This window comes from Archocentrus centrarchus, chromosome 9, assembly GCF_007364275.1.
Source record: "Archocentrus centrarchus isolate MPI-CPG fArcCen1 chromosome 9, fArcCen1, whole genome shotgun sequence".
Lineage (NCBI taxonomy): Eukaryota > Metazoa > Chordata > Actinopteri > Cichliformes > Cichlidae > Archocentrus > Archocentrus centrarchus.
Window position 1 is genome coordinate 13,004,745 of NC_044354.1, and position 101,330 is coordinate 13,106,074.

General features: G+C 40.1%; 8 protein-coding genes and 1 non-coding gene across 19 annotated transcripts; 4 read left to right on the forward strand and 5 right to left on the reverse strand.

Annotated features, from left to right (window-relative positions):
* Window positions 1–4,170: 4,170 nt before the first annotated feature.
* Window positions 4,171–22,934, reverse strand: LOC115785756 (ubiquitin-associated protein 2-like). 2 transcript variants are annotated; one of them, XM_030737583.1, is made up of 29 exons: window positions 22,810–22,934; window positions 20,402–20,533; window positions 20,111–20,188; window positions 19,876–19,986; window positions 19,557–19,713; window positions 19,314–19,391; window positions 17,362–17,425; window positions 17,050–17,138; window positions 16,831–16,883; window positions 16,383–16,447; window positions 15,978–16,209; window positions 15,633–15,885; window positions 15,358–15,495; window positions 14,795–14,931; window positions 13,722–13,954; window positions 12,979–13,219; window positions 12,816–12,855; window positions 12,444–12,582; window positions 12,193–12,250; window positions 11,769–11,985; window positions 11,461–11,552; window positions 11,090–11,140; window positions 10,884–10,962; window positions 9,304–9,498; window positions 8,445–8,615; window positions 7,649–7,750; window positions 7,223–7,296; window positions 5,554–5,745; window positions 4,172–5,039 (listed from the first exon to the last, which is right to left on the reverse strand). In XM_030737583.1, exons 2-29 carry the CDS (start codon window positions 20,489–20,491, stop codon window positions 4,944–4,946), a joined length of 3,525 nt encoding a protein of 1,174 aa, XP_030593443.1. In that variant the 5' UTR covers window positions 20,492–20,533; window positions 22,810–22,934; the 3' UTR covers window positions 4,172–4,943. The 2 variants fall into 2 exon arrangements, with proteins under 2 accessions (XP_030593444.1, XP_030593443.1); XM_030737584.1 differs by lacking the exon at window positions 7,649–7,750 and having other exon boundaries at window positions 4,171–5,039.
* On the reverse strand, window positions 12,334–12,409 carry LOC115786386 (small nucleolar RNA SNORD121A). The gene has a single exon (XR_004020415.1). It is a non-coding gene; the product is annotated as a small nucleolar RNA SNORD121A (small nucleolar RNA).
* An 846-nt stretch (window positions 22,935–23,780) lies between the features above and the next one.
* On the reverse strand, window positions 23,781–33,879 carry LOC115785799 (kinesin-like protein KIF24). 3 transcript variants are annotated; one of them, XM_030737666.1, is made up of 16 exons: window positions 33,651–33,879; window positions 33,164–33,187; window positions 32,196–32,298; window positions 31,446–32,117; window positions 31,092–31,254; window positions 30,897–30,994; window positions 30,313–30,522; window positions 29,999–30,086; window positions 29,192–29,313; window positions 28,860–28,965; window positions 28,684–28,755; window positions 28,467–28,576; window positions 26,201–28,278; window positions 25,716–26,127; window positions 25,458–25,551; window positions 23,781–25,371 (listed from the first exon to the last, which is right to left on the reverse strand). In XM_030737666.1, the coding sequence occupies exons 3-16, from the start codon at window positions 32,252–32,254 to the stop codon at window positions 25,222–25,224; spliced, it is 4,434 nt and encodes a 1,477-aa protein (XP_030593526.1). In that variant the 5' UTR covers window positions 32,255–32,298; window positions 33,164–33,187; window positions 33,651–33,879; the 3' UTR covers window positions 23,781–25,221. The 3 variants fall into 3 exon arrangements, with proteins under 3 accessions (XP_030593526.1, XP_030593524.1, XP_030593525.1); XM_030737664.1 differs by having other exon boundaries at window positions 31,092–31,260; XM_030737665.1 differs by lacking the exon at window positions 33,164–33,187 and having other exon boundaries at window positions 31,092–31,260.
* A 1,171-nt stretch (window positions 33,880–35,050) lies between these two features.
* On the forward strand, window positions 35,051–38,814 carry LOC115785687 (Rieske domain-containing protein-like). Its single transcript, XM_030737482.1, has 4 exons — window positions 35,051–35,293; window positions 37,563–37,799; window positions 37,893–37,927; window positions 38,116–38,814. The coding sequence occupies exons 2-4, from the start codon at window positions 37,589–37,591 to the stop codon at window positions 38,404–38,406; spliced, it is 537 nt and encodes a 178-aa protein (XP_030593342.1). The 5' UTR covers window positions 35,051–35,293; window positions 37,563–37,588; the 3' UTR covers window positions 38,407–38,814.
* Window positions 38,815–39,593: 779 nt separating this feature from the next.
* gtf2h3 (general transcription factor IIH, polypeptide 3) lies at window positions 39,594–45,453 on the forward strand. Its single transcript, XM_030737480.1, has 13 exons — window positions 39,594–39,928; window positions 40,030–40,109; window positions 40,195–40,301; window positions 41,345–41,487; window positions 41,578–41,640; window positions 42,123–42,152; window positions 42,249–42,277; window positions 42,372–42,446; window positions 43,766–43,819; window positions 44,035–44,103; window positions 44,206–44,341; window positions 44,429–44,465; window positions 45,110–45,453. Exons 1-13 carry the CDS (start codon window positions 39,919–39,921, stop codon window positions 45,177–45,179), a joined length of 903 nt encoding a protein of 300 aa, XP_030593340.1. The 5' UTR covers window positions 39,594–39,918; the 3' UTR covers window positions 45,180–45,453.
* A 97-nt stretch (window positions 45,454–45,550) lies between these two features.
* psmd9 (proteasome 26S subunit, non-ATPase 9) lies at window positions 45,551–48,785 on the reverse strand. The gene is made up of 6 exons (XM_030737481.1): window positions 48,616–48,785; window positions 48,424–48,523; window positions 47,258–47,451; window positions 47,052–47,153; window positions 46,766–46,854; window positions 45,551–45,948 (listed from the first exon to the last, which is right to left on the reverse strand). Exons 1-6 carry the CDS (start codon window positions 48,739–48,741, stop codon window positions 45,921–45,923), a joined length of 639 nt encoding a protein of 212 aa, XP_030593341.1. The 5' UTR covers window positions 48,742–48,785; the 3' UTR covers window positions 45,551–45,920.
* A 1,309-nt stretch (window positions 48,786–50,094) lies between these two features.
* LOC115785826 (rab5 GDP/GTP exchange factor-like) lies at window positions 50,095–55,308 on the reverse strand. 4 transcript variants are annotated; one of them, XM_030737723.1, is made up of 9 exons: window positions 55,072–55,308; window positions 53,570–53,743; window positions 53,254–53,381; window positions 52,396–52,547; window positions 52,240–52,309; window positions 52,028–52,163; window positions 51,838–51,932; window positions 51,270–51,526; window positions 50,095–51,175 (listed from the first exon to the last, which is right to left on the reverse strand). In XM_030737723.1, the coding sequence occupies exons 2-9, from the start codon at window positions 53,725–53,727 to the stop codon at window positions 50,789–50,791; spliced, it is 1,383 nt and encodes a 460-aa protein (XP_030593583.1). In that variant the 5' UTR covers window positions 53,728–53,743; window positions 55,072–55,308; the 3' UTR covers window positions 50,095–50,788. The 4 variants fall into 4 exon arrangements, with proteins under 4 accessions (XP_030593583.1, XP_030593582.1, XP_030593586.1 ...); XM_030737722.1 differs by having other exon boundaries at window positions 53,570–53,746; XM_030737726.1 differs by having other exon boundaries at window positions 55,040–55,308.
* A 550-nt stretch (window positions 55,309–55,858) lies between these two features.
* On the forward strand, window positions 55,859–64,120 carry cfap251 (cilia and flagella associated protein 251). Of its 4 annotated transcripts, none has more exons than XM_030737718.1 (20): window positions 55,859–56,285; window positions 56,391–56,531; window positions 56,735–56,844; window positions 56,932–57,040; window positions 58,303–58,383; window positions 58,472–58,549; window positions 58,636–58,677; window positions 58,789–59,039; window positions 59,134–59,307; window positions 59,781–60,031; window positions 60,136–60,287; window positions 60,413–60,589; window positions 60,686–60,870; window positions 60,955–61,069; window positions 61,252–61,415; window positions 61,516–61,606; window positions 63,085–63,228; window positions 63,304–63,532; window positions 63,645–63,749; window positions 63,846–64,120. In XM_030737718.1, the coding sequence occupies exons 1-20, from the start codon at window positions 56,085–56,087 to the stop codon at window positions 63,977–63,979; spliced, it is 2,934 nt and encodes a 977-aa protein (XP_030593578.1). In that variant the 5' UTR covers window positions 55,859–56,084; the 3' UTR covers window positions 63,980–64,120. The 4 variants fall into 4 exon arrangements, with proteins under 4 accessions (XP_030593578.1, XP_030593580.1, XP_030593579.1 ...); XM_030737720.1 differs by having other exon boundaries at window positions 55,859–56,157; XM_030737719.1 differs by having other exon boundaries at window positions 63,611–63,749; window positions 63,846–63,987.
* Window positions 64,121–65,227: 1,107 nt separating this feature from the next.
* On the forward strand, window positions 65,228–88,561 carry mlxip (MLX interacting protein). Of its 2 annotated transcripts, none has more exons than XM_030737809.1 (17): window positions 65,228–65,788; window positions 69,154–69,260; window positions 71,971–72,053; window positions 72,249–72,338; window positions 72,463–72,504; window positions 74,155–74,395; window positions 74,593–74,682; window positions 74,860–74,954; window positions 75,851–76,274; window positions 79,405–79,511; window positions 80,582–80,687; window positions 80,774–80,910; window positions 81,170–81,277; window positions 81,413–81,540; window positions 82,540–82,663; window positions 85,451–85,580; window positions 86,581–88,561. In XM_030737809.1, the coding sequence occupies exons 1-17, from the start codon at window positions 65,466–65,468 to the stop codon at window positions 86,685–86,687; spliced, it is 2,442 nt and encodes an 813-aa protein (XP_030593669.1). In that variant the 5' UTR covers window positions 65,228–65,465; the 3' UTR covers window positions 86,688–88,561. The 2 variants fall into 2 exon arrangements, with proteins under 2 accessions (XP_030593669.1, XP_030593670.1); XM_030737810.1 differs by having other exon boundaries at window positions 74,224–74,395.
* The last annotated feature ends 12,769 nt before the right edge of the window (window positions 88,562–101,330 follow it).

The following is a 101,330-nucleotide window of genomic DNA, read 5'->3' on the forward strand; positions in this document are numbered from 1 at the left end:
TATCTGGGGTTAGTTCACTTGAGTTGGGTTTGCCTTCAGCTGCATCCTTGGACATGAGTTGAACTGTCACTTTACTGTATGTCAAGGTTATTTCCCAACCTCCAATTAGGCCTTCAACAATTTATACTGGTTTAATGCACATTTCCCCCTCAATTGGTGAAATGCTAGATATCATGTCCCCCATCACAGCCCAGGTCAAAGCTGACTGAACGCTGTCACCGTGGAATGTGCCCGGTATTGAGCCTTTCATTCAAGGTCTTTGTTGATTGATGGGTTTTTGTTTTGCAGCAATTTCCCGGTGACGTCTCTGTTCACACTGGGAACTCTGTTCTGCATGGTGCACAAGTAAAAATCAGCATGATTGCAGTAATTGCAGCCAATTTCTTGCTGAATGGACCCTGCTGTCGCATCCCACGACAAGCGGGACGACAGGAACATCTCATGGCGAGATGAAAAGGAGTTTAAAAAAAGCAAATCCAGTGATGGGACTCCATTCAGCTGGAGGACGGGTTTTTAATTTAAAGTTAAAAACAAAGGAGAGGAGACAAGTTGCAACAGAGAATGATTTGAGTATCAAAATTAAGCACCCAGGTCACGAGGCCACCTTGAGCACCAGGGGCCCTGGTTTCCATTCAGGTCTTAACTGTCGCGATATCCTGCGTGACAGCTTCACGGCTCCTGAAGTTTCTCCAGGGAGAGAACCATGTGAACCCCAACAAAACGTCTTTGTCAACATCTGAGAGCTGGAGCGGTCACGAGTGTCAACAAACACTCCGAGGAACATTCCTGTGTGCATTCCTGTGCCTCTTCAGTGAAATAACAGGGTGAATTGCGTGTTTGAGGCCAAACACAACTTGGAAAAAACTCAACGATACAGTACAATGGAAGGCCCCAACAGGAAACTGCAGCCAACAAGCTTCATTCACTGAGGACACAACTAATTTGTTCATTCAGTACTGAATCCATCACTTCTAGAGGGGAGCATCCTACATGATTTTTCTTTTCCCATCAAGACAGGCGTGGTATCATATGTGAGCTCCTCCTCAAATGTGTCTTGTGTTTCCACGTTTTTTCATTGGTTTTGCGTTGCTTTCCTCCAGATGTTCAACTTTTTGTGCTTTGCCCGAGTTTGTTCTTTTCTTTCCTTCATGTTCACCTTTATGTCACCTCAGTTATTTCTCATTGCCTTCTACTCTCTTCCATATCTGTATGTCTCTGGGCGGGATTCCAGGGAGCTGGGGCTAGCCTTGCAACTTCACTTTGACCTTTGACCTTGTTGCTTTAGGCTCCTGCACTTAGGCCACAATAGCACTTGCCATTCACCAACTTTCTCTCCTCTCTGTCCTGCATCTTATCCTCCCATATAACCATCATTCTCCTCTTCTCTATATCCTTTCCTTTGTCACTCACATTCCAGGGTTATATAGGCTTTTCCGGGTGTTCACACACTCTCTACATTCACTGGAGGCAAATGGGTAAAAAAAAAAAAAAAAAAGGAGGACACAGAGAGCAGTATAGCTAAAACTTGAAGGACTGAATCCACGAGTGCTGTCATGACCAGTTTTCTTGGTGCTTATCAATAAAGCACGAAAAAAATTACTCAAATAATCTGAGAAAACAAAATGTGTTTATCATGCTCAAGTTTAGATATGCTCATGCGAAGGTCAGGTCATACTTGAGTAGTTTTCAGCCATTTTTTTTTTGTCTTAATTGAGAAATTATGCGTATCTTGTATCCCACATAAGATCTGTGTATACTGATCTGCCACAGCATTAAAACCAGCCTCATGCAGCCCCACACCCTCTATGTGCTGCTGAAACAGTCCTGAACCATAGGTGCACGGAGACAGGAGCTCTGGAAGCAGGAGGCTGGCAGAAGATCCTCTGTGAATCCTGCTTGCTCCAGTAAACTCCACAGATTGTGATCTGGGATGTATGGGGGGCCCCTTAAACACCATGGTACTTTTTCATGTTACACAAGCCGTTCCCGAGTAGATTTCTTTTTTTTTTTTTCAGTGTCACAGCGCACTTTGAACTGTTGAGGGACTACCATGTGGAGTATGACAGGATGGTACACTGATAAAGGCTCTGTGTTTCCCAGCAAAAGATTGCATTATAACACAATGGTTGATTTTCCCTCATCAATGGTTTTAAAGTTTATGCATTCCACCAGCACCCAGAACAATGTTATACAGGCTGAATATGGTGGAGGATTTATTTTATAAATGTTATTGTTCCTGTAATGGTGATCAGTCTGGTCTGGTCAAAAGCATGAACTAATGCTTAACGACACAGGCTGTAGTTATATACTGCCACCTGGTGGTGACTGCTCATGTTACATAAAATTGCAGTCAAACGCATCACCAATTCTAACCTCCGCGCCTTCACTTCTACAAATGCAGAATTAGGCTTTCTCACACTATACCATTCAGACGTCAACCTTAAATCAACTTAGCTATTAAAAAATGTACAGAACTATTGCTGGGACTAATTAAATGTCTCATAAAATAATAGCTTAAATTATACACGTTCAGTGTTTTTCCTCAAGGATCCTGACAGACATCATGGCTTAACTTAATCACATGTCTTGTACTCTTAGCTTTTTGTTTACTTATCCCTCTTAATGTGATGGCATTGTTCTCAACATGCACAAGACTCACAAAGTCACTGCACGTCAACGTATGATACTGCACAAATTCAACCATCATCGTCTCCATTTGCAGATTTAAAATAAAACAAGACAGAAAATAAGACAATATTAATATAAGATGATTTTAAACATGTGCATCTGTTTAATCGGCATTCCTCTGAGCTTTGATTAACATTACAGAGTATGTATTTCATGGGAAAAGGAAAAGGAGTCCTAAGATGGATTCACTGTAATCAGAGCCACCTGTGTCTTGCTCAAGCTGGGCCACCATATGGCCAACTGGCTTAGAAGACTACTGCAGGGAACAGAGATATGATGACCAGATTACAGAAAATGTTAAACTTGAAAGAAAAAAAAAAAAGATTGCTTAATTTCACAAAACCTTTCAAAATTTAGAGCAGAACCTCACACAAGCTTGCCACTTAAAAATGTATTTTTTCCTTGGATTCTCATGGGAAACTGGCAAAGCTATGCTAATCATTTAAGGAGTTGTAGCTCACAGGTGTAAATCAGATCAATAGTAGCTCTGGTACTTTCAGCTGTGCCCTTTTTACCCCGAGGGGTCACCACAGCAGATGGATCCGGATGTTTGATTTGGCACAGATTGTACAGCAGATGCCCTGCTTGATGCAATCCTCTCATTTATCTGAGCTTGGGAACACCTGAGGATGGGGTTTGTCTCCTCATAGCAATTAAAACCAGGCTTTAACCACTACACCATGAAGCCAACTTGGACCACTAGTAGTGCCACTGGTGCAGCATAACAATTATAAATTACATGTAGCCATCAACTGGTTAGGTCTTTATTAACAGTTATTCATTGTCATTGAATGACAGGAGGAACAAGAGCAGATTGACAGTAATTGCCAATCTTCAGTAACAATATTTGGGCTTTGAAGACTTTTTTTTGCATAATTAAAATGAAAATATTTAGCCATCTAATTATTCAAGATTCATATGCTGTAATGAGACATCCTTACTTCCTGTGTTTCCTGCGTATCTGATTCAAGGTTGTGGGACTGTGGCTGGAGCCTATCCCAGTTGTTACAGAGTGAAAGGTGGGGTACACCCTGGACAGGCTGCCAGGCTACTGCAGGGTTAACACAGAGAGGCAGACAACCATTCACACCTACAGACAATTTAGAAACCTACCCTGTACATGTCTCTATGAAGCCAGAGAGAACCCATGCAAACTATACAGAAATGCACCAGCTGGTGGGTGGATTCTTGCTGTGAGGCAACAGTGCTAACCACTTCAGCACTGTGGTGCCAATAATTACCAATGTTTCACTGGCAATGTATGGAGTTTTCAGGGCGTTTTTGCTCTATTATGATAAAAATATTTAGTTCTTTGATAACGTGATTAGTCAAGATTCATATACTGTAATAAAGACACCATCCAAAACAATTAAAGCTAAGGACCATGAGTGTTTTTTTTTTTTAAATTACTGTAAGAGTAAATATGTTAAGACAGAGGATAATGCTGATAAAGAACCTATGTAGGGAAGTGTAGAAAAACCCACTTGATTAACTGGCATAAATGTACATAAAGGACAAGAAGTAAAATTCCAACTGCTCAGAACTTTATTTCGAGAAAATGAGGGTTAAAATTAATTTAAAATATAAAATTTAGATGGGCAGGTCTTTCTTTAAAAAGGAACTGACACCAGGAGAGTAGGCAGCTCTCCAGAGGAGAGGGAGAGAAGAGGGAACAGACAGGAAGCTACAAAATGAAGTTTAGAGGGATGAGCCCGGCCATTCAGGAAGTCATATATATAAAAAAAAAAAAAAGAAAAAAAAGAGGAGACAGATGCAGTTAGTTAATATAAACCCCACCCCCATCTGAAGTGTCCTCATATGCAATCAGTGCTATAGCTCTCTCCTTTTCCTTTTTCTGGTTTCTTGCAGGAAGTTTTGGATTGGTTTTCTTCTTCGCATCACCATCTCATTCTGTCTCAATGTAACATCTTTTCTTGCAGTTTTGAAAAAAGTAAACAAAAAGTCCTTCAAAAATAAAATGCAGCAACCACATTTCATGTTCTACTATTACATATACAGTATATATATATATTTATATATAAATACATACATAAATATCTTACATGTACAACCAATTTTGAAAAGGGGGGGGGAAGAGAGAACACAAAAGACTTAAAGAGGACTTGCGGAGGTGGGGGGAGCAGGGCAAGGAGGCCCATGGTTGCTCATTGTGAGGGTAGTGTGTTTGTATTTCTGTTTTAGCTTTACACACGCAGCCTTTCAGGGAGACAGGAAAAAAAAAATGGAAGCATTCCTCAGTTTGCCCAGTATGGGGAGCTGCTATAGCTGGACTTGCTGCCTTGGGTTTTCTGCTGCATGCTGCTGGACTGATTGCGCTGACCAGGACCACCCTGTGAAGAAGAAGACGTCCATTTAGTGGATACATTTAAGACCAAACAACTACCTAGGAAGTTTATTTAATTTCTATTTTATCAGCCTTTTCTATGGAACTTATCATGCAAGGGAGTGCAGATCTAAAATCCCCCAAAATATACGTCAACATAGCACTTTTGGAGGAAACAATAAGGTATCAGGGAGAGATTTTTAGTGATGAATGAGAGTGACAAGTCAAATAAAAATCCTTAAACAACTTCAGCAACATGGGTACAGAATTTAATCAGATTTACACAGTGAGTATTTCTGTTATTCGATTGGCACCAAATTATTTAGTAGGGACAGAATATTCTTTTTATGTAGTGACTTTATCCACTATCCACCCTAAAAATAAATAAAGGGAACAAAGATGGATTTTAATTTGTTGCTGCTAAAACTCAAATACAAAATACATTCTCACTAGCCAAAAATCACACTTTTCTTGAACCTCAACTTTGGGGGTTGTGTGGGTTGGATTGGGGTAGGGGGTACCTGTCCATCTTGTGTGAGGTGATGGTGCAGCAGCTGGGAGTGGGGCTGTTGGTGAGGAGGAAGAATGTGCAGGAAAGGTGCAGGGGCGTAGCCAGGTGCAGCCCCAGGAGTCAGGGGCCCCGTTCCTCCCAGTGCTGAAGGCAGGTTGAAAGGAGGTGGTGTCCCTGTGTGGAAGCCCTGCTTGTCAAATGACTACAAAAAGCGAGCAAAGACACAAAAGATTAAATTCATGTGCAGCAGATCTACAAAAAAAACTTGCATCTAATTCTTAATCTTTTCATTTAACATTCTTTTGAAACCAAACAGTTCAATATTTAAGCTTAATTTATAAATGTAATAGGTTATTCAAACTGATGTGCCATTGTTTCTACATTTTCTAGGTTATATCTCTCAAATCAATTTTTTATCCATATTATATAAAATGTTACATTGCTGATGGTCATTAAATGCGGCCAAAGTTTCTACTAATGAGATCAGAACATGTACAACTAATCTCAGAACCAGAAGTTCAGACTTCAGACTGCTGTAAAGGCTTGGGCATATGGTCAGGCACAGCTAGGGTAGATGTGCTGCCTGTCTGTAAGATCACCATTTCTACGACGTAGATTAGAAGTAGATGCACCAATTGACGGCCAGGGGCCGGAACTGGATGATTTCCAGTGTTCTCAGCCTGCATGGATGATCGGCCGGTCAACCTCATATATGTCAGATTGCAAGCCAGTCAATTTTGAGCCCAACACGTGCATACCAATGCAAAAATAAATAAATAAATAATAGCCGCATGTAAACTCACAGGTATGCTATAGGCAGTGACACATTGTTAGTCTTTAGCTGTGGCCGTTAGTGAGTTCTTCACTGTGTAAGGAAGCCAAAGTAATCCACAGGGGAACATCACAAAACAGTTCAAAACAAACCTAATGAGACACTTCAATATTTCCAGGAGCAGAGCCCTTTATTTTCAGTTGTTTAAGTTAGAGAAGATCCTGTAACCTACTGCAGTTTGAAGGAAATCGCAAAGTTTATTTATTTTATTATAAAAATAAACTTTGATTGAAAAAAAAAGTTGACTTTTTTTGTATTTATATGTTGTCTTGGCAGGTCACACTTAAGAAAAACTAAATTGGAAATCAGAATCAGCCAAGAAAATTGCAATCAGTGCATCTTCAATGAGAAATGCTGAGATTCATTTGTTGAAGTCAGGCAAGTCAATCTGAATAAAGTGGGCTTTAAAACAGAGGCCATAAAGACACAGTGGACGAATTGAACAAATGAATTTGTTCAATAATAGTGTAATAAAACTGAAGACTTCGGAAATGTGGATCACACAAAGCTCTTCCAATGGAGTCCAAGAAGAAAAAAAAAAAATTAGAGCTCTTACTGAGTCTAACAAATCACCTTTACACCTGCATATAAGAAATTTTGGCACCCATCAGTGAGGTTTTAACCTTCCCCTAATAGGAAACTGTTTAGATAAAAATATTTTTACCTCTTATTCTAAGGTAGGGTTAATTTCATTCACACATAAAATATTACTTATTAAATTTGCAGAAGTAACTGGAAAATGCATCGACCTATCTTAAGTAACGTAACACAGACTCATTGCTTTACCTATATGTGAACCAATCATGCTTACATGTGTAGGCATCCCCCAAAGGCCCAAGTCACACACCTGTGTTTTGCTGTAGATTGAACCTCCCATGTCAGGCACTCCACCACTAGTACCTGATCCTGACAATCCTGGTGCTGGGAAGATAAGAGGGGAAAACAAGTCACTTCACTGCTAATAAGCAAATCTTCTAAACTTCAGTTTCCGATGTTAGTAGGAGGCAGACCAGCCAGGAAAAAGCAGCATAGTAAGTGAGGAGGAGCAGAGGCATGTTTCTCACTTCTGCCCCCCCACCCATTTTGGCATGTACCCAGCCATTTGCACATGAAAGTACAATCACATGCGTGCATATACACACCTTTCTCCAGGACTCTCTCGACTGTAGAATCATCTGCAATTGTGAGTACACCCGTTTTTCCTTACTGGAAAACGCCCACTAACTGTGTGTGTGCGTGCTGTTAGAGTGTGCACCATGTGTTGTGCATGTACCTTTCCCTGGACCGCTGCCTGCTGACTTGGCCTGTGACTGGGCAGTGCCTCCATACCCTGCCTTATTGTATTCCCCATGGGCTTGAGACAGGTCATCAAAGGCTGAATGAGGAGGAGGAGGAGGAGTAGAGAAGAAGAAAGGAGGAAGAGCAAGCAGAGGAGGGGGAGAGAGTAGGAAGAGATGAGGAACAGATTTTGTGAAGGAAGAGGATGGGAAGGAAAAAGAGGGGGAGGGGGCAGGAGAGAGAGAGCGAGAGAGAGAGAGAGAGAGAGAGAGAGAGAGAGGCAGTAAAGTAACCTGACTGAAATGGCAGCTGTGTCTATACTGAGCTGTGTCCAACCTTAGCAGGGGGTTTGAGCTATGCATGCAGCACAAGCAAAAAATACAAAACAAAGAAACCACAGGCCCAACTCTACACGCACATGCAGCATATGGTGCACATGTGTAAAGAAACTGGAAATTAAATTCACTTTTCCCCTCCCACTACACTTAGTCCAAGGTCTATTAAAAAGAAATCTCTCATAATAATTGTAAAATACTACTGTACATGAGGTATGAAAAGCTGAAAGTAATATGTACTTTTCAGCATCAAAACACACAAATGTAACTTTCCAGAAAGCCCACCATAACACTAACAACTTTTAAGCTGATGAAGTAACCTTCTTAACTACATGTTGTGTTGTTCAGTAGTTTTAGATAAACTTGAGTTATCAGTCGAGTTTACTAATTTATTATTACTATTATTAATACAATTACAACAAACTAGACAAAAGCTCTGTTTAGTCTAGGTCTTACCTGTGCCATATGCATGCTGTCCATAACTGGGCTGATGCTGTTGGTGGTACTGATTGGAGGGGTTAGCCAGCCCCATTGCTGGCTGCTTGGCTGAAGCAGGAGGCACAAAGACAGTGGGGCCATACTGGAAAGGTGAGGGAACCCCAGGCACACCAGCATAGTATGGCAGACCTGTGAGATGATGCACAGCAATCAGCTTTTGCTGAAACTATTTAATACTGTAAAATACTTAGAATGACTGACATCGTCTGTGTAGATTCTCAGTTATCCAGGTCATAGTAGTCTCTGGAGCTTGAAAAAGGCGACTGGACTTCTTTTTGTTTCTTGAAGACGTTTCACCTCTCATCCGAAAGGCTTCTTCAGTTCTCAACCAAATGGTGGAGAGACCCAGGTATTTAAATCTATGTCCACTGTGAACAACCATCATTGAACAGAGGAGGTGGATTACGTCACCAACTTTCCCCCGCTTACAGTGCTGTCCTGAGCTCCCTTCCCAGACGTCTCAACCCCCATTCACACCTTTGTTCCAGTGACCTCAATAGGCCACAGGAAACAATGGAGCGGAGTCCTAAGTTGGTTTCAACTGAAACCACTGATTAAATATGACCCACGCCCCCTTCACACCTGGGCACATGTGTTCAAGCACATGATCAATAGAGGGTCATAACCACCTCCAGGGGACTACGCCCACAGGGGTTTAAATACCTGGGTCTCTCCACCATTTGGTTGAGAACTGAAGAAGCCTTTCGGATGAGAGGTGAAACGTCTTCAAGAAACAAAAAGAAGTCCAGTCGCCTTTTTCAAGCTCCAGAGAATGACTGACATCATTATGCTGAAACATGAGTTTGCGTTTCCTTACCAGTGTATCCATAACCAGGGGGTAGTGGGGGATTGAGGAAGGCCTGGTTCTGTGTCTGCTGACCCTGGCTCTGACCCTGCCCTTGTGTCCCTCCCTGCTGTGTCTGCTGGGGCTGTGACTGCACCCCAGCTGTAGACAGGGTGGTTGGGGGAGCTGGAGATGAAGAGTCATTCCTGCCAAACTTTGTTGCCTCACCTGGAAAGAATCAGGAAAACAGGAGAAAAGGTCCAAAGTTGAAAAGAATTTTCCAGGATACTAAATGCCCCATCAGTGAAAGCACGATTCTCAACTAATCATCTTTTATGCGGCAAACAAACCAACATTTGAGGATACTGTAGGGCTGGTGCTCTTGGTAAATGTCTGTTCATAACAGCCATGACGAAAAAACAAAATACTGCTTAGGATAAAAAAAAAAAAAAAAAAAAAAAAAAAAGTAAATTTTTTTTAAAAAGATGGCCCCCCCTCCCACATTACATTTATGACAATTCTAGAAATTCTCTGTGCTGAAGCAAACAGTGGTCTGCATTGATTTCACATCTTTAACATTCCAATAAGGGATGTGCACGACTAGTCGACTAATCATTGCTATTGTCACTAGTCAGTACCAGACACACTAGTCTGTTAGGCTAATTGTTAAGATTTTAATTGATGTCCAGTGCTGGTAAATAGTTGTCCTAAATGTTACGGACAAATCTGCCACCATATAGAACTGCAGGCCTGACATCGTTATAGAAAAATGCCACAACTCTGTTAATCTTGGCCTGATAAATTCATTAGGTCTAATATTGTTTTTTCTGAAGTTTTACAATGTAACCTGAAGCGCACCTCCTGAGAAACACCGTCATTTCCTTCTGTGCATTTCCGGCTAATTCCCCAAGATTTTACAAAGAAGCAAAAAAAACTAGAGGGAAAAAATGTGTTTGCACCTTTAAAGGAAACTGACCACAGCAAAGAGTAGGAACAAGGAGGGGAAAAAAGTCCCAGCATTTTATGTTTCTGTCGGCCAGCATGTAAAACACCGGGACACAACTGAAAGGTAATTAACTCACAAGACACCTGCACAAGCATAAATGTTAGTGTTGGGCCAAAAAGTGATTGTCTGCCATAAAGTGATTTCTATGTGGTTTTATGTGTAATGTCTTTGCTTATATTGGTTTAAAAAAAAAAAGAAGGGAAAAAAAAAAAAAAAAAAAAGAGTGCAGACAACAGGATTTATGAATGACTTCTATGTAAAATGAAAAAATTACCTGTTTTGCAAGTATTTTTATGACTCTGTGTTATTGTACCTACATTATAATCAATCCGGTCCTTTTCGGAAACTTAAGATATCTTTATAGAGCTGTAATATTAAATTTGTTATGATTTCTGTCCTCTTGGCCAGATTTCTCTTTAAAAATACATTTTTAATGTCAATAACAGTTTATACCCTGATTGCAGCTTCTACTCTGTGATAGAAATGTTGTCTCTTGCTCAAAACAACTTGATATAATTCATAAGAGATATTTTTGACACATTTCACAGATTATAGGTCAACAGGTCATTTACAATCTCGTTGGCAGAGGTGATAAAATTTGATTTACCAGAATATGGATTATTAGCAAGCCCATCTCTCCCAGGCAGAGCAGTTGTAGCACCAGGGAATGTTACACCATAGTAGTCCTGTGCAGAAAGAGGAAAATTACTGATAATTAAAAAGACAATCACAGGTCTGAGGATAAAGATTTTCAAAGGTGAATTTAGAAGTACGGAAACAGTATGAAAGTAATAACCACAGCAAGAGACTCACCAAAGGAAGACGAGACTGCAGCATTTGCAAGTCCTCATATCCATATATCTGCTGTTCAAATTAAGACAATGGACATTTAGTATAATGTCAAAGTCTCTAATAAACAGCACTGATGGCTAAAGATAGCTAATGTGTGCAGCTCTGGAAAATTTTATTTTATTTTTTTATACATTTGGGCTTTTTTTTTTTTTTTTTTTAAAGACATCAAATCTTGATGTTAAACCTAACAACTATCCATTTTAGTATCTATTTTTAGTGTCCATTTTAAGTCTTCTTTAGCCTTAAAAACTCAAGGGATAAATTAATACAATCAAGTAAATTTTGATCATCAAAGCATATCACACATGGTCCACAGGGGTAAGAATAGTTACCGGATAAGCAGGAAGCAATCCACCAGGGCCCATGATATACTGGTTAGCCAGGAGAGGTGGAACTCCTTGGGCCAAGTTGGGAGGAGCTTTACCTGGAGAAGACAACACAAGAGGCATTTTATGAGTTGATTTAAAGAGGAATGAAAATAGCCATTTATAGTTAAGCATAGTCTTAAATAAGTGTCCAAACCAGCCAGACTGGAAGCATAATTCACAGTAAATGTAAACAACAAAACAGGATATGGTATTTCAAGACATGTTTTATTTTATATAATTTTTTGGTGTTAGGCTAGTCTTGCTGATCATACCAGAGGTGTTTGTGAGCAGGGGTGCTGTGCGGCTGCCTGCAGCTGAGAGTGTGGCGTTTGTGCCATTAGGAATTAATCCTGGTGCTCCAGATGGGTGCAGACCATTCGTGGCAGAACTACTGACAACCGGGGGACCTGAAGAACTGGGATTGATAACCTGGCTGGACGACGAAGAAAAGGCATGGAGGTTTCCGCTGCTACTCTCCTCGTTACTTGTCTGAAGGAACAGAAGCAGGTATGGTCTGGGTTTTTTTTTTTTTTGTTTTGTTTTGTAAGGGATGGATGCCTTCATAGATAAAACCTTATGCTCGCACTCAGAGCTTAGTTAAAAGTCAGTCCTAGATTATGATAAAAACAGTTATAAAAACCAAATAGACTAAGCATCTCGAAATCAAATCAGCAGATCATGTGTAGATCCACTTACCGTCAAGGAGGAACTTGTAGAGAGGATCGATCCAGATGAGTGAGTACTGCTTGTGTGACTACAAAGAAAAAAATAAAGTGAGTCTGTTAGCCTGCTTAAAATCTGACAAAGCCACAAAACCACTTCCAACTGTGAGCAGGAAACAGGGAGATTCAGTGAAATTATGTCCACATTAAATGATTTAGATATGTGCTTGTAAGCATCATTATCTCCGGACAAAAAGGTCAAAGTGCAGCTGAGCCATCCCTTACCTGCTGAGCGATGAGATGGGTGTTGAATGGGAAGGTGTAACAGCAGGTGAAGGGATGTGGTGGCCGGGACTGCTGTCACTTGTCATAATGGGAGACTCTGTTTTCACTGTCCTAGATGATGATGATGATGATGATGTGGCTGGTTTAAAAGAAGTAGAAGATTAATGTGGTTCAGAATTTTGTTTGTTCATCTTTAAAGACTGTACGAAAAGGAAAATAAAATATAACAATCAGTGTGGAGTAAAAAAAAAAAACACATCAACTTTCACTAAGAGGCTTCTTTCCATTTCCTACCCAGCATTAAGCAATCAATGTTCATTATATTAGACTTTATTGGCCATGTGAGTGCATTTTTACAGTCTAAGTACTTACTGTCTTGTGCGCTCTGTGTCTTCATACCACTGTAGCCATTCTATGAGAAAGAGAAATGCTTAAAGACTTAGTTTCATCATTCAGCTTTCAAGTACAAACACTAACTAGTTGTGAAAATTTTATTATTTTGTGATTTGAGACAGAAGAAAAGGTTTATACTCACCGTCAGAGGGCCACCAGGAACTGATGGGACATCTTTACTCTGAGAGAAGCCGAGATGAGGGGGTAGGGTCCTCGGGCCGCTGCTCTCTACGCGGCTGACTGTGGAAGGGGCTGCAGAGGAGGGTGGAGCAGCTGCACTGGGAAGACCAAGGGAGGGCGAGGGCGTAGCACTAGGTAAGCCCAAAGATGGTGAAGGGAAGTTGGGATCTGATACAGCAGTAGATAAGCTGCTCATGTGTTCGCTGTTTAAAGAACAAAAATATATATATTTTTTTGGGGGGGGTGTTTCATACATAAGAAATATACACAAAGAGGAGCTGGGTGTCATTTAATTCAAAAATAAATAAATAAAAACACTTGTAGGTCCTAGCTGTAACTGAGAAAAAAAAAATATATAAATAGAAAGTTGCAAGTTCCAGACAGAGTGATGGGAGGGGACATAATTTAAAATTTTTGCTGCATTTTCAAAACAGGAACTTTCCCTGGAAAACCAAGAACCTTTTGAATAAATCTGAGAAATCTCTGTAGGTCTCTGGGCTACACTGGAAACACACAGAAAGAATTGCAGAGATTTTAGTTCCTGGAAAATGAAGTGGTGAGGAAACACCTGCCTGCCGTGAGTGCTCAGCTTTCAGCAAATCCCAGCTTTGAATGGTTGCCAGAATTATATCCACATCATGGGAAATTTCATACAACAAATGCCTCATGTAAACAAACAAACAAACCTGCCTGACAAACACATACCTCACAGCTCCTGGCTTGGAGAACAGGCTATTCTGAGGCTGCTGTGTGGGAACAGCAGTAGGAACTGGCATGGCTGCTGGGGGCTGAGTTGGCGTGTGTTCCCTGGCCATCTCAGTCTGTGCCATATCTGATGTTCCACTACTAGCCTCAGACCCAAAGTCTAGAGCTCCAAACTGAACATTCAGGCCAGACACATCTGCTGATCCTGGCATCTCCACTGCTGATGATGGAATCTAAAGATGACAGAGGGGCGTTATCAGAACCAATCAATATTTTTTGACTCTGGATAGGTTTGTGTCACTTATTATAAAAGAGGTTGTGAAAAAAAAAATTGCCAGTATTCAATTTGAGTTAAAACAGACCCATAAAGAAGTAACTGAAGGTCAGGACACAACATAATGCCGACACGAGCGTATGCACCAATACACTTATTTGTGATTAGCCAATCACAAATAATGAGAATGAAAGCACCATGCTCTACTTTTACAAATAAAATGATCACTCAAAGAAAGATGGAAGCAAAAGAGTATATTTATTCTCTGGCACAGTGCACAGCCTCTGTCTGTGTAAACAGCTCATTCACAGCTGCTGCTCAGCTCAAGAGACCAGACATAGTAAAATGTGAGCACGACCTCATGCTTGCAACTTAGTGGTGGCTACTGTCCAAAAAGCAACTAAAGAGATACGAAAAGTCACTAAGTGTAGCAACAAAGACGTTAAGCTGACAACAAACCAAACAAAAGAACACCTGAAGAGTTAGACAACAGCAACCATGTATGAGCCTTGTATTCTATTTAAAAAAAAAAAAAAAAAAAGACTGCATACCTCTGTGTGCCCTCTGTGTTTGTTGACAAGATATAGATAAAGCCAGGGGAGCAGAGTTTACAGCCTGTGGAAACTACCTCATTTAAGTCTGTTCATATAACTGGTTAGCTAGCAGACCTGCCTTGTAAAGTCTATAAGAGCAGATAAATTACTGAATTTATTTCTCCTCTTAGAAAGAATACTACTTTATTGTTTTCTCACTTTTACATTTTCTGCCAAATAAAAGCCTTAATATCACAAGAGCTTACTTTTGAAGGAGGTGGTGCTCTACGTCTCTGTGTCTTTAGTTGACGCTGAGGGGGCTCTGCAGTTGGAACCTCCATGCCTGGCAGCTTCATTCCTGGAGAAGCTCCATCTCTTACAGGAGGGACAGAGGGCTCATGACCTGAATGAGAATGAAAGCACCATACCCATTCATAATGTCACTACAAGTCACTTTGATCACAACAACTTTAGGAAGATGATATGACCACATGGCAATAAAGCCATTAACTAACATTAACATCCTGTTATGGGTCTTTTTGTAGAGGCACAACAGATTTAAGGTCTCTTTACTCCATATATGGCAACAGTCAACAAATAAGCCCAACTGACATGTCTACATGTGCTTTTCTACTGCACATGTTATTAAACATCTCAGTGGATGATGGAACACCATCTCTGGATTAATCAGATTAGCATTAAATTATCAATATTTAGTTATGAAAAAAAAAAAATCTTAGAGTTAAAGATTTAATGTTTGCTTAATGTGAATGTGGTGCAGTCTTTCACACCTTTACTGGTACAGAATGGTTCTGTTCTGCAGTCCTACCTGGCGGTGTGGGGGCCTGTGGAGCATGTGCCTGAGTAAGGCCCAGAGGCTCTGTGGTGGGAAGGACTGTGGACTGCTGTTGCCTCTGAGCCAGCTGGCTGAGCACTACTGATGGCTCTGGCTGAAGCTTCATCTCCGCTGAAGACAAAGGAGACAATACAGTACTGAAGCTCACTATACCTCTAGGCTTTACTGTCTTCATTAACAATTGGTTAGAAATTTAAAAATAAAATCTTTCTGTTTTGGATTTTATAACCACTCTGAAATAAACTTACAGTGCTGGACAGTAACAGGCCCATTCTCCACTCTCTGAGCCTTGTCTGCAGAGGGAGAAGGGGCAGGGGCAGGAGTTTGCATTGGAGACTGCCCTGCATCTTTGGAAACGCTGCTGTTGCTGGTGGTGGCCAACATCTGGCTGGTTCTTTGACCAAGGCGAGGCCCATTCAGTTGCTCTGATGTCCGGATGTCAGGGGTAGGTGTCTGCTTGGGTGCATTCAGGGACCCAAAACCAGAACCCAGGACTGAGGACTGGGAGGGTGACAGAAGAAAAAGATATGATGATATACGCAAACCTATAGTGCATTAAAGTCTATAAATCTATAGTGTATAGCTATGAATACCAGTGCAGCATGTGCGTAGGTGGTACTGGCAGAGGCAGCATGGGCATAGCTGTTGGCTGTGGCATGTGCGTAGCTGTGTGTTGCAGTGCGTCCATTGTGATGTGAATTGGTAAAGACCAGGCTTTGGCCCAAATCCTCAGCTGAAGGGCCATCAACTATCGCCCCTAAGTCGGAGTCCACAGAACCCCCTACAGCCACTCCAGCCTTAGGAAGTATGCCAGGCAGGTCCACACTGGGAACAAGCAGGAGACAAGAGAACAGGCAGAGAGAAGAGTGGAGGTAAAAAGGTTTGGTAGGAGGGTGGAAAGGGAGAATAATGGTGGTAAATAAAACTCAATTTTCCAAAATAAAATGAGTTCTGTGTGTTGTGTAAGGTGCCTGTGACTTTGGGCATAATTGGCTTACTTGTTTCCAGGTGTGATGTGATTTACTGGAGCAGAAGAGGCAGTGAATACTTTGGTCTCAGACAACTGTGTGAAAGATGAAGATTAACATCAGTACAATATTCAACAAGCTCTCAGAGCCACATTAAGTCACTCTTTAACCATTATGGTCACCGTATACTCAATTGTGTACATCACTTTCTATAGTTATATATTGTACTGTAATGTTGATTTTCTGACATCTACCTAAAAAAAAAATAAAAATTATTAGGCAGAAGATTAATTTTTTCCCCTCACCAAAATTCCTGTATCATGACCAAAAGGGTTAAACAAGATTTAGTGAACTGATATCATTAGACAGCAACACTATGCAAGCCAGTGCACATTTAAAGTGGTGTTACTAAATAAACTTTATCCAAGTCTATAATACCCTTTCACTTTCATTTAAAAAAAAAAAAGCATTGCCTTACATCCTCATTCCAGTCTTCTGAAGTCCAGTCTTCCAGGTTACCTCCCCATGTCCCTAAATAAAACAGAACAACAACCAAATTAGTGCTCTGATGTGATGATGTGAATAATCTTCCACATTTCTGTGTCAATTCTGAAATAGTCTAAAACTAGACATTTGCCCAAATGAAGACTAGAGGATACTAAATCTTCAGAATACTGCACAAGTCAGAGCAGTTTACCAGTTTCCTCAGCAGCTTCGTTGCCATCTCCTTCCCATGTCTCCTGGCGAGCTCCAGAGTTAGCAGTGTAGTCAGCAGGATTGAAGGTGCTGGGGGAGGGAAAAAAGTAGTAGTGTGAAGAAAAAAAAAAAAAGCAGAGATGTGGAAAACATCTGCTGTTCCCAAAAATAGCAGGTAGAATCATTTTTCAATCTGGAGATTCAGAAACGTATTTTTTCCACACACTTATTTTTTAAGATATGTGCTTGTAATCAACATCATGATCTCCTTACTTCAGGTTTAAAACTTAAAATACATGATGCATGTTCTTACCCCATTCCCTGCGAAGTAAACCTGTTACCAACAGCTGCTCTTCCTCTGCCACGACCCCCTGCACCTGAGGATGCAACAGAAAAAACAGAAAATCATTGTAGATTGGGCCACTCGACTCTCAAGTCCTCATTAAGCATTTTTAAGAGTATCAAACTTTAAACACAGCAAAAGATTGGGGATGCATTTACAGAAAAGTAACACAACCATGTGAGTTAAAGTTTCCTATGAATTTTATTGGATAATGTGGTGTTGGTTTAGTAACATCATGAACACTCGGTCATTAATGACACCAAAAAGGATACCAAACAAATTTGTGTTGTAACAAAAATGTGAGCCAAGCAGGTGATGTGTACTGATGTATGATGATCTCTGGGGACAATGATCGCAAGCTTCCCAACGGGATTTCTTAACTCAGATTCTGATTATTGCATTAAAACTCAGAACACGACACCCACCCAGAACACTGAATTCAAGTGTTCTAATCACTTCCATGGCCACAGATGTATTAAAATCAAGCACCTAGGCATGAAGACCACTTCTACAAACATTTGTGAAAGAACTGGTCACTCTCAGAATTCCAGCATGGTACCGTTATAGGATGCCACCTGTGCAACAAGTCCAGTCCTGAAATTTCCTTGTTACTAAATATTCCACAGTCAATTGTTCGTAGTATTACAGCAAAGTGGAAATGACAGCAACTCAGCCATGAAATGGTAGGTCACATAAAAATCACAGAGCAGGGTCAATGGATGCTGAGGCACATGGTAAACAGAGGTCACTAACTTTCTGCAAAGTCAATCGCTACAGACCTCCAAACTTCATGTGGCCTTCAGATTAACTCAACAACAGTGTGTAGAGAGCTTCATGATGTGGGTTTCCATGGCCGAACAGCTACATCCAAGCCTCACACCAAACGCCATGTAAAGCGTAGGATGCAGTGGTGTGAAGTACGCTGCCACTGGACTCACGAGCAGTAGAAACATGCTCTCTGGAGTGATGAATGTATGTAAAGGTAGATGAGAGAATCCTTTTGGCAGTGTAGTGTATCATTACCATTATATTCATATTAAGTGGAATTTGTCTATAAATTTTCACGTCAGGACATGCACACACCTCTGCACTCTTAAAACAATCTTGGAGGGGTGGGTTTAAACTGCCATCTCAAAACAAGAGAAAACAAGAGAAAACGAGGTAGGGTGTTTCTGTCTATTGGTTTCATTTTAAAGTGTAACTTAATTATTAAACTTTGTATTTCACCAGGCATGTTTGTCGGTGAAAGGCTGCACTGTGTGTGGGGAGGATGAGAGAAAGGTCATATGTGAATATTACACATATGAAAAAGAAAGCTAAGCATTAACTATACTTTGTTCCAGACAAAGACAATTGGAGATCCAATGGCTGAGTAGTCATTCTTGTTATACCTCTTAAGTCACAGCCTGGGGCACATGTGTAGTTGATGCACTGTAATGTAAATTCTCCACAGACAAGTCCATGCACTCACAACAAACAGGCAGACACGTGGACGTCTGCACAGACTCACACTGGCTGTCTGACTGTGAAATTTACATCACTATGACCCTGAGCAGTCCCTGTTATTCTGCCTGATTGTGCTGCTTTCAACCTTGACCAGAGTCTATTAAAACAAAACTCCTACCAAATACCCATTCAAGAAAACATGGGGACTGAGTGCATTCCACTAATCTTAAGTGTTTATATACTATTAATACAGACAGACACAAATATACTGCCAGCCACATTACCAAAGCATGTTAAATAACATCCGAGTCTATTACTGACCTAAAGATCACAGATATTTATCTGTGATCTTTATCTGTGATGGAGAATGTGCAAATGGTAACTACAGTTAGCACTTCATTTGTGTCACCTTCTTACAATCCAGCTCTGCGTGTGGATTAATAAATCTGAGGTGTGTTATTCTCTGTAATGCGCACCTCTACCTCTCCCCCTGCGTCCACGGTCTCCTCCTCTCTCACCAGGAGCCACTTCAAATCCATTTTCCTCTGATCGACCTGGAATTCAACAAGAAAAGATGAGGAAAATAAGATGATTTAAAATTCATAATTAATAATCAACTGTACCCAAATTATGAAAACATCCTCAATGCGATACATATAACACATACGCAAGAAAAGTTTTGATCCTTTAGATATAACAAGCATTTGTCCTTTTCTTACCCTCACGCCCTCGGCTGATGCCTCTGCCCCTTCTGGTGGATCCCCCCCGCCCACGACTGGCTTCCCTCTCTCCCTTCTTCTCCCTGGTCTCCTTTATCTCTGAAGGTCCTCCTTCTTTCCCAAGGCTGCGCTTCTTTCCTACAGTCTCCCAGGAGGTCTGACAGAGTTGAATAGAAAGTGATGCTAGTGGTACAAAATGTATTTCTACATTTAATTTTGCATCATACATCATGATTTGGTCTGTGCTAGAACAGATCTCAATAGCCAAATGACATGTAAAGACAGGCACAACACGTGATTGGGGATGGTGCATACTTACTGTGTCAGAGGTGCTTTCCAACAGGAAATTGATGGCTCTGTTTACATCTTCATTGCAGTCATGGAGGGCTACCATACACTCATCTTGAGTCTTCCCAGTGACCTCAATCAACTGTGAAGGTCACAAAACAGAAAAAAAAAACCCAAAAATCATAGTGAAGTTAAATTCCAGGAAACTATATCTTGGTGATCCAGAAGATTATTTCTCTATGCATGAATACGCACAAACACATTACCTGTTTGACCTTGTCTTCAAAATCAGCATCATTTTTGTCATAAATCACTTGGGCTAAACGAATCTGTTCTGCTGTGGCCTGGAAAACAAACAGAGATTAATTAGAAACAAGAGCACAAGTTAGCTTATATTAATATCTGAACAGAACATTTAATAAATATAAATAATTTAAAAAGAAAGCAAGGCACTGGTTTTGGTTACATATTTTAATGAATAGTGGCTAAAAAGCAAAAAAGATTATTTTAATTAAACTTATTAAACCTGGATTAACTCTGTATTTACAATGACCCACCTGTATCTGTTTCTGTGTTGTTTGTGTGGTGGTCGGCAGCGTTTTGTCCCGAGTACCCCGGGCTTGATTGCTGACCACTGAAGTCATCATATACAGTATATACAAAACAATGTATGTACAAAATAGAAAAATCTGAAAGAGAAAGGAGACAGAAATAAAAGTAAAATGACAGACTGAGATGATATGACATCGTAACCCCTTAGCAAGAAAACAATGCTAAATTAATGTGCAGTAAATATAATGAATATCATTTGAGACTCTAAGAAGCGTTTCAAATTAAAAAATTCGAGGGCATCTCCATTCCACTGTTACACAGATGATATCCAGTTATACATGTCAATCAAACACCAGAATGTAACCAAATTATCTCTCCTTCACAACTGCATTCATATTACAAAGAATTGGATGGCAGCCAATTACCTTTCTGTAAATACCCCAAAACTGAAATTCTCATCTGTGCCACTGACAACTTTGTTCCAAGGATAACTGTAAATGTTGGACCCATTTTATCAACAGTTCTCCCAACTGTCAGAAATCTGGGTGTTACTTTTGATCAGGCATTCAGTTTTGAACAAACTTGTATTTATCATCTGCAGAACACTGCCTATCTTAAGTATACTGTGTCTCAATGTAAATGAGTAAATTAAAGTAAATGGTTATACATGCTTTTATTTCATCACAGCTCAATTATTATAACTCATCATTCCTTTCGCTGAGCAAATCATCCCTGGATTGTTTACAAACAGTCATGAATGCAGCTGTGAGCCTTCTCACCGAGTCCTCTAAAAGGTCCCATGTGCCACTGATTCTGTCCTCCTTACACTGGCTTCCCATGAAGTGTGGGCTTCAATTTAAGAAATGCCTCCCTATATCAGTGAACGACTACAACTATACATAGCTGCTAGGTCCTCTTAGGTCCACTGATCAGTGTTCATTGGCAATATCTAGGTCCAGGTTAAAGACAAAAGGAGACTTTGCTTTTGAGGTTGTGGCTCAGAAGTTGTGGAACTTGCTTCCACTGGACTTAAGATCTGTGGACACTGCTGATATTTTAAAAAGAAGCCTAAGACCCACCTGTGAAGGCTTGTTTTTATTTGGTTTATCTATTTATACCATTTTAACTGCTGCATCTTATTTTTTATTGTAAAGTACTTACTTTCATTCTTGAAAACCACTATATAAATAAACTTTACTTACTTACAGTGTTAATACTGTACCCTTAATATAAACATACCGACTCACTGGTATACCATGTAAGACTATAACCCCATCTGTCGTTCCCTACATCCACCGTTTAAATTTAGCTAGCCCAGAGGGGCCTGTTGGGTGTCAGCTTACAGCCCTGCCTCATTCTCCCACACAAAAACAGTCAGTGCACCACCACATATTAATGCTGGCATGAACCCTTTCAATTATTGTTTTTAAATAAAAATAAATCACAGAAACACACACTTTATAAAAGGTGGAAAACAGAAGCATAAAGCGAGCCTGGCTTGTATCGAACAAAGTGCCTGGCTATAGCTAATAATACAACCAAGTGGAAATTTATCAGCATGGGGTTCTTAAATACGATCCACGGGAAATGTGGCAAAGCATATGCGTGTGTCACGAATGCAGATAATCAACGTTTTTCAACTTATTTTGCATATTAGACAACAGTCATATCCTTATTTGTGTGGACGCTGCGATAAACCCGAAAGAAATATGAACCACACAGGCTAACGTTGACGTTCGGTCAAACTAGCTCACGCTAGCAGCACCCCGGCTAGCCACTACTCTTTGTTCCGTGTGTGACTCACACACGAGTCTCTCCGTTAAATCGACACATTCCCTGAGAAGGGTATCAGTATCCTAACTTGTCTGACAATATGTCTGTTTTCTGTACAGTCCGACTGGGGTAGGAACCAAAAAAACAAATAAATAAACAAACGTGACAAGCGCTACCACGCACCCCTTTGTGTGGACAACAACCGGGCTAACGTCAGTCACTTCGTGGGAGATGATGCTAACGTTAGCAGTAAGCTAACAACTGAAACTAAAACAGGATGCGTGGACCGTTAACTTTTACAACGGCCAGTGTCCCTGATTTTACGTATAGGCACCTGACTTGGGGGGGAACTTTATTAAAATACACGTGGAAAATAAGGAAACGACAGAGACAGTCGACATGCCGACTGCCCGGCGTGCGAACGGCCCGTCCGCATACAATGCAGCTACGCTCAGCACGGATACAACGCAGGCTAAACAGCGAGTAACTTAACCAGCTAATCACCGAACAGGAGTATTCATGTTTCTGTACAGGCCCGTCGACTACGTTAAAACAAACCCAAAATAGACGATACACATCTGAGCTCTTAAAAATGCGTAATAAAAACTATGAGCACAAAAAAGCTGAAGCTTTCGTTTACCTGCTAACACGCTTCGCTCAGCCAGCAGCGGCAGATGCTGTCACGTGACCCACAACGCCGAGGCTCAGCACTGTGAAACCGATACAGCGAATCAAAACCTGCAAAACCGGTCAGATGGCCCAGCGCCACGCCCTTACGTGCTCGTTCCTGTACGTGAGCGCGCTTCAGCCTGACAACAGGTGGCCGTTCCATCAACTCATTGTAACTACTCAGTTTTTACGTGTGTCGAAGAAAATGAACGCTTTGCAAAGCAGACCGCTTTTTTTTTATTTCCCGGAAAAGCTGTAATATACTCGAACTTAAACTGCGGCCTGTAGTTTATATGTATATGTTCCTTCTTCTTTCGGTTGCTCCTTTTAGGAGTCTCCACAGCGGATCTTCTGTCTAAATCTCACCCTGTCACTAGCATCCTCCTCTGTCACACCGACCCTCTGTACGTCCTCTTTCATTACATCCATGAACCTTCTCTGTGATCTTCCTCTTTTCCTCCTGCTTGGCAGCTCCATGTTCTTTTGTCCAATATATCCACTGTTCCTCCTCTTCACATGCTCAAACCACTTCGGCCTTGTCTGTCTCCAAACCGCTCCACCTAAGCTGTCCTTCTGATATACTCATCTCTAATCTTGTCTATTCTGGTCACTCCCAATGAAAATCTGAGCATCTTCAGCTCTGCCACCTCCAGCTCTGCCTCCTATTTATTAGTGCCACCATCTCCAAAGCATATATCACAGCAGGTCTATTCTGACACAACCATCTCCACCCAATGCACCCTGCCTGCACTCTCTTCTTCGCCTCTCTTTTGTGCTGTCATTGCTTTGGATTGTTGACCCTACTCCTTGCAGTTTCACCTTCCAACCTGTCTCCCTCTCATTCACATGCATATAGATAGATAGAATAAACTTTATTGTCATTTTACATACAACAAAATTGATCATCATACAAGAAGTTATATAATGTCATTCCATCATACTATTACAAAATTTCATTCAGAACAACCATCCAGAGAAAAAGAGACAAGACTAACATAGGGAGATGGGTGTCCACAGCCGCAGCCACACTGATCCTGCTGGTACAATTACAATTCTGTCTTGTTTCTACTGTCATTCCCCTTTTCTCCAGTGTATACCTCCACTTCTCCAGGCTCTCTTCCACCTGCTCCCTACACTTGGTACAGATCACAGTGTTGTCTGTGGCAATTCCTGTCTGACCTCATCCGTCAACCTGTCCATCACCACTGCAAACAAGGGGCTCAGAGCAGATTCCTGATGTAATCCCACCCCCACTTTGCACCCATCTGTCACTCCAATCCCTGTCTTGCTATCTTCATAAATCTGATATAAATGTAACGCATTGTCCTATAATTTGTGTGTCTGATTTTAACAGAAAATGTGTTTGGGTAGACTTTTTTTTTGTCCTTGTTTTATTCATTTTCAGTTGGACTCCGTGTAAAAAAAAGTAAGTATTTCCCAAAGTAAAATACTGACATTTAAAGAGGAAAATTTAAAATTCCTTATAGACAGCATCATACCAGATACCAAAAATCTTGAAATCATAAAAATCTAACACTAGAAAATGGTCTGCTAAGCAAGCATCTCTGTCACAGCCTGAGATCAAGTTCAAATAAATGTCTGGTTCAATGAGCTGTCATCCCAGAGACACAGATCTAGCTCTTTGTCCAGATAGCATTAATAGTAGCGTAAATAAAACTAAAATTAAGACTCAAACCAAAGATTTTTTTAATGGAAAAACACAAAATCTTTTATGGACCAAGCAAAGGCAAGAAAAAAAATAATATGAAACTAAAAGTCATAAGTTAAAAATCTAAAAATGATTTCTAAAAACTTTTCATTTTTTCTAGTAGTATAATGCACATTCTGAGCATGTAACCCGAGACACGTTCTAACTGTGGTGTTCTAATGGAAGATAATGGAGGTTTTCTGTAGTCAATATGTGCAAAATCTGATCCAAAGAATCTGTCAGTTTTATAATACATTGTACAGTCTGAACTGAAATCAGCATGTAGAAAGTGCTGAAAGTCTAAGGGGAAAACACACATTACAATGAGCAGAGGAAATTGACATGAACACTTACAGACTTTTTTTCTTCTAGTTATTGCAGCTTTATTTATGGAAGCTTGTTTCACCACAAAAAAAAAATGCCAAGCAAAGTCAAAACTTTTGAGTTATTAAAAAAAGTCTTCAGTGGGAGAAACAAGCTTCCATATATTCCATTAAAAAAATATATATTTGCATGTTAGTGCAGCACGCATCTTGGCATTAAACTTATCAAATGAAAGCTGCCAGGTGCCCGAAGAACTCATCAAACTTAAACACAGCATATATATTACAGTATATAACACAAGCTACAGCAGTGAAAACACATTACAAAAATCTACATATTATTAACTTTAATTCAACTAGTTGAACTGTGATTATCTCCACCTTGTGGGTGGTTAGAGGGAACAGGCTTCAGATATGGCTGCAGCTGAGCTCTAATCCTGTGTACACACCAAGCCTTTTTCTCCATGATCTCCTCCAGCTTGTGGACATATTCCCCAAATGCCTAAAAGACAAAGAGTGCACATAAAAATATAGAAATAGTCAGAATTGCTTTAAGCTAAGAGTTGTGTTTGTGATTTTTTTTCTGACCATATCAGGTTGCTGGCATAGAAGCTTCCCCTCTTTAAGACATAAAGCTTCCATCTCTTTTAGTTGCTCCCAGTGGGCCTTGAAAATACACCACCTAAAGTTAGAATGGGTTAAAAAAAAATATGCGTAAATATTATCCTTAAACTAACCCCTTCTATTTAATTAGTCTAATACCATTAAATACACAAGAATACATGTGCATTTTTTCAGTATTTTGGATAATTACAATAGCAAAAGTAGTGAGAATTCTGGACTTACCTTGCATGATCCAAGTCGTCCAGGTTAAACAGATGGATTGTGGGTCTAATTTGGTGATTACTGGTGCTTTCCTCTCCAAGATTGTTTGGTTGGAGTAAAGTGGTCAATTTGTAGACATGCTTTGAATGTACTGCGTGACACTGGCTTGGCAGTGTGTGACCTGAGTCACTTTCTAACTGTGGTGTTATAATGGAAGGTAAAGGAGTTTTTTTGTGGTCATTATGAACATATTCTGGTGGCACTTGTGCGTCTTTTGTGATTAGATCATGTAAACTGGGTAAAAACACTTGCATAGCAGCACATGTAGATTTTTTAAGTGGAGATGCAGCTGGCTTGTTTAATAGAGTTGCTGGTGTTTGTTTCTGACTGCTCTCTTGGTCCTGTAGGGAGCCCAAAAAACCTTCAGGAATACCTGGATACAGGAAAACAAAATAGGTCTGCACATACCTGTTTAAGCACACACAACCATCAGAATTTATACTTACCTGTGTAACAGTTGGTGACTTGTATGTCTTGTTTTCCCTCTGTGTGATTCGTATCTGTCATAGTGTCAGATAAGGGATGGTGGTGGGTTTTTACTTGTGGCAGCTCCACAAAGCACAGTTGCAATCCCACATTCTCATCCTCTACAACTTTTTCCACCTCATCCCGCTTGTTTTCTTTTCCACTCTCATTCTTAAGAGGACTCACTTTGGTGTTGCTGTTTTCCCCTTGGAGGAAAGAGACTGTGGCAACCTGTCGATCTACTTGAAGCTGGGAGATGCTGAGGGGTTCCATGATGGAACTAAAAGAATCTGCCTGAGTCTCATTTTGAGGTGAAGCAATCATTTTAACATCTGAATGGTTGTGTACCTGAGTGTGAGCTGGATTTTCTGGTAGTTTGTTAAGGGGCTCAGGAGGTGTGATGGAAGTAGTAAGAGGTAATGTAGCTGACTGAACATGTAAAAATGGTCTTTTATTGACAGTAGCATTAAACCATAGCTCTTTCTCTCTGTGGCTGTTTGATGGTGCTGCATCTGGGATGGATCTGGGATGCTTTGATTCAAAAGACACATCACTAAGCATGTCTGAGGTCAGTAGTGTGCTGATATGTTCACAGGGTGGGGAGAGGGGCCGCTCTGCAGGAGCCCGCTGATGGGGTGGCTCAAAAGGAGGGTTGCTAATGAGGTTGTTGCCATTGCTGTTGTTGTGAGCAGACAATAAACACCCTTTCTGAGCTGCTCCTCCCTTCTCAGTGCTCTGCACTCCATCAGCTGGGTCATCTGAGACATCCAGTCCTGTCACACCCACTTCCAGTCTGTCTTGTGAATCACAGCTGCGAGACAATTGTGCCTCAAAATTTTTAGGAATTACACCTGCTGCCCTATTTGCCACCCAAACCCACCTCCCCTCTCCCTCCTCCATCCCGGCTGGCCCCATTTCTTTCCTTCTTTGCCTTTCTTCAGTTGATGCCTCAAGTGACTTCCTCTTTTCACTCTTACTCCTTTCTTGTCCAAATCCTGCCTGCATTCCTTCCAAAGATACCCTAGAGTTTTTCCAAACACCATCACTGTCTCCATGAGCATCCTCTTCATTAATGTTACTGGAGACAGAAGAGGTTTCAGTTTGTAACTGAATCTCACCGCTGGGAGAAAGCACCCGCCCTCTGTTACCATCAGCCCTAACTTCAGATCTGGCTGTGTATCCATCTAAAACCTGTTCCAAACTGTGACTCATATGGGATGAAATGGAGAGGTTGAAGACAGAGCCCCGAGTAGAGGATGGTGATGATGAAGATGGATATGTAGAGGGTGACGAGAGATGTATGGATGAAGAAACAGATGAGGGTATAAACTGCTGCAGCTGCTTGTGATACCATCTCAGATGCCTCTCTCTCTCCTTATCCCTTTCATTAGCATTTGGTAACTCTCTGTGCCTTAGCCTTTCCCCTTTGCTGTTTGCATCTCTGCTCTTTTGACCTTTTTCTATTCCCCCTTTTAAAATATGTTGCTCATTCTCTTCTTCTCTGGAACAGAATTCAGATTTTCTTTCAGTATAAGATAAATCAGCCTCACGGGCTTCTCCCTCCTTTTGCACCTTCCATGAGTGCGCCTGCTTGTCTTTTGGTTGTCCCAACACCAGCACTGCCCCAGGGCTTTGCTCACAAACAGACTGTCTCTCAGTACTTTCATACCCGTCATTTCCTATTCTCCCACCTTCTAATTTATCTGCTCCATTACTCCTATGCCTTTTGTCACCCATTCTCAGCCAACCTCTAACTGGTGCAATATGTTCAAGTCCGATCTTTTCCCTGCTTCTTGCATCTGCTTCGTCTCCACATTTGCTGATTTTGGGTGTGGAACAGAGAAATGCACTCCCCACAGGTGACCTTGTGATAGTAGTGGTGGGACCAAAAGCCTCGCTCTGCCTTGTTAACTTTGGCTTTTTTGGAGGACTTTTCCCTCTAGTGCTAACACTGCTATCAGTAGTGCTGCTGAACAGGTTATGTTTGGGCGAGGTTGCTGTCTTGCTTCTGTTTCTTCTTCTTCCTCTCAGTCCTCTTTGTCTTCTCAACTCTTTTACCCTGAAAACAATTAAAGCCACCATGATTTCAAAGACTGAATTTAAGTAAATTTTCCCTGTCATATAATTTAACCTAGAAGGAATGAAATCCAGCATGGCTTTACACAATAAATATATCAATAAATATTTCAAGGAACTAATCAAATATATTAAATACCCCTCATTGTACCTGCACATGCACACACTTACCGATCCGCATATCTCAGTGTATTAAGTGTGTGCTCAGTTGCTGTGTGACCAGGTGAAATGTTGGCAATCATGCACGTCATTGAGTCACCGACAAAAGAGTCTTTCAAAACCTAGAGTAAGAAGTCAGTATTAAAACATAGGGGATCAGTGGAGAAACCAGAAAATCAACCATGATACTGATGCATACTTGTGTCGCTAGTTACATCAGCTCTACTACCTGAGTCAGTTTGCTCTGCCTGAAAGGTGTGTGCGATTGTGCTTGATCAAGTGACCGGATGCATTCTTTGAGCTGAGGGACATAAAAATTGACAGTGGGAATGAGCATACACTCACAAATATCCTTGACTTTATGATGGACCTCTAAGAGTGTGAGCATGTGTCTGTATAGCTTACAGCCAACAGACTCTGGTTGATTTCAGCTCCCTCCAGGCGGCTTTGCCTGTCAGGTTCTTTGGCATCTGATGCTCTTTCGCTTCCTGCCAGGTCCACAAACCACATTCTACACACACACACAAACACACACACACACACACACACACACACACACACACACACACACACACACACACACACACTAGTTCAGTCATTTTACACTAACGCTGTTTGCCTTATTTGATCTGCTAATCAATAACTCTATTAATGCTTCAGAGAAAAAAAGAAATAGCATCATGAAGTGCGTTAACTATAAGTTAAGAATATAATAAAACACATCAGATGTCACTCACCTGCCAGCTATCTGCTGGTTTGGATCTCTAAGTTGAATATGAAGCAAGGCATGGGATCGAGAAGAGAGTGGATTCACGCCACTCATCCCCTGTGTACGTTCTGCTGTACCCTGAGAAATCACCTGGACAAGAAGGGAGAGAAGGGCATGAGATATGTCTTTCAAGAGAGGTTTGAACAGATTGCAGAAATCACTACAGTACTTTCTTGCTGGGTAATTTTTCAAGTATTTAATGTCCTTAAGAACAAGGGTGGGGATCACAGGAGAAAACTGCCCACAATACAGTAATACTACTGATTAATATTCAATTCAAAGTATTTAGTAAAGTCATTAATGTAAGATTCTCTGTTTTGATTTGCATGATCTTATTGGTCATGATCATGGAGGGAATGGTCCTATTGGTTGACTCCCACCTTATTACATCACGGTTGGGGCCTTCATATTACCATTCTATGCTATTATCAGTAATTTGATAAAATGCTGATACATTCACATATTTTCATGCTTTACTATTGACAATGTAGTCATAATACTCCTGACCTCAAACACTTTGATTAGGTGTTGAGCTAGATTAATTTGTACTAGATATGACTGTTTGTGACCCTGAGATTTAAATTCTAATTTCTTTCTGCAATACAGACAACCAATGACAAGAAAACCTACCACTTTCTTTCTGTACTTCACATATTACAGTAACCTGTGAAGTGTAATGGATTGTGAGCCAGATGCTGGTGGTAATTAGAACACCAGCTTCATAGAACACAATAAAAGAATAACGTAATGTTTTTTTTTTTAAAATGGGGCTAACCTCGAGCAGCGAGCTGACTGAGTTGACTCTGACATCACGCAGCCCTGAAATGTGAACCATTCTCCGTCCATCCTCCCGGGCATATAACCTCCAGAAGAAAGAAAGATAAAGATTAAGAGAAACAAGTACAGAAGGAAGATGATCAATCTTTAACTGAAAAAACACTAAATATAAAGAAATGAGGACACCCTAATTCCAGGGTGTCCTCGTTTCAAAACACAAATAACCCAGATGGGATATAGGTTATATTTATTCCCTTAGTGCAATGTCTATCTCAAAAATTTAACGCAACCCTAAACAACATAAACACAGACCTCTTCCTGTGGTCCAGCAGGTCATACAGCTGGCCACAGTAGATCTCAAAGAAGCTGACATACACCAGCTGGGATGAATGTGTGGTTGCCAGGTGAGCAAAGATGTCCTGAACTGCCAGAGCATACAATCCTGGTCTGGTAGGTGAACCGAGCATGGTGTGAGTCTTCCCTGCACCTGTCTGGCCGTATGCAAAGCAGGTGACTTTGCCTCTGTGCTCCCACACACAAAGAAGTATAGACAATTAGGGCACACGATACACTGTGAATGCAAACAATGTTCTTACTTATTTTAAACAAAGGCGTTTAACTTATGTTTACCTTTTTATATTGAACAATTTTTTACCTTCTGCCCACATACTGAGGAGTACTGTTGTGCATTTTTATTTCATTTAATAATCTGTACTTGATTTTTCTATTATTTATTATAAGTATAACTCGCCCCTGTCATGTTGAGGTTCCTTAATTCTTTTGAGGCAACGAGTTTGTGTATTTTTATTTTAAGTAAAGCCAACTTGTCAATATTTACAGTGTAGAAACAATTTAGAAACATCTCCATAAGTATGGGTACATCAGTGCAACCCTACCCTTTGAGCATGTGCTGCACCAGAGGATATGCTGTTTTTCGGTACACCTCTTCATTGGAGCTCTCCTCCCCAAAAACTTGGTCAAAGTAGAACTTGTGCTGTAGGGACAAAGGAGCAAAGGGTAAGGTGCGAAAAAGCCCTAAAGTAGTAATTCAAGTACTGTAACCTTACACTGTCTCCTCTCTGCACATCTACCTGTAGTATATATTGTGAAAGATCCACAGCTTCCTTGCCTTCATGGACAATCACACACTCTCCACCTGGCGTTGTCACAACATCTGCCTCTCCTCGTCGACTCTCGGCACACGTCAGCGGTCTTTTCCTGACACACACCTTAATCCGCTGCTCTTCTGATTGCCTGGCACTCAAATCAGTCAGAATTTGAATCATCATAGAAAAACTTAACATTATAAAGCCAATATCAATTATTTAAAAAGTTGTCTCATCTCATGGGTTTGTATTGATTTCTTTCTAATTGTCATTTATATATGTATACTGCTGCAATGAGATAATTCAGTTTCAGTAGAGGACAATACAGACCACACTCACTGTTTGCTTTGAGGAGGAGGAGTACTCAGTGGTAGTCCATAGTTATACCCAGCTGTTCTCTTTGCTTCAAAAACAGGCGTTGCCTTGCATCTATCAGTGCTCATTTCTGCATGGAGATTTTTCTTCTTTGTGGCTCCTTTTCTGTCTTTGTGTCCCAAAGGTTTGTGGTTAAATGTCCTTGATGCCACAGTTGCAGGCTTGGAATTTGGTTTATAATGATGCCGCACAGAGGTGGCACATCCTTTTCCCTGGATGAGCTCCTCATATCTTGCATGACTCACATTAACGTGAACAACAGGGTGAGATGACCGCTGATGATGATGATGATGACTGGTTTCATTACTGAAATCAAGTCGTCTGCAAACATGTGATGGTCTGGCAGAAGTGGATGCAATTAGATTACTGGCAGCAGCTCCATTACTATCCTCATCATGAGATGTTCCATAGCTATTGTGACAATCTATTGTGCCACCTTCATCACATCCACTGAGGCTGTAGCCATAATCATCATCATCATCATCATCATCATCATCCAGGTCAAGAGTTTTGATAAATTGGACAAGTTGGAAGAACCGAGTCCTGTCCTCCATTGTGTGGATACCCAAGAGGGGGTAGTCCTCCATGGTGAGCACTGAAAGGTGGGGTGTATGACAAACACCCATTGAGGCAAACCTGAAGGACAGGAGAGGAAGAGGCAAATTGTTTGATAGGAGAATAGTGTGAGTTTGAATGGCTTGTGGTTGCGCTTACCTGGCATAGAGATGCTGTAGCCCGACTGCTCTCAGACATTCATAAAGACAAAGTGTCATTTTCTTCTTACTCTCTTCTTTCCTTTTTTCTTACTTCACCTGGCCTGTGAAAACCAGAGAGATCCCTCAATATTTCTGTCTTACAGCCAATGATCGGTCATTGAGTCGTTACAACCGCACTGCTCTATTGTTGGTAAGCAAAGCATTGGACACTGGTAGCATGCTGAAATCTGACACTAGGCCAGGATGGAGCAAGGAGAGTGTAATGCAGTCGTCACACATTTCTGTACAGTAGCAAATATGATAAATATAGCAAACACATGCAAGCAGCTGCTGGCTTCTACATTGAACTGACCAGCTGCTGCAATAGTTCTGCAGTAAGGCATGAAAGAATTCCTCTTCTTATTCATACATAAGCCACAGTCACTTATGTGAATCCATACTGGGATTTCATGACCTGTCTTAGTAACTGCTAATTTTGTTATATAACTTTCAGAATGGGGTTTAACTTATATTCATAGTTGCAGAGCATAAAGTAAATGTTGAGGAAAACCTCATTCCCATCACCTGAAATATGACTGGTCTGCCACTGGGCTAGAGTGCAGTCACTGTGACAACACCCAATGTTTCTAGACTGGGCATGTGTCATGGATTAGGGCTGGTCAGGGTTTTTTCTCCTGTTTTGCTCTCATTCTCTTTTGCCTCAATCTTTCCTTTTCCCTCAGGTGGAGGCCCCTGGCAGGGCCACCTGGTTTCCTGGGCTTCAGCTGATCCACCTATTTGTCATCTAATAATCACTCACCAGTACTTAAAGACCAGCTCGAGCTACTGCTCCCTTCCAGATTGTTACCTATGGTTGTGGAAATCAGGCTCTCTGTTCTTTGTGTTCCTGAGTACACTGCCTGCACTAACGTCACCTGTTTCTCTGTTTTAAAGGCTGAACAGCTCCTCCCTGTGGAACATACTTACCTGACATTCTGTGCTGGTCTGTTCCTGCAGAAAGAAACTGTAAAATTAACTTTCACTGCTTTTATTAAGCTTTAGTTACCAGACATTTTGTAGTCGTAAATTTGATATTAATAATCTAATAAAAATACTATATAATTATAGTTTAAGCTATACAGAAATGACTTAAAATCGAGCTGCAGCTTTAATAATATACACTCCAGTATAACATCTATTATTCTGCATAATGAGCACTTTTACTTAATTAGGATTTTGAGAATGCCACTTTCACATCACCACGGGACACAGCACACTGCAGAAGAGCCTGAAAATTATGTTCATGTTTTCTTAGGTAGTTAATTTAAAAACTCCTGGTATCTCCCCTGAAAGCATCCCAGTTACATGCTTGTGCTTGGCTGATAGTTTTAGAAGTGATTAGGCTAACTGTGACAGATAAGTTGTTTTTGTTTTGTTTTGTTTTCTAAAAGGCGAAAATCGTCATAAAACTTACCGGAACAACTCCAGACCGTGTAAAGAGCAAAAGACACAAAGCTGCAAACGAAGCAAAGGAACTGAACAGATGCATTAATCTTTCACACAGTTGCTAGCTTCAGCTTCAGCTTCAGCTTCAGCTTCAGCAGTATCGCTATTTCCGTACACGGAGCGGGTCTCCATGACGACGGAAACGGCCGAGAGAGAGGAGCTCGCTGTTTTCCCGCTGCGCCTCCGCTCAGAAAAGAGGAAATGTGCACATATTTCCGAAGGACAGCCGGCCAGTTCAGCAAGACAGAGGGATGCTAATCCTTCAGACGGCTTAATGCCCACCAACAAACCCTCTAAGACAGAAAGCCTTCTTAGGCTAAAGACATTTACCCCACTTCATTACAGCACACCGAGGCAGTATGGCAATACTACCACCTACACAGGTGTATTTTCTAGTTGACTCAGTTTAGCTGTCTACATATATCCTGTTTATCCAGAATAAGTTCTCATTGAGATTAAAAATCTCTTTGAAGAGTCACCCAGTCAGGAGAAGCAAAAATTATAACAATTAATAAACACAATCACACAAATATAACTGTCACACAGGACAGGAGAATGAATCCAGATCCACACCCACTTTATGTACTGTAGGTCAGTGCTGTAAAACATGCAGCCTGAGGGCCAGAACCAGCCTGCCAGACGGTCCGATTCAGCTCACTGGATTGCTGGTCAAAGACAATGACTGTATAAATGATTTATTATATGCTCACTAGTCAAATTACACTGAGGCCATTAAGTAATGCAATGTTCTGCTGTTATAGGAATTTAGTAATGCCAATGTTGTTATAAAAGAGTGATAATGAATGGAAAGTTACAAGCATTGTAGGGCTTTTAACATTTTTAAATCGTAAATACATAAAATTGTTTTATTGTTTACTTAGAATAATTCAGCATGTGAAGATTTTGGGCCTGTGATCTGTGATTAATATATTTAATGACAGCAGACTCACTGAATGTGAAAACTCACACATATTGTTAAAATTACACTTATTTTGCATGAATATTCAGGCTGTTCATTGTTGTAAAAGGATGGCTCATGATTATTATGCTTTACTACTTTATGCTTTAATGTGTGGTGCAACTCAAATGAGTTTGATACTTGTACAGGCTATGGAGCCAACTGCTTAAGTTTAAAACATTAAATATACAGTATAATGAAAAAAGAAAAATTGTTATTTATTTATATATATATATATATAAATAAATAACAATTTTTCTTTTTTCATATATATATATATATATATATATATATATATGTGTGTGTGTGTGTGTGTGTGTGTGTGTGTGCTTACTTTGTACAAACTTTGCACATCGTGTTGTTGTGTTGTATTGCGTTCAGTATAGTTTCAGTGGGGACATATTTCGATGTAACACATAACATTGGCGCTTCCTCGTAGCCCTCTTGAAGCTCCGAAGTTTAAGTTTAGTTTACGTTTTGACACTTGTCCACATTTCTTAGCGGGCCTGTGCGACACAGATAACGTGCTGGCGCATGACCGCAAAGAGATAAGTGTAATTTCTCCCAGGACTGACGTGGAGCCTCTTCAGCAGCGGCGTGAAAGTCTGAGTATGACAGCCGGTCACTGAACTCACAGCCAGACTACAGAAAAGGTAATTTAACGCTTTTCAGAGAAATAGAGCTAAAATAACGCGCATGTAAAGCTTATCGGGTAACAGATTTCTATGTGTTTTAGTCCTCTGTCAGGTTTTACAGATGAAAACACGTTGAGTGTGGAGAGAAAATGCAGGTACAGGAGTGAAAATACAGACTGGTGTTTCCCGTGTAATCTGTACTGAGCCTGTCACAGTGACAGATTAACGCTTCTGAATGGATTCACAATAAATTAAAAATAATAAGAAAAAAATTCTAAAGAACATTTGAAAAGAAAACACTATCTTATTATTATCATTAACTTTGTTTATATAAATATTTAGTGTAAATGTGCAGGATGGTGGGAAGAGGATGTGTATATTTAACTGTACAAAAAGAGCAGTTATGTGGTTGTTATTATCAATGCATTGACATGATATCAGAGCTGTTTTTTCACACTCTTTGTTTTGATTTATTGTCATGCTATGTGCTGTCTGCTCACTAAGCCTAAAACTGTAAGACTGTATATAATATTGATTGTTTAATACAGGGTTGTCAAACATAAAGCCCGGGGGCCAGAATTGGCCAGGAAAGGCTCCAATCCGGCCTGCTGGACGGCTTTGGAAAATGTGAAGGAGGGTATAAATTTGGGGCTTTTAACTATTTTCATAGGTTTTACAGCTTTTTCTATTGATAAAGACCTCCCTCACAGTTAATCATACTACACCAAAGTAATTAAGTAAAAGATAAACAATTAAATGATAGAAAAGTTACTGTTTTTTTCACTATCAACCATAAAAAATTTTGTTTTTTACAGTGGGTCCACAGTAAAATAAACAAAAGGACATTTTCTGTGAATTAACAAAAACCTTCTGTTTTTACTTACAGGACAGTATAGGCAATGAGCTACCAGAACTTTTTCCCTTTTCTGTGATTTTACACATTTATTTCTTGCAATTTAAGCTCAAGAGTCATGCTGATAGATGTCTTTCATTTACTACAGCAACATTTCTTTATAATGTAGAAAAACGGAGACGTACTGTTGAAATTTCACTTATCTCAGGGATTAAATATGTAGCTAAACCTCTTTACAACCACAGAAAAGGGAACTTCACTGTCTGACCCACTTAAGTGGACTGTATGTGACCCACAATGTAAAGTGAGTTTGAGAAAGCACTTAGACGTGGAAAGTGCTTGTATGAATGTGTGTATGAATGGATGAATGAAACATGTTGTCTAAAGTGCTTTGAGTGTATATATATATATATACTGTAAGAACGAGTCCATTTACCATTTAGAGAGGTTGGGTGACCAGATCCCAACAAACTAAACGTGTAAGTGGGTAAACACTGTTGATGTGGGCCAATCAACAATGCTGAAATCTAACTAAAAAAATAGAATAAATTGTGTATATTGTAAGATTGTCATCTGCAAAACAGGCAAAAATATATTTACAGGCTTGCTAAGTAAATACAATAAGGATAAAAGGAAGCTGAAGTTGGTTCTCATGGTCTCATGTGATAATCGTTATATACACCTGTATTCTCTGTGTTTTCAGCTGCTCTTCTCTCTGGTAACAGTTTTCAGGTTTTAGTTTGGATGCAACCATAGACTGCCATACCTTTTTTGAGCCATAGCTGACTATTTTAGCCATTTTAATCCAATTCTAACGCACACATACTGTGTCGCTTCACACCGTTTTTTTTTTCCCCATGTGCAAAACTGAAAAATAACTAGCAAAAAAACCCAAAAACTCTTATTTCTCAGAATATCCTGTCACTTCATTTTCTTTGTGGTAGTTTCCATCATATTCAACAAACTCTGCAAAGCTTGTGACTTTCTGGTGACTTATAACTTTTCTTGATGAGAATGGCTGACCTTCTGACTATAATAGATAGCCTTCCCTTCAGTTGCATTGGGTGAAAGTCAGACTTTAGAAAAGTGCATTTCTTGCAGAGCCAATAAAAATGTGGGCCATTGTCTCAACATGTGGGACAGGGGGGACAAAGAATAAAAATGCTCTGCAGTCCCACATAAAGATGAGATCTGTTCGGCCTGCCAACAGGCTATACAGATGTGCAGGGAAAATCATTGTCAGTTTTAGTAACTGAATACTTAATACTTAATTAAATTCGCCAAAAAAGAAACATATAGACAAAGACGATGTTTTCCAAGTGTTTTGCAACAGGAATATAAGAAGCAGTCAACATAAAATCAGAAATTAATTTTTTTTTTTTTTGTTCTTGATCATGAAGTTACATTAACTGTAATCTCTTTCATTTTATTCAGGAAATCTGCTATAAGAAAACATCAACATGTCCTCTGAGGAGGAGACTTCTCATACTTCTTCTTCCTTGTCTCCTCCCTCTGCCTCCTCCTCTTCACCCTTCTCTACCTCCCACTTCATTGGAAGGAAGGAGGACATTGTCAAAGCTGGTCGTTTGACCAAACTGGTGAATGGATGCAGAGATGTGCTGCTCGTACACCACCAGGGGCAGCTTTATGCAATGGACATGCGCTGCTATCGTAAGTATTGCTTCTGTTGACATAATTCATAAGACAGCGTGGAATATATGTTCTGTTATAGCTCATCATTGTTTTGTTTTTTTTCATGGACAGATTCAGGTGGTGCATTGCAGTATGGAGACATTGAGGTGAGTTGTCTCCTATTTATTCTGATTATTGCACCATATTAAATAAATCAGGCACAGTTTGCCAGATGTTCACTGTAAACAGCTGTGCACAAATCTAACATTCAACTTTTCCTTTGATATCTGATAAATGCAGATATTTCTATTTTAATCGTATTTCTCTACCCACCTTTGTGCTGCATCACCTTTAGGAGTTCAATGGGCGGCTGTGCATCGTGTGCCCATGGCACAAGTACAAGATCACGCTTGCAGAGGGGGAATCACTTTACCAAGCTGTGGATGATCCTACAGCCAAACCACTGAGGACTCACTGGCGCTCCAAGGGTGTCAAACAGAGGATTCATAAGGTCACTGAGGTCAATGGGGATGTGTATGTAACGCTCAATGACTCCAGTGAAACCATTGAGTCAGATGTCTACCAGACTGAGAAATACAGGAAGGCCTCAGTCAAAGCTCAGCCGAAAGCTAAACCCAAGACATAACCTTTGATGAAGTCAAGGAGCTTTGCTCGTCTTCCACCTAGTCTATGATCTTGTAATGGCACAGAAAGGGTGATGTTACTACAGATGTGGATAAAATCAGTTAATACTGGATGTGAACAGTAAATGTCGGACATTATTACTTTCAGGAACACTTTATTTTTGATGCAGACTATTGATTATATGTTTGTTTTTGGTTAAAATTTCTGAATTATTATTTTTCACTGAAATAATATAATCACTGTTTCATTTTTGCTTCTAATTTGTATTTTTACAATTGTTATTATTATAATTATATTTTTTTATTGTATTTATTTATTTTTCTTGTAATTAAACTCACTTAATGTGGATCAGTTTTTCCAGAAGAAAATTGGACAGTGTCAAAAATAAAGCAGAAAGCAATGATTTAAAGTACATCTAAACATTAAATATTTAACTGAAAATATAATGAAGAAAACATGCAAAATGTCTGCTCTTTGCTGTTATACAATTAACTGCAAAATTATAAAATGATTCAAAACTGTAAATGCTTTAATACTGAAATCTACAGCAGCACTTACAGAGTTCCTCAGGTGATGAATTAACATAATCCACTATGGTGAAGGTGCTAAATTATATATATTTACTGGTTTTACCCTCTAAAATCTAATTTGCTGTAAAAGACTTAAACACTTTTTCTGATCAACGTAAATCTGCAATTTATTGTATTTTTTATAGCACAAGAGCTTGCATATAAATATTAAAACGGAATTTAAAAAAATGTTAGAATTATATGAGCAAGAATATAGGGATGTTAATTTCTTAATACTTGGAACAGAGAAAAAAAAGAATAATAAAAACACAAAGAGTTTGGGTGCAAAGGCTTCAAAAAGAAAACTACTGAAAACATAAATCCCTAAAAATCTTCAAACCAAATATAGAAAAAGTTACTATTTCTGCATTTGAAAAACTGAATATAATATTTACCCATATGAATAATTATTGCATTAATCAGATCAGAAAAAAAAAAAAAAACATCCACGAAATTAAGAAATATCTGACATCTAATTTAAAATCTTTTAGAAAAAAAACCATCTTTGAACATTTTGTCTGACTTTTTTAAAGGTTCAGGATTCTCAGCTTTTTTTTTAGGATTTCTGAAAATGGCATTGTTGGTGGCATAGCCAGTATAAATAGATATAAATAAGAAATAAAATATTTGTAGTCTGTGCCGTGCAGTAACTATGAATTTACGCCACAAGCAAATAGGTGCTAGGTGGCAGCATTGCACTGGATGTGTGTAGTCTGCAATGAAAAGCCACAGAAGAAGAATGTCGCTTGGAGACTCCTGTGGTGGGAATCATGAGGAAGTGCATGTATTGTCCTAAATTTAATGGATTTTCTTAAAATATCTGGACTTTAATACACTCCCAGCCCTCTGCATATTGTTTGAAGTTTCAGATAAGATATGAAGGCTGAGAGAAGATAGCGCTCCAAGCCTGAAATCCATCACTTTTGCAAACATAATCCGACGTGATGGCATCAGGTATGTAGCCTGGCTGATAATAAGTCTTTAGATTGTTTATTTTGTGCACTCGGACTTTTACGCTGGTGCATTTTGCTGAAACGCTTGTAATTGTTGTCCAGAGGATGAAGTCAGCCTGCTGGTGATCGTCGTGGATGTAAACCCGATATGGTGGGGACAGCAGGCTCAGAGGGAGCCGGAGGTACTGTCATGTCTGATGTTACTCTGACTCATGGATTACTTTCTGACTGCAACTCATGCTAAACAACATCCCCTCTCTCCCCCAGTTTACCCTGTCCAAGTGCATGGATGCGGTCATGGTGATGGGAAACGCTCACATGGCCATGGCCAGGACAAACAAGCTGGCTGTCATCGCCAGCCACTGCAGAGACAGGTAATTTCATTGCACACTTTCTGCCACCTCTAGTCTAAACGGGGTTCACAAATTGAATCCTCGTTTCCCAATGCTGTCTAAAGATGTCCATCTTTAGGTTTATAGAGAGAGCGATCTTTTCTGTCTTGTCCATTTTCATTGTCACATTTATCCGATTATCCGTGGTAGGCACTTCTTCAAAGATCTTTTAGTAATGTCCTGGGCATTTCTTGGTGACCTGAGGCTGTTTTGGTCTACCCTGTTTGGCAAATGGTTAACTTGACCAGTGATGATGAGGTAAACTGGAGTGAATTCTCTGAATCCAGGATGGACTTTCTTCGTCTTGTCTAGGCACACTTGGATGCATGCATGCAGCATCTCAGTGTCTACCTACTTCTCAACACATAATCAGCATGGCTGTCTTGCACCTATTTACATGTCAGAACCAGAGGTGTTTACAGGTTGTTTTTTTGTTTGTTTTTTTAATGAGGGGCAAGGCAAAGAGGAACAGGAAAATCAGAATATTTTATCAGAATTAAAATCAGTTTAGAAAATTGTGTAGAAAACACTGGGACTCATTTTCAGGCTCATGTGCTGCCCTGTGTTTTGCAGATTTACTACATAAAAAGTGGTGCTGCACAAAATTTTAAACATAACTTTGTATCGATAATTATACACTGTGGTCATAAAGGGATGGACATGGTCAGCAACAGAACTCAGGTATTACTCGGGCTGTGGTGTAATAATGCTCAGTTGGTGCTAAGCGGCCCAAAGTGTGCCCAGAAAACATCAGTAACACCATTACAGCACCAGCAGCCTGAACCATTGATACAAAGCAGGATGGGTCCATGCTTTCATAGTGTTTACACCAAATCCAGAACCTACCATCTGAATGTTGCAACATTTTTCCTGTGTGAAATGTAGTCTCCGTTTCCTGTTCTTAGCTGACAGGAGTGGAACCCAGTATGCTCTTTTGCTGGGTATTTCTTCCAATAATAAATGTGTTTAATGTTTTGCTGCTGTTACTGCTCATATGCACTTTTCTCCCACTCACTCTCTTTCAGTCACTTCCTGTATCCCAATAAGAGCTGGAGTGGAGGCGACAGTGGTGGAAATGATGCATCCTCAAGCGGAGATGGAAAATATGAACTCCTGTCTGTTGCCAATAACCTTATTGCTGAAGAGATAAGGAACATAATGTCAAAAAGTAAGCCTGTATTTGTGAGGATAACCTTTCATGTATTTAAAGATGTTGTACAGTGCTCCTTAAAATTCAGTGTGTCTCGTGTGATTTCAGTTGAAGTGACGGGAAATTCAACAGATACTTTGTTGGCTGGGTCCCTCGCCAAAGCTCTCTGCTGTATCCTTTCCATGAAAACTGCTTTATCATTTATGTAGTTTAATAACAAACATAAGAGCAAATTCACATTTGTGAATGATCACACTGAATCAGCCAGGAAGTGTAAGGACAGGCAGAGGCAGGATACTGTAAGAAGATATTTATAGCTTTTTACAAAATTACTGCTATTAATATCAGATTGGATTACATATACATTACATGCTCATCTATTATCCGTAGTGCACGTAAAATACTGTAATCCTGACTTTAAGAGATAGTTGGTGTTTATATTTGAAGAGAAATTGAATAATGATATCAGTTATTGGGTCATGTTTTTGTGTTTTACAATGAACTTTATGCACCGTCGTCGCCCCGGGTGTCGGACTGTTAGATGTTTGTTTTTGTTGCAACATGTATATGGTGTTTTAATCTGAAGTTAAATGGCTACAGATTATTTTTCCACAATGTTATTTATTTATTCACCTTAAAACTTTAATATTCAGATATTCACAGGCTTACAAAAGAGCTGGAAGGTGATTTCATTTTTATACAAGCTTAATAATGTCATTTACTGAATTACGTTTTCTTTCTAGCCCTTTATAATGTAAATATTTCTTTGTTTTTTTTAGTTGGACAAGAGATTAAATCAAGAATATTGGTAAGGCCCAAATGGTCAGACATCATGAATGCTTTTGTGTGTGTGTTTTTTTTTTTTTTACCTGACTTTGAACCTCTGTGTTTGCACTGTATAGGTGATAAAAGCAGCTGAGGACTGTGCCCTCCAGTACATGAACTTCATGAATGTGATTTTTGCTGCACAAAAGCAGGTAGAATATTTAATAGATCACTCTTCTGTATTAACACTTCTCTCCCATAAGCATATAAGCATGTATTTAAAAGCAGGTATTCAAAATTAAATTATGTGTTGGGGGAAAAAAAAATAGGTAAAACTCCCAGAGTTAACTAAAGCGATCAACAGAATATAAAAAAATAACTGTTATGATTTCACGTGTAAAACATCTGTGTTAAAGAGATAGCAGCCACAGACAGTCTAAAAGATGGAGGTAGCCACCATGACGTCAATCATTGGTTTGTGAAGGCCCTTTCATTTTTTTACATCTCCATCTTGGTGGTTTAAAACCAGATGTGATGAGCGATGGGCAGAACTGCCTGTGAAACCACATGCTCATTTGTGAGTTACAAGTCATTAGCCGATGAGTGTAATGGACTGAATTTTACTCAGGACGACCAAAACTCAACAGGAAGTCTGAGCATCATTTCCCATAAATTTCTTTAGGAATGGAAATGTTTTTTACAACCAGAACAGTCGCCCCCTGGTGGCCATTAGAAAGAATGCTGGTTTAAGGCATTTGCATGTTAGCTTCATTTTTCAGACCTGGAAGCTGTGATCTATGAGATCAGCTGAAGTTAAACTAGGCCCACGTCTTTTTTGTCCTAGAATATCAATTTGTACCACAAGATGGTGCAGCGAGTCAATGTTACTTTTATTTAGCCAGGCAAGCCCCATTAAGGGCACATCCTTAAGCCTCAATTAAACGTTCAGCGCCCACAAATTTACTCAGTTCAGAATGACTTAAATTCTCTCATAAAGCCTGAATCATGCTTCTGGGTCTGTTCTTTGCAGGACCTATGTACGTAACCAGAAATCTACTCTGAACCCTATGTCGTACTCACAATCCTTGCGGGCTGTGTAGTTACATTTTTCAAGAGGTGCACGTCAGGTTACGCACATAGGACTGATGTAGAAGCATAATTCAGGCCTAAGACAGTGAGTGCGAGGCTCCATGCAGACGTACATGTGCCTGCCTGTTTTTTTTGTGACTGTGTGGACTTGTCTGTGGAGAATTTACAATGTACACACTACCAGTGTCTGTAGTGGAGTTTAATCAAGGCTTTATGAGGGACTGGCAAAAAGCAAAGCTCCTTAAAGAAATGGGAGTGAAAAAAATAATCTAAACAGTGGACCACATCTAAAAACACGCCCACTGGTAAACATGAACTGCAGGTCCTGGCGGTTAAAGGTTTTGTTCAATTCTACTGAGGGTAATTCCAAAAGGTACCTTTAATGACTTGTTAAGGTGAAAATGAAAAACTGCATCTAAAAAATCTTTTTTATTTAAAACAGAACATCCTGATAGATGCCTGTGTGTTGGACTCAGACTCCGGCCTCCTTCAGCAGGTAAGTTTTTATAGCTTTGTAAAAACTTAGTCACAGTTTTGCAGTTATCCTTGTATTCAATTAAAATACTTTGTCTTAATTAAGTATTTTTCAATCTATTAACATCATTAGTGTAAGGTAGTGTTGTGATGTGTGGACTGTACATTGCCATTCTAACCCTTATAAACCCTTTTTTTTTTTTTTCTCATTTTCTTTTTTTAAAACTGCATTTTCAGGCTTGTGATATAACTGGAGGATTGTACCTGAAGATACCACAGAAAGTCGCCCTGGCACAGTATCTTTTGGTGCGAGTGCAGTGGAGTCCGACACTTTAAATACACTCTGAAATAATATGCTTTGTCTCATTTACATGTAATGACGGCTGTTTTGTGTTGTTTTCTGAACAGTGGGTGTTCCTGCCTGACTCCGAGCAGCGGTCACAGCTGGTGCTGCCGCCGCCTGCACACGTGGACTACCGAGCTGCGTGTTTCTGCCATCGTAACCTCATCGAAATTGGTTACGTGTGCTCAGTTTGTCTGTCCAGTGAGTGTGAATCCCACTTAAAAGAATCTTTATTAGTGACAAGAGCTGCAATATGTTGTTTTAATCACTGTCTTTTTTTTTTTTTAGTATTCTGCAACTTCAGCCCCATTTGTACAACATGCGAGTGAGTCTTTTTTAATGTTTTATACAGTAGTTTTAATACATTTCACATTATTTTAATTTTTGCCTCTATACACCACCACAGTAGATTTTAATCAAACAACATGTGGTTAAAGTGCAGACTTTGAGGTTTAATCCAAAGGGTTTGACAAAGAAACCCGATTGTGCTACCAGTGAAACCGGGTCATTGGTGTTAATTGATGATGAGACTGCTGGTAGTGTACAGGGCTATACACTCTGATACATACACTGATCAGAGAGCACTTCACAGTGTAAACAGATAATGACCCAAAGCAAACTGCAAAAGCAACCGAAGAGTTTCTCAAGACAAAGAAATGAGATATTCTTCAATAGCTCACCTTAGATTTAAAAATTTGTTACGGTTGTTTTTATGCCTCTGAAAATGGGGGACTGTATAGGAATTACATTTTTAAACAGTTAATGCAGTTTTTTTTTAAAACCCCTTTAATTAAATCTGCAAGTCTGCACTTCAGTCACATCTTGTCTGATTTAAAATCTATGGTGGTAGTGTCCAAAGGAAAAACTACAAAAAAAAAATGTGTCCGTGTCAGCGTTATGGACCTAAATGTATTGTACTTTTATCTCGTTGGAATTAACCGTCTGTTTTTCAACTTTTTTTTTTTTTAGGACTGCCTTCAAAATCCAGCTGCCACAGATAGTCAAGCCCAAAAAGAAGAAACTCAAGCAACCAATGTGAATTTTTTTCTGCACCAATGTTGTGAATTTAAATGATTGTAAATTCACTAAGATACTTACGTTTGTAGACACACGTTCAGAAGTATGAACACATTTGTTCCTAAGTCTTACTGATGGAAACATTTTCAGGTAAAGCTCACTCGCCCCACATTTAAACACAGCCTCTGTTTTTCGAGGAAAATCATGTGGGTGATTTAATTACTTTTACATTAAAAAGACACTGTCAAAGGTTTTTTTTTGCTTTGATTTTGCTAAATTCATAATTCAACACAAAAGTCCGTATGGATTCAGTAATGTTATGACGTCGAGGTGGAAATATTTTACTGAATGAGTACAGCAAATAGTGTTCAGCTGTCAAAAACGATTATCAAATTCAATCAAAATCTTTAATTGCATGAAAAACATGGTGATAATTTATCTTCTTACAGAAAATCAATCATGTTCTCACAGTTTGTTTTTGAGTGTCAGTTCATCACTTCAGATCACTGGATTTTCATATTTTAAATTAATATTTTGGATAAGAGTGCATCTGTGCTCCCAAGAGGAAAGACTCAACACCAAATACCACTGAGCTGCTTTTTTAAACTTGGAAATCTAATCAAGCTTCAGCTCCCCCACTCAGTCAACTCAGCATGACTTCTTGAACAGAGGTGCTTTATTTTCATATAACCCATTCTGAAAACTGTGTGGAATGAAGGAGGTGGTTCCAAGTTCCCATTAAGACACTTTAGTGTTGAGGTGATCATCGATGAACTGGAACAATGTTGCACCTGGAAAAACAAAACAAGAATTGTCTTGTGGGTTAAGTGGACAACTTTTTGCTTACTAATGGACTAAGTTACATCATGACCTCATATTAACTACAAGTACTAAGAAGTATTTTACTATCATCACTACATGGCAAATGGTAGAATGCATAAACCAAGAAACATTTTCTCTCTCTATAGGTTTATTAGTTTTTGCCATTTTGAGGGCATCACAATTTGGTTTTTAAATATCAGCTACTCAAACTCATAACCTGGGTCCCAACTCAGGAGCTGCATCCTTTGAAAGTGTGGCCTACATTGGCTGCAAAGACCATGCTGAACAGGTGGTTAATTGAACCAGCCTATGACATACCTACACCTATGATGCTCTGTTCCTGTTGCTGTTGCTGAACAACTTTGTCAATAGCAAAGGTAGAGTGGTATGTATTTGTGGGCCATAGGGGTGAGCAATATACTCTTAAAATTAAAAATAATGAACGTTTAATCAATGCTTGCCGGTTGCAGGCAGCAGCATCTATAAAGTAAATGAAGGGCATCCTCCATCCTTTCTCCAATGAGCTACCATCACTGATGACAGCATGACTCTACTGAAACCAGGTGCCAGCAGCAGCACAACAGTAAAAATTTAAAAATTTTGCGGTATTGCAGATGATGTGATTGTGCACAGCCTTATTGTGCCACATTTGGAGGAACCTTTGCAATGGGACAGCTTTTGTCACCCTGCTGTGACACTGCCAGCCATCGAAGGATGCAGCCCTTGAACTAGGACATAGCTTTAGACCATGTCAAACACGTCACTGTGTCTCAGTTGTGCACTCACCCAAGCAGACCTCTGCCTGACCACCGCTGTGGAGTCAGGCTCATCTGCACTTTCTGGCCAGCCCGGATCACTGACACACGCAATGGTTTCTGCAGAGGAACATGAGATAATAACAAGGAAAAGGCTTAAACAAAACAAAAAAAAACTCAGTATAACAATGTTAAATACAAAGAAAGTCCAATAAGTAAATAGAAATGTACACGACAAGCTGCATCCACAAAAATGAAACAATATTTAAAAACTGAAGTTTAATTAAAGCTGCCAGTGGGTTACGTCTGTGTCTTACCCCTTCACTGTGTTGCACCACAGAAGCAATATCCTGAAGTTTCTGAAAGTTCTCTGTGTTCACAGAGCCAAACTCAATCAATTCATCACCAACTCTGAGCCCCTTTAAAAGAAACAATAACTACAATTACGGGAGGGGGAAAAAACCCTACGTTTTACAGACCAAACTCGAAACAGCGACTAGTTACAAACGTTCTTATCACTCACAGCTCCACTGGCAGGCGATCCCTCTGTCACAGTGTCCACCCGTGCAAAGGGAGGAGGCAGCGTAACCTGATGCTCCATTGACTCCTCCTGGGCTTCTGCTTCATCCTGTTCCCTCTTGGCTTTCTCTCGAGCATGCAGCTTGTGCAGGGCGTCTTCTATCTCTGCCATGATGGCCTTGTGATCATTCTGTAGGCCTGACCAGAAAATGTCTTACGTGACCTTTTGCTTGTGGATGTTCTTATATAATCTTTTCATTGTTTTCTTCACTTTATAAAGCCCAGTTTATTAATAAGTAAATAATCATAAAGCAGTAAGTCACAAAGATCAAATAATCTCAAACACATCATAATGTGTTCACTGTACTCAAATAGTCTCCACAGTCACCAGATGTCAATCCAATAGAGAACTTTTGGGGTGTAGTGGAATGGGAGAATCATATCGTTGAGGGGGTGGCTGTAGCTCAGGAAGTTTGATGCTTGACTGCTACAGTCTGCATGCCAAAATATTCTTGGGCAAGATACTGAACCCCAAGTTGCTCTTTCATGTGTTCACTGGAGTGTGAATGTCAGATAGAAAGCACTTAGGTGTAGAAAAAAGTGCTTGCATGGATGGGTGTGAATGGTTGAATGAGGCACTGACTACTCAAGTAGAGTAGAAAAGCACAATGTAAAAACCAGCCCATTTACCATCATGGATGTGCAACAACTGTGTGATGCCATCCTGTCAATATGGAATAAAATCTCTGAGGAATGTTTCCAGCACCTTGTTTAATTTATGCTACCAAGAATTAAGGCAGTCCCCCCCCCTTCCCCCATAAAGTGTCCGGTAAGTGTGTAAAAAAGTAAAATACCTCAAATTCAACACAGGAAAATTAAATAGTGTTCAAAATGCTTACAGATTTATTTGTTGGTATCATTTGAAGTGGCCTTTTGTCACCTATTTCAGTTACGTTTTGTCATGGAAATATTTATTTTAACATAGAAAAGTTATCCGAAATACTACTTTAAAGTTTAAAACGCGCTGTGTGGGTAAATTATCAGGTAATGGTTTTGGTTTCAAAAATTTCCTGCCAGACAACAGTTATGAGACTGCTACCTGGCAATGCTAAAAATCACATGCGCGTCTCCTGCTGTCAGAAAAACCACTGAAATCAAACTGCTGCTTACATGAAATATTGTGCCTTGCTGTTCTGATCTGGTACAAATTAACATCAGCTCGTGGGTAACCCTCCTCATCCACCAACGGGTCTTCAATGCCGACACCCTGCTGTAAATTAAAGTAAACAAACACCGATTTAACAGACTTGCTGAGACTCAGCTTTGTGCTGCGTTTTGCTAATAATGTGACAACTGACTTACGTCTTGTAGAACGTCGTAATATGCCTTTATCTGCTCTTCAATTTCATCTTTCTTTTTGATGAGGGTTTTAACATCATCCATTGTTATTTCGGAGTTTCCAGAACTGCTTTCTTCTGTCATTTTCATGTCTGCTCCGACTACAGTGATGATGCTTCCGGTCTGGCTCCTGCTTCTTGTTCTCCTGTCTTATTGGGCAGTACAGCGCTTTACCGCCCCCTAAAGACTGGCTCGTACTGCCACTAGCACTAAAAATAATCAATAAATTATAAATAATAGTTATTATCGTCGGTCATGATTTAGGTGTCCAAAACAATAATAGCCATAAAACTACAAATTATAATGAAATAAATAAGAACTCAAACTGCATGTAAAGAACAGAAACAGTATTAACTGAAAGGTTTGGGCTTTGGCTTAACTTTTTATACCCTGAGTAAAATTTTCACCACTGGGTTTTACCAGTACAAAGGTCAAATGTAAAGCTTCTGAAATTTCATACACAATGATTATGAAATATCTTTTTGTACATTTCTCAATGAAGCACTCCTTGTCCTCTACCTGCTTCCTTCTTTTTCTTCTCTAAAGCCATAGTCAGAGTCAACCCTTTTTTTTTTTCCCCACCTTGAGTCATAGTTCATGGCCAAAAAAAAAGGGTAATTACCTGGATTTAACTGAGCAAATAGTTAAGGTATTTCCACTGGACTGGAGGTCCAGATTCAGCAGCATTATCTGCTCAAAAAATAAGGTCACTGTACCGAATGACCAGATATTTAAAATGGATTTTTTTCCCCCCTTCATTAGGAAATGACAATGGCGGGATCAACGTGGGACATCATTTTCACACATGGATTGGCCACTGCAGCGTCCAGACTTTAATCCCATTGAACAGGATTTGAGATGTGCCAGAGAAGATTTTAATGGAGCGTTCTGACTCTCCCATCAGCAATGCAAGATCTCGGTGAAAAATTAATGCAACTCCAGTTGTAAATAATTGTGATATTGCATGAGATTATCAAAGTGATGCCACATGCCAGCATCAAAGCTAAAGAGATCCAACAGAATATTAGCGTGACTATTTTTTTTTATCATATATTACAGAATATGCTGGGTGGATTTTTCCTCCACACTAAAGTGTACAAAAATAAAACAAGTTACTATCAAAGTTATATAATTTGCAGACTGTTTTTAGCTATTAGATCATGCTCAGAATGAATCTTAAGCCTTTCAATTTCCCCTTTACAAGATAAAGTTTTTGGATCAGTTTATTTTTTCCCATCTTTACTCTTTTTTTTTTTTTTTTAAAGGAAGCTAAAAAAGTCCAAAATAAACATGAACACATTTGTCTCCTACTTTATCAGCTAAGTACCGGACCAAGCCATTTAAATTTACAAACAAGTAAGTTTCTAAAACCTTGGCAAAATGTTACACAAATAATAGTCTGCTTAATAATTCACTGAAGGAAAAGCACACAAACACATTACATTCAATCATGTGTAATCTTTAATATATTAGATACAATCACAGATTATTAGATAAGCCCATTGGATTTTATTCAGAAATCTTTCAACAGCTGTAAACAATGAGCAGCTTCTGGGCATTTTGCACCTGCACACTGAGAACAAACACACAGCTTTGAAAAGATGCCATTTTCACAAATACACCCTTAACTTTAAGTAGTCAATAACAGTGACCGAGTTGTCCTGTAGTATACTTTTCTTTTTAGCTTCAGAGCAGCATACATATAGGCACAATGGTATAAAACTATTAGAAGAAAAAAAAATCATAATGAATAAGTACCCTATAGTGTTGGTGTTACATCTGTAAGTGCTGTGTACCCTGAGAGCTTAAATGGTACATCTGATCATGTCTTATTGGAAACTGGAATGTGTTTTTTTTATTGGCTCAATCCTCAAATAGGACAGAAGTGCAAATAATTTTGACTAACTATCATTGACTATCATTAAAACCTGTGTGACATCTGTGTTTCTACATGCATAAGGTTTCCTTCAGTAACTTCTCCTTCATCTTCAGCTGGCTTACAAATGCCCTACTCCTGCATTCGGAACTTGTGCAAATGTGGCACTGGAAAATACGCTTTATTTATCCTGCAGCCTACGAATGTTAGTGCTGATAATTGAATATTCCAGTGCCAGATTAGTCGTTTCTGTTAATAGAGCTAACAGCCTGTATCTTTTGGACCTGCATGTTGATCCTCAAGCACCACCACCGACTGTTCTTTATCATCCTGAGTGGACAAGGAAACCTCCTTTTGAGCCGTCATCTCCTTCTGAGCCAGGACAAATTGGCTTCTGGTCTCATCCAGCTGTGAATGAACTTCTTGGACCCACTTTTGCAGCTGTGCATTAAGAGCATCCATACCTTGGTCCAGCTTCTCCTGCCTGCCTTTTAGCTCTTCTAACAGGTTCTGTGTGTCACTGACAACCTGCTGCCTCCTGTTTAATGCAGAGGGAGTACGCTGGCCCAGCATGTAGCCATCAAACTCTTCTGGACTGAGGTTCAGTGCTGGTCCATCCAGCTTCTCAATGAAGGCCACAGCACAAGACTAAATTAAGACACAACGACACCAGTATAAACTATTAACAGGCTTAAAAACATCCTGTGGTGTAGAGAGGTGAAGAACTTTGCAGTCAACTCACCAAATTAGTAAAATAGTAGCCGCTCTCTCCTGCCATCAGACTGTGAGGGAGCCCAAAACGAATCACATATTGCATGTTGGAGTGCAGGCGAGGTGGATTGGCCTTCAGAACCACGTAAACCAGGCTCGACAGGAAGTCATCGGCATTAGCAGGCTCGCTGTTTGAGCGGGAGAGGGCTTCAAAGACATGCTGGCTGCATTTGGTCACACATGCAAGTTTGTCTTGAGGTGCTCGTTTGGCGTCCATTTCAATTATGGCTGTTGGGAGAAAAAGGGGCAGAAACAAATTCAAAACCTTTTAAAAACATTTATGAATGTGCCTCTTTTGTCTCATTAAAGTAACAAATCTTCATTTTGGGAAATGCACCTTTTACTTTCTCATGTCAGTGAGTTAAATAGAACGCTGCAGTTAGCAAACCTGGTTCTGTTCACAGGTAACCTCTGGTTACCGGCATCGTCAAGTCATTCATGGCATTAATCTTTTGAGCCAGTTTTTTTAATGAGAAAGAAAACAAACACATTTCCCAGCATGTCAAACTGCTTATTTAAGTAGTGAGATTTTAAATCACCAGTTATAGCAGGCAGAAAGGGGTCGCCTGTGACCGAAACCGTTTTATCAGGAAAAGGTACGCCCAGCATCTGTGGAGTAACCCAGTTCAAAGAACTGCAAAGAAAACATCAGTTACAAACATGACTTGGATTTAGACTTCCACTTTAGGAATAGAAGTCTATTTTTTTTTTTTTTTATTAATGACTGACCGGATCCTTCTCTGGAGAGCCAGGTCCTTCTGTTCATCGTCACAGCTGTCATGGCAGAAAACCCATTTGTGGAGCCGTGTCATTATTAACTTCTCTACGTGCTCCATTATCTGAGTGACCTGAGCCTCGGGAAAACCTGAAAGCAAAAATACTTTCAGGTAAATCTCACAATTTCACAATACACAGCCTGAGAAGTTTGGAACTGTACTCACTGCTAAAGTATTCAGCAAAAGACTGGTAGAAATCTTGCACAAGGTCTGACTGCTTTTGTACCGGCAGATCCTGCAAAGGTGACATGAATCGATGATCAGGACAGTTCTAACATATCAAAAAGAACTTTTGTTGTGTTAGAGGTTTAAACTGCTCACATGGTAAGCCTCCATTGTGTTGAGAAAGGCTGTACAGCGGGACTGCAAGCGCTGGGAAGGAGGACTCCGAAGTATCTTTAGAAAAGCAGGGAAGTCTCCGGGCTCGAGGTTTTGGTAGGCTTTTAACACATTTGCGCGGCTTTCAGAAGATTCTAGAGGGATAAACAGCTGATAAAAATTAAAGGGGTGACAAAAACCAAATGGATAGCCAGATAATCCACAACACCTAGGCCCAGAAGAGCCTGTCTGTGTTAGACAGTGGCCCATTCTAACACCTTTGTTGCAATTCAGATTTAAACTTGGTTTTACTTTTCTATCCTACTTTTTCTCTGTTTGCAGTCATAGTTTTGTTCTTGTGCTGAACCAAATGTGACAAAGCAGGTGATACAGTCAGGGTCGTAGGTCTGCACATAGTGAAGTCTGTTATCTTACTTGATAGAAGTCTGTGCATTTCCCTGTTATGTCTGACCATTTAACAGACAGAAATGTGTTTAAAAGCTGAGGAATTTAAACCCCACTTTTTTTTTAGTGCATCAGAGGGACAGCTCAGGTTGAACAGTTTGGCGACAGAGTTAGAGAGGCAAGGTTGAGATAGTTTGGACACGTGCAGAGGAGGGATGGTGGATATATTGGAAAAAGTATGTTGAATATGGAGCTGCCAGGAAAAGAGGAAGACCACAGGAAAGATTCATGGGTGTAGTGAAAGAGGGCATGCAGAGGGTTGGTGTGACACAAGGACGCTAGGGATAGAGCGAGATGGAGGCAGATGAGCTGCTGTGGGGACCCCTAAAGGGAGCTGCCAAAAGAGATAGACCTGAAGTCAACAAAAAATCAAAATATACAAAACTACAGATGTACCTTGAGGTTTTGGAGGCGACGGACTGCCCCAGAAGAGTCTCCTCACAGTGTTAATCCGACGGCCTTTCTCAATGTTTTTCTTCTCCTCAAATTTGGAGAATGTGGGGAGCGTCCCATCACTGCGCGGTCTATGGGAATGACAGTATTAGGCATGCAAACCCAAACCAAACTGCCCCAAGCTGAAAGACGGAAGACAAATGGAAGATCTCTATCTGCATTTAGACTGATGTGCTCATTTACAGTTGTTCGTACCCTTACATAATATCCATCTCTACATCATTATGTGCAAACTAACATACAGTGTGAATATATTTACCTAGTTTCTTCTCTCGGAGTTCCAGCAGGTCGTGCCCTGTCTCTCCAGCACTTGGAACAGAAGCCCTGCCATGCTGGGTTTCCATAATAACCACAGGCGTTCTTGCAGAGCAGCTCCTCCTGAGAAACTCTGATTGCTCTTTGCTTATCTGCCCACATCTCTCATATATGCTGCCTGCTGGACATAAAATTCAAGTTCACAGCAAAAAAACAAAAACAAAACAAACAAAAAAAATAAAATAAATAAATCACTTTATTATTAGTATACTTGATTGTTTAATTTTTCTTATAAAAGGTCAGAAATTTTAAACAAATTTCAGTTTTGTGAGCTTGGTAGTCAATTTTATGCTCATCAAATTATTCAGTGACCTCTTTGTATTCTACGAATGAAGGCACAGTTATCCTGGAAGAGACAGTGCCCATCAGGATAAGAGAAACAAAAGAATGGATCAATCATGCCATATCATTGGTCCAGGTCCAGGCTCATGGTGTTGCACACACTTTGGGTCCTTAATTACCAACTGAGCATTGTTTAAACACCACAGCCCAGTATTGTTGCTGACCGTGCATACCCATCTTCTGATGGCTGCTTCCAGCAGAACAAAGCACCATGTCACAAAGCTCAGACCATCTCAAACTGTTTTTTTGAACATGACAGTCACCAGACCACAGTAAAACAGGAGCACCTTTGGGATGTTGTGGAACCAGAGATTCGCATAATTGATGAGGAACATTTTCAGCACCTTGTTAAATCTCTGCGTCAAAGGAATTATTAAGGCAGATCTGAAGGCAAAAAAATGGGTTCAACCTGCTACTAGCGTCTAGTGAGTGAAAAATGCTTCTCTAATATCCTAACCCTTTGATATATTTATATGGCGTATATTTCCTTAATATTCATCTTTCAGAGTGGACAGCAAAGTAAGATTTTTTAAACAAAGCATAGGACAGTGGACTCTCTGACCCGTGCTGCCATTAAGGTACGGTATTTTGGTTTAACTGTATGAACATAGAATTTTTATTACACCTACAGCTAGTTTAATAAGCACCAGAAAATAAGAGTCAGAAACACCTGACAACTGATCAGCTAGCAATTAAATCCAGTAAACTCATTAAGCCTCAGACTGTTATGCTGGTTATGCTTACTTCAGTTTTCCCATTTTACTTGTTTCGTTTACGCTTTTTTTCATCAGACTATCAAGTACTGTTGCAAAAGGCTACGATCTCATGGTACCAATTTATTGATAACTCTCGGACAAACCTCTCCCATAAAGGAAAAAAAATACATAAATCTTAGTAACATAACCCTGTATGAGAGTCGGATGTTAGCTGTTAGCCTCACAAGCCGGAGCGGGTGACTGTCAGCTGAGGGATAAGAACCGCCAGCTAACACTGATGCCAACTAACAACGAGCGGCCAGTCAAACATAAACCAGTCATTAAAATCTCGTTTTAAACACAAACTTGCGCCTCACCTGTCAGCTGATGAAACCATTACCAGCCTCACCTGTTATCAGGTCGCTCCTTCGCAGTCATAAAACCGTCATAATTTAAAGGAGAAAACTTCAGGCCTCGGTTAGAGACATTTAATAAGGGGGAGAAAAAAAGCTTAGGGGAGGTAGCAAAAATGAATAACGAATCGGTCACACAAATCGGAACCTGAAAGCCTGCCACTTCTAAAGCCGTGCAACCGGAAAAACAGTCCAGGAGGAAACCGTGAAATTACCGGCGTTTGGGCACCGTATCAACCTTTCAAAGTAAAACTCTAAGCCACCTTTAAATTCCAAAATAAAAGTGGTCTTCCGGTTAATGCGATTTCACATTATACCGAGACTTTAGTAAAGAACAAATCAACGAACAAATGCAAATACATAACTCCATATACAGCAAAAATGAATGAATACAAATCAGGACGTTATGATTTAAAAATTGAAACAGTCTGAAATGTTTGATTACAGCTATAATCTCTCTTTATTCAGGCTGCTATTAAAAGTAAACTACCAGACTAATTTCACTTCTATATCATGACAGGCTGTGCCTCAGCCATTGTATAAAAAAAAAGAAAAGAAAAGAAAAAAAGAAAAAGAAAAGCACCAAAACATACACAATACTTACCGTTTTGACAGAAATGAACCTATACTGTAACGATTACGATAAATAATCATCACATTAAATGACGAAAAAATCCTTATAGTGTTTTCATATCGAAAGCAAAGCATTTACTTGACTGTTTTGTGACTCTGCCGTGCTTTTAATTTGAAAGGGCTCATCCGTCTACCTTCTGTAACCAGGCAACGAAATGCTTTCCTGAAGCAGCAGCAAGACGTAATAGACAGATTTAAACGTTTAACCTTAAATTTAGGAAGGAATCAAATGATAAAGAACTGATCTTGTACTGAAATGCGCCGTTTTTGTAATATACGGCTGTTAATGTTTGGCTGATATAATCTACAGTTAACTTCAGCATTAGGATAAAAGGTGGGAGGCTCATAAAGTTGTCTAAAGGTAGAGGTAATTATAATGGAGCCATCCACAAGCTACAAAGCTGAAGAGCAGCCAGTGGTGGGAGAAGTACTGGGCAGCGGAGCAGCAGGTGAGGATGAAGAAAAGCAGACGCAAAAGTCTAACATACTGAGGGGGACTGGGCAGTCTCAAGTCTACACTGCAACAAGAGATACACTTTTCTCAAAGAAGATAACTGATGCTGAAGCACATGCAATAGTAAGCATGTCCTGATTAGTATTTATATTTGAATACAATATGTAAATATTTGTCTGTTTTTCTTCACTTATTCCTGGCATTACTCTAAATCTGCCCTTCATCCAGTCACTAGAATTCATCTTTGGCATGAATCATGCTCTTCCTGTTTTCACGCTGCAAGACCGCGATGAGCTGGTGCTCCTCTTTGCTGCGGCTCATGTTGGGGTTATTTACAATCACACCTCAAAGTCCCAGCACATGCTTAAGGTAAAAATGACTTCAGCTTTTAGAGCAACATGAGATTAAGTCAGTGCTATAAGTTGCAATAAACAATCGGGTCTGAGAAATCACATCAGAAGTCTGCCGTATTAACCTGGGTGTCTGTTTTGGATGTTCACGATGTATATGTTTTGATGATAGGTGTGCATATTTGAAGACATACTTTTATATATTCTTGTTAATGTCTTCAGGGCCACTCCCACTCCATTTCATCTATGTGTGTGAGTGAAGACAGACGCTGGATTGCAACTGCAGACCGGGGGCCAAAATGCATGGTGATCATATGGGACTCCTACTCTGGGTATCTCTTTATCCTGCACCCACTGATGCATTTTCACAGCATTGAGCTTGACCTCGATTGTAACCGCCTATGTGATAAATGTTACAGTATTCCTGCGCACACCTTATTCGATTGCCACCCTGACGCCGGTGTGACCGCGGTAGCATTTTCAAGTGACACAAAACATCTGGCAACCCTTGGGACAGAAGAAGTTCAAGTAAGTGTGGCAGATTGGGGCTGTGACAATATAAAAATTTCACCCAATAATCATGGTGGCAAAAACAAACTAAACAAAAAAACTGTAACCACAAGATTGAACAGATTTAATGTCTGTGATGCAGAGTAGCTGAAACAAGCATTGATACCCTGGTTGTTTTATTTGTTTCTAATAATTTAATGGAGGAAACTTCAAAAAATGCAACTTTGCAAACCTGAGCTGTGCTTCCATGCTCGTTTTTTAAAGAGAAGATGCTATCTCCTGGCAACCCTTTCATTCAAGCCGTACTTGTTCAGTCTTTTTAAAATTTTTAAATATAGCATTTATCATGCTAACTGAGGACTGTGGAGTCTGAGGTGGAGCTCTTAGGTTCTTTTGCAGTTTCTCTGAGCATGGTCTGACCTTGGGCTGAATTTGTTGGGACACACCTGAATACTTCAGAACAGGAAACTGCCAAAACTTCTGCTTTGATAGAGGTGCTCACAATTGCTAATGCTCAGTTTATCAAGTGCATTTGATAAGTATATAAGTATATAGCAAAGATTATTACTAGATTTACATTGTATATTATAAATCTATATCAGAAAAAGTAAGCTTGATGCATTTGATTAGCAGCACCTGGCTGCTAAAGCAGTAAGGGTGGACTTAGTTTTTCACAGGACTGTAGTTACAGCATATGAAAGGTCTCCTTCTTGCCTCCTTTTTAATACCAGGTTCATCTTGTAGCTCTGATTCCTTCTGGTGCAAATGAATTAAAATCAAAATAAAAGTGTGAGTCAGTTATTTAACCAGAACTGTTGAAAAGTATACATAAATACAATTACACAGTTAATGATATTATCATATTTTATTTTAAATATCACAATCACAGTGACACACATAATTTAGATCCTCATAAAATAAAAACAGCACTGCGACGAGGGTGTCCCCTGCCTCTCGCCCTCTGACAGCTGATATAGGCTCCATCTCTTAGAATATATTGCACAGCAATATAGCAGCAAAAACATATACAGACATATTACATTTCCCTAATATAGAGTCATTTGTAATAGTCCAGAACAGGCTTTTTTGCATATTTTTAGCCAATTTTTGTCTTCATCTTTACTCATTCTACATATAGTCTTACAATATCAAGCTCCCAAAACAGCTGAGGTCATTTTACACTTTGATTTTGAATGTGACTTTACAAACGGTGCCTGTATCGCTAAAGTAAACTTTACATTAATTCAAACTCTGCTTAAACTATATGATGATCTTTTCAGCGTGTGTGCATTTGGGACTGGACCAATGAATCAGAAAAGCCTCTGTGGTTTACTGAGCTCAATCCTAAATATGGTTTTCAAGTAAGTATATTTTTTTATTATGTGAATGCCACCTAACTAAGGAGATGGCACTGAGGTTCAGATGTTGAAATGTTGAACTGTTTTTCAGGATCACATCATGTTTAGGCCGGAGGACAGCTCTCAGCTGCTCAGCAGCAGTGAAAGTCATGTGTTATTCTACAGCAGCGTAAGTTCAGCTGGTCAGTTTTTTGAAAAGGTGTAGTACAGCTGTTGTGTGTTGACTGTGATGGCAATACACTGATTCTTTTTCAGGCCTGTGGAAGCCTGCAGTACACTGACCTGAAGTTCAAGAAGGTGAAAATGATCTACTAATTTTTTTATAAGTTGTTATTAAACTGTGAGAGAGTTTTCTGCCTCACTGTGACACTGAGTATGATTCATGTTCTGTGTGTTTGACCGTTACAGTTCAGTAAGGAAACCAGAGGTGCTACTGAATTTACTTCTGACTACTCTGAAAATTTCAGCACGGCTAATATGTCTCTCAGTCGGTCTGTGTTTCACTGGAAAAAGCCTGCGATCTTAATAGCCTCTGGAGGCAGTGTTGTGGTGTGGTATGTGAAGGAAGAGTTGCTTACTAACAAGAACCTAACCAAACGCATAACCAGACAAATCGACCTCCAGCAACAGCAAATCACTGTTCTGGCCATCACTGATGGGTAGGCACAGCCAGAAATATCGTCTGTTGTCACATGGTAATTGTCACCTGTATTTACTGGTTCTTAATCTATCCTTGTTTGTGTGTTATCACAGCTGCATTGTAACTTGCAATACTCAAGGCCACATCCATTTTTACAATGAGGATTTCCATCTCCTTGCTTGGTACACTGAACTAAATCTGGAAGCCATTCTTTCCATTTCATTTTCCAAAGAATGGAAGAAGAGAGAGCAGGAGTACAGTGTGGAACCCAAACCCTTAATTACCAGGTATAAAAATAAACTCTACCACAGCATTCAGCCCAAAGGCACACTGCAGCAGTAAATCAGAATTTTACTGGCCAACAAAAAGAAGCCAATCTTTATTACCCAGCATAATCTATAAGTATGTAGCAAAGATGGATTTACTTCTGTCAGCACACAGCAAAGTTTACAAGAAATCAGTCAAATTTAAAGACTATTGAGGAGTGTGTCTTTAATATAGACAGCTTCCGTTTTAGCTTCTTTTTCTTAAATTAGTTGTAGTTGTTGCTGATGTTGGATGGGAGCAGCAAAAAAAGTTCACTTTTATTTTTGGATAGTTTAAAGGAAAATAATTAGAAAATACAAGTGAGCGTGAATTTCAGCAGCTTGCTTCACGGAGGAATTGATCTGTGCTGCCTACTCAGCTTGGCCCACACACATTTTTATTGGAAAATACAGATTATGCCTTTTTAGCCAAGCTGACCTGTCTTTCTCTGCAGGAACTTTGTTGTGGCCAGTGCCAGTCACGGAGTTATACATGTGAATGCAGAGAGCCTCATCACTCAAACTGTGCTGCACGAGGAATACAAGCCTATATATGCGGTGGCATGCCACCCCAGTCAGCCAACTGTGGTCATCGGCAATCACGGAGGCATTTTAAAAATGTGGGACTATAATACCAAAATGATTACAGGCAGAAAGGTCTTTAAAACTGAGAAGCAGATTCAGTGTGTCACTTTTGACCCTACAGGTAAGCCAAACAGCCTATACTATGTTAAAAAAAAAGTGTTTCCACATCTTTGGTGTCTGCCAGCTGCTGTTTGATTTTGTTTGTCACATTTTGTTTCTAAACAGGATTATATCTGGCAGTGGGTTTTGGTAATGGAGCTATTCACATACTGAATGCCTGTACTTTACAAAGTGATCCAGAGGAAGGGTTACGTTACACCAAAGACAGCATCCATCTCATCACCTTCTCCTCAGACTCAACTTATCTCGCCACTGCGGTGAGCAAATTTTCTGGACTGAAATTTGTCATATTATGTTGACTTTTTTTTTTTAAAGCTGTCATTGTTACAGAAAACTGTTTTCTGACTATGATTACGAGATTTATATTTTGTGCGTCTGTCAGGATGATGGAAAAGCAGTGTCAGTGTTTCACTTGAACACTAAAGAAGGATTTTCATCTCAGTGGATGTATCTGGGCAGAGTCCGCTCTCACTACAAGCCCATCAAAGATCTTCTTTTCGGGGTTCACCTGGACAACACCCAACCCAGACTGCTCTCTCTGGGAATGGACTGCCAACTGGTTAGTCCACTTGGCCAAAGTTGGTTTGTGTTACTGCTTTTATGACAACATGACGGTACACACATTTCACTGTGCATGTGTGGAACTGAATAACAGGTGGAGTACGACCTGGAGCACAGTGACGTGGACAAGCTCCTCATCTTACGCTCGGAGCGCATTGAACAAAGTGGCGTGCCGACGTGCATGACTTGGTATCCTCCCATCACGACAGAGCAGTTTCTCCTCACTGTCTCAGATCAATATAAGATGAAGCTTTTCAATAGCACAACAATGATGTGCAGGTTTGTAAAACACTGGAGCAAGATCAGATTTTCTGTCACAGCATATTACTAGAAACATCTGTGTTACATGTTTTACGAAAACAGAAAGACCCTTCAAGGCCCAACATTTGGCTCTCCAATTAAAAACATAGTGGTTCTACCCAAGTCTGAAAAAGCTGACACAAACTCATATTGCCTGGCTTTCATCACAAAGGAAAAGGTCAGTGCTGGAACGTGTTTGTAGTGTTTCACTGACAAATCTTTGACTTTCATTAAGACTAACTAGTTGTGTCTAATTTCAAATCCCTGCAGCACACTGAATACACAGATTTTTGTCTCTTTATTTTCACTTATCAGCTTGTTGTCACATTGATAATGATATTACCACTGTATGTCCTGTAGTTGGGTCTCCAGATTCTGCCCCTAGATGGGAACCCCTACAAGTCAAATGCTTTGATCTGCCATTCAGCAGGCGTGTCTGCGTTTGCCTGCTCCTATGATGGCAGATTGATTTTTACGGCAGGAGGATCAGACTGCGCAGTCCTCTCATGGGAAATAAACTTGAAGTAAGAGTTCATCGTAGCAACCTGGTAATGAGTAGAAATGAAGGAGCAGTATAGTGATGTTTTCTGTCCTGATCTGTCCTCTTTCTTGTGGTGAATGTAGTGTGCTGGAGGGAGCAGCTGCTTTGGGCGGAAAGGACATGGTACCATTTTACAGTCTCTTAGAGGGAGGACAGGACGGCAGGTTCTACAGAGTGAGTTAAAAGTTTTCCTTTTTTGGCTGGGCTTTAAGTGAAGTGGTAGATTATTCCATTAGACTGAAGCATGTGTCCCATTCCTTAATATACACTCATGGTCACTTTATTAGGTACACCTGTTCAACTGCTTGTCAACATAAATATCTAATCAGCCAATTTCATGGCAGCAACTAGTCATGTAGACTCAGTTAAAAAGACCTGCTGAAGTTCAAACTGAGAATCAGAATGGGGAAGAAAGGTTATTTAAGTGGCTTTGAATGTGTCATGATTGTTGGTGCCAGACGGGCTGAGTATTTCAGAAAGTGCTGAGCTACTGGGATTTTCCCACACAGCCATCTCTAGGGTTTACAGCGAAAAAGAGAAAATATCCAGGGAACAGTTGTATGGGAGAAAATGCCTTATTGATGCCAGAGGTCAGAGGAGAACAGCCAGACTGCTTCAAACTGATAAGAAGGCAGCAGAAACCCAAATAACCAAGTTATGCAGATGAGCATCACTGAATGCACACCATGTGGAATCTTGAAGCAGATGAGCTACAGCAGTAGAAGACCACACTGGGTGAAAGCATGGATCCATCCTTGTATCAGTTGTTCAGGCTGCTGGTGGTGTAATGGTGTAGAGAATATTATCTTGGCACACTTTTACCTCCTTAGTTCTAACTGAGCATTGTTTGAACACCACAGATTGCCTGAGTATTGTTGCTTACCTTGTCCATTTGTTTATGACCACAATGTACCCATCCTCTGATGGCTGCTTCCAGCAGGACAATGTGCCAAAGCTCAAATCATCTCAAACTGCTTTCTTGAACATGACAGTGAGTTTACTGCACTCAAATGGCCTCCACAGTCACCAGATCTCAATCTAATAGAGCTCATTTGTGATGTGGTGGAATGGGAGATTCACATCATGGATGTGGAGCTGATAAGTCTACAGTAACAGACATGTTTCCTTGAGGGAACATCTCTTCTCTCCAGACACTGAACTTTTAGTTATAAGTATGCACCAATTTTACTTACCATGGGAATTCTCCTCCATGTTATTTGTTGTTTACATACCACCATCAGCTGATGGGATAGTGGCATATGATGATGCAGTTACTGGGGTTAGGTTAATAGGTGTTTCTAAATTGCCCATAGGTGTGAATGGTTGTCTGTCTCTCTCTGTTTTGGCCCTGCGACAGGCTAGTGACCTGTACAGGTCACACACACACACACACACACACACACACACACACACACACACACACACACACACACACACACACACACACACACACACACACACACACACACATATATAAATGGAAACCCATGTTGGAACCCCCAATGCACATGTTCACATGTAAAATGTATTTCTAGATATTACAAGATTAGGTTTTTAATTAGACTTTCAGTCCTCACCCAGGTATAAGTTTTCATTTTAACAGTTGTTCATCATGATATTTTAATCAGTATTTGGAGCTGTTCTGTCTTTAGGAGATCGAAGACTTTTTCTACTACTGCCAAATCCATCATCAAGGCATGGACTTGATGGAAGAACGACAAGTGTCCTCCAAAATCCCATTGTCAGAGGTTCCCTCTCTAATGAGAGCTTTGGGCTACTACCCTACTGAACAAGAGGTATATTTCAGTAAAACCAAAAGCAGCATTAAACCTCAGAACTGTAATAACAGTTAACTATGTTTTCTTCACCAGATAGAAGACATGCTAAATGAGGTCAAGTTCAGCAAGTATGCTGAAACAGGAAAATATGTAACTGACATTGACATTGAGGAGTTTATCAAGCTGTATGTCAACCACCGGCCAGCCTTCAGCATCTCTAGCAATGATGTGGTTAAAGCTTTTCGCGTCCTTGGTAGCATTGACAGTACAGGACAGCCTGTGCTGCAGAGACAAGAGCTGCTAGAACTTCTACAGGTTCGAGGTAATGAGAAAGATTAGACTGCTTGTTACTGGTGTTAGGTTAAAAATCTTGATCCTCTGTTCTATGTTTTATTGTCAGTTTTTACTGGCACATGTAATTTTGACATTCTCAGGAGAACACATGACAGAGGAAGAGGTGGCGGAGTGTTTTGCTGCACTTTTAACCCTCAATGATGAGGCAGAGGAGGAAGAAGAAGGGGGACTTTCTGAACCTAAAAGTATGTAATATAAAAAATGCATACTCACAAGCAATTACCAAAAACAAAAATCACATAAATGCTTACATAAAGACTTTTTTGTGTGCACACACTCAGGTGGAGATTCAGAACATACACTGGGCTGTGTGATCCCATGTGAGATATCTGTGGAGACATTTACAGGTCATATCCTAGGCTTCCCATCCTCAGCAGAGCAGAGAGGAGCAGCAGGTCTTCCCCCTCCAGAGTGACAAAGCAAAAACACATCTGCATGAGAAGCTGTGTTTATGATGAGGTTTTAACTCTGCTGGTCTGTTTAAAGCTTATAACATGTCATTAACAGAAGATTGAGTTGAATTTTATGTTTTACTTAAAATATGCAACTTGTATCCGCATAATTGCCTAATGTGTTTTATGAGAAAAAATATATATAAAAAAGGTAATTAAGCTGCAAATACTTTTTCTTGTGATAATTGAGTGTTTCTGTTGACATTCATTTCTGCTGAATGCAGAAATTTTATTCAGATAAAGGAAGATTTAAAGGATGTTTTCTTACCTCAGTTGCTCCCTTTATGGAACAGCACAGCATATCATCTGCCTCCATCTCATCCTCTCCCAGAATCCTCCTCTGTCACACCAACTCTCTGCATGTCCTCCTTCAATACATCTTCCTCTTTTCCCCCTTCCTGGCAGCTCCACATTCAGTATCCTTTGTTCAGTATATCCACTATATCCCTGTTTGGAACATGCCCAAACCATTTGAACCTTGTCTCTCTAACTTTGTCTTCAAAATGCTCAATCTGAGCTGTCCCTCTGATGTACTCGTTTCTAATCATGTCCTTCCTGGTGAAAATCTTCAACTCTGCTGCCTCCAGCTTGGCTTACTGTCTATTTGTCAGTGACATGGTCTCCAAATCATACATCACATCAGGTCTCACTACCAACTTGTAAACCTTCTTCTATCCTTCTGTCACAAATCATCCCTAACACTCATCTCTACCCTGTCTGCACTCTCTTCTTCACCTCTCTTGTCTGTCTGTTGTTTTGGATTGCTGACCCCAGCTTTTTAAACGTATCCATCTCCACTACCTCTGCTCCTTGCATCTTCACTATTACATCTGTCTGCCTCTCTTTCACACACGTGTTCTGTCTGGCTTCTACTGACTTTCAATCCTCTTCTTTCCAGTGTAAGCCTCCACCTCTCCAGGCTCCCTTCCACCTTGTATTTGCCATTTATGGCCTCTTCCAGTGTTTTTTTTTTCTTCTTACGTCCCATTTTATAATTTTTTTGGCACGATTTAGAAGCATAATTATATTTTATATTTGAAGTTAATATACATTTTACATATCTTGAGGGACCTCTTGTCGTTACTCGCTGCAGAAACGTGTCTATGGCTGCAGGTTATTTTGGGTCCCCCTAGTGGGCGGGACTCTGAAGTGGACCAATCAGAGGCGCTTTGCAGCAGGAACTTCCTGCTCTGGGCAGGGGGGCCCGTGAGCAGTTTCGTGTCAGCTGGTCTTTGCGACTCGTAGCTACGTCAACTCAAGACAATAACTTAAGTTGGGACTTTAATGACCCATGATGAGCTTTAAGATGAGCGAACCGAGGGCCTCGACTCCATGGCACGAAGTTGGTAAAGTTTAACAGTCGGCGTGTTTTCCAGAGAGACTCATGAAAGGGAGAGTTTTATTGTTCTAGCTCGCTGGCTAACTTTAGCCATTTGTCTGGTTACCGACATGGCTGTGAGAGAGGCGTCCCTGCGGCAGAAATACCGTTGCCCTCCCGCGAGTGTAAAGCAGGAGCAGGATGACGACTCGGACACAGAGGAGACTCATCTGGGGCTAAGGAAGGCAGAGGGACTGGAGTCTCAGATCATCCACAGCGGGCACTTCATGGTCTCCTCGCCCCACACCGAGCACCCGCCGAAGAAAGGCTACGACTTCGACACTGTCAACAAACAAACGTGTCAGACCTATCATTTTGGAAAGGAGAGCATGTCGCAGTTCTCTATAGATGCCTCACTGACGAAGCTCTTTGAATGCATGACTCTGGCGTATAGGTGAGTTATGGCGCACTATGTAAACACATGGGGCATTCATTTTCACTTTAGCTCCTCGTCACCCACTCGATGCTGAACTTTCCTCCATCAGTACGGTCTGGCATGGGACAACTGCATGTGGTCACGAGTCTCCCTTTAACTTCCTGCTTGATAATCACGGTTTATAGTGAGTGTAATTCTGAAGGGAAACCCAGAAACCTTACTTAGATAAAAGAACCAGCGATAAAGAGGGGAAAAAAGAGCCCTGGATCTAATTATGCAGGTATCATAAGTAAAATGTAAATTACCTGCTAAAAATATTCCCTGTAACTCATATATTATAATACATAACATTATCAGATTGTGAATAGGCAGTGTTTTACTTTTTTTGTGGGTGATTTTAAGGTTTCCCCAGTTTATGGAATATATGCCTACTTTCTTCTTATTGGTTGCTCCTTAAAAACAAGGTTCGTCCTTGAAATGTGCATGTAGATGGACTGGTACTTATATAAGCATCTTTCTTCTCAAGTTGAGCACTTAAAGCACCATTCCATTCACATTCATATATTGGTTGTGTGTTTGTCTGTCAGAAATTACCATATTGGGGATCTTTGTTCTCATCTCATTGACATCATGCTGAGTCTGAGAAGAAAAACAAACATTTGCTGCCATGCTGCTCTTCCTGTGCCACCATGCATTGATATTTAGTATTATAATAGAGAGTATTGCATAACTCTAGTAATTAAATTGTACCAAATTAAATTAAATTGTACCCCAACCCCACTGAGCTGCCAGGTCTAGCCATTTTTCCATTCAGAAACCCTGGGGAAGCCAGGAGACCCTGATAAGAAATCCATGGAAACTTTTTGTGGCAGTTGTCCCACCCAAAGAGCCAATCGGCAAACAAACCTGGAAGCATATCAGCCAGGTGTGTTGTTACATTGATACTTGTGTGCAGTAGAGGTTTATAATAGTTTAATTTGGTTGGGTTTTTTTGGCAGGCTTATCTGCAGTCATGTGAAAGAGAGTTTTTACAGGACTCTGCAGTCCTGTGAAAAACTAAATACACTCTTACTCATGGTCTGGACATCCCAGCAAATTCACCCCAAGGTCACACCATACAGTGGTTAGAGAAACTGCAAAATGCCCAAGAACTACATCTCAGACTCTGCAGACCTCAGCCAGCATGTTAAATGTTAAAGGCACAATTAGAAACAGACAGACTGGCTTGTTTGGGAGGGTTGCTCAGGGAAAGCCTTGGCATCATCAGTGGTGTAGTGCTACAAGTGGCCCAAAATTATAAAGAGCAATTACAGCATCCCCATAATACAGTTAGACCATTGTATAAACATTATTTCCAGGGTTAAATAGCACTTATGTTTTATCAATAGTTGATTCTTTTAAACTGTGCATCACAAGTTCCCACAGCCCAAATCTTAGATCTTGAAGTTGTTTTAGAATAGAATAGAATAGAATAGAATAGAATAGAATAGAATAGAATAGAATAGAATAGAATAGAATGCCTTTATTGTCATTATACAGGATGTACAATGAGATTGGAGGGCCACTCCTGTTCAGTGCCATGTAACAGAAAATCAAACTCTCTAAAATGAAAATAGAAATATTATAAAAATATTATAATCTAGTATAATCAATGTGATCAAGAGATATACAGAAAATAAACAATGTGTAAAATATACAAAAAATAGATTGTATAAAAATATATACATACATACCTACATTGGTGCATCTGTACATTGTAGGAAAGTAAATGCGTGTATACATATAATAATGAAGATGATGAATATTGCACTAGTGAATGAATACTGGATATTACACAATATAGGAGTGATAGATATTGTTCAGTATGAATAATATAATATTGCACAAAGATGTGGGTGTTGCACAGTTACAGTGGGTGAGTGTGTGAGTTCTCTAAGAGAAAAGAAGTATCAAGTTCAATTACAGATCACATGAGCTTGAATGAGACAGTGCTAAGCAATTTTGCCTGAGCTGCAATTTAGACAGTGACAAGTCATAATAACTCAATTATCTAGTGCAGCTCTAATGCCTTCATTATCTCATTTTGCACCATAAAACCTTTGAAAATGAGACCATAAAGCATCTCCTGATTCTGAAGAGGTAAACTGGCAAACTAGGTCAGTAAATAAATAGGATAAGACAGTATAAAACAATGTTGGTGTGCGGATTTAAAGTAAAAGGCCCCTGTTTAAAGAAGTGCCTTGTAACAGAACGGCTGAAATGCAAATATATTATCAGATGTAATGTGATATGATAGTAACCTTACACATAGTTTTCTGTTTACAGCTATCTTTGACGTATGGGTTCCAGCTGCTCAGAGGATTTCCTTTGTTGTGACTATTTAAAGACCAGTTGCTGTTGTTGCCTTAAGTGTTGTTGCTGTAAATGATGAGGGTTTATTTGAGCGAGAGAGCCTTTACCACTGAAAAGGCTTTTTTTCTGCTTCAAAAGACTCCCACAGTACTCTGTACAGTAAACAAACACTCAAATCATAAGAGCAAAAAAGACTGGACAAGAGTGAGAAGGACGGGCTATAAAATTGACAGGAAGGATGGAAAGAGGGGAAACTGTGAGCTTGTCCTTTTGGATGTGATAAACATTTCCCCATCGGGGCATTTTGGAATTATTTTCTTGATTGTAACAATCAATCATTTTACAATTAAACACTCAGATGTTTGTCAGCTTTTTATCGTTGCTTGTTTAACGCGAACATCTTGATGTTATCTGATACCGAACAGACAAAAATACCATTGTATTGTAATCATTAAGCGCACATGCTGCAGGCATACCTAAAAAAAACCAAACAAAACAAAACAAAAAAAAACACAGATGAGTTCCTCCAGTGCGCAGTTGTCTTAACTTTACTGACATGTCTGTAATGTTCCTGCTTGTGTAAGCCTATAATTGTGTCATTCTAAATGAAGCATGACTTCAAACGTGCTTCCTTGTAGTTGTCTGCCTTTGCTTTTTTAGTTAGTGATGTCACACTGAGTAGCTATAGAGCATGTGCAGCTTATTTTCACTTTTACAGCTTTTTGATGCTTTTATACAATTGAATTTATTTAAATTTTGTCCTGCAGACAACCACTTTTCAAATATTAAGAGTCAAATTTAGGCCAGGCTGTTAGTGAGATTTGAATTGATGGATGCTGGATCAGAATAACCAGCAAGCATTAGTGTTGGGCCTTAAAACGTGTGGTCCTTTCAGCTAAAAAGATACTTGATCATGTACAAGTTGCAATAAAACAAAGAAGAGCAAACTGTGTGTGATTTGCTTATGTCAGTTAAGCTTATGTCTCTTATCATTTGAAGTTATTTGATGGATAATTTTCTTTTCTTTTCAGTGGTAAGTTGGTGTCTCCAAAGTGGAAGAACTTCAGAGGGCTAAAACTGCTTTGGAGAGACAAGATTCGCCTCAACAACGCCATATGGAGAGCCTGGTATATGCAATGTAAGAGTTCCACAATGTCAGTCGTTGCTAAAGTGAAGTCTTTATTCTTCAATATTTAATAAAAAGTGGCTTTAGTGTAATGCATTTTGAATCAAGATGCAGCAGCAATGAAGAAATCAGGTTCTAGTTCAAGAATTGTGAACTAGAACCTAGTTGGGGATTTTAGTCCTTTGTGATAAACTGACATTTAGACAGATTTCCTTTTTCAAGCTTTACACATATACGTCTTATGGGACAGACTTGAACCATATGGTGTTCTGTGGCTCATCAAAACCTTTTAAGTGGACCTGTTTCACGGGCTTTTGCCTGGAAACTGACATAAAAGAACATCCAGTAAAAGACTCCATTCGGAGGCCCATGTGTGAAGTTGTAATGAGAACCCATCTATAGTGAAGACAGGGTTGCACTGTCTCTGGTTCTTTTATCCAAAATCTTTCTGCCTTTTAAGGGTTTTAGCAAGGACTCCCAGGGCTTTGCAATTAACTGACTTGTAATTTTTTTAAATGGCCTTGAGTAATAGTTCTTGAGGCTTTCTGAAGGTCTGTCAAGGTTTTTCTGGGGACATTGCTTTTTCACCTATTTTCAGTCCCGTTCTTATACCTGACCATTTTCAAAGGAATGATTTTTCTTTATTAAGCTGCCTAACACTGACCTAATGAATCATTCAAGCATTAAAAAGGCACCTAACTCAGTCAGTGGATAACCTTTCAAAGAACCAATTTTAAGTTGTGTCTTTTCCATTTTCGCATTTTTGGCCACAGTGGCTTTTATCAGCAGTGGAGAGAGACAGGAAATGGGGGGAAGATACAGGGGAAGACACGCGGGCAAATTGGCGACAGGCCGGGAGTCGAACCCGTACCGCCCGCAACGCAACGCAATGCAGCATATTAATGTGGTCGCCAGCTTCACCACTAAGCCACCCGGGCGCCCCTCTTTTCCATTTTCTTAGCAAAACTAAACAAGAGATGGCTGAAAACTTTCATGCAGTACTGTATATGCAAGGGTTTTGTATAAGACACATCAGGGGCCTCTAAACAATGGTAATGTTTTTACCATCAATCTTTTATTTTTTTTTCTCAACCTTCTGTGAACACCATACTGACATTCATTTTAGTAATTAGTGTTACCATTTTCAATTTGCAATAAGAACACATTTAAACTTATTTTAATCACTAAGAAAACTGTGTAAAACTAAGTCCACCCCATGCTTCAGTACCTTGTAGAACCACGTTTAGCAGCAATAACCTGATGTAATTCTGTATGACTTTATCAGTCTCTCACATCATTGTGAAGGAATTTTGGTCCACTCTTTACAATGTTGTTTCAGTTCATTGGGGTTTGCAGGCATTTGTTTATGCCCAGTGCTGTTAAGGTCCTGCCAGAGGTCTGAACTTTGATTGTGACATTGTATTAACACTGACCACCAAACTAACAAAACCTCTGCTTTTATACAGGTGCTCACACTTTCCTTCTTAATTGCTATGGAAGCAGTAAGGGTGTTCTTAGGTTTTCACTGGACTGCGTAGAGTCCTGTGAAATACTTTGTTTTTCACATGTTCTGGGTGAAATTGGGTCAGAGCACAGGAAGAGTGGAATCAGCAACTTGATAGACAGGAAACAAGCAGGCTGGCCTCAGCAGGTTAATTCATGTAGTGTGCAGCAAAGCAGAGGGGAAGAGAAAAATGCCCTTCGTAACATTATATTAACAGTATGTTGGGCGTCATATAAGCCTCTTTCTATGCTGATAAATTTATAAGCTGTTTACAAACAACAAAGTAATACAGAATAAGGTGAGACCGTAGGAGTGTGGGCACAAATAATGGCAGTGAAAAGGCAGTCTTCCACCATAAAAGTGCTTAGTGAGACAGGTTCTGATCTTCCGTGTCTTCATCCAACTTCTAGGATCCATTCATACACAAACACTTGATCTAGCAGTGTGTGAGCAGAGTCACGTGGTTTGGTGAAACCTGTAATCAAGCTCATCTATTATGACTGTTGAAATTTTATGTTTTGTGGGACGTGTAGGTACCTGAATGTTGCTCTTAGAAACAATTTGTGTTGGGATGGACTGTTTAGTGTACTGGTTAAGACATGTCTCTAAGTCAGCATGCTTTTCCCAGTGGTGTTATTAGTTTCAAGCTTCTGTTTGTGTTTATATAAAACTGCCTGTGGTCCTTCTGATGTGATACTTTATCCCACGTGAGTGTGTTTCCCAGAAGTCGTTACTACAGTAAGAACCCTGTGGAGCATACTCAGACACTTTCCCAGGCATGCATTAAACTTCATTCTAGACTAAAAGGAAAAGTCAAGGAAGAAACGCACTTAAATAAAAATTAGGATAACACTGTGCTTATAATCCATGTCTTACAAACTGAGCCACTATGTTTTGGTTTAAAGCCCTGGTGATCGATGGCTCAGTGCGGAAAGCTGCATGTCTTAAATACATGTACGCTTTGATGTGAGGTGCCAGTTTTGTGAAAGTGACTAATAATAACTTTCAGTCACGTCACTAAGTAAGCTAAATCTGGGTCAAGCTTTTTTTTGAGCTGTGGGAGTTGTGACCGTTCACCCTGAAGCTGTTTATTTTAAGAATGAACCTTTAACCTACATGCGCATATGTTAATTTTTTTAATTACATTCTAAATATCCTTCTCTGAGATAAACAAATCCAATTGTATATTTTAAGCTTGAGTTGTTTTTTGACCCCCAGATGTGGAGAAAAGACAGAATCCTGTTTGTCACTTTGCGACACCCCTTGATGGAACTCTCGACCTGGACGTTCATCGTCCTGAGGTAAAGATAAATAAGTGTGAGATGCACAAACAGCCACAAAGACTTGTTTTTCTTTTCACTGAAATCATCCAGTTTATCCATCCAACACTCAAACACTTTCTTGACATTTATTTTTATTTTCCGTTGTTACTTCCTTTCTTTGTGTCGTGTGCTTGCTATGGGCTTTGGTTTAGTTCCAGTCTCTTTCTTTTCCAGGGCATTGCTGCAGAGGGGAAATGCTGGAAAAGAAGGATTGAAATTGTCATAAGAGAGTACCACAAGTGGAGGACATATTTTAAGAAAAGGGTACTGTATTATTAAACCAAAACACTGTTTCTGTCTGAGATGCTGAGAATCTTTAGTAGGCCTATTGTTTTGGCCATAAAAAATAAATATTTATTTAATGATACACTTGTGAATTCTTTTATAGCTACAGAAGCACAAGGATGACGACCTCTCAAGCTTACTAAAGGTATGCAGTACTGACCTATGGCTTATTCATTCCACTAACAAAGTGTTAATATTAACATAATCATTAGTGTCAGCATCTGTTCATCCAGATGTTGATACTTATGAAATTAACCCATGCTAACCCAGTCACCTTCACATTGTTTATATTTATAAAGTCATCTGTAACTGTACAAACAAGGCACTTTTGATTGTGTGCACCTTATTTAGCCTGTAAAACTATGCACTCACATCCACTCATCCACTCACTCACCCAGCAATTCACTCAAGGCCCCATTATACCCACTGTGTTATGCAGAGGGAGATGTTGCAACGGTTGGAAAATGTGAGACTTTGTGGGAAAAACTTAGAGACACACACATACCTGGCAAATTCCTTGCTTCCAGTTTGGACATCTTCTCGTCCTATAACAGTGCTGATGTAATGGTATTATCACGTGGTGACACCTGTTGTTGAAAAACATACTGCAAGAACTACATACGCCGTAATGGCGAGCATAAAAAAAAATGGGTGTAGCTGTGTTATGATGTTACTGGCAGTACATGAAGCAACCAACCTGGCGGGTATACTGAGGCCTTCAGTCACTGACTCAGTACTGTGCAGAAGTTTGAGACACTAAAAGTGGAGAGGCTTTAAAAAATGAACCTGTTGATAAGTGTTATATTAACTTATCAGTTTCATCCAAACTCCAGTCAGCAGACCTAAATAAAATCAATAATTGGTGTGAGTATTCTTTGCATTTAAAACAACAACAGTCTTTCTGTACATTTAGGTCATCTCAGTATCTTCTGTTTTTTCACGTGATCCCAGATCTTTATTTTTTTGGGCTGGGCACTGTACCTCTGCTGGTGAGAGAAGAAATAAAGGCATCTGAATTTATAAGTAGGCTATATCACAGAGAGAACACTAGGGGGAGGACAGCTCTCCTCACCCAAATGGTATCCATAATTATTAAGCAGAAGTAATTCGATTTTCGGTGAACAACTGAAGATAATTAAGATTTGTTTGATTTGTAACAGTTCTGCTAACTGCTTTGAGCTATTTTTATGAGTTAAAACAAAGTTAAGTAAGGAGAGCACTATTTAGTGATTAGCCTGAGATGAACCATCACAGCAGAATGGAGACGCAGCTGTGAATTCTAGACACTGGTAATGGTGTAGATGAAAATGGAGGCTTGGATGGGGCTCTGAGAGACCAGGGTGAGGTAGAGATGGGAAGGAGGTGGGTTGCAAAAATGTAAGTCTGAAAGGCAGATTGACATTAAGAGCACTGAGATTTAAAGCATACAGAACAAAGGCTCATTGGGTGGCAGAGGGCAGGCAAGAAAATAATTAGACTAGAGTAATGATGTCAGTACAGAGTTTGACATTGCGGGAAAGTAGAACTGATGTAAAATAGCCACTGAACTCCCAGGAAAGCAGGCAAATGAGTAAATACAGATTTTCCTTATTCAGCTTCATTTTAAAGACATGCAAGCTGACTTAATGGTTTTTATGCATCCAAAATACATAAAAATACATTTCCCAAGTTTCCACCAAACTTTAGACTTTTGCACAGTTCATGTAAATAAGGAGTTTAGCTTATTGGCTGCACATAATACTGCATGCTTATGTGTTGCTAACTGGTGTGGTTGCTGCATTTTGAACGCTCAAAGGGGCCAGAGGAGCAGTTATCACTGTTTGGGGAAGTCTCTCCAGACATGCTCCGTGTCTCCTTTTATCAGGATGAAGAGGCCACTGCACGCCGTGTTACTCGTAGGAATAATGAAGCGCCTGCCCCCATGGAGATGGATCCCCTTTTTGACATGGACGTTTTGATGTCTGAGTTTTCAGACACATTGTTCTCTACACTGGCCTCACACCAGCCCATACCTTTTCCTAATCCAAGGGAGATTGGTAAGAAAATATTCAGATACCCACTGGCTTCAATTTAATGATTGATTTGTTAATTTTTGCCAAACTCTTACTTTGTTTTTGTTGCACTGTTTGGGATTGCATCTCAAAAATGAGTGTTTTTTAAATTTTTTTTTTAATGCATAAACACAGCTATTTTATCCCCCTACTCTCCATAACTCTGCTTCTGTCGCCCACAGCTCATGCAGGGAATGCAGACATGATCCAACCAGGACTCATCCCTTTACAGCCCAACTTAGACTTTATGGACTCGTTTGATCCACTGCAAGGTAGCAGTAACGCACCACCCACAGCCGCATTAGCACTTGACACAGACTAATAGTGCACACTGTACAGAAATCAAGCGCACATGTTCTAGTAACTCTGCTACAGCAGTTGGCCTAGCCTAACGCAAAAAGTAGCGTGGTTTTACTAACCTCTAGCTAACATAGAGACTCTTGTTCCAGACTTATTTCACAGCCTCCGTCAGCCTGCCTTCCCCTCTGTTTCCCCCACTGCACCATCTGTCACCCCTCTACCCGGCAGCAGCTCTCAGTCACAGGTAAACACAGATCCGAGGCTCAGTCCCTAACACACACCACCATGAAGACAGTCTGTTCAAGGGGTTTTTTGTTTTTGTTTTTTTATATATAGATTTAAATTTTTCTTTGTATTTTTGCCACATCTGCCACCAACTTTCTGTCTTACTGTAGCTAGACAAAAAATAAAGTAACATAATAATATTACTAAACTTATTACAAAGCACTTTCATACATGACTTTCTCAAACTGATTAACATTTAATTAATATATCTGGAGAAGTCAAGAGAATTATGTACCCAAAATGACTGAATATTTGTTTTCTTCTTCTTGTTTCTGCTGGGTCCAAAAGTGTTTTTTTTAATTAAACTTCTTGTTTGAATTATAAGATTGATTATTATTTTTTTATACAGATTTGTGTACTAGAAAACCTCTTTAAAACATGTCCTTCAGGTGTCTGAACTTGGTGAACCAGAGGACAACTACATTCATGGCCACTTTCTTATGTACACATTTCTAGTACCAGGTTGGGCCCCCCTTTGTTGAATCTTTGCCAAGAAGAAGTAAAAGACAAAGTGCTGAAACATTTCTCAGAGACTTTGGTAATGAAGTACCGGGCACCTTTTTTTTTTTTTTTTTGACATGGACTGTGCAGATTTGTGTGGTGACAAATCTGCACTTCAAAGGCAATTCCTCTGTCTTGGCAGTTAAAAATTACATTAAATCTCTAATGAAAAAGCTTAAGTGAGTAAAATAATATATATCAATAAAACAAAAAGCTGGATGACAATGACAGTTAAAGAACAGGTATAAAAGATGAGTCATCATACAGTCTGTTTACTGTCATAAACCACAGAAGTGTGTCTGCTCTGTATCATGTTGTACTAAGTGTGTTTGTTTCCTTTTCATTGCTTGACAGGCCCACTTAATGTCCTCCATGCAGCTGACAACCAGTCCTATCTATGATCCTCTGGAACAGTGCCTTCCAAGTCAGGACATGGTCTCAGCAACACCCATGGCTACCTCACCCTTGAACAACACCTCAGTTCTGGATGAGACTGTAGCACCATCTGTGATTACACACACAGCCTCCTCTACTGTTACGCCCAGCGACTCAGCCACTACCTTCAGCCACAGTTCAGAGTATAGCACCATATCTGCACAAACACCAGCTCTCCAATCCCATCTCCAGCCAATTGCTCCGCTGGCTGCCACTCCTGTACAACATCCTCAGGCTTTTGCTCTGCCTCGACCTTTACAGCCATCCAGTGCCAACAAAAATCGGCCCATACCAAGGATTGCACCTGCTAACACACTCCCCTCTTCTCAGATCATCCTAACAGGTCTGTGGTTTCTAAACTCAGGATCAACATATATATCTACAAGACGGAAATGCATCACTTTAACTTAATTACCACAAGGTAGCGCTCAAGTGTTTCTAATGTCATCACTTTGATTTGATTGTTTTTCTAACACACACACACACACACACACACACACACACACACACACACACACACACACGAGTCACTGTAGCTTCACTGGTTTTAGTTTTTTAAGAGCAAATGAAAACATGAGACTAGTAATATCAAATGTTTTCCTGTTCAGCTTTCATTGTAAATATGAGACTTTTTGTGAGATATATTAGGAAAATGTAAAACTTGGAGTCTAAAAGCTGTTGAAAAGTGGGTTACAGTCAGACTGTATAAAAAGATGGATGTAGTGTGCTGGTCTCAAAAGCCAACGTGGAAGTACCTTAACCTCTAATGACCAGCAGGGATTAATCACCTTTTTGCAAAGGGTTTCTTGCTGTATAGTAGTCTGTAAGAAAACAAAAACATACATGATCAATGAGCTCAGTTGTTAGCTCCAAGTCTTTCTAAATACAACATGATATTCATTTGTAAATTGTGGGTCAAGGAGCTAGGTTGTCTTGTGATTGGCAAGATAATAATAGATAAGCCAACAGCATACCCTGGTTTTCTACTAGTTGCCACTGTTTGTCACATTTGCTTTCAAAAGTCTAGAGGGCTCCTGTCCACAAACCAATGAGTGAGGTGAATTCAATTCAATTTTATTTATATAGCGCCAAATCACAATAAACAGTTGCCTCAAAGTGCATTACATTGTGAGGTAAAGGCCCTACAGTAATTACACAGAAAACCCAATGGTCGGGTGTCTGATGGTCCTTGGATGGGAGACGGGGACTGCCGTCTTGTGGTTTCTGTGTACGGGCCCTGGATGTTGGTGGTGGGGGCTTGGACGGGCGCTCTTATGGTCTTGGGACGTGGGACTGGGGTGCCTGTGGTGGTGGGTGCTGGCTCCGGGCCGGGTGGCCGGCTTTCTCCGCGGGGGTTGGGGTCTGGGGCCCTGGTGCCCGGGGTCGCCCGTTTTCCGGTTGGGCTCCTCCCTGCGTTGGGGGGGTCTGTGCCCCCTTAGGCGCACCGTCGAGTGGCGTGGGTGGGACCGCGTTGGGATGTCTGGCCGTCATTCCGGGATTCTGGGGTGCCCGCGCATCCTTTGGGGTGGAGGGGCGCGCAGGCGAGGGAGCAGTAGTTTCCCACAGGGGGCCGTTGGTTCCGGACTCAGGACAACTGTGTGTGTGTGTGTGTGTGCGTGTGTGTGTGTGCGTGCGTACGTGTGTGTGTCTGTGTGTGTCGGTGTCTGTGTGAGAGACATTTATGTGTGTGTGGGTGTGTGTGAGAGATATTTGTGTGTGTTGTGGGTGGGTGTGTGTGTGTGTATGTATAGGAGAAAGAGATATTTGTATGTATGTGGTGGGTGTGTGTGTGATATGTTGTCTTTTGTATGTGTATGTGTGTGTGGGGGGGTGTTTTTGTGTTGTGCTTCTCTGTGGTGTGGACTGTGGGTGCTGGCCTTGGGCACGGTGGTGCCCTGGGGGTGTGACCACTTCAGGCCCTGGACCTGCCTTCCCTGCACTGTGGTTGGGTGTAGGGAACTGGGGTGCTTAGTGAGCCAGCAGTTTGCTGGCTCTCTTCTTCTGGGGGTAGTTCTCTACCCCCGGTCTTAAATATCCTGGCCCTTCTCCTCCTCCCACTCAGTCAAACATTACATCACACACACGTAGGGTCTTGGGTGAGGGGGACTTGAGCTGCGGTGAGTAGGGCCACTTCTTTGGCTCTGCTCACTACGTTGCGTGATGTCCCACTCTCCCTTTTTAATTACATTATATAGCTCACAACACGTCATAGTACACATAGGGCTTTGGGGGGCAGGTGTGTCACCCAGTGGTCAGTGTGTGGAACTGCTGAGGTGGCCCCACCTCTGTTCACTGCTGCCTGCTCCTCAATTTTAATTACATCTTAGACATTGAGGGCCTTGGGGGGTGGTGTGGATGGGCGCTGTTGCACAGTGCTCATCACATCTGTCCCTCCAATTTTAATAGCACTGTAGCTTTCACACACACATACATATTCTTCCCACTCCATACACTCACATACACCCAACATATCACTCCAAACACGCTGAGTGGAAGGAGGGGGAGGGGGAGTCTTCCACACCCCAGTTTCATGCACCCCGCCTGGGGTAGGGACTGGCTAGTGGTTTGGGGCCGGGTTGGCTGCTTCGCCGGGGTGCCACTGGCTCTGTGCTGGTACCCTCTCACCCACACTTGGTGTCCATGTAAGTTCTGTGTATGTGCGCATGAATGTGTGACAGTCATATGTGTGAGTATGAATATATGATTTGTGTGTGTGTGTGTGTGGTGCATGTGTGTGTGTGTGGTGCATGTGTGTGGTGCATGTGTGTGCGTGTGGTGCACGTGAGTGCGTGTGTGTGTGTGGTACATGTGTGTGCATGTGTGTGCGTATGTATGTGTGTGGTACATGTGTGTGTGGTACATGTGTGTGCATGTGTGTGAGTGTATGGACAGCAGGGCCTGGGCCTGTGGTTCACTGAGCCTTGGCACCTGTGGGACATGGTTGCGGAGGGTGGGAGTCACCCCTCCCTATCACTCCTTATCGCTTCCTGCTGCTTCCTGCTGGTTGCCACTGCTGCCCCTGGGCAATCAAATGGCTGAATTACCTCCTCAGTATGCAGTCAAGTTCTCCAGAGTCCTGCTAATGACTTCTATATTTGACTCAGGTGTGTTGAAGCAGAGACACATTTAAAACCTGCAGGACAGGGGCGCTCGAGGTCTGGAGTTGAAGAGCCCTGGACTAGTCCATAGTCTATTAGATAAATATGGTTCAAACTACTGCAGCGCAGTACCTTTAATACCTATGGCATGCTCTAATCTCTATAATAAATTGTTATGGTCAACAGTATTGAATGCTGCACTGAGGTCTAGCAGGACAAGCACAGAGATGAGACCACTGTCAGAGGCCATAAGAAGATAATTTGCGACCCTGGCTGCAACCATCTTTTATATACAGTCTATGATTAGATTATCCACAGAGCTCTCAGAAGACTCAGGAATGTATGTTTATGTATGTGTGTGTAAAATCCTCTTAGGTCCTTTCCCTGGTCATGCCAATGCTGTGATTGTTACACCCACCCCCCTGCAAGCAGATTTGGTCCCTAACACAGGTGTGGTCATCGCTTCCTCTCCTCTTGGAGCGGTATGTAACCAGCTCACTGTTTGATTGCATTTTTTTTCAGTCATGGTCAAAAGAAAGTTGACCCTCTGTCAATTCTGAAGTGTATACAATAAAAAGGAAACAGGTCAGTTGTTGTTTGCAGTGTTCGAGAATTTGCACCAAAAAAAAGTCAAGTTCAGTATGGAAATATGCATGGTTACAAGTATAATGTTCTAAAATATGCAGTACAAATTGGGATAAATTGTTATTTCAAAGTGAGAAAATGATAACAATTAAGTTATTCAGAATGGGGACTCCATGATTGTGATTGTCATGTGCAATCTGGAGCAGTCGCTTTTGTAATTCAGTGTTTTGGCAAATTTAACACATGAAAAAAAAACATTGCAGAAGTGAAGCTGTTGTATAGATTGAGGAACCAGAATAGAGCACATGTAGTTAAAAAAGTAGGTTAAACTGTGTGTGAATATGATCGTAAACTTTGTCTAAAACTTGGTAATATAACTTCTGCACTAACTCAGTAAATTTTTCTGACATTGAAATTGTATTTTAAACAAAATCCCCTCATAAGAAAAGTTCCTCTTGTGTTGACTGCTTCATCAGTTCCATACTTGATATACATGATGCAATTCCTTCTGCGAGGAATCTGTTTAGTTGTTCATATTACAGTCAATGGAATTTTCAGTTTAATGGCAGCTTCGAATAATGAGATAATAAGATTTTATTTTTTGTTTAATTTCTAGGGTGGCCCAGTTCAGGGCCACACGTGGGGCCACCAGTTGATCATTTATGCTGATATATTTATGCTTCTGCCCAATAACTATTATTCCATCACTAACAGCATCAACTGAAGTGAAGAACTGAGCCAAAATCCAGAAGCAGTGCATTAACATGTTATTTAGTAGTTTTCTGTGTGACTTTTGATACTTTAAAGAGGGTGAACTATATTTTTACCATGACTGTATGAGTGTCACTTAAAAATGAGTGAACTGGATCAGTTTGGGTTTTTTGTGGTTGTTTTTTTGTTTGTTTGTTTTTTTTAATTGGTCATCCGTTTCAAAGTAAAATATTTGCTCTCTTTCCATGTATCTCAGACCTCTAGTTTTCAAGTCGTGCCTCAGAAGTCTCCCCAGACGATTGTTCCTAAAGAAAAGTCATATTCTTCTAGCCGCAAAAATCAGAAGGGTTCCTGTAGTGTTGGTGAGAATTCACTCTAATCATTAAGCATCTCAAAATTCCAACTCCAATACATCTTAAAACTTGTTTTTGGTTGCTTTCCTTTTCAGTTCCCAATCAGCCACAATCTGGACAAGGATCACCCTGTGGGTTAGATCAGGTTCCTAGCCCGCAGTCATTACCTAGCCCGCAGTCATTAATCAGCAGCAGCAGCAGTCCAGTTTTGGTGAAGAATGAGCAACCTCAGGTTTGTGTTTGTATGTTTTTAATCTGTGTTTTCAAGCCTAAAACTCTTATTGAAATTACATATAAGACTTTAACAAGGTAGGTCATGTGTGTGAATGGAATCAAAATGCCACTTAAGGTACATCTTAAGGTAAATATATGAACACAGATTGAATTTAATTCCTGGACAGTAACATCAGAAGCATTTCCTGTGTTTTTCTTTAATATTGGGCATGATCTCAGTAATACCTCTAATTCTTTCCATTGCTGTTATATGACAGATCCGGAGAACAACACACATATCTGCTGAGCAAAAGAGGCGATCAAACATAAATATTGGCTTTAAGACTCTCTGCAACCTGGTTCCCACTCTAAAGTCCCAGTCAAATGTAAGTCTGTGTACCTGTGTGTCATCATTAAAATATCCAGAAACCGTATTTGTGTATGATGTTTGATTTGTTAAATAAAAAAAAAAAAAAAAAAAAATATATATATATATATATATATTAATTTTGTGCATTTAGATCAGTAATGCAGTGACGCTGCAGAAGACAGTGGAGCACATTGTAAAACTGCAGCAGGAGAGGCAGCAAATGCAGGAAGAGGTCAAGAGACTACGAGAGGAGATAGAGGAGCTCAACACGTCCATTAGGTACGTTTAAACATTTTCTACAGTATCTCACAAATGTTTTGATATACAGTACTGTGCAAAAGTCTTGGGCTACCCCTCATATCCTTACATTTTGCTTCCAAGGAGCCAGAATTTTCTTGGAATTTTGCTCTTAAGCTGTAGTTCTCCAGGCTTTCTGAAGGTCTTTTTTTTTTTTTTTTTTTCCCTTTGGACATTGGTTGCTTTTTCACTCCTTTTCAGTCCAGTACCTGTACCTGACCATTTTCACAGAAATTTGGGGGTGGGGTGGGGGGTGGAGTGTATTAAGCTTACTTAGCTCACTTAGCACTGACCTGTGAGTCATTCAAGCATGAAAAAGGCACCCAACTCAAGACATCAGTGTGTGTTGTTGCTACACATAACAGACAACTTAACAAAGAACCAATTTTAACTTGTATCTTTACACACTTTGTTACTAGCAGCCTGTTGTAATAAACACATCATTTATTCTCATTTATTTAGTTTCTTTAATTTTCTGCAAAAAAATAATTTAAAAAATGCCAAAGATAACACCGTTTGACAGGCATAAAATAGTATTTTTGCTCCACCAAGGTGCTTCCCTTGCTATTAACTGAAAACATTGAAGCAGTGTGGGATCATCTTGACAGAGAACAGAACAAAAGGCAGCCAACATCCAAAGAAGAGCTTTGAATGTCCTTCAAGAAGCCCAGAGGACTATTCCTGAAGACTTAAAAAAAAAAAAAATGACAAGAAAGCTGCCTTAGAGAGTTCAGGCTGTGTTAAAGAATAAAGGTGGTATCAAATATTGACTTTCAAGCTCATTAGAATTGTACAAACTCTGTTTTTTCCCTTATATGCTGTATTTCCATGTACTGTATGTTTGCACAGGTTCCAGTAAGTCACTGCACCTAGCAAAATATAAAGTGGCTCAAGATTTGTTCATAGTACTATACTAAACCTGAACAGAGATTTAACATGTTATCTAGGAAATCTTTGTCTCTTTTTACTTCCTCTCTGCAGCTTGTGTCAGGAACAGCTGCCTGCGACGGGCGTACCTATGAGACGACATCGGCTCGACCACATGCAAGAGAAGTTTAATGAATATGTAAAGAACCGCACTCTTCAGAACTGGAAGTTCTGGATTGTATCCTTCAATGAAAGTTAGCCACTTGTAACAACAAAGTGCACGATGTAAAAGTTTTTGTTTGAGGGATGCTTTTGTGTCTCCCACATCAAATTAAATGAAAGGTGGCTTATTCAGAACTGAATGATAAGGGCAGGAAGTTATTACACAGCGGTGGCAGGTTTACGACAGGAAAAGTTACGCTCATGAGTAATTTTCTTAAGAAAAGTTTAGAGATATATCAGGTGGAGCATACAGCAATTAAATTTAACTGGGTTCTCAATCCAAAAAGCGTTAAAATTATTACTATAAATAATACTAAAATTCACTTTTAACCATTATACCAGATAGCAGGGGGATTGCTTTGCATATTAGCTACCAAAGAAGTTTTTATGTTGTGAGTGCTCACCGTAGCTCTACTACTACTACTACTACTACTACTACTACTACTACTACTACTACTACTAATAATAATAATAATAATAATAATAATAATAATAATAATAATAATAATAATACATTTTCTTTGTAAGCGCCTTTCAAACACCCAAGGACACTTTACAGAAATAAAACAATAATCACATAAAAGCACAGGAAAGAAATAAAATTCAAATGACCTGGGAACTGAAGTGAGTAAGCCATCTTAAACAGGTGAGTTTTGAGTTGTGTTTTGAAGACAGGGAGAGAGTGAATATTATGGATGTCAGGCAGGAGAGAGTTCCACAATCAGGGAACAGAGTGAGTTCCCTGATTGTTCCCCATAGTACTGAGGCGGGCGGGGGTACAGTAAGGCAGATGGAAGAAGAAGAACGAGGGGAGGAGGAGGTGATGAGAAGATCAGATACAGATAATGCGAGGGGCTGGATTTTGAACCATTTGAAGCTTATGGAGGGATTTGTGAGGGAGGCCAAATAGAAGAAGAAGAAGAAGAAGAAGAAGAAACAGCCTTTATTGTCCCACAGAGGGGAAATTTGGGTGTAACAGCAGCCGCAGTTATTATAAATATAAATAAAGATATAATAATTTACACTATTAAGAAAAGAATATATATAAAATCAACAAACAATATTAACCTTAATACTACTAATAATAATAACACTATATACAATGTACATGATGTGCCTGTGTGTTGAACCTTAACAGGCCGGACTATTTACAGTATATTATATATTATCCTACATTGTGTAGGCTATTGTGGTTTTTGTTGGGAGCAGTGATGGTTATAAAGTCTTACAGCTGCTGGGAGGAAGGATCTGCGGTAACGCTCCTTTGTGCATTTAGGATGCAGCAGTCTGTCACTGAAGGAGCTCTCCAGCTCAGCAACAGTTTCATGCATGGGATGGGAGACCTTGTCCATCAGTGATGTTATTTTGGTCAGAGTCCTTCTGTCTCCCACCACCTGCACTGAGTCGAGAGGACATCCTAGGACAGAGCTGGCTTTCCTGATGAGCTTGTCTATCCTCTTCCTCTCAGCTGTAGACAAGCTGCTGCTCCAACATACTGCTGCATAGAAGATGGCTGATGCCACCACAGAGTCATAGAAGGTCTTCAGGAGTGTCCCCTGCACTCCAAAAGACCTCAGCCTTCTCAGCAGGTAGAGTCTGCTCTGACCCTTCCTGTAGAGCGCATCAGTGTTATGAGTCCAGTCCAGTTTATTGTTTAGGTGAACACCCAGGTACTTATAAGAGTCCACTATCTCAATGTCCACTCCCTGGATGTTCACCGGTGTCCGTGTGGTGGGTCTGCGCCTGCGGAAATCCACCACCAGCTCCTTGGTTTTAGCGGCGTTGATCAGGAGGTGGTTCCGCTGGCACCAGTCCACAAAGTCCTGAGTCCACTGTCTGTACTCTGAGTCATCCTCACCTGTGATGAGGCCAACTATGGCAGAGTCGTCAGAGAACTTCTGCAGATGGCAGCGTGGGGAGTTGATGGAGAAGTCTGCAGTGTAGAGGGTGAAGAGGAACGGTGCCAGCACAGTTCCCTGTGGGGCCCCCGTACTGCAGACCAGCCTGTCAGAGACACAGCCCTGTGTCCTCACATACTGTGGGCGGTCAGTGAGGTAGTCCAGTATCCACTCGGAGATGTGGTGGTCCACTCCTGACAGTTCCAGCTTGTCTCTCAGAAGTCCTGGCTGGATGGTGTTAAAAGCACTGGAGAAATCAAAGAACATGATCCTCACAGAAGAGAATTACAATAATCAATACGGGAGGTAACAAGACTATGAACAAGGATGAAGGTAGTATGTGGGGAGAGGGATGGGTGGAGATGATTAATGTTTCAGATTGTGTTTATAACCACACAATAGTCTTGTATTTTTTGCCAGTTTTGGCATTTTGGTGTGTCAGCTCTCAGTTGCATATTGTGGAGCCGGCGTTGCAACGTCAATATTACAAAACCATCTGCTTTTAGCAGCACCTTTCTTTGCAGGGAAAGCATAAACTCCTCCCTAGATGTCCAAGATTAAGCATTTTGAGGTATTTCCTTACCTCTGCTCTCCAGATCACTAATGTTAGAGACTGGAAACATTAAACAGCATGTAGTAACAGCATTATACTAGGGTCAGTGTAAGATTTCCAGAGTGGGGGAAAAATGTTTTTAAAGCTGATTTACTTTACACAAAGTTTGCAAGTGTTGGTCATCAGTGACCACTGAAATTAAAGTTACCATAGTTAATGACTTGGATTGTCAACACCAGATAATTTGATAACTTTAATGTGTTTTATTGATAACTTTTAGTTTAGTTTGTACTCAAATAGTTGTTGAATCGCACTCTACAGTATATTTCCTCCTTGACTGCCATACATTCAGTTCAGCATCATTATCAAGCCTCTCTTTGATTCGTTCAACGGGATGGTGTCAACTACAAGCAGAGGAGATCTTTGTCAGACCACACTGCAATGGCTTGATCGTCACTGCTCCCTTCCAGCACTCAGACCCAGTAAGTAAAAAGTGAAAACGCGCAGACACGCAGGTGGGGGAAAGATATGCGTCTTCATGCCGCCTACTCCATCTGCAACAGTAACAGATCAGCACTTTTGGATGATTTCAAGCCCCAAGGGGACTTTCTTTCAGCTACACAGAGTGTGAGGATATTTTCTCAGTTTTTTTACTTTGATTATGCCATATCTTTCACTATCACTGTGTGTTCCTAATCTTTAATCAGAAGTACCACAACTATGACAAACAGGAAATTTAACAATGCCTGTGAATAATACGTGAAATCACTCGAGCAGTGGTGATCATACTTTCCAGGTGTGTGTGTATGCGTATGAGTGAGAGTGAGTGTGAGTATTTGTGTGAGATAAACATTCCTTTTTGGTCCATATTGAGATGATAGCATCACACAGTTGCTGCAGATGACATGTCTCCTCAGAGGTGCTCTACTTGATAGAGATCTGGTGACTGTGGAGGCAATTTGAGTACAGTGAACTCACTGATATGTTCAAGAAACCATTTTGAGATGATTTGAGCTTTGTGACATGGTGTGTTATCCTGCTGGAAGCAGCCATCAGTAGATGTGGGTACACTGTCAGCAACAATACTCAGGTAGTCTGTGATGCTTAAGTGATGCTCAGTTGGTACTAAGTGTGCCAAGACAATATGGCCACGCCATTACATCACCACCTACCTGACGCATGCGTTTGTTTTTTTTTTTAATGCCAAATTCTGACCCTACCATCCAAATGTTGCTGCAGAAATCGAGACTCATCAGACTAGGCAACATTTGTCCAGTCTTCTGTTGTCCAATTTTAGTGAGCATGTGTGAATTGTAGCCTCAGTTTCATGTTCTTAGCTGACAGGAGTGTCACCCACCATCGAATGGTTACTTAAGGTACTGTTTCTTTGCCATCAGCTTGGAGCAGTGTGACCATTCTCCTATGACTGCAGTGATGACATCAGTCATCTGTTATTAATGTCATTAATTTGTTGTTTTTCAGTGGTTCTGAGTACTCTTCGCCAGTTGTGCACTACCACATCTATTCTCAGCGATCCATCCGTGCTCCCTGAAGAAGCCATCCAGGCCGTCACACAAACAAATCTTTAGATTCTTTCTGGAAGTGTGAGGGTGACCCAAAAGCCACCTGAACCTTTTTTTTAAGCATCAGCCATAACCTAACATATCCCTAGTCTGCCTTGTACCCTTTCAGCAAGGTCACAGAGTCTTCCACAAATTCCTAAAAACCATACATAGTTTGTCTTTTGGGAATGATGCACACGGGGCACCAAACAATTGTGCAAAAAGGATTTTTTTCATATTTAAATAGAAGCTACTATGACTACCTTTAATGTTTAGCTGATAATCTTGTTTATGTCTCGAACAACAACTTGTGTTTAAATTTCAATTACATTGTAAACTGCAAGATTGTGTTTCAGAAAGGGAAAAATTCAATGTTAAGTGTATGTTCTCTCATAAAATATATTGATATAATTTTTTTCCCCTTTTTCACAGGAATATTAGATTTTTTTTGTTGTTTTTTTTTTATCTAGCTAGAAGTATAGTTTATAGGTTTAAACAGGTTTAAGTATAGGTTTAAACACCTCCCAGAGAGGAGATTGAAAAGTACTAAAATTGAATACTCATGGGTTGGGCTTTGCCCAGTTAATACCAGTAGAATCCTGTTGTGTTCCTCATCCCACGTTGTCTCAGGTGAATGTTATTTTGTCAGTTAATAGCAGTTGTTTCCTCGTGGTTTTCCGTCCCTGCTCATAATTTGCTCCCTCTCCCATTTCTACTGAGCTTTACCTGCAAACACAAGAATGCCACAATATTACTTACAGCCCTCATAGGGGCCATAACTGAAATAGCGGTACAGATTATCCATACACTACTATATACTCCCCATCTACAGTATTACAGGATCTTCAATGTGCGGTAGGGGTCACTGATCACTCAGGGCTACGCTAATGATTTTCTAATCATCTATGAACAAGTTAAGCCAGGATCCTTCTCAGCAGGAGCACATGCTGTCTGTAAGGGTACAGGTTTCACTTACCAATGTTTCTCTCCTTCTCGTGGGTACACTATTTAACAGCAAACATAAACAATGCATCACGCAAATCGCAAAGAAACACAACCAAAAGCCATATTGAAGAATATTTTCAGTGTATTGTCTCTTGTGTTACTGGCATAATGTTTGATGGAGTGCTCTGATCTGTGGACTGCGTGAATGCAGCTGGCGTGTAAGCCTAGAGGTCAAAGTGTCCTTACTTGTGATCTTTGCCGGCTTGATTGTCTTTTTATCTTATTTTGTGGTTCAGCACTCCTCAGTGCTTTTTTTTCTTTCTTTTTTTTTTTTGTGCAGAACAACTGAGTTTACGATAGCACACGGCATCATGTTTAATAGATGAATGCACAGCTTTTTGTTTGCAGGTTTTTTTTAAAAAATTTATGTATTGCAAGTGTCTTTTAAGGGGAAGTTTTGTTCTTGTGTTCTTTGCTAGGCTGCTCAGTTCGCAGTAAAATAAAAGCAGTGATGAACACTTGAATAATGAACAATTTCTTGTTGCAAGTCAGATATTAAGATTTCAAATATAATTTACTACTGGAAATGCACCTTTCAATGCAGCTAAGTCTTCTCTTTTAACAGTTTTGTAACTGTTTCACCCCTTTAAAGCATGTCTCCATGTCAAAGCCCCATCTCTCCCCTTTCAGAACCCCCCCCCTTGTGATACCAAGTTGAATTCCCAACTTTTGTTTGCTGTTTCTGTGTGTGGGTTTTGTATTGGATGATGTACAGTATATCGCAGATTGGATCTGCATTATGTTTGTCTCCCCACATTTAGTGTTGAATTGTTTTTATGAAGAAAAGATTTTCTTATGCTGCATATGATTCTTTCTTCTCTTCCCAAATATCTTCATGCAGCATGTTGGAAAATGCCTTAAATGATTCTTGATCACAATAAATACAGAACTGAAAACTTTGACTTCTTTGTCCTTTATTTTTAATAAATATAATTTGTTACTAAATAAATATTAGCTTGAGAATAGATTGCAGTAAACATCAAATATATATTTCATATCACAAATTGACTCAAAAATGTAAAACAGCTGCCAAAATAATATTAAAATAAATTAGAACATTTGTAGCAGATGAATTGGTGAAATCAGAACTTTGCTTTGCTGACCCATTTATCCACGAGCTGCAGCAAGCACTTGGCGTACACATAGCCGTCCAAGTCCTGCTCAAACGAAGGTAGGCTGCAGTTCTTGGACACTGTCTGCCCGGTCCACCTTTGTTCCACATCTTGGATGATCTGGCAGATAGTCTGCAGCTTCGATGACAACTCAGGGGTGAGCTTTGACACCTCTGCTATGTGGCAGCCGAAAGAGGAGAGTTGGTGAGTGGTGAGGTGCTGCTGCTCCGGGCTCACCAGCTCCGAGAAGTTCAGTGAAAGGCAGGAGATGTTGGGAAGCACTCCAGGAGCATCCTGCAGGAGAATCAGTGAGTCCACAGAGACACAACTCAGTAACTACTCTTCGCTGTTCATATGAAATTAATTTGATAATGTTCTGTCCACTATTTTTGTATCACAAGACAGAAAAGCTGCAGACAGTTCAAATACAGCTGGTAATTCATTGCTTTCAGTGTCAGAGTGAAACTTGCCGGTCACTGTTGCCTAAAGTACAGCCTTATATTTTCAAATTACTTCTTTTTTTTTTTTTTCTCAAATCCGCTGCCAAAGCATAAAAATCTTCAGTTGACTTCATAAAAGAAAGCTGCCAGCTTTGCTTAATTTTAAAAGCAGTTATAGAAGCTGTTAAACAGAGTTTCTGTCAGTCAACAAATAATCACTGGTTTAATGATATGTAACCCAGGAGTCTCTATGGGGCCCCTCGATTGGGCCTTTCAATGCACCGAATATGCACACGCTCCTGGTGACGGACTCAAAGGAGAAGACTTAAGTGGAAAACTAAGAATGACTGCTGGTCCGAGGTGTTTCCAGTTCCCCATGTCTGTATAATCAAGGCTTTAATCATGCCTTGCTACATCTGGTGCTGCTTGGAACATCTTAATGCCAGTGAAGACACCTTTAATAACCTGATACAGGACTATGAACACTTCCTATAACCTATCTTTAAAAAGCAGTTTACCAGCCCACTGTAACTGTGAATGCAGGTAACTGAAGCATCCTATAGTGTAAGTTGAGGGAGGAGGTTTTCTTTAAAAATAAGCAACATTTTAGAAAGTTTAGTTAATGTATGAAAAAGTTTCAACAAAGAAAGTATCAGGTTAAAAAACAGTAATTCCTTCACATTGTCTAAATGCTCCCTAGTTTATGGAATACTAATGGTCTTTCTAAGCATCAGACGTCTTACCAGGTGCTCCAGCGCACTTTGTATCTCCTCCTGTATCAGCTGGACGGTGGCATTCAAGGCCCTCTTGGTTTCTCTGTTCCTAACAGGCCCACAGACTGCTCGCATAGTGAGCAGGCAGACGAAGACGAAGACTGCAGCAGCAGCAGCAGCATAAAAGGGAACACAGTGGAGATTTGTTAGATTTGAATACATTCATATGTACAGAGAGAGAGAGAGGGGTGAGCTACAGCAACCACTGGAGAGTTTCAAAATTGCGCAACTTTGCCAACAAAAATAGAAAGATAGAGTTGGGCTGCAGTGTGCTTTCAATTGAAAAACAGCCTCACTTCAAGATGCTTACCAGCACGGAAATCCATGACAGCAGGAGGTTCTGGTTGACTGCAGGCTCTGATGTGACACTGTGGTCCATCTTTCAAGGACCACTTTTATTAGACTGCCTCAGATAAAGATCTGGGTTTTGATATTTTCCTCTGCGTGTGGCTTTCAGAATAAGAAAAGTTTAGGATTCAGTTTTATCTTCTGGGGGTTTCCTCTTAGGAATCCCTGGTTTTAAAATAACTTCACATCCCGTAACAGGCGTATAGTCAACCAAAACTCAGATTAAATCTGTAGAAAGTGCAGAAAAAGGTGTTAAAGCAAAAATTAAAGGACTGTGCTTTACTCCCTTTTGATCTCATCTCCTGTGATTACTCATGTAATAAATGACTCATCTTTTCTATCTATCTATCTATTTTTTTTAAGTGATAGTTACATGGCTATGTTTAAATTGCATGTATATGTTGTCTGCTAAAGGTATAGGAAAATTCCAGCTCAGGGGCCTTCTCAGTTTGGAGTTCATCTTTCCCTGTGCATCTTTACTAAATATGGAAATGTATTTACTGGGGGTCCCTGAACCCTCCCAAAAACTGGTAGAAACCAGTCTATGTGTGGCAATGTGTATTTCAGATGTTAAAGCCTATATAAGGCTGTAATTGTTCGAGGAGGAAAAAGAGATCGGCATTTTCCTCCTAAAAGGCCAGACGTTTGAAAGATACTGATTTATATGCAATAAAGTTTATATTGACATAAGAGACCGTGCCAGCGGAGGATTTCTTCAATACACGGAACAGAAAAGATACAACAGTAGCCTAAAGTTAAGCTAGAAAATGACTCAGTGAAAATAAGATCAATCAATCAGGACTTTGTTCTAAAAATGTAAATGTGGCATCACTGTTTCAGGTTAAAGGCAGAATGTGTTTATCTTTGATCTTAAACATTAATTAACTCTGCAGGTTTCTGCTAAGACCAGCACATGATGCTCACACACACACACACACACACACACACACACACACACACACACACACACACACACACACACACACACACACACACACACACACACACACACACACAGTGAGTTCAAATCAGTTTCAGCTTTTTAAATTGAGGACATCTTCCAGTTTTCTCAGAAAAGTGTTTAGCTTTTTAAAACCAAACAGACAAAGACATTTAAATAGTTATTTAAGAGTTACTTAAGAGTTTATTGGGAGCTGGTCCCTGTTTATGTCTTGAACAACAACTTGTATTTAAATTACAATTACATTTAAATTTAAATTACTCCTGGAAATGTCAGGGTGATCAAAAACCACCTGAACCTTTTTTTTTTTTTTTTTTTAAAGCATCAGTTAGAACATAATCTGTCTCTAGTCTGCCCTGTAGTCTTTCAGCAAGGTCACCAAGTCTTTCGCAAATAATAAATAAATAAAATAATTTGTAATAATAAAGATTATTAAATATTAAATAATATTAAAAAAATCTCAGAACCTTACACAGTTTGACTCTTGGGAATGATGCACCAGGTGGGCCAAACAACTGTGCAAAAATTATTTTTATCATATTATGTTTTAATAGAAATGTTTATTTTGTTGCTAGCAGTGTTTAGAAATGTTTTGCATCTTTTAATTTCTTTCTGAAAATATTTTATATATAATTTTGGTTTTACTTGTTTAAGATCATTTAGTTTTAGTGTTAACTATTTTAGATCTTTTAGTTTATAATATTGTACACAACACACATTCTAGTTTCCTGCCAGACTGTGCGCTGCTGCACTAAAAGTCTTACCCATTGGCCCAACTGAGTAATCTGATGGAAGATTGGAAAAGCCAGTCTGCAGCTGGGGTCAGGTGGCTGAGGGCCAGTTTTTGGATGTAATGTGGAACTACAAGGTGGGCAGCTGATCAAGGCCTGCAGACTACACTGCAGCATCTCCTGGAGCATTACAAGCTGCTGGACTGGAGTCTAGGAGAGTTACAAGTGCTGCACTGTGTGGTGACAGCCAGAGGTGGGAAGTAACAAAGTAAAAATAATTTGTTACTTCTCTGACTTTGTTAATACTCTGACCTGGAGCACCCTCGGTGTGCATGCTTGCCCAAACTACCAAAATGCACGCTGATACACAAGGTCAGTCAACAAGTAGTATTGTTAAAATTGTACAGTCCTGGAGTGTTGTAATAGTTTCTCCTTTCATTTAGGACATGTAAAAAAAAAAAAAAAATCATGGAAAATGGAGGTGACCTTGGGGGCTCCCTTGTGGTCACGGAGCCTTATGCAACCGCACATGTTGCATATGCCTCGGGCTCTGGTCCTGCAAAAATAAACTGTGGTACCAGGGGCGTAGGAATGAGTTTCCTATTGGGGGGACACATATTGGAAACCTGACAGACCCATGAATACTCTGAGCAAAGCATTAAAAAAAAAAAAAGATATTTGATCTTTTACTTTCTTCTTTTTCAAATGTTTCTTGGAAAAATAGTGTTGCGTACATGTATATAATTGCATGTATAATTTACATATGTATATGTTTTATAATCGTAAGACTTGGGTAAACTGGCTTGAGAGCAGATAATTGTTACCAATGCATATGTAATAGTTACCAGTGCACAGATAATTGTTACCAGTGTGCACATAAATGTTACCAATACATAGATAATTGTTACAAATGGACACATAAATGTTACAATACATAGCTAATTGTTACAAATGCACACATAAATGTTACCAGTGCACACACAAATGTTACCAATACATAGATAATTGTTACTAATGCATAGATAATTGTTAGCAATGCATTTTGATATTTGTTACCAGTGCATAGTTACCAATGCACAGGTAAATGTTACCAGTGCACAGCTAAATTTACCAGTGCACAGAGAATTGCTGCCAGTGTATAAACAAATGTTGCTAGTGCACTAACATGTTAAAAAAAAGTTTCATTACAAATGTATCTGAGCTTGGGGGCCCCCTGGTGGTCAGGGGGCCCCAGACGCCTATGTGTGGTACACTAACTCTGTATTGTTAAAAAGTTGCAAGAAAATACTGCAGTTTAGTGCAGGATAAACAGGTTAGTTTACCATACTGTATCTACAGTAAAGCTCTGTGTTGGACTGGTATACATGGTTGTGGTGTTCATGGTCAGAGTTAATCAAGTGTAGCAGGGATGAATTTGAATTTAAGCTGGTGATGCTTAGATTCGTTCACTGAATTCCACCTTTATACAAACTGTATACTGTTAGTATAAACTGTATACTGTCAGTATAACGACAGTATAAACAGTATACTGTCAGTGTAGGGGTGGAAGTGAGCCATAAAGCTTGTGAATACTGGGCTTCGTCTTGCTGAATTCAGTTGTGTAAATCCCCAAAGCGCAGTAAACCTCAGAGCAGCAGCAGCAGCACAGGTCAGCTGATCACAGCCTACACACAAAGAAAATCTACAGGAGCTCACAATAGAAATTATTGTGAGTTGTTATTCTTTTTCCCCACGCTGAGCCACTGCAACTGATCCTAGAGTCCCACCACCAGCCGAATCACACTGTAAACCATGATTAGACTAATTTTTCTGTTTATGTATAGAGGCAAAATAAAAAAAAAAAGTTTGTATTCCCATGTACTAATATTATTTTATTATTATATTAATATAGCACAGAGTTCAGTTGGCTTTGCACAAAAATAGCTGGTAGAAATGCCCTCCAACTGTTGCTGTCTTACATTGAGTAAACTGAGCCTGTACTTTTTCACTTTTACTTGAGTAAGAAGTTAATTCAATACTTCAGCTTTTACCAGAGTATTTTTTAACACAAGTAGCCGTACTTCTACCTCAGTAAAGAATGTCTGTACTTTTGCCACCTCTGGTGATGGCTCACTCTGGTGGTGTTTTGTTTTTATTCTTTTTTTTTTTTTAGTAAAAAGACTAAAAACTTTCTATAGCAGGGATCCTCAAACCCAGGCCTCAAGGTCTGGTGTCCTGCAGGTTTTAGATGTGTCCCCGATCCAACACACCTGAATCAAATGGCTCAATTACCTCCTCAGTATGCAGTCAAGTTCTCCAGAGTCCTGCTAATGACTTCTATATAGGGCCTGGGAGTGTAGTAGAGTCCTGGGATATCCTGATCTCAAAAATTATTAAATGGCAAATTTGAACTTGTATTTAAATTTAAATTATGGTTAAAAATATAAAGTTACAAGAATGCATTTTTAATAAAGGGAAGAAGTGAGTAAATGTTAATCCATGTTTGACACCAAGTTGGATTCCCCACTCTTGTTTTCTGTTTCTGTGTATTGGATGATGTAAAGTATATTGCAGATTGGACCTGTTATGTTTGTCTCCCCACATTTAGTGTTGAATTGTTTTTATGAAGAAAAGATATTTCTTATGCTGCATACAACTGATTCTTTCTTCTATTCCCAAATGTCTTCATGCAGCATGTTGGAAAATGCCTTAAATGATTCTCAATAACAAAAAATACAAAAATGAAAACTTTGACTTCTTATCACTTTAATAAATATAATTTGTTTTTTAATAAATAAATATTGGCTTGAGATCAGATAGTAAAACAGCTGCCAAATAATATTAAAATAAATCAGAACATTTGTAGGAGATGAATCGGTGAAATCAGAACTTTGCTTTGCTGAGCGATTCATCCATGTGCTGCAGCAAGCACTTGGCGTACACATAGCCGTCCAAGTCCTGCTCAAATGAGGGCAGGCTGTAGTTCTTGGATACTGTCTGCCCGGTCCACCTTTGTTCCAAATCCTGGATGATCTGGCAGATAGTCTGCAGCTTCGATGACAACTCAGGGGTGAGCTTTGACACCTCTGCTATGTGGCAGCCGAAAGAGGAGAGTTGGTGAGTGGTGAGGTGCTGCTGCTCCGGGCTCACCAGCTCCGAGAAGTTCAGTGAAAGGCAGGAGATGTTGGGAAGCACTCCAGGAGCATCCTGCAGGAGAATCAGTGAGTCCACAGAGACACAACTCAGTAACTACTCTTCGCTGTTCATATGAAATTAATTTGATAATGTTGTGTCCACTATTTTTGTATCACAAGACAGAAAAGTCCTCAACACAAGACTGTAAAGCAGCAGACAGTTCAAAAATCTCAAACTGTGAATGCAGGTAACTGAAGCATCCTATAGTGTAAGCTGATGGAGGAGGTTTTAGATTTTAGAAATTACTTAATGTATGAAACATTTTCAACAAAGAAAGCATCAGGTTAAAAAAAAAACAGCAATTCCTTCACATAGTCTAAATGCTCCCTTCTTTATGTAATACTAATGATCTTTCTAAGCATCAGAATTCTTACCAGGTGCTCCAGCATGCTCTGTATCTCCTCCCCCATCACCTGGACGGTGGCATTCAAGGCCCTCTTGGTTGCTCTGTTCCTAACAGGCCCACAGACTGCTTGCACAGTGAGTGGGCAGAGGAAGATGAAGGCTGCAGGAGCAGCAGCAGCAGCATGAAAGGGAACACAGTCATTAGATTTGAATACACACACATGTACACAGAGAGAGACACAGAGGAGTGATCTACAGTAACCACTGGAGAGTTTCAAAATTGCGCAACTTTGCCGACCAAAAAAAAAGAAAAAAACCCTCACTTCAAGATGCTTACCAGCACGGAAATCCATGACAGCAGGAGGCTCTGGTTGACTGCAGGCTCTGATGTGACACTGTGGTCCAACTCCTCTTAGGAATCCCTGTAAAAAAAACACACACACACACACACACTGTCATGGACCTGGCTGGCCTCTCTCTATTCTGTTGTGCATGTTCATTAACCAATCCCGCTCCAGCTCTCAGCTGCTAAGCATGTGGGCTGATCTCTGCAGCTGGTGGTGGTTTAGGTGATCATAAGTCCTACTTAAGTTGGAGGAAGACATGTTTTTGATGCCAGATTGTTACCTACCTTGCAGTTAGTAGAACAGCTCTCCAAAACTTCACTATCAGTTTTTCTGTGGTCCCCTAGTGACCCTCTGTCTCTTCTCTGCACAGGAAACTGGGACCTTTGAGTGAGTGCCTGAGAGAGAGTGAGTGTAAAGGGGAACTAAGAAGAGAGGTCCTACTGTTCCCTGTGGATGTGGTCCTGGGAGCCAAGCCAAGCCAACTTTATTTATATAGCACTTTCAAAACAGCAAGTGGTGACCAAAGTGCTTAACATTAAAACACAATAAAATATGAAAACAATAAAAACATACATAATTAAGATTGATAAATAAAACAAATGAGTAAAAGTCAATAAAAGTCAACTCACAAGCAGTTGTCAATGAAAAAAGGTGGGTTTTAAGAAGTGACTTAAAAATGGACAGTGAAGAAGCCTGTCTAATATGCAATGGGAGTGAATTCCACAGCTTAGGTGCTGCCACAGCAAAGGTTCTGTCCCCTCTGAGCTTTCGTTGTGTCCTCGGCACAGCCAGGAGCAGCTGATCAGCGGACCTGAGTGACCGGGAGGGCGAGTGCACATGTAGGAGCTCAGAGAGGTACAGTAAGGGGGGCAAGACAATTTAATGACTTAAAAGCAAATAAAAGAACTTTAAAATGTACTCTAAAATGAACAGGGAGCCAGTGCAGCGAGGCCAAAACAGGAGAAATATGATCTCTCTTCCGTGTACCAGTTAAAAGATGAGCAGCTGCATTTTGCACCAGCTGAAGATGGGACAGGGATGACTGGGAAACCCCATAATAAAGAGAGTTACAGTAATCCAATTGTGATGTAATGAGCACATGGATTACGATTTCAAAGTCCTGTTTTGAGAGGATCTGTTTAACCTTAGCTAATTGTCTGCGTTTAAAAAAGCTGGACTTCACCACTGCACTGATCTGCTTATCTAGGTTAAAAACACTGTCCATTCTGACACCCAGGTTAGAAACAATAGGTTTTGCGTATTGTGTTAGAGGCCCCAGATCTACAGGAGAGGACCCACCAGTAGTACCAGGACTAACAACCAAAACCTCTGTCGTCTTGTCGTTTAAATGAAGAAAGTTTAGTGCCATCCAGGTTTTAACTTCATCAAGGCACTTAATCAAAGATTTTACAGAGTAAGAGTCTTCTTGTTTTAAGGGGACATACACCTGACTGTCATCAGCATAAAAATGGAAAGCACATTTGCGCTTTCTAAAAATGGAACCCAAGGGAAGAAGATACAATGAGAATAGCAGTGGTCCAAGGATGGAACCCTGGGGTATCCCACACAGCAGAGGAGAGCATGGAGACTTAAAACTGTCAAGACTAACACAGAATGTTCTCTCAGCGGTGTAGGACCTCAACCAACTCAGGGCAGTGCCATGAATGCCTTCACAATACTCTAAATGAGAGAGTAAAATACTGTGATCTACTGTATCAAAGGCCGCAGTTAAATCCAGTAAAAACTAGGATAACATAATCCCCAGAGTCTGTAGCTAAAAGAATGTCATTAAAAACCTTTAATAGTACAGATTCTGTGCTATGGAAGGGCTTAAAACCAGACTGAAAAACCTCAAAAATGTCATTTGACTCTAAGAACTATTTTAACTGTATATAGACAATTTTTTTCCAAAATCTTTGAGAGAAAAGGCAGCTTGGAAATTGGTCTAAAGTTTGAAAGCACAGTAGGATCCAAGCCAGCCTTTTTTAATCTGAGATTTCGGAGCGGCCACTGAGAGCTCCACCTTGCCCCCCTGTTATCACCATTTATTGTCTGTTCACACTGTAGATAAATTCACTTTAAGCAATCCTGACGAGTCTGCATTTTGGTTCCTCCCTATTCCCTCAGCCATGACACCTATACATGATTAGTCATCTAAAATAGATGAATGACTTGTAGAACCTTTTGTGTGTGTATGCTCAGTGGTTTCTATGCCTGGAAAGTTATTCAGTGAAAATAAGATAATCAACCAGGATTTTGTTCTGAAAATGTAAATGTGTCATCACTGTGTCATTACTGTTTTGGAATAAAGCTAGAATGCATTTTATTTTTCTTTGATCTTAAAAATTAATTAACTTTGCAGGTCTCCTTACACCCAAATTTCCCCTCTGTGGGACAATAAAGGCTGTTTCTTCTTCTTCTTCTTCTTCTTCTCCTTTAAGACCAGCATATGGCACTAAATTTGTACTATGGGGCCCAAAGTGAGAAAATATTCCCCACACCATTACATTACCATAGCTTGAACCACTGCTTGAAACACTTGATACAGGAAGGCAGGATGGATCCATTCTTTCATACTGCAGCAACGTTTTTCCAATCTTCCATTGTCCAATTTTAGTGAACCTGAGTGAACTGTAGCCTCAGTTTTCTGTTTTTATCTGACAGGAATGGCACCTGGTGTGGTCTTCTGTTGCTGTAGCCCATTGGATATTTTCTCTTTTCCAGACCATTCCCTGTATACACACATGGCTGCACATTTTTGCATACAGGGTACATCAGTAGATCAGCACCAACAACAATGCCACATTCAAAGTCACTTAAATCACCTTTCTTCCACATTCTGATGCTGGGTTTGAAAGACATCTTGATCATATCTCATGCCTAAGTGCATCGGGTTGCTGCCATGTGATTGGCTGTTGAGATATTTGCGCTGACAACTAGTTGAACAGGTGTACCTAATAAAGTGGCTGAGTGTGTGTATTAGTGTATGGTGAATGGACTGGTACACTTTTCTGCTTGCAGCACATTCTTACTAACAGGGATCTTTTTCACCCATGGGTTCTTGTCTTTCTCATGGGACAAATATCTGGTCTGTATCAGATAAAGGTGGAGTCATGTTTATGGTTAAGTCATGGTTAGGCAGGGAAATAGCTGTGGTTTCACTGCCCTGTGAAGTCATGGAAGAAGACATGAGTGTGTGTGCATGTGTATGTGTGTGTTTGTGTGTTACAGCCCCTCCTCTGACCTGCAGGGGCGGTTCCTCCTGTAGGCAGAGGTGGGCCTTGAGTAATATGAGCCACCTGGGCTCAGTAGTTTAAACAGGGTTCCACTAACCATTGTCTCCCTCTGCTCCTCCAGGTAAACTCAATTTGTCTTTTGTTTTAGTTTGGTCTTGGTTTGCTGGTTAATGTAAAATGCTTTTTGTAAAAAGAAGAAACTTTACAGAGTTCCCCTGTCATGAAACCAAAAATAAAAAAATGCGAGTTGGAGCAAAAAGCTGCGGAGCTGAACATTTTATTAAGGCAGGTGTAGTTTCAAACGGCTCATGTGGTAGGTTACATTATCCAGTCACAAAGTGCAGCCATAAAACTTTACACGTCATTCAATATAAATAAGAATAAATACAGGCTAGTAAAAATAAATAGACAAAATGTGTCACAGACAAATAAATAAATATGGAAATAAATAAATAAATAAATATAGAAATAAATACACACTTGTCTAAAGTGTTACTGAAAAGATTCAACAGGATGGATTCATCTTTGTGAACTCTTGCACCCATGTAATGGTGGAGTGAATAATTCTGAGGCCAGTGACTTTGTTTTTGAACATGTTTGAACTTGCCAAATTTATTTGGCATTGTGTTGAATCGAATTTGAAAGTTGAATTTGTCACTTGTTCAAACAGTTTAAGAAACTTTTTCACGTTTTTGGTGATATGTTCATGCTCTGTATCTAGTTCCTTGACAAAACCCAGCAGGCTATTGAGGTAGCCTATGATGGCACAGGTGGAGCATCGGATCTCATTTTCTGCGTTTCTCACTGGCAATGTTATTCCCACAAGTGGCTCTACGTTGGTTGTGTTGTGTATGTTCACATGCTGGAGAAGAAGTGAGAGCAGTTATCACAAAGGCATTGATGCAGCACAGTGCTCTGAGGATGTGAGCAATTTCTTTATAAAAATCAGGGTTTAAAAAGATTTCTTTACAACAGATCACATGACTTTATGTTGTGATACATAAAGTGGGTTTCGCAGCTGAATGCAAATCTTTAGCTATATTCTCCAGCACATTTTATTTTATTGTACTTACATATAATTTTTCTGCCTTCTTCAGGTTGCAGAAAGCTGATTCCAAGCTGACGTTCATGTTTTTCCAAAGCACCCGTATTAGACCAGTTGTGGGTTTAATTGTGGGTTTAGTTGTGGGATAAGTTGTGGATTTAATTGGAGTGGAAGCCATAATGGAGATGTACATCATCACAATGAGGGACAGCAGGAGCTCTGCAAGTAGTTGTGCAGACGAAAAACTGATGTTATCTGCTTAACACCACATTCAAAACTCCAGATTATTCCAAGAAAGAAAGATAGCCGGTAAAATAAGCTGCACACCCTCACACTTTTTCAGTGTTCAGAAAACAGCCATGCATCATAACGGTGGCAAGCAAGTAGACTTGATTTTTCAATTCAACATTATGTGTATAGCGCCAAATCACAACAGTATTAACTTCACTGCAAGATAAAAACTCTACAGTCTAAGAGAAAGAACTGACAATCAGATAATCCCCTATGACTCAGCACTTAGCAACAGTAGGAAGGAAGAACTCCCTTTTAACAGGAAGAAACCCGTCTTCTGAACCATTATCAGAGAGGTGCTGGGACCATGGAAAGAGAAGAGAAAAATAAGAGCATAGACAGACATGGACAAAATGCAAACTATGGGAGGAGAAGACAAAAGCTGATGATATGCACTAGTGGCATACAAACCGTGGTGAAAAGAGGTGAATGGAAAAGAAGTGCTCAGTGCATCATGGGAAGTTCCCCAGCAGCCTGAGCCTATAGCAGCATAACTGAGATGGTTTCAGGTCGCCTGATCCAGCTGTAACTACAAGCTTTATCAAAAAAAGAAAAGCTTGAAGCCTAATCTTAAAAGTAGAGAGCGTGTCTGTCTCTCGAATCCAAACTGGGAGCTGGTTCCACAGAAGAGGGGCCTGAAAGCTGAAGGCTCTGCCTCTCATTCTACTTTTAAATAACCACAAGTAAGCCAGCAGTCTGAGAGAGAAGTGCTCAACTGGGACAAGTCTTTAAGATATGATGGGGCCTGATCATTCAGGACTTTGTATGCGAGGACAAGGATTGTTGATTGCCAATGAAGAGAAGAGGAGAGAGGAGAAATGGGATCTCTTCTTCTAGTCCCTATTAGCAGTCTCACTGTAGC

Excerpts from the sequence above, each read along its gene's own strand:
- mlxip (XM_030737809.1), top strand. The coding sequence starts at position 65,466 with ATGGCTGTGAGAGAGGCGTCCCTGCGGCAGAAATACCGTTGCCCTCCC. Across the intron at positions 72,054-72,248 it reads TGGACGTTCATCGTCCTGAG|GGCATTGCTGCAGAGGGGAA; the intron begins GTAAAGATAAAT and ends TTTCTTTTCCAG. Across the intron at positions 81,278-81,412 it reads CTCTAAAGTCCCAGTCAAAT|ATCAGTAATGCAGTGACGCT; the intron begins GTAAGTCTGTGT and ends TTGTGCATTTAG.
- LOC115785687 (XM_030737482.1), top strand. The coding sequence starts at position 37,589 with ATGTCCTCTGAGGAGGAGACTTCTCATACTTCTTCTTCCTTGTCTCCT. Across the intron at positions 37,800-37,892 it reads AATGGACATGCGCTGCTATC|ATTCAGGTGGTGCATTGCAG; the intron begins GTAAGTATTGCT and ends TTTCATGGACAG. Across the intron at positions 37,928-38,115 it reads TGCAGTATGGAGACATTGAG|GAGTTCAATGGGCGGCTGTG; the intron begins GTGAGTTGTCTC and ends CATCACCTTTAG.
- LOC115785826 (XM_030737723.1), bottom strand. The coding sequence starts at position 53,727 with ATGTGGGCAGATAAGCAAAGAGCAATCAGAGTTTCTCAGGAGGAGCTG. Across the intron at positions 52,310-52,395 it reads ACACAATGGAGGCTTACCAT|GATCTGCCGGTACAAAAGCA; the intron begins GTGAGCAGTTTA and ends TCACCTTTGCAG. Across the intron at positions 51,933-52,027 it reads GCTCTCCAGAGAAGGATCCG|TTCTTTGAACTGGGTTACTC; the intron begins GTCAGTCATTAA and ends TTTTCTTTGCAG.
- LOC115785799 (XM_030737665.1), bottom strand. The coding sequence starts at position 32,254 with ATGACACTTTGTCTTTATGAATGTCTGAGAGCAGTCGGGCTACAGCAT. Across the intron at positions 28,577-28,683 it reads GGCAGAGCAAACTGACTCAG|GTTTTGAAAGACTCTTTTGT; the intron begins GTAGTAGAGCTG and ends TTCTTACTCTAG. Across the intron at positions 25,372-25,457 it reads TATGCCAGCAACCTGATATG|GCATTTGGGGAATATGTCCA; the intron begins GTCAGAAAAAAA and ends TTTGTCTTTTAG.
- psmd9 (XM_030737481.1), bottom strand. The coding sequence starts at position 48,741 with ATGAAAATGACAGAAGAAAGCAGTTCTGGAAACTCCGAAATAACAATG. Across the intron at positions 47,154-47,257 it reads GATCGCCTGCCAGTGGAGCT|GGGCTCAGAGTTGGTGATGA; the intron begins GTGAGTGATAAG and ends TTTCTTTTAAAG. Across the intron at positions 46,855-47,051 it reads TGGTGCAACACAGTGAAGGG|AAACCATTGCGTGTGTCAGT; the intron begins GTAAGACACAGA and ends GTTCCTCTGCAG.
- gtf2h3 (XM_030737480.1), top strand. Across the intron at positions 42,153-42,248 it reads GCTTACAAAAGAGCTGGAAG|TTGGACAAGAGATTAAATCA; the intron begins GTGATTTCATTT and ends TGTTTTTTTTAG. Across the intron at positions 42,447-43,765 it reads TTTTTGCTGCACAAAAGCAG|AACATCCTGATAGATGCCTG; the intron begins GTAGAATATTTA and ends TATTTAAAACAG.
- LOC115785756 (XM_030737583.1), bottom strand. The coding sequence starts at position 20,491 with ATGATGACTTCAGTGGTCAGCAATCAAGCCCGGGGTACTCGGGACAAA. Across the intron at positions 16,884-17,049 it reads CGAAGCTGCTGAGGAAACTG|GGACATGGGGAGGTAACCTG; the intron begins GTAAACTGCTCT and ends TGTTTTATTTAG. Across the intron at positions 5,746-7,222 it reads CAATCTACAGCAAAACACAG|TCATTTGACAAGCAGGGCTT; the intron begins GTGTGTGACTTG and ends CGCTTTTTGTAG.
- cfap251 (XM_030737718.1), top strand. The coding sequence starts at position 56,085 with ATGGAGCCATCCACAAGCTACAAAGCTGAAGAGCAGCCAGTGGTGGGA. Across the intron at positions 58,678-58,788 it reads CTGACCTGAAGTTCAAGAAG|TTCAGTAAGGAAACCAGAGG; the intron begins GTGAAAATGATC and ends TGACCGTTACAG. Across the intron at positions 63,533-63,644 it reads AGAACTTCTACAGGTTCGAG|GAGAACACATGACAGAGGAA; the intron begins GTAATGAGAAAG and ends TGACATTCTCAG.